This window comes from Dipodomys merriami, unplaced genomic scaffold (assembly GCF_024711535.1).
Source record: "Dipodomys merriami isolate MVZ:Mamm:240054 unplaced genomic scaffold, mDipMer1.0.p SCAF_6, whole genome shotgun sequence".
Lineage (NCBI taxonomy): Eukaryota > Metazoa > Chordata > Mammalia > Rodentia > Heteromyidae > Dipodomys > Dipodomys merriami.
Genome location: NW_027206179.1, coordinates 58,407,940 through 58,552,118, shown reverse-complemented (window position 1 = coordinate 58,552,118; position 144,179 = coordinate 58,407,940). Strand labels below are relative to the sequence as shown.

At 38.4% G+C, this 144,179-nt stretch overlaps 2 protein-coding genes and 1 non-coding gene across 8 annotated transcripts in view; all 3 read right to left on the bottom strand.

Annotated features, from left to right (window-relative positions):
- Positions 1 to 48,161, bottom strand: part of Dclk1 (doublecortin like kinase 1) — a 348,060-nt gene extending 299,899 nt beyond the window's left edge. For 2 of the 4 annotated variants that reach the window (XM_070002969.1, XM_070002970.1), the window contains exons 1-3: positions 47,840 to 48,149; positions 43,597 to 43,991; positions 21,973 to 22,319 (exon numbers count right to left, since the gene is read on the bottom strand). In XM_070002969.1, coding sequence (XP_069859070.1) covers positions 21,973 to 22,319; positions 43,597 to 43,972 — 723 coding nt within the window. In that variant the 5' untranslated portion in view covers positions 43,973 to 43,991; positions 47,840 to 48,149. Of the gene's footprint in view, positions 1 to 21,972; positions 22,320 to 43,596; positions 43,992 to 47,839 lie in introns of all 4 variants that reach the window. The other 2 variants (XM_070002974.1, XM_070002971.1) reach the window with 2 other exon arrangements.
- Positions 26,339 to 26,445, bottom strand: LOC138814402 (U6 spliceosomal RNA). The gene has a single exon (XR_011367981.1). It is a non-coding gene; the product is annotated as a U6 spliceosomal RNA (small nuclear RNA).
- A 37,590-nt stretch (positions 48,162 to 85,751) lies between the features above and the next one.
- Positions 85,752 to 143,917, bottom strand: Sohlh2 (spermatogenesis and oogenesis specific basic helix-loop-helix 2). 3 transcript variants are annotated; one of them, XM_070001963.1, is made up of 12 exons: positions 143,831 to 143,917; positions 129,477 to 129,521; positions 128,978 to 129,192; positions 120,476 to 120,537; positions 120,291 to 120,395; positions 117,921 to 118,026; positions 114,800 to 114,907; positions 93,421 to 93,568; positions 93,177 to 93,265; positions 92,459 to 92,580; positions 88,164 to 88,420; positions 85,752 to 86,469 (listed from the first exon to the last, which is right to left on the bottom strand). In XM_070001963.1, exons 1-12 carry the CDS (start codon positions 143,876 to 143,878, stop codon positions 86,449 to 86,451), a joined length of 1,326 nt encoding a protein of 441 aa, XP_069858064.1. In that variant the 5' UTR covers positions 143,879 to 143,917; the 3' UTR covers positions 85,752 to 86,448. The 3 variants fall into 3 exon arrangements, with proteins under 3 accessions (XP_069858064.1, XP_069858065.1, XP_069858066.1); XM_070001964.1 differs by having other exon boundaries at positions 88,164 to 88,288; XM_070001965.1 differs by having other exon boundaries at positions 85,752 to 86,423; positions 88,164 to 88,288.
- Between the last annotated feature and the right edge of the window lie 262 nt (positions 143,918 to 144,179).

Genomic DNA, 144,179 nt, shown 5'->3' with positions numbered 1-144,179 from the left:
AACCACCATGCTCAGCCTTCTGAATAGCTAGGATTAAAGGTGTTGAGCCACCAATTCCCAGCTTTGTAACATTATTTTCTTAAGTACAAGAACACCCTGATGTATTTTATGGTGTGGCCTTATCACTTTATATTCATCTCCTCATTAACTCCTCACATATAACCCATGGATGAATATAAATTTAACAATATATGGCGTAGAATCAAACTTAGGGAAAGCTATCTAATGACCAAAACAAGGAGCTACCCTTTCTGGTGTTCCCCTAAGTAATGAGCCAAGTAAGAACTGTGGTTTCTTAATAGATCCGTATTATGGTCCTATATGGCTATATTACACACTCATGGCTCTAAAATCAACTCCTTTACAAGAAAAGAGTTTTTAGCCAATAAAAATATTATAGGGATATTTTAAGAGATATTATAGGGAATGTTATTATTGGAACACATTCATGGATCCCATAGGGCTTCCAGAACCATCAGCTAGGAAGCAATTTAACATCTTGAAAGTGTCCTGCCCAGAACACCATGACCACGAGCCCTGGAGAGCATCTGTTGTTTAAAAAAAAAAAAAAAAAAAACAGAACAATCTGAAACCAGGAATGTCATGCCTATAAATGACAAAATTAAATGAGAAGGAAAATTAAAATATTCACTTATCAAAGGCTCAAATAAGAAGAAAAATTAAAGAGGAACAAAGAAAAGGACCACATGCTTGTGTCTCCTTTTATGAAAAAACATTAGATCTTTTGTTCTGATGGGAAAAAAAACCTCGCAGCCAGTGAAAGACAGCAAAACCATGTGTGGTGGGATGGATCTCTTCTGTAAACAGGCAGCATTCTGTCAGGAAGCCAAACTTTCTTTTGATAATCAAAGTAATGAATGAACACAGGTGGCAGAATTTATCCTCTCATCTCTCTTTCTGGGTTCATTCTCTTGGTTACCTTAATTTCCAAATGCAAGGAAATTAAAGATGATCTAAAACAAGATTTGATTTATCTCACTTGATGAGTGAATCTCAAGGGCATATAAAGTCTTCTCCAAGGATAGGAGAATCATAGATAAACACTCATAAGCACAAAATAGAAAAATCAAATATACCTCTCCCAAGGAAGGTAACTTTCCTAGGGACATGATTATAGCAGTATTAAGGGAAATGTGATCATCTTATTTTAGGAGCTACTGTTGTAGATTTTAAAAAACAAATGAAAAAATAAAGTTCTGAGCAGAGTATTCGTAGTTTGAGCCTGCAATCCTGGGTATGTAGACGGCTAAAATCTAGTGGACAGAGGTGCAAAAGTAACCCAGACAGAGAAGCCCATGAGATTCCATCTCCAATTAAACAGAAAAGGCTGGTTGGATGGCTCAAATAGTAGATACCAGTTGTGAACAAGCAAGTCCCAAATTCAACCCCTGGTGCTAGCAATTCTTTTTTTTTAATACAGAGCTTTTCCACACAAGAAATTTCAGTGTTTGGGAGGCAGATAAAGGAGGATTAAGTATTAGAGGCCAATCTTGGCTACTCAGAATAGAGTCTTTTTTATTTTATTTTACTGTAAAGATGCCGTACAGAGGGGTTGCAATTACATGAGTAAGGTAATGAGTACATTTCTTGTCAAGCATTGTTACCCCTTCCCTTGTTGCTGTCCCATTATCCCTTCCCTCTCTCACCTCCCTCATTTCCCCTCTCCCCCCCACCAGGTTATAAAGTTCATTTCCAATATACTGTCTTGTGGGTCTCATTGTTGCAATGGGTCATCCTGTGTCCTTGTTTCAGAGGCCCGTTATTAAGTGTTTTGTTATTCTGCTTCCCATTCCCAAATTAGACAAATGTATATTCAAGATATAGGGTACCAATGTCAAGTACAGTGACAACAGGGGTTATACCATAGGGGGAAGAACATACAAAGGATACAAAAAATCACCTAATACATTAAAAACAACAACAAAGAAAGATCTCTATATCCATATAAGATGATGCTAAGTGAAATGAACCTCAAGGTAAGGACACAAGAATCTATTTTTAATTGATTTGTGTTGATTGATCACTGGAATTATTTTTTATCTTTTAAATAAAATCAAAACCATTTAATCTCCAAAAAGAGAGAATTAATAACTACAAACCAGTTAACCATTTTGTTGATTCTGAAGAGTTCCAAACATGATTCTCTTGCCTTATATCAACCCATCATCAAAACCTCTTTGGAACAAGGAGCTCAACAAATCAACTCTAAAGCTAATAAACCAACCAATAAATGGGCAAAGAAGCTAAAAAGAAACTTCTCAGAAGAAGAAGTAAAAATGACAAAGAAACACAGAGGAAATGCTTATCATCCCCAGCCATTGAGGACCTGCAAATCAAAACAATTCTGAGATTTCATCTCACCTCAGTTAGACTGGCCAACATCATGACTTCAAGCAACAAATGTTGGTGGGAATGCGGGGGGGGGGGAGAAAGGAACTCTAGTGCACTATTGGTGGGAATGTAAACTAGTACAACCACTCTGGACAGCAGGCTGGAGGCTCCTCAACAAAACTAGGCATAGACCTTCCCCACGATCTAGCCATACCACTCCTGTGCATCTACCCAGGATACTGTAAAGACACTTGCACACCCATGTTCATTGCTACACTATTCACAATAACCAAGTTGTAGAAACAGCCCAGATGCCCTAAAATAAATGAATTGATCCAAAAAATTAAAAATGTGGTACTTATACACCAAATAATTTTATACAGTCATTAGAAAGAATAATATTATGTCATTTGCAGAGAAACTGATGGACCTAGAACAAATCATGTTAAGTGAGGTAAGCCAAATTCAGAGACAAATGGTACATGTTTTTGCTCATACGCAGAAGCTAGACCTAAAATACACTGTGACATAGGCATTCGCCTATAATAAGACCAAAGGAGGATACTCTTAGGAAAGGAACACAAAGGCACAATGCCTATGTGCACCTGATTATACAAAATAACATTTATCAAAATGAACTCCAGGAAATGGAAACAAGAGGGTTTTTTCTTTGTTGATGTTTAGGTTTTCTTTTATTTTGGTCTTGTTTGTTCATTTATGTTTTTGGGAGGGTGAGTGGGGTATAGAAATGGAGATACAAAGGGTGAACAAATGCAGCAGTGGAACTAACTAGACACTATGTTTTGAAAATGAATTATACAACTTGTGGGTAGGGAAGGAAAAGAAAAACTGGGAGAGAGTGAGGGAGGGGTGACATTGTTTAAAAATAAATGTATTCTCTACTGACTTGTGTAACATCACCTTTATAATAAAATTAAAATTAAAAAAGTCTCTTTAGTACTTCAGATCAGCATGTCATCAAGAAGGAAGTACAAAACGGGAAAAGACCCAGAAAGAAATCTCAGGACCTCACTAACCTCAGAATTATGCCTAGGAATGAGCTTAGAGCCTTTTACTCTCAGCCAGACACCAGCAAGAAGTCTCCTGGCAAGAAGCCTCCCAGGGGAGACTAATTCTTCTTTTTGGTTCAGAGAAGTCCTTGGACACAGAAAGAAGGTGAATGTACATGGAATATACACACTTGTCTGTAATCTAAAAGCCAGCAGCTTTCCATCACTGAATTGCAAAGGCATTCACTGGTGACTGAATGAACAGAACCTTCCAGGTGTGGCTACATTGTACCATAGGATACTGGAATTCACGATCAAGTTACTTTCTTGAGAAGAGAGAAAGAGGTAATTGTCCTCAAAGATCTCGAATAGCAAAGCTATGAAAGGCCAAATGGAAAACTCACACTAAGAGAAGCAGGGAAAATTATGGGATTTCACCACAGAAACAGCCAAAGCTTGCACGCACCATATTTCAATGACTTTTTAAAGAGCAGAAAGATAGACAGCTTTTAGTATGTTAATAGCATTTGAAACTTACCCGGCCTATCTATGGTGTTTTGGACTTAACAAAGGACAAATTGACCAAAAGTAGAATAAAGAGCAGACTTCTGGGGACCAGCACAGGGCACTTGTGGCCAGTAATCATTATTTATTCTCACAGTGCACATGAAGTACTCTTCCCTATAAATACCCAAGTCTGGAATTAATTTAGAAGTACTGACCGTACTTGCAAAGAGTGAAAAGGTCACAAGTGGCTCACTGTACTGAAACTACTGTCCTGCAAAATCTTGCCTCTCATATCACACAAAGTGACCCACTGACTCCCAAGCTGAACTATAGAGGAAGAGATCACAGTTCAGGGTAAAGAGGACACACGTAAGCTTGGTGCCAAGCTTACACCTGTAATCCTAGCTACTCAGGAGGCTGAGATCTAAAAATGGTAATTGTAAGCCAGCCCAGGCAAGAAAGCCGTTGAGGCTCTTATCTCCAACTAGCTACCAAAAAAGAGGGCAGACTTAGTAAATCTATGATTATAAAGATGACTCTGTGTAGAGAAAGTGAATAAAAAATGAGGCCCATATTTTAAAAGCAAATTGGCAGATATTGGGCTGGTGTGAAGCAGAAATGGAAGGTAAATGGCAGGAGTGCATGGTCCACATGGAAGTGTTGTTCCTCTAGTGTACCATGATGAGGTTGATGATTCCTTAACTAATTTACTGATACCCTTATAAAACTACATGTTAGCCAGGTACTGATGGCTCACACCTATGATCCTAGCTACTCAGGAGGCTGAGATATGAGGATTGAAGTTCAAAGCCAGCCTAGAAAGGAAAGTCTGTGAAACTCTAATCACCAATTAACCACAATAAAAGCCAGAAATGGAGATGTGGCTAAAGTGGTAAAGTGCTGGCCTTGAGCAAAAAAGCTCAGGGACAGTGCCCAGGTCAAGCCCTAAGAATGGCATATGCAAGTGTGCACACATGCACGTGAACACACACACACACACACACACACACACACACACACACACACAAGGCTATATGTTATGGTATGAAAACAATAGCTTAATAAAACTGCAATCAATTCTTTTTTTAGTTTCAAAGCCAACATGTTTGAAAATTCCACAATAGACTATTTCTATACAGGAGACAAGTGATATTACAAATGTTCTATTAAAATAGGAACGTTCTTTTTTTTAAAAAGAACTTTCTTTTATCCATTGTTGAGAATATAAATTTTTATGACAGCTTTAAATCTCTTAAGGTTTTCACATTACTCTGAGTGGATTGATTTTTATCATCATTAACAATTCAAATCAAAAGAAGCCATCTCAGTAGCTTTTTCCACATTTCCTACTCTTTTGGCCAGTGGCACATTTACATTAATGTGCTTAAATACTGACAGATGACCAGAATCTAATCATTTTAGAGAAAATGTATTTTTAAAGTCCAATAGGCAAAGTAGTTACGGTTTAGCAATGGAGTCTAAAATCATTCTTAGAAAATAAAAGATATACTCACGAGTTTTAGTTACTTAAAATATTTTGAAAATACTATGAAATGTCAAGGCTGGCACCATGAGAAAAGTATCAGTCTGGGATGGGCATAGTGGATCCCACATATAATTAATTGGCTCAGGTCTCAAAGAATTGGAAGCCTTAGGTTCTAGGTCAGCCTACACAAAAAAACTGGAGAGATACCATCAAAACAAGATAGGCAAGGTGTTTCAGGCCTGTAATCTCAGGTGTACAAAGGTATGGCTAGGAAGATAATGATGTAAGACCAGCCTGGATTAAAAAAAAAAGTCTGAGGTCTGATCTGAAAAGCAACTAAAACAGGAAAGGACTTGGATTGTGACTTAAGTACTAGAGTATATCCCTAGCAAGTACAAGGCCCTGAGTTCAAACCCTGGTAACTTCATAAATCAAACCAAGGCAAACCAACAAAACAACAATAAAAGATGAAAAATATCACATCTTCCTCAACTGAGTACTAATGACATGGGCCAGTTCCCCTTCTTCCAGTTTTTGTAACTGTAAAATTGAAATAACAATAATGTTTACCACATTTGTAAAAGACAAATGCATAACACATGAAATTTAGTGAGCAAGGATGCTAGGTGCTATTCTGTTACACACACACACACACACACACACACACACACACACACACACACACACACACACACACACAAAATGGTCCTAAGGGTTGAACTCAGGGTATGGGCTTTTATTTCTAAGCTTTTGTGTTCAGGGCTAGCACTCTACCAGTTGAGCCACAGCTCCAATTTTTAGCTTTTTGAGGGTTCTCATGGAGTCTCATGGAGTTTCCTGCCTGAGTTGGCTTTTGAACTGTGATCCTCAGATCTCAGCCTCCTGAGTATCTAGGATTACAGGTATCCACCACTGGGGCACAGCTGGAAGGAAGATTTTATTCCCTTTCCTACTAAGCCTCTTCTCCAGGGACACACTAGCCCTCTATCTCCTCAGAAAGCTAATTCCTCAGCAGTGTTCATGCTAGTTGGACAGAATGTTTCCAGCTGTTGTAACAGAAAAACCTTCCAATTCTCCATTACACAATAGCACAGAGCTAGTGCTAAATCCTGGAAGTGATCTAACATTCTCTACTCAGCTGGTATCAATCCAAATTATTAGGCAAATCAAACAACATCAAAAGCCATATGAGCAGAATTAATGTACATGAGAGACATTTACACAGGCTCTTCTACATGAAAATTGCACCTAGTAATTGATGTGCTATGGAAGTCTTAAAAATAAAGTATGTTTAAGGTCTGGGAAACTGGTGCTAACAGTGTTGTAGAATCCCAAATGGATTCACATCCTGAGTGGCTGTTCTTATGTCCTGAAATGCATGTAGGTAAATGTGAACTCCACCCACCCCCCCAAATCAAGTTTTCATGCATTTGGATCACCTTGTAAGGTTTTAAAAATACCTTCCCTCGCACTTTGACTGCTGTGAGCAAATGAATGGCAACTTCACAGATCTGATCATTTACATATCTCCAAGGGAAAGTGCAAATGATAAGGCCAAAGGCTAGTGCCTTTCCTGCTTATGCTGAAATCTAAAATGTGCCACAAGCTGAGAGCAAGCATAAGGATTCATTTTAATGGAAAGCCATTTACTAGCATACTGGAACAAAAGTAAGCTTTTTATTTAATGCAAATTAAGAATGCATTAGAAGTATGAGTAACTACACTATAACGTAAAAATGTTATTCCGTTATTTAGAATATTTAGTACTCTTGCTTCAAAGTTGTGTGACTGCAGCCTAGTTGATGTGTTTCAACCTTTCCAAATAAGACAACCTCTATCAACCTATTTAAAGGAGAACATGTGAAAAAATCCTACCTAATGAATTGATTGTAAGAAATCCTTCCAAATTTTGCCACTATCCACTGAGAGGAAGTGAGTATTTTTAAAGCCTAGGCAATGCGCCTTGTAATAAAATTTTTATATCACAATGAAACTCCTTTATACAATTAATTTATAATTAATTTAATGAATTAAAAAGAGATTATATGTTGAACTAGATGATACAAATCATTCAATGTATTATGCCCTTTATCACCAGTGAGCACTCTGTATAAAAAATAATAATGTTTGGTACTATTTTATCAAAATGTTTGACATCTTCCAAGTGGAAGTATCTCAGAGGAATGATAATATATGATCATATGATCTTATAAAGCTAATAATTGTCATTAAATGCAACAAGAATTGGATAAATGGAAGTATATTGAAATAGTGATTGAATCTATCCATTACAGGAAATGGAAATACAGGAGTCATAATTTTGTTGTTGTTGTTTGGTTTCGTTCTTTTGCCAGTAGAGCTTGAATTCAAGGGCTTAAGCTCTTACTTGGGCTTTTTTACTCAAGTCTGGTACTCTACCACTTGAATCACATGGCTTTTTGCTAAGAAGAGAATGAAGATGTTATCAAGAACAAAATGACCAAAATTCCCATGCCTTTCTTTATTCAGAACAACAGTCCCAGAAATGGCCTGAGAAATACGAAAATGATTTCATTTTATGTGGGGTCCTAGTAGCATCTACCACTGAATCAAAATGAAGCCATGAACTGGGTCTGCATAGATCTAGCCACTTCCTGCTAGGGCTTATTGTTTTCCTCCCAAGTTGGCGCTCTAACTCCAGAGATAGAGTTGGCCTTCACATTTGAAAAAGTCCCTGTTGACAGGGTCAGTGGGCATCGCATAGTTGTTTGCAAATCCTGTATGTTCTAATGGCAAGCAGTCACTGCAGCTCCCAGATCAATTATATGAAACCTTTCTCTATTTTTTTGTGTGTCCATACAGTGGCTTGAACTCAGGATTTCACTGTTCAAGGATGTCTCTCTACCATTTAAGCCACATCTGTGCTTCCAGCTGTTTTGCTGATAAATTAGAGATAAGAATTGAATGGACTTTTCTGCCTGGGCTAGTTTCAAATAAAGGTCCCTCCTAGGTAGCTAGAATTACAGGCATGAGCACCACTGCCAGCCCTTCTTCTTTTGCCTTCTGCACTACACATGAGAAAACCACTCACACATTAATGAAGATGTACTGTACTCACAAACTGACATATTGAATTGAAACACCATTGTACAACTATTTAAAGATAACAAAACTAAAAGAAGATTTGAAAATAAGAAACATGTTAATTTTCATTTCTAGGCAGCTACTTCATACCAGTTTACTATACCCATTGTTGTTCTCAATAGCCAAGTGAGTGTGCTCTATTATATCCCTAAGCATGCTAGCTGGAAATTATCTGCAAAAGCTTGCCCTTCTATATCCTGCACTTATGACAAGTGTTGTGATGTTCTTCCTGGGCATCTTCAATGTTGGAAATTTTCTCATGCAGAGGGATTGCACCTGTCAACAGGTGAAAATTTAAAACCAGCTCTCACATGAACAATGTTAGTGACTTGTAATCATCCTCATTGAAGATTTTCAGAGGATGCACAAGGAAAACCCTCCCCTGGTGTGATGTATGGAGGGAAGAACAAATACAGCTCACAGCATGTCTATGGACTCTGTGGCAACCATGTACATGAATCTCTCCTGCACAATCAGCACTTCTTCAGCCTCTCTTAACCTCCACTTACTTTCCATACAGGAAGTTACCCATCCTCCATGGAACTGGAATACAGTGAGAATGCATTTCCTACTGATGGACTGGCTGCTTTCCAGAACATTGCTGCTGGAAGACATATCTTGCCATCTGATGTTAATACTGGCATTGAGGGGATGATGATAAAATCACTAAATCAGCTATAATTAATGTTTAATTCCACCTACCATGCATCATGGTTGGTGGTATAGCTCAAGAACAGAGTGCTTGCTTAGCTTACACAAAGGCCTGAGGTTGATCTCCAGCACTACAAAAATAATAACAACAACAATCATGGACCAGGTAACAGTCATTTGAGGTCTTTGGACTCTGATGTTCTATTCAGGATGCTTGGTCATTTTAGCTTATCTCACTACAGTGTGAATATATATCACTTGAGATTCTTGAGAAAATGTCCATTCTGATTCAGTGGGTCCCAGTGCAGCATGGTAGTCTACATTTCCACATGATACTAGTGGTACCACTGCTGCCGTCTCCTGATACTCTTTTAGCAAAGCTTTAAATAACATAGATGAAGTACATTTCTGCTGATGGTGGGGTTCTTGACAATCTGTTTCTGTTATGTAATGCGTTACCAGCTTCCATCATACTATTCAAAAAGAGCCTCAGAAATAAAATATCTAAGGGCTGAGGATATAACTTAATAATCTAGCACTTCCTTACAATGTGTGAGGCCCCAGATTTGAAACCCAGAACTACAAAGAAAAAAATAAGTAGAATGCCTATCCCACTTTTTAAAATAATGCTTGTGATAAGTTACTTTCTTCCTGGATGATTCCCTATAAATTCAAAACCAACTTTTATCTTTTTTGCAGGACTAGTGTCAGTTTAGATTACAGTCCTCTATGGACAGGGTAAATAAGGAGAGTAGAAAGATCTCTATAAGGCCATGCCTGGCCCTGTAATTTCTGATTCTACCTACCAGAATCTTAGCCACAAGTTAAAACCAAGAAAAGTCATTTAGCAAACATTAAGCAGCTAATGAGGGAAGCTTAGAATATTGAAGCTGATGAAGCACTGTCTTCTTTCTCCAGGTAGTTTGGTCCTTTTCTGCAAGTGCATAGTTATAATAGTTATGCACTGGAGAGGGACTTGGTGTTTCTTCCTTCCCTCAGGGAGAATCTCATAAAGGATCTGTACCACAAATAGACCACTGTACCACAATAGACCTAAAAGCCTAATCTACCTGGTATTTATGGAACAAGACTAGACTTTTTAAATCAAATGGGATTGAAAATTATAAAAAAAAAATTTCTAAGCAGATTCCAAGAGTGGACATGAATTCTGAGTTGCAACCACCATACATATTCCTCAATTTACTGTTAAATTCAACATATTAGTTGAAGAAACATTTGACTCACCTAATCTAGTTAGGAACCCAGTCCCCATAGTACAGTCTGGGTTGGGTCATCGCATGATCATATATCTTCCCTTACTCCATGACCGTATAGCTTCTAGGACCAGAGACTGCCCATCATTGACCCACATTTTTTTTTTGTTGGTGGTGGTGGTCATGGGGCCTGAACTCTGGGCCTGAATGCTATCCCAGCTCTTCAGCTTAAGACTAGCACTCTACCACTTGAGCCACAGTGCCACTTCTGGCTTTTTCTGCTTATGTGGTGCTGAGGAATCGAACCCAGGGCCTCATGCATGCAAGGCAAGCACTCTACCACTGAGCCAACTTCCCAGCCCTTCATTGACCCACATTTAAATTCACATTGAAATTTAAATTCATAGCTTCCACGGCACACATATCATTTACATACCATGGCAAGTAAAATTCCCAAGTACATCCCTGGTAAGTCTTGGTACATGTGCACATTGAACAATTTCTCAAGAATAAGTTGTTTGCTTCTAGAATGTCCTGTTTGCATCTAGTCTGACTGTAAGCACTATTACCTCCCACCTTTAGTCAGCACAGACAGTTCTACAAAGAGAAAAAGTACGGAGGGCAGTTGGCTTCAGAAGACCTTACACTGGGTAATAACAAAGGTAGAGAGAGGAGCGCTTAATACATTTTCTTTATATATGTACACACTGACATGAAGTTACCAGAAAAAAAAACAAATTGCATACAGTGTTTTCATGAAAGGGAAATGGCAAAAGACATGGACCAAAACATGAATGAGATCTATCTTATCAATGAAATTATAGGCAATTCTAACTTCTCTTAATATTTTCTCATTTATTTGAAAATTCTTTGCATTGGTTGCATATTAATCTTGGGTTGGAAAAAGCTAATTAAAAATTAAATCTCCCATCTGTCTTTTTTTCATTTTTACAGCATGTTGTTTATAACAGAGTTTGGATTTAAAATTAGATTTTTAAAGTTCCATTCAATTTCCAAAACAACTGTCTTTTAATTTCCAAAACAACAATCTTTCATTTAATCTAGTCTAAAAGATTTGAACTAATCAGAAAAATCTGTTCCAACATATTGTACTCGACCACCACAAAAGCCCTTGAATCCTATATGTTGTATCCCTGCAATAATTGAGCCAGATGCTTTTTATGAGAATATCTTTGTTGGCTCCTTACCAATTTTTAAATCCACAGAATATATCAATCTTTATTCACTGGATGGCCAAGGCCATGTCAGGAAAGTGCAGAGCGATTCATCTCACTTAGAGGGTAAGATTTTTCTAACAGAATATCTATTGTTCTCCCCACAGGATTAAAAAAAAATGTTTTCAATAGCCAAAATGTTCCTAAATTGGCAGATGAGTTGGTTTAGTTTTTTAATTAGCTTAGAATCTTTTATGAAGCAGGAGTCCAAGCTAGAGAACAACACTATGATGAGCTTCATATAGTCGGTAGTTACACTGCAGACAGCACTTCTGCTGCTTACATTTGTACATCACCAGAGTCCTGGGTGACTAACTCATTTCCTACATGGCCATGGTCTCTTTATAATTGTCAAGCACTAATATGCTAATGTAAACAGGACAGCCCATAGAAAACTGGTCAATTTTCCAGTCATTTAATCATTCAACTGTTAATCAGGCAAGCCTTTACCTACTGAGAGACCAATTCCTCAGGCTCATTCTACAACACTTGCAGGAGGAAACAGGCAGGACTGCTGATCAGCACTGGGAAGAATTGTAGGGCTATGTGCAATGGACAGTGAGTGGACCCGCCAAGAGAGAAAGTTGTCAATTCATCATGAGCAGGTAAGATGTTTCATCTATGAGGTCACCTTATCAGATACTTGATGGGAAGTGCTGTGGTGATGATTCAATGAGATTGTACAGAATCAGAACTGTGATGAACTCCAGTGTTCTAGCAACTAGAACAGTGCTGAGCACAGAGAAGGTATGCAATAAATAATAGTAATAATAATATTAATACCACCTTAGGAGTAGAATAAAATTTCAACACATTCTTTAAGGAATATCTTGCACAATTAAGGAAATGAAGAAAATGGTATCTGGGTTGCATTTACAACCTACTGACAATAAATGAAATCATTTAAAAAATACCACTAATTCATGACAATAATACAACTACAAGTATACTTGTTTGTGTGTGTGTGTGTTTGTATGTGTGTGTGTGTGTGTGTGTGTGTGTGTGTGTGTGTGTGTGTGTGTGTGTGTACTTATTTTAAATTCAGGGTCTGGTCACTGTCCCTTAGCTTTTTCCACTCAAGGCTTGTATTCTATCATTTGAGGCACATCACAACTTCTGACTTTTTTCCGGTTAAATGGAGATAAGAATCTCATAGACTTTCTTTTTTTTTTTTTGCTTATGTGGTGCTGAGGAATCGAACCCAGGGCCTCAGGCATGCAAGGCAAGCACTCTACCACTGAGCCACCTTCCCAGCCCTTAGAATCTCATAGACTTTCTTGCCCAGCATGATATCAAATAGCAATCCTCAGATCTCAACCTCATGAGTAGCTAGGATTAGAGGCATGAGCCACTAGTGCTCAGCTTACAAGTGTAAGGATTTTTTAAGGATTCTGAACTACGAAGGCCAAAGGAGAAGGACTAAGAAACATTGAGGACCTGACATCTATTAAGCAGAGCCTTTAAACAAGTACTTTATCAACTACATTATGAGGCATGCACAATTATTTCTCTGTTAAAGAAAGTGAAACAGATTCAGAGTTAATGTCTCTTGCCAATGGTCACAGTACTGATGAATGTTAAAGCTAACATTTAGTTTTATCAATGTCTTAACTGTAAATTTCATGCTCTTTTCATTCTGTCATGATGCATTTCAATGTGAAAAAGACACATTCATAAAGGAAGAAATGATTAGACATTATTAAGGAGTAATTTTAAGTAGTGAGTTCCTGTGGTACATTTAAAATATAGTCTTCAAAACCCTAAACTACAACTGAACCTTCAGCTTTTCAGTTGTAACAATGAACAATAATTAGCCACCCATGACATTGTTAAATTTGTCACAGGAACCTTGTAAAATGTAACCTCTTAATTATTGATAAAGCAAGCATTACTGTCCTTATTCTGATTATACAGGAAATGGAACTATATCAGAACATCAACTGTTCCCTTTTGGATAGAGAATTAAACTCAAGTCTGTTGACCTAGGAAACCAGTATTCCTCTGTATTCTGTTCCTGATTATATTTATGTTTAAATTGCAGCACGTAGAAGCAAGTTTAGCCATTGCTAATACACTTGACATACAGGGTTTTAAATTTTAATTAGTAAGCTGGCAAATTGGTCAGCTTTCCATTATAACAAAGACCTGAGTTAATCAACTTATAGAGAGAAGAGGGTTGTTGGGGCTCAGCTGGGGAGTCCTGTCTGACATCAGTGCTTTTAGGGCAGTCGTGGGAGGGAGGGGGAGAAGAGGACAGGGAGGCCGGGCATCATGGCTGGGAGCATGTGACCTGGCAAAACCAGAAAGTGAAAAAAGGGACTGAGTTCTCACGATCCCTTTAAATCTCCCACTAGGCCTCAACTCATAAAGCTTCCTCCACCTCCCACTAGTGACAAGGTAGGGATCAGGACTCTGACACATGGGCCTCTGGTGGACATTAGAGATCTACACCACAGCAAGTGGGGAACTGAACTTAATTTTCCAAGCCCAAATGAGAAACCTCAAACTAGAATTTTCAGACTGAACTCTAAGCCTGGCCCCAGCTGTCATGAAAGTTGGAGTTATTTCCATCATTGCAACATGCTCCAGGGCTCAAAAGCCAGTTCAGGATCCCCAGCCATCACCAAAGCAGCAGAAATCACCACTAAGAGGCGATTTCAAAACGGTCTTCTCAAAGTGTCCACACAGTGCCCTTGGAATACTCAAAGGAAAGCTTCTTCAATCCTGCAGGGCAATGCTGGGAGAACTCAGCATTCATATTGTGGAAAACTGACTTCTGCTAAAACTAACCTCTGTCAAAATAGACATTATTGCAGACAGACAATCACGACTGATTACATTGTCAGAGGAATTCAGACTACAAGAAGGGAATTTAACTCTTCCCAGTTTGGAGGAATTAATAGCTTTATAAGAACAGGTGTCACCCATAAATCCTGATTATCCACCAAAGATATATATTATAAAATAGCACAGTTAATTCCGAACACTTGAATTCTCTGAGTGAAGCTTCGTAATTATTTTTAAGCTCCTTTCTCTTTGAAATCAGCCAAGATATTTATACCTGTTCCCAGCTCTATTAAATCATGTGGATGGCTTACCAGGTGATCTGAGTACTTGTAGAAAATTTTAATTTGACATTTTAAGACACAAACGAAATTAACAGTACCAGCTTTATTATACTAACTGAAAATTCCTGCATTCATTTTTACAACATAGATAATGTATCTCATCATAATGCTGAAAAGTTGTCTACCAAAATCGAGCTATCTACCAAAACTTGTCTACCAAAATGTTAGAGCTGTCACAGAAAAGCTTTTTTAGAAAAGGGAAAATACCAGTTACCTACAGCTACAGAAAATCTCCTTTCCTGGTTTATTCAATTCCTATAATATCTTCAGTTCCTTACATCTTGTTTAGAATCTTTTGCTTTTTACATTTTCTATGTTCAACAACTGCTGTACATAGCCAAGGTCAGATGTTAAAGTTTACCACTTTTTAGCATATGATAAGAGACTGACTCCAAGTTCTTAAAACCCCCATGTACCCCAAATTATTTTTACTTCAGATTATAATATTCAAAAATCAAAAGGAAAAAGTAAAGAACACTTTTGGAATCTGATTCATAAATTTATACTGTCATTACCTTTTCCTGAATTTCAATAAACTCCTACACTAATGTGCAAAAGGAAGTGGCTATAATTATAATTCTTTTTCAGAAATGTTTGGATCTATAAGTTTACAATTGGTGATGGGAATTCAACAATATAAAGATACAGAGTTGGGCACTGGTGGCCCACACCTGTAATACTAGCTATCCAAGAGGCTGAGATCTATGAGAATGTAGAAAGAGGTGACACTGATCAAGATGTACTATATTCATAAACTGCTTTGTTAAGTGGCAACTCCTTTTGTAAAGCTACTTAAAGATAAGGAAGGAAGGAAGGAAGGAAGGAAGGAAGGAAGGAAGGAAGGAAGGAAGGAAGGAAGGAAGGAAGGAAGGAAGGAAGGAAGGAAGGGAAGGAAGGAAGGAAGGGGGCAGAAAATCCCTAAGACTTACCTTCAATCAACCAGTGAAAAGCCAGCCTTAAGAGTGAGACCCTGAGTTCAAGCTCAGTACTGGTGCCAGTATATATGCACACATAGAAGAAATCTAGGAGAATGACTCAAGTGGTAGAGCATTGCCTAGAATACCCATCCCTGAGTTTAGTCCCTAATAAAACATATGTATATATATATATATATATATATATATATATATATATATATATATATATATACACACACACACACACACACACACACACATACAGAGATACAAAGATGTAACTGATTAATTTATTGACAGCTACTGAATTCCTCAACATGTCATCTATGACATCTGTTCTCATTTTTGTGTCTATATCAATTTGCATATATGGTAGTCCCACTTACCTATGGAGCATGTGTCCTAAGACACCTTGTAGATGCCTGGAATAGCAGATATCCATATGTGTGTGTGTGTGTGTGTGTGTGTGTGTGTGTGTGTGTGTGTGTGTGTGTGTGTGTGTGTGTGTATTATTTTACACTCATACCTAAGATGAAGTTTAATTTAGAAATTAGGCACAGTAAGGAATTAATTAATAACTAAAGATAAAATAGAACAATTATAACAACATCCTCTAATAAAAGTTATAGGAGGAAGTGATGCTGTGGCTTAAGTGGTAGAGTGCTAGCTTTGAGCTGAAGAGCTGAGGGACCGTGCCCAGGCCCAGAGTTCAAGCCCCAAGACCAACAAAAAAAGTTATATGATCTTGATCCTTTCTCTCTCATTCTCTCTCTCTCTCTCTCAAAATATGGAATTCTCCATTGAATAGTTTCAGACCATAATTGATCACTGAAACCATGGGAAATAAAAGCATAGATAAGGGAGGAGTACTGCATCTCATCTGAGTGTTCTTTCCCTAATATGGAAAACTCCAGGAATAAAATTGCACACAGTAGCATGCTCACTGTGGTAGACTTTACAAAGTGGGTGGCTTATATGAAATGTCTATAGGATAAAAATATAACATCCCTGAGTTTTTCTTTTACTTCCTAAGCATGCTGCAATGTTGTCTACATCTTAATATCAAAGAGTAGATGCAATGGAGCTATGCCTGAAGAACAATACAACATATCATTATATTTCAGAGGTAAGGGGAATTGTTGGCAAGTGTCATATCAATGATCTTTACAGGATAAATTACCTGCTTAGGCCTTTGCTGTTCTAAGGTGTGCTGTTCTTTGTGTTTCTAAGGAAGGAGTCAGTAAGCAGATTTAGTAACTGCAGAGAACCAGATTTACTTTTCCATCAAAGGCTTTGAGACCTATGCAAGGGTATCTCTATAGGAAATCTTGTACCTTTGGGGATTATTTGAATCACTTAAAAATAGTCATGCCCCAAATGATTCTAGGAATGGCCACTTGACAGGAGAGTGAATAACCCACAGCAAAGCCTCACCATGCAGACCCACACTGCAGCAAGAGGAAGACATGCTCAACCTCTCAGGTTCTGCATTTCCTTTCAGTTATGAAGAAAGGGGGCATGGTTTTAACCATTAACAAATGCCCTCTTTTGCTTGGAGGAGCCTTAATCACTAAAAGTGGGGCATAGAATGTATGTCCTTGAACTCCCCAGTCAAGAGCATCCAGGAGCCTTGATGCCATGGTGGAGAGTCACCCCAAAAGTTAGAAGGAGGAAGTAGGAGAGATGATGGCAAAGCTCTTATGGAATCTCTGGTGTTTCTGAATAAAGAATGAACTGTGGATCATTAGAAAGGACTTGCTCACAAACAGGATGATCATGAGCCACCACAGGCCTCTCGGCCAACCGCAACGTTTGCAAAATCTTTTCCTATATGGCACAGCAGTTCCAAGCTGTTGCTTCCTTTAACTCAGTTTGGAATTTTCAGCAAAGAGCTGTGAGATGAACTCCTGGGTTGAGGTTTAATGCAGACCCAAGAGGCAACAAGCAAAGACACCATGTGGCGGGAGGAATGAGTGAAAACACCATGTGGTCTATGCCCTCCAGTGGCCATCTCCTCTGTGTAGCAAGTCAAACAGCAGGCGCAAGCTTTCACCATTCCCTTGTTAAAAACCCCAGCATGGACTGTTTCCAACCAGGGACCATCTGCAGGCTGCCTGAGGTAAATGTGAAAAGCTTAAATCATTTTCACTACTCACCCAAAGCACTCTCAAGTTAGTCAGTCACTTTTTAAACAGTCCAATTCTTTTTTTTTTTTTTTTTTGCTTATGTGGTGCTGAGGAATTGAACCCAGGGCCTCATGCATTGCAAGGCAAGCACTCTACCACTGAGCCACCTTCCCAGCCCCTAGTCCAATTCTTTAATACAAGAAAATACCTTTAAATGTGGACATTAGGTTCTCCATATATCTTAGAGATTTGATATATAGGTTCAATGAAGCTATAAATATGTATGTAGGGCTGGGAAGGTGGCTCAGTGGTAGAGTGCTTGCCTTGCATGCCTGAGGCCCTGGGTTCAATTCCTCAGCACCACATTAGCAAAAAGAAAAAAAGCCGGAAGTGGTGCTATGACTCAAGTGGTAGAACGCTAGCCTTGAGCTGAAGAGCTGAGGGACAGCACCCAGGCCCATAGATCAGGCCCCACGAGCGGACCCCCCCCCAAATATGTATATTTACATATATATTTGTATTTACAAGTATATATGGCTACATATGGCTCAATTAAAAATATAAAATATATGGCTCTGTTAATCTATAAAATAAATGAAGAGGGACAAATAATGTCAATGGTGGTGTTCTGTTGCCCACCCTCATAGATCCCAATGCCACCACAGGCATAATAAGATGCCATCCCATTGTGCAAAGCATTATTCTACAGGAAAGGTGGAGGAAAATGGCTTTGTCCACAGAGGCTTAGCAACCTCAGTTGTTGCCAGGCTGTCAAAAACTTCTACTTGAACTAAATGCTTATAGGGCAAATTTCTCTTTTGAACTGAAACAATTCCAAAGACTCCTGGGGTCCACAGAGAAGCATTTTGTTTGGAAACCCAGGCAAAAAAGTTTTTATGTTCTTTCCACTTTGTCATCTAATACCTCTGCAACTTGCAAGTCCTGCTATGAAGAGAGCATGCCACACTACTCCTACTGTCATACCAGCAAATGATGTGCTTGACAAAAACAATTAAGTGCAACAGTCAGCAGAATAGTTGCAGAAAAATATACACAGAAACATATATGTGTGTGTATATATATACACATTTCTGCTTGTCTCATAAAACTTGCTAATATATATATATGTATGAGTGTGTGTATGTATACACACATATGCATGCATGCACACACACACACACACACACTTATCAGAACACATTGAAATGATACTCCTTGAACAAACTACTTGTGCTATAATTTGGATCTTGAAGGTCCCCAAAAGCATGTTTTTGTGGTGATACTGGGGATGGAACTCAGAATCTCTTGCTTATTAGACAGATGCTCTGCCACTTGAGCCATTCTACCAGCAAAAACACATTCTGAAAGGCATGGTCCCTAGAGTAGAGCTATCAGGAAGTGGTTGAATGATGAAGAGGTGGAGCTTAATGAGAGGTCTTTAGGTCACTGGGGATGTACCCTTGAAGAGGATGTGGAACCCTGACACCTTCCTCATTTTCTTTCACTTCCTTCCATGCAATGAATGATTTTACTTGTCATGTGTTCCTGCCACAGTGTGCTACCTCACCACAAGCCCAAAGGAATCATGGATCCCAAAAATCGGGAGCCAAAATCAACATCTTTCTGTATATAAGTCAATTATCCCATGTGAAAGTGACAGAGCAGCCTATGACAACTCCCTCAGAAGTTCTTCCACAGTACATTTCTATATGGTTGGTAGTCTTCTCTGCTACCAGGGTTATCAGCCCAAGCTCTGAAGTGATATCAGTTCCACATCTGGCTCCACCATTTCTGGTATCTTCCTCTGTGAAATGGGGATAATAACCTAGCCTTTATAAGGATTAAATATGTTAACAGATGCAAAGCACTTAAAATAATATCCAATGGAGCTGTTATCGTGATCATTATTGCAGTTCAAAATTCTTTCCCTTGTACTGTCATAGTCAATCCCACAAGCACTCTATTAAACAGGAGTCATAAGTTTATGCATAGTTTACTGGTGAGTTTAATGAGGCACAGTTATGTGCTTTAAAAACAATCCTAAATACTCTAAATAATCCATATTTGAATCCAAGTCTTTAAACATTAAGCCTGCAATTCTTTCCCATTACATTGGATTATTTACATGTAAAACAAAGAAAAATAACCATTGTAAAATGTTGACACTAGATGAATTCAGAAAGGAAGAAACAACCAAAGAACATCATGCTATTTATTGTAAAATACCATTCATAAGATAAGTCTATGATAAGTTATTACAGTAATGAAAGATGATTTTTAGAGTTAGTATATAGCAATTTGGAATACTCAGAACTGTGAAATGGGAAGAGGAGGAGAACTCACATATCCTTGTCCTAAATTTTACTTTTTATGAAAACTAGGCAAACTCTCATTTAGTTAAGCACTCTGTCACTTGAACTACATCCCAGTGGTAAATCTCCTTCATGAGAAAACTCAGTGCCTGAAAATCCAAACCTACGTGATGTTTGGGTAACTCATTAGGAAAGGAACAAGGGAATGGCTCAAAGATTAAATATGAAGCTTGCCATTTGTTGCTACAGTAATTCACAAGCAAGCAGAGACTTCTGGTCATAAATATATCGGTAAGATTCAAGTCATGCCTCTTTGCTCTACTAGATTGAAAATCTCATTCCTAGGATTCCTTGTCCACATGCAAGTTTTATGAGACAAGCAGAAGTGTGTTCGATATAAATGAACAACTGGCATGGATTCCTTCTTTCCTAATGAATTCTATAAAGTTAGAACACTTAAATGGATCCCTAGGGGTGTGATTCTTTCATAACTAACACTCTTTCTGGTATTAGCATCTATTCTAAAGTTTGTCTGAGCCTTCAAAAACTTGTCATCTTTATTTAATGAGATCAATCTCTTCATTTTCGAGTCCAGTGATAATTTTTAATATGAATCATACACAAACTTTTCAAATATCCCCTTAAAATTAAAAAAAGAGGCAACCAGGGACTTATGTCTGTAATCCTTGTGACTCAGTAAGATGAGATCCAAGGGATCATGATTCAAGACCAGCCCAGGCAGAAAAGTCCATGAAACTCTATCTTTAAAATAATTGGCAAAAAGCAAAGCTAGAGGTATGGTTCAAGTGGCATAGTACTAGCCATAAGCAAATAAGCCAAGCAAGCACATATCCCTGAGTTCAAAACCTCAGTACTGGCAAAAAAAAAAAAATCAAAAAGCATTTTGATAGCCATATTTAAAATTATTTTTCAAGGAAATATGTTAAATGCCATAAATGATCATCTTAAATGAAAAGATACTGGCCCTACCTATTTTTTGTCAGTCATGGGGCTTGAACTCTGGGCCTGGGCGCTGTCCGCTCTTCAACTCAAGGCAAGCTCTCTACCTCGAGCCACAGTGCCACTTCCAGTTTTCTAGTGGTTTATTGGAGATCAGAGTCTCATGGACTTTTCTGCCCGGGCTGGCTTTGAACTGTGATCCTCAGATCTCAGCCTCCTAAATAGCTAGGATTACAGGCGTGAGCCACCAGTGCCCTGCAATACTGGCACTTAAATCATGCTGGGAATGTGCTCTGTGTTGTCTTTCATTTCTCTCACACCAGGGTTCTATCAAACCTCGTCAAGAGTCCACATGAGAGGCTGGCAGGTGAGACTTCTTTCTATTTCTCCACTCAGCTCACATGAAAAGATCTACTCATCCACATCAACAGATGTGCATTCTCATTTTAATTCTGAAATTATGTGTAAATACAAGATGAATAAAGTTCTAGACCCCTTGAGCCCAGACAGATGGAAATACGTCAGTGCTTAGCTATATGTTTTCAAGCCCAGAAAACTTAAATAAGTCTCACCAATCAATATTCCTGAGACATAGAATCTTTAAAAGAAATTATATTCAGGTCAAAAAATGGATTTGACGTTACTTATCACAGTTTATCTTTGCAAGGCAGTGATGCATAAGGCTCTGAGATGTGGGGCTATTGCAGACAGAGGATTGAAAAACATTATGTTAAGCAAATAATAACTGAAAAGTAGAAATCTTGAATAACCAACTCATCTTCAAAAATAGCCTCTTTTTTCTTCCTTTGTTCCCATCAGTAGTTCTGCACACTAACCTTGGCCTACCTTGAGATGAACAGGATTGTGACAGAAACATTAGGAAAATGTCTACCAGCCACATGGATCTCTAGTGCCCTGTTTTCTTGGCATCCTACCACACACTGCCCTTACCTGTTTCCCATCCAAGGTGTACAGGCGTTTCACCACTCCCGAATCCAGCTTGATGGCGTCGGTGATATCAGTGAGAACCTGCTCAAAGGAATGAGCTGTCTTCTTGTTCAGCAGAATCCTCACAGCTTTCCGTGGCTTCACCCCACTTCGGATGATGGTGACTAGCTTGGGCCGAATGAAATCCTTGTTCTCTCGCACTTCGGATGGGCTCCCTTTGGCTGTGGCCAATGAAGATACTGCCCGGGAGGCCGAGGTGGTCTTGACGTTCACGGACCAGTTGGGGTTCACATTCTTGGTATACTCCAGTTTCTTGAAGGGCTCAATGGAGCCGCACACATAGCTCTCTCCTGAAGAAGAGACAATGTAAATTCACACAGATGGAACTTCTTTTTCTTTTTCTTCCTACATTCTCTTGCAGTTATTTTTCTTTTCTTTTTCTGGCTATGATCTAGCTGTGGTTTTTAAAACGATGGAAGATACATTGTACTTATAAACTGATTTGGTGAATGATAGCCCCTTTGTACAACTACTTACAGATAATAAAAATATAATTTTAGGAAAACAATGGAAGTGTGATTAATAATGAAAATAAAAATAGCTGACTTCTAATTTGGTTCCTGACATCTTAGGAAGAAAACAGATCTTCATTTATTCATTTTCAGACTGCTAATACAAATATTGATAGGCTTGAATTGAGCTCAAAAGGTATGAAATTAAAAATAGTAGGTATTCTTTGAGACTTAGAGATAAACTACCTTTGCTACTTAAGGTAATTTAAAAACTAAAAATATATCCGACATCAGTTTCTTAAAATAGCTATATAATTTATAATTTTGATGAAAGCATAATACTAAACATTCTGTAAAGTCAAGTAAAATTCTGAAAGCAAGCAAAATAACCACCCTTTCCTTCTCTGTCATCTCCACAGTGCAGCCCATAGTGAGCCACACAATTGTTGAAGGTAAAAGATTTAGAGAATGTTCAATATTCAAACTTTTGCTGCATAAAGTGACTTTAAAAGAAATATCATTTCATGATGGATGTAATGAGAATCTCTTAATGAAAATAGCCATAAGTGGTAAGATGTGTACTATTCACAAAAGAAAGCAACACATGTACCAAGAGACGACAAATTGTAAAGTTACTAATTCTACATACGGATTTCATAAAGTTAAAATATCTTGAAGGTCTTATACAGTTTCTCTTTTCAGTTGATTAATCTTTATAACCAGGAGGGAGTAGGTGAAAATATTTTAAAAGCCTTCATTAAAAATTTTCAGGCAGGTAAAGCAACCCAGGCCTAATCCAACACAACCCATTTACTTTTTTTTTATTGTGAAAATACTGTACAGAAGGGTTACAATTACATGGGCAAGATAATGAGTACATTTCTTATCAAGCATTGTTGCCTCCTCCTTTGTTTCCCCTTACCATTCATTCCCTCTCGCTGCCCCCCCCACCATTTACTTTTATCTAAGTCCTTGTCCTAATTTTAAATTAATGATACAAGATACAAGGCCACAGGATGAAGCATTAACATAAAAATAACTGAACCTGAGTTAAAAAAATAAAAACGATAATTAGACATGTTATCCAGAATTTATTTTGCAAATTAAGAAAACATTTCACTCTAACATGTGTATTTACACATTACACCACCATAGAAGTTATACACTAGTATACATTTAACTAGCCTCTTTTCTCTCCACCTGGTAAATGATGACTAGTTCTAACTAGTCATTCCCTGGAGATATAGGGGAAAGGAGGCAGAGGAGATAAAGGGGAGGAGGAAGAGAGGGAGATTGAAGGGGAGAGAACAAAAGAACAGTGGTGCTTTTGAAGGCTAGAAGGATGTTATGAAAGTGTCACTGGGAACAGGTTAATTAGAAATTCATTCTCAAGGCTGCCTCTCCAAGCATGTGGCCTTGGACAAGTCCTCTAGATTTCTGAAGGGTAGTTTAATCAACTGTCAAATGAAACCTCACTAGGTTTTTATGAGGGTCAAATTAGATAGGAGAGGGGTTGGGGAGAGAGTACAATGGAAGAGTGCTTGCTTACTTAGCATATACAAATCCCTGGAGATGGATTTCCAGGACACCCTCCCTCCCACACACACACACATACAAACATACACACACTAAAACAGCAGAGAACAAGGTGATCTCAAAAGCATAGTTGCTATACATATAAAAATAGCCTGAAGCAGCACCCTTATTGAATAGTAAGTCCGAAATGGAAATTAAAAACAAAATGACTTGACATCAGGATCAGGTCTTATGTAACAATATGCTAATTATTTCTTTTTTTAAATAATTTTTATTGTAAAGATACTGTACAGAGGGATTACAGTTACATGAGTAAGGTAATTAGTACACTTCCTATCAAGCATTGTTACCCCTTCCTTTGTTTTTCCCCAACTATCCCTTCCCTCTCCAACTCCTCCCTCCCTACCTCCAAATTGTAAAGTTTGTTTTCAACATAGTGTCTTGTCTCATTGTTACAATGGGTCAACCTGTATCCTTGTTTTAGCATTTTGTTATTTCCCTTCCCCTCCCCAAATTAGAAAAATGTATATACAAGATGCAGGGGACCAGAATCAAATACGTTGACAACAGGAACATACAAAAACAAAAAACAAAAAAATCACATCAGCAGATTAAAAACAACAGCACGAAAGAAAAATCTTCTTGTGTCCCTATCTTGGGGTTTATTTTGCGTTATGCTAATTATTTCTAAACATAGTTACCACTAGCCATTACACTGGATCTATCTCAATTAAAAAAAAGCTCCCAAAAAGCTCCTTCAAAAGACACACAGTCCATAATTTTCCAACAGCTTTTTCAAAAGCCAGCTTTTGTCAAAATTCTGTGCTATGTGAAAACAGACAATGATATGATTATTGTAACTTTATATATGAAGGTAGTAATTCAAAACAAAACAAAACATAGAGTTGTTAACAGTGTAACAAATTTTTAACTTCACAAGAATATAATAAAATAAGGAGTCTTAAGAATATAAGATGTTGAGTGAATTTGTTGAAGAATGTATTTGTTGCATGGAAGAAACAAACATGCTACTTACATTTTCTTAGTAAACTACACTGGAAAGTTCTAAAAGCATAAAAAAAATGTTTTCTGAGACACTTGCATCAGTTTCATTCCAGCAATAGTGGTCAGATGAAAGGAGAATTTAACCTGGGACAAAACTATCAGGACCCTTTGTCTTGATTACCTCATCAAAGATCCAATAAAGAATAATGTGCTAAGAGAAAAGGGAAGAGAAGGCTTTCAAGGTCACAGGGTCATACACCACGGTCACTAAGTCTACCACCCTATTCAAGACTTTAAAAAATACCAACACCAATTAATTTATGCTTATACATTTCCTTGTGAGTATGCAGATTACTTTACATTAAATCTTCACATTAAATCACAATTTTAAATCCATGGATATGGAGAAGTAGACAGGGTATGCTAATATCAGCAATAATTGTATTAATTAGTATAATTATTTTGAATGGGAAAAATGGCATCCTCTTGGTTTAGTCAAATAGCCTTGAATATTCTGTGTTTAATCTGTGCCTTGGTGAGAAAGAGTTAAAAGATCAATTATAGCCTTATTCAGAGAATTATCTAGAGGTTGCATTCATGTCTGCCCACAAGTCATATACCATTCAAAATGACATGTAAGACATAATTCATGCAATATACTTTCTCTCACACAACCTATGGGATCCCTGAAGTCTTCCAGTGTAACTTCTACTGCAACAGTGAAGTAAAATGAAGTAATCTAGCCTAAAACTTGTTTTAAAAGGTTTCCATTACTTGGATAGGTCAAGTTAAATGAGGATGGTAAGATTCCATATAGATGGGTTAAAAGAAAATGACAGAAAGTCTTATTTTGAGGTGGTATCAGAAATTTCAGAACATAATGACTTGGTTGTTTGGAAACTCACTGCTAGGTTTTATTCTTGTTTATTTTGCTATTCTGAGATAGGATCCTTCTATGTGGTTCAGCCTGACCTTGAATGTGTTGGTACGAGTTACCTTCCCACCTCAATAGCCGGAGACACAGGTATGTGCTACAATCACCCAAATTACGTTTTGTTTTCACTTGTTCAGTCAAAAAAATTCTCTGCTAAAATGAATCCTAAACTTGGAATTTAATATTATAGGTATCTAAGGCACTCGAACACATGTCAAGAAATTCAAACCTTCCCAACTTCCTTTGGTATTTACAAAGGCCAAAAACCAATGTTTGCTTTGAAGGAAATAAAGAGGTAAAGAAAATAATCCATGAATGGAGAGAGGAAAAGGGGGAGAAAATGAAATCATACTATTCAATGTGTATCCTATAAAACTAGGAAAATTGAGGGGAGGGCTTCACGAATTTGCGTGTCATCCTTGCGCAGGGGCCATGCTAATCTTCTCTGTATCGTTCCAATTTTAGTATATGTGCTGCCGAAAAGAGCACGGGAGGGCTTGAGTTGAGTGGAAAAGAGAAAATGATGAAAGAGGTAATATCAATCAAGATGCACTGTCCTTATAAACTGCTTTGATGAATGGTAAAGTCTTTATGAAACTACTTAAAGTAATAAAAATATAATTTAAAAAATAAAGATTTTTTTCTTAGTGTACAATATGCAGTTATTTCTTTTTCTTTTGTTCCTCCTCGCCCCCACCTTTTTGGCTTACTCCCTGCTGTCAGTGTTTTTTTTTTAATTTTGATATTCTTTGTATTGTATATAAGTTGATCTGATCTGGAGATGGAAAGGAGAATCACAGAAATGGTGAGACAAAGGACAAGAGTGAGCCAGTGCAACAGTGATACTCATAAGATACTTGGTTGGAAATGAACTTTACAACTTGGAGGAGAGGGGAGTCTGGGAAGGGAGGGAAAGTGGGAGAAAACAAGGGAGGGGGTAACACTGTTCAACAAGAAATGTACTCACTATCTTACATATGTAACTGTAACCCTTCTGTATATCACCTTTACAATTTAAAAAACACAAAAAGGAAAGAAAATGAAAGAAAAATTATGTTTGAATCTGATTGATAACTCCTAAAGATGTCAAAATATAGTTACTTCTTTCCTGAGAAATTTAGATATTTTCAAGAGGTTCAAGGGTGACATTATATTCGTAATGATGCTAAAAAGTGTATGGTTTTGTGATCCTCCTCTTCTTAACTCCTAAGTAGTTCATATTGCGCCTGTGAGCCAACGGCAATCAGCTATGCTTTTGTTTTAGTTTGCAAAAATATCCCCCATGAACTTTTAAATGATCATATTTGCCATTATTTTTCAAGAATTAGAGTAAATTTTCTCTTTTAAAGTTTCCAGTTGTACTAGTTCACTGGTTGACTGGGAATCTTTAGCTATGAAGTTATCTTCCACAAAATCCCACACTGAGGGATTCTAAATGTTTTCCTATGTCCCTTACTGTAGAATTGTTCCACCGGCTAAGTCATATGACTCACAAATTTACTAACACTACTTGACTTCAGTCTGAAAATGACCTAATCGCTATCCTTCACATTAGTAATGCTAGTGAGGTCTACCTTTAAAATTCTTTTAACACCAAAGTATGAGTTGGGTATTGATTCCTCATAACTGCAAAACCAGCAACTCAGGCAGCTGAGGTCTGAAGAATCATGGTTCAAAGTCAGCCCAGGCAGAGAAGTCTATGAGAATTCCTCTCCAATTAGCTAGAAAATTTTCTGACCTGGAAGCATGGCTTAAGTGGGAGAGTACCAGCTGGGAGCAAGAAAGGCAATGAGTACCATGCCCTAAACTCAAGCTGCCCATACTTCAAAAAGAAAAAAAATAAAAGACCAAACATGTCACATTCAAAAGTGAAGGATATATGCAATGTATTTCATTTTTCTAGAATATGAACTTTTTTCAAAACATACAGTTTATTAGGAAATATTTTAATGAAGTTATTACCTATAAACATTCAAATTACATAGAACTTGAAAGAAAACTATTGTTTTACACATAAAAGCCACTAAGAACATTTTTTTTTAACAATATGTTTTCTGTGAATGCTTTCAAAACCCCATTGATCTCAAGTCACTTTGGGGTCTAGTTGTCCATCAGCTTCATGTGTTCTCTAAATCTTTTTAGATATGAAAGTGTTTCACCAAATTATATTCATTTTGTAGTGACATCTGATCATATAAAATAATGTTTATTGAAATGAACTCCAGGAAGTGGAAACAAGTTCTTTGTTACGTTTTGTTTCGTTTGCCAGTCCTGGGGCTTGAACTCAGGGCATGGCCACTGTCCCTGAGTCTCTCTGTGCTTGAGCCACAGCGCCACTACCGGCTTTTTCTGTGTATGAGGAATTGAACCCAGGGCTTCATGCACGCAAGGCAAGCATTCTACCACTTAGCCACATTCCCAGCTCCAACAGGTGCTTTTTTCTTTGTTGTTGGTTTTGTTTTCTTTTCCTTTTGTCTTATTTGTTAATTTATCTGTCTTTGGGAGGCATAGAAACAGTAGGACAAAGGGAGAATGAATGCAGCAGTGATACTAGGCACTATGCTGAAAATTAGCTATACAACTTGTGGGTGGGATGGTAGGAAAAAACTGGGAGAGAGAGAGGGAAAGGTGACATTGTTCAAAAAGAAATATACTCTATCTCACATATAACTGGAAATTCTCTGTGTATCAACTTTACAATAACAATAAAATTGCATGAACAAAAAATATAAACTTTTATTGAAAAACCTGACTTTTTTAACTATTGTAAGTCTATGATAGATTTACTAAAGATTCTGAATATATGTTGAGGTTTCTAAACTGAACTGAGTTTAATTGCAAGAAAGATCATTTATAAAATAGAATATCATAAAGTACCTTCTGGACATTACATTTTATGACCATCTTAGATTGTGACCATCATAATCTATCTGGAAGGCACCAGTTTTAAGGAGAAGGTTTTCATGGTGCTATTAAAGAGAAGAAGGAAAAAGAATAGCCAAAGGTAGGCCTGGGTGGTTCTTCCATGGAAGTCTTCTGTAACATAATGGTAAAGATAAATAAACTTATAGAAAATAAATGTGAATGTATTTTGTCAGACCTATGGGTAAATGTCAACTTCTCAACTCCAAAACATCAGAAAAGAAAAATTTAAAGTTGGGCACTGGTTGTTCATGCCTGTAATCCTAACTACTCAGGAGGCTGCTCTAAGGATTGTGGTTCTAAGCCAGCCCCAGCAGGAAAGTCTATGAGACTCTTATCTCCAATAAACCTCTCAAAAAAAGCTGTAAGTGGCACTGTGCCTCAGATGGTAAGGCACTAACCTTGAACACAAAGATGCTCAGGGGACAGCACACGGGCCCTGAGTGCAAGACCCAGGACTGGTGAAAAGGAAGGGAGGAAGGAAGGAAGGAAGGAAGGAAGGAAGGAAGGAAGGAAGGAAGGAAGGAAGGAAGGCAGGCAGGCAGGCAGGGAGGGAGGGAGGGAGGGAGGGAGGGAGGGGAAAAGAAAAAAATTGAGAAATGTATTTTTAATTTTTTTAACTGATATGCTTGAAAAGTAAAATTAAATAGGAGAAAATGACTACTACAATTAGTTGATATAATGTACAAAGCTTATCATAATTTCCAATGTTTGACATGCTAAAATATGAAACAAAGGTTAAAAACAATCTAAACAGTAAATAGAGCCAGGTAGCTATGGTTCATGCTTTTACTCCTAGCTACTAAGGTTTAAAGCCAGTCTGGACAGGAAAGCCCATGAAACTCATCTGTAATTATCAAGCAAAAAGGTAGAAGTTGAGCTGTGGCTCAAGTGGTAGAGCACTAGCCTTAAGAGAGAAAAAGCTAAGGAGAGTTCTTAGGCCCTGAGTTGAAGCCCCAGTCCAGAAACAACAACAACAAAAATAGACAATATAAAAATGATGTATGTGGGAGTTGTGACAATGAAATCACCCCCCCCCATAACTAGCAAAATCCAATTTTTTTAAGAATAAATAGAATACAACACTAGGGACCCTGAATGGATAAGAATTCATTTTGAAAACAAATAGCAAACTGTATTTTGAGCCATGAAACTATTTATGTTTCCAACTCATAACCTTTCACCAGTAAAATTTTTCTCCTAAGGAAATGACAAACATCAAATAACATAATTGTAACAAGTATATGCAACTTTAACCATGAGATCCCAAAATTAAAAACAACTCATAAAGCCAGGGGTTGGCAATAGCTCATACCTGAAATCCTAGTTACCCAAGAGGCTGAGATCTGAAGATCACAGTTCAAAGCCAGCCTTGATAGTAAAGTCCATGAGACTTAACCACCAAAGAGTAAGAAGTGGAACTGTGGCTCAAGTGGTAGAGGAGTAGCCTTAAACAAAAAAGCTCAGGACAACACCCAGACCCTGAGTTCAAACCACAGAATAGACACCAAAAACAAAAGAAAAAAAAAGAACAATGACAAAAAGCCCCAAATAACCCACAAATCTCCTAAATCCCAAATAATAGGTAATAATAGGTAATGGGTTCAAGACCTGAATTGGCTACTCTATGCAGTGAAAGAAACCTAGGCCATGAGCCTGTCTTCAAAAGGCTTCGAAAGCAAACAGTGTATGTGACAAGATTCTATAAGATAGAAAATGTCAAATGCTAAATACATGCTATAGTAATCCTAATCTGGAAAAGAAAGAAATTAGTCTCCATTCCCTCTAGGCTGTTGAAGAAGAAAGGCCATTCACAATGGCCTCGGGACTGAGTAAAACTTCTATAGACAATAAAAGTGAGAAAGGTATTTCAAATAAAATAATAGTATGCATTGCTGACCATCTACAAGATGTTAGTGTTTCCATAAAATGGCTCTATAGACAAACTGATAGGACTGCAATATATAAGTAACAAAGTCATAGTGGTCAGACATGGGTGTTGACAGATCACAGGTTCCAGTTAGAAGAAAGAGCTGAAGGTAGGATGTGGGCAACAGAAACACAAGACACCATGAAGAAAGACCGAGAAAGGAGACTGAACTTTTCACATCTACTCCACAGAGGGTGTGAATGCTGTGAGCACTCAGCAGATTGGTTCAATCAAGCAGAATTAGAGATGATTAGATATGGAATGGCAAAGGACTGTGAGTTAGCCAGGACACTAAAACTCCTCTTTTAGTCTACTTCCCACGTTCCATGGTAGATAAAATAAGAAACAGGAATAAGTTTGGGTATGTAGAAAGGCAGGAAATTGTTCTGACTGTGTACATACTAAATTTGAAGTCCTTAAGAGACAAGCAGTTGGAAATTTCCAACAAGCAATAAGAAATCACATTCAGGAATTTCAAAGATGGAGTGTATGGCTGCTGTAGCTGCAGGAACTGAAGAAAAGGCTAAAGGAAGGAAATGCTCAGAATCACTGGGTGAAGTTGAAATCCGGGAGATCAATATTTTTTAAATAAGTTTTTTATTGTGAAAATACCGTACAGAGGGATTACAATGACATGAGCAAGGTAATGAGTACGTTTCTTATCAAGCATTGTTGCCTCCTCCATTGTTTTTCCCCTACCATCCCTGCCCTCCTATCTCCACGACACCCCCTCTCTCCCCCCACAAAAGCTGTAAAATTCATTTTTTGACACAATGTCTTGTACATCTCACTATTGCAATGGGTCCACCAAATTGTTTAAATAGTGATCAATATTTAAACAAGAGCAAACTGAAGAAGTTATTGCAGGGATGGGATGGCATAGTGTAGTCTTTTGAATAATTAGCAGAATAAAGACCAGGAAGCTGAAAAATTTTTTGACTGACGCGGAGGCTTAAGGAGAGGGAAGGCAGATAAATGGAGAGAGAAATGGTAGGAGAATACAGTCATAAGACTCAGTGTACACATGTGAAAAGGGGACTAGGAAACTGGGGTGGGGATGGGAATAGATAGAAGGTAATAGATGGAAGGGTGACATGGATCAAGATGCGCTGTACATCTGATTAGACATGTTAAATTTAAACCTTTAGTACAACTATTTGAAGATATAATAATAATACTAATAATAACAATAAAAGAGAAGAAAAACAGAGGGCCAGAGGAAAGGAGAGGAGAAGGGATGGAGGAGGGATGAAGGGAAGAAAGAAAAAGAAGAGAGAAGGGAAGGATAAGTTAGAAGAGGAGGAAGGGAAAGAGAGACAGAAAGAAACACAGAGAGAGACAGAATGAAGCTATTGAAGGGAACAGAGAGAAATGAGATGCTGGGGCCATGAACACAACTGGTAGTGAATGTATTGAACTATGGGGCATCAGCATCCAATGCCAAAATAATTATTCCTACAAGATCACTGTACTGGACCAGCAGGAAGTCACACATGCCTCTGCATGTTGAGTAGTGATGCCCCATTACTGCCATGTATTCATTTATCTACTCATTGTCTTTCCTCTTTATACCTGGAGTATCTGTTAAGCAATTAAAACTATTATTCCAGACTAAGGTCTTCAATGCCACTGACTTCCAGAGGGGTAGATATAAAATAAAATTACATTAAGTGAAGTAAGCCAGGTCCAAAGAAACACAGGTCCCATGGTTTCCTTTATTTGCAGTAAGTAGTACATGTGTAGCACAAGCAGAAAAAGCCAAAAGCTATGTACATATGACCATATAAGATGTTGTTAAGTAAAACAAACCCCAAGATAGGGACACAAATATCTTTTTTCTTTCTTGTTATTGTATCTAATGTATTTATAATGTACCATGTGGTTTTTTGTTTCTTTGTGTGTTCCTCCTCCACAGTATAACCCCTGTTTTCCCTGTATTTGATGTCGGTGCGCTGCATCTTGTATATACATTTATCTAATTCAGGAAGGGGAAGGGATAAAACAAAATGCTTAAACAAGGATACAGGTTGACCCATTTTAACAATGAGATGTACAAAACACTATGTTGAAAATGAACTTTATAACTTCGGTGGGGGAGGGAGGTAGTTGTCGAGGTGGGAGGGAAGGGATGGTAGGGGAAAACAAAGAAGGAGGCAACAATGCTCAATAGGAAATGTACTCATTACCTTGCTCATGTAACTGTAACCCCTCTGTACAGCGTTTTTACAACAAAAACATACAAAAAATTAAATAAATGAGTATACTATAGTGCAATGAGCCTAATGAAGGGATGATGTGTGATTAAATTTTAAGCAAATAGAGGCAGCAAGTGTTGACATTTCTAATCATGGAAGAGCTTCACGTTCGAAGGTCAGTAAGATCAAGACAAAAATTGTTTAGACTGTAGGTAATGTGTGTATCTATAGGCTGAGAGGTATGAGCATATAAAAGCTATTGGTGAGAAGGATCATTTATGACTGTCCAATGTTGATCACTTAGTATATTGATCATGTTCTAACCCCGTGATCTTACCTACCATCCTTACCGCAACCCAGCAAGCAAAGTATTACCATGCCTCTTGTCATGTAGCATACTGACTAAGGCACAACGAGGTAGAGATCTGCTATAGATCTTAGCCTTAAGAAAGATGGAGGCAAGACTTAAACACAAAAGGTTTGGTTCCAGAGCCTGTGCTCTTCCCCATTATGTTACACACATACTCTGAGGAGGGACTTCTCCTTAGGCTGAGACAGGAGATAAGAGAAGTCTGGGAAAGAAAAGGAATAGAAAGACAACAGCTCAATTGCAGTGCTGAGTGCATCAATTGGGGTCAGGAGACATGGGCAGCCACAAGGGGAGGATAGGAATGAAATGCTGTCACAGACACATAAAGACCGCAGGTCACATTCTACATGCAGAATGGACAGTTACTTTTAAACCAAAAAGTGGAATAAAGTGATCTGACGATGGCCAGGACACTATAGGTCGGATGTCCTGTTTGAAGGCTACTATATGGGATATGTGCATTTTCAAAAGAAGCTAGTATAAACCCCATGCACTGTATAAGGAATAGAAAGCATGCATGAATACAAAGATGATATAAGAAAAAGAAAAACTGAACTCTATTCTTAGCTTAAGACTCCTGAACAGTACAAGAAATAGATGACAAGTGCTAAGTAGCAAAAAAAAAAAAAGATGATACATACTCTATTTTTAACTTTTTCTGCATTGTTCACATTTTTGTACTATAGAAATGCTATTGCTCTTTCAGTCCAAAAACTGGGCAATATTATTGTTCAGAAGTAGTAAGGGCTTAAAGACTTTAATAATGGTGATGGAGCAGAAAGAACAAAATGAAGAAACAGAAATCCCAGGATTTGGTGACAACTTGAACTTGGAGAATTTCTGAGAGAAGCGCCAAGCATGGCGGTGTATGTCAATAATTCCAGCTACATAGAAGGTGAAGATAGGAAGATCTCATCTTGAAGCCAGATTGGACAAAAGTTAGCAAAACCCTCTCTTTAAAAAAGTCGGACTTGGGGCTGGGAAGGTGGCTCAATAGTAGAGTGCTTGCCTCGCATGCATGAGGCCCTGGGTTCGATTCCTCAGCACCACATAAGCAGAAAAACCCGGAAGTGGCACTGTGGTTCAAGTGGTAGAGTGCTAGCCTTGAACTGAATTGTTCAGGGACAGCACCCAGGCCCCATGACTGAACGACAACAACAAAAAAAGCCAGACTTGTATAGTCATACCACCTACTCATGGGGCAAAAAAAATAGGAGGATCAAGGGCCACAGCCAACCCAGGCAAAAGGCCAAGCTCCTACCTGAAAAACAAAACAAAAACCTGAAAGCAAAAGAACTAAGGGTATGGCTTGAAAAGTAGAGTATGTCTAGCAAGCATGAAACTATGAAATTAGTCCCAGGTATTACAGAAAAGAAAACAAACAAGCAATAAAAGACAAAAAAGAAAGAGAAGTTAAGAATTGTGTTAACAGGTATACTCAGGATGCCATATGAGAATACCATATACTGAGTGGTTTATAAACTCCACTCATTTATTTCTTACACCTCTGGAGGCTGGAAAGTCAAAGATCAATGTTCTGGGAGATGCATCATCTAATAAGGATCAAAACAGCCCCATTCCCCCCCCAGGATGGAAGGGGTTACCAGTTCTTTGTGATAATGTAATCAATCATCATATTTATGACTCCAAGACCATGACCTAAATATCAAATGCTCCTTCTCTGACCCTCAGCACATTGATAATTAAGTTCCAACACAGGAATTGGGGGTGATGGCAGTCACAGACATTAGAACCCTAGCAGGTCATGAAACTATTTAATAAGAACTAGAACCGGGGAGGAAGCACAAATCTAGATAATGGCAAAGAATAAGTTAACTTTCTTCATGTTGAGTTTGAAAGGACAAAGGGTGTCCCAGTGGAATATATCCAGGTGGCCACAGTGCAGAAGACAGGTCTGATTTGAGAGTAATGGGTCTTAAAACATCAACTGAAATAATGACAGCCAGTAAGACCAGAAAAGAACCCCAAGGTCAGAAAGTGGATGACACCATGTGTGAAAATGTGACATGGGAAAGAAATAGAAAATCACAAAAACACACCACAGCAATAATCACAATAAGCACAGTCCACTAATAAAGGCTAGAATCTAGAAGCAAAAGCTTAAGGAGCTATAAAATATTTACAAAGACACAAAGTTTCTCACTCGAATATTTACTAATTACAAAGGAGAAAAGAGTAACTTTAGAAAGAAGATTCCTGGTGCATATCTTAACCAGCTGGCCTGGGTAGGCAGTAATAAAGCATGTTGTAGAAGATACTTCATTATTAAACTGCTGAAGGTCATATAGGAACTCCTGTGTGACAACTTTGAAGATCCAAATTAATTTCAAAATACAACATGAAAGAATTGAAGCAAATAGCCTGGGAGAATCAAAATTGAATTGGATCCCTACTTCACATATTATACCAATATAACTTTATTTAAAAGTGTAATTGGGCTGGGCACCAAAGGCATTCATGCCTGTACACCTATTTACTCAGGAGGCTGAACAGACATTAGAAGCCAGCATAGGCAAAAAGTACACTAGACTCTACCTCCAAAATAACCAGCAAAAGCTGGGCACTGGTGGCTCACGCTTATAAACCTACTTACTCAGGAGGCTGACATCTAAGCATCATGGTTCAAAGCCTGTCCAAGCAGAAATGTCCCCATGAAACTCTAGAATTAACCACTCAAAATCCAGAAGTGGCACTGTGGCTCAAAGTATAGAGTGCTAGCCTTGTGTAAAAGACCTCAGGAACAGCGTCAGTGTTCTGACTTCAAGCCCCTCAACTGACAAAAAATAAAAAATAAATAACCAGCAAAAGGTGGGATGGTAGAAAATGATGAAAACTATGGGGTTAGAATATATAGAAAATATATCAATGCCCATTATATATATGGAAAGGTAAGCCAATAACAACACCCCTGATTGTCTTTTCTTAATTTGAATGGAAACAAATCTGTGAATACATCACCTTCTTGAGAAAATACCAGTCTCACAAATCAGTGGTCAGAGAGCAAATTGAAACACTTTACAGACAGCAATTATTTAATATTCTCAAAAGTTAAACACTTCTACCTCTCTTACTATATCACTTCTAGAAATTATCCTAAAGATAATCACATACATGAGTAGAAAGCTGGGATCTAAGGATATTCATTGCAAAATTATTTATAATAACAAAGGAGTGGACACATTCTAAAAGCCTACCACCAACAGAAGGCTGGTTAAATAAAACATGGTACATTTGAATAAAGGAGTATGAGAAGTCAGTAAAAATGTGTAACAAACACAGTAGACACAGTTCTTGATTTATTGATATAGAAAGGGCTCCATGATATAAAACTAAATACAAAAAGCAAGGTGCAATTGGTTAATCACCTGTAGAAAACTAATATATCACCCTGCACCAGAATCAACTCCAAATGGATCAAAGAACTCGAAGTCAAAGCAGACACTCTGAAAACATTACAGAACCAAATAGGAGAAACCCTAGGTCTCCTTGGCACAGGCCAAAATTTTCTTAATAGAGAACCAGAAACACAACAAATCAAAGAAAGGTTGAACAAATGGGATTGCATGAAGTTGCAGAGCTTCTGCATGGCAAAGGACATAGCTAGCAAGATCAATAGAAAGCCCACGGATTGGGAGAAGATCTTTACTAGCCATACAACGGACAAGGGTCTCATATCTAAAATATACTTAGAACTAAAAAAATTAAATTCTCCAACAACAAATCCTCAAAAAAACAACTGCCCAATAAATAAGTGGGCTAAAGACTTACAGAGAAACTTCTCTGAAGAAGAAAGAAGGATGGCCAATAGACACATGAAGAGATGCTCAACCTCTCTAGCCATAAAATAAATGCAAATCAAAACAACATTGAGATTCCATCTCACCCCAGTTAGAATGGCTATAATCAAGAACTCTAATAACAACAGATGCTGGAGGGGATGTGGCCAGAGGGAATCCTACTACATTGTTGGTGAGAATATAAACTTGTTCAACCACTTTGGAAAGCAGTATGGAGGTTCCTCAAAAGACTCCACATAAAGCTCCCCTATGACCCAGCAATCCCACTTTGGGGCATTTCCCAGATGATCACAAACAAGACCATAGTAAAGCTACAAGCACAACTATGTTTATTGCAGCATTATTTACCATAGTTAAGACATGGAACCAACCCAGATGCCCCTCAGTAGATGAATCGATCAAGAAAATGTGATATAATATGGAATTCTATGCCTCCATCAGAAAGAATGACATTGGCCCATTTGTTAGGAAATGGAAAGACTTGGAAAAAAATTATATTAAGTGAAGTAAGCCAGGCCCAAAGAAACATAGGTCCCATGGTTTCCCTTATTTGCAATAACTAGTATATGTCTGGGACAAGCAGAAAAGGTCAAAAGCTATGTTCATATGACCAGATAAGATGATGTTAACTAAAATGAACCCCAAGATAGGGACACGAGTGTTTTTTTCTTGCTTGCTATTGTTTCTAATGTATTTATAATGTACCATGTGATATTTTTTGTTTCTTTGTATGTTCCTCCCCATGGTATAACCCCTGTTTTCAATGTATTTGATGTCGGTGCCCTGCATCTTGTATATATACTTCTCTCATTTGGGGAGGGGAAGGGAAAAAGCAAAATGTTTAAATAGGGATACAAGTTGACCTATTGCAACAATGAGATGTACAAAACACTATGTTGAAAAACAAACTTTACAATTTAGGTGTGGGGGCGTGGGGGGGTTTTGTAGTTGTCGAGGTGGGAGGGAAGGGATGGTAGGGGAAAAACAAAGGAGGAGTTAACAATGCTCGATAGGAAATGTACTCATTATCTTGGTTAAATGGTAGATCACCAGCCTTGAGCAAGTGACCATGCCCAGGCCTTGAGTTCAAGGCCCAGTGTTGGCACAAAAGAAAGATAACAAAAACAAAAGTGCCATTCCAAAAATAAACACTGAAGAATGCCATCTTTGGTATACTTAGTATATGTGTACTTGTGTATAGACATACATACATGCATACATAACACATACAAGCATATTTACATACAGACATACACACATGCGCCTGCCCACACATACACACATATTATATATTTATAAATAAAACATAGATATATACACATGCACTCCTCTATTATATAACTAGAGCTTACAGCCAACTCCATCAACTGCTCTTCTGCATAATAATCAGTGGATAATAATAACACAGTCAAAGTGACCATAAGACAGTTATAAATACACTCACATATGTCATTGTAACTCAGAAGTTTCAGCCTGAGATCAAGTGAGAAAGAACAAACTTAAAAACATTTGCCGCTGCATCCACTAAAAGGATTTAATTTAAAATTCAAACCTCATCAGGGTGTCAGGAGGGAAAATGAAAAGCTAATAACAGGCATTGAGGTTTACATAAAATTAGTATGTAAAGTGAGAGGTAGGAGCCTAATGAGGAAGAGGAAGCAGTGGTTTGTATTTTAACAAACTAAGCAGAAATGTACTAGACAAAGAAGCAAATCTAAATGAATTTCCAGCTATTTAAAACACCCGGTGCAGCTGTGTGGTAATTGTCCATGTTATGAACTAAGAGTTAAAAAAATATGTTTATATTGAAAATTCAAAAAAGAAAAAAAATCCCAAATGCACAATACATGAATTCACTCACCATCCTGATGGAATCATTCATTCAACTAAATAAAAAGGTATTTTTTTCTAGGAAAGTAATTTTAAAGTATCAAAAAATTCCACCTGCATTTACTTTAAAAGGAATGCAGGGAAAAAAAAAATCCATTTGGGAGCACATGAAAAGACAAAAGTGTTTCTGGAAACAACACTTTTCATTCTCCGAATTAAGCCAAAGATAGAAACTGTTTTCCAAAAGTAGTAAATACACTAATAGCAGTGGAAACAACTTTTATTTGTAGTTAACTTTCCACTAGAATATCGGCTAATCTATATCAGAAATAACCCACTGTCCTAACTTTTATATAGCTTTTATATGAATTCACTTACAGCACATGGGATGAGTAGCAGTTGTGAGCTTTAGCACTGACACACACCTTCCAGGGTTCAAATCTTAACTCTACCATATCTTGCTATGGGATCCAAATAGATCCCTGTCACACTGCATTTACTCTTAGCACAGGATGACAACACCAACTGCCCCTTGGGAGCACTGTGAGATCTATATATATTCACATCTGACTAAGGGACTCTGATTGAGGCTTGACACATGCTTAGTAACTCTGAACCATCCTTACTGTCTTCAGACAATACAGCAATGCACACAAAGTCCAACATGACAGGATAGAGGGGAAGGGAGGTGAGGAGAGGGGAGGGGAGGGGAGATCCAGAAATAGTTGCACATAGCTACAGCTAATCTAATAGTCAACAAGAGCACCATAAACACATGTTGAATTAAAGACAGCTTCAATAACAAATGGTGTTGGGGAAACTGGATATCCTCCACATGTAAAAGAATGAAACTAAATCCCTCTCTCTAACCCTGTACAAAATTTAATTCAAAATGCATCAAAGATCTAAACTACCATTTGACCTGCTATCATTCCTGGCCATATATCCAGAGAAATGTAAGTCAGCACACCCATACTCATAGCAGCACTATTCACAGTAGCCCAACTATAGAATCAGCCAAAATACCCATCCACTTATGAATGGATAAAGAGAATGTGGAATGTATGTAAACAAGCATGCACACATGCACACACACACACACACACACACACACAAATGGAGTATTACTCAATCATGATTTTATGTCATTTTTAGGAAAATGAATAGAACTAATGTTCATCATAGCTAAGTACTAAGTAAGTGAGACTGAAAATGGTCAGTGTCATGTGTTCTCTTTCATATGAGGAATCTAAACATTTTTTTCTCTTGTGCCAGTATACGTAGTGTTCTTGAGCATTTTTGTTCAAGGCTAGTGCTCTATCACTTGAGCCACTGCTCCATTTCTGGCTTTTTTTGATGGTTCATTGGAGATCACAGCCTGACAGACATCCCTGCCCAAGCTGTCTTAAAACTAAAATCTCTGGATCTCTGCCTCATGTGTAGGATAAGGAATGAGTTACTGATGTCCAGTAGGAATCGAGATATTTTAAAAATATGAATGACAGTAGTGTAAAGCAGGGACTGTTTGGGGAGAGAATATGTAGGAGGGGAAAGGCAAAAAGAGAGAGTGAAAGGGGAGATGAATAAATTAATTATATGGGGGCTGGGAAGGTGGCTCAATGGTAGAGCGCTTGCCTTGCATGTATGAGGCCCTCAGCACCCCATAAGCAAAAAGAAAAAAGCGCTGTGGCTCAAGTGGTAGAGCACTAGCCTTGAGCTGAAGAGTTGAGGGATAGCGCCCAGGCCCAGAGTTCAGGCCCCATGACCGGACCAAAAAAATAAATTAATTAATTAATAAGTTAATTAATTATATGCATGTATGAAAATACTACAGTAAAATCTATTAATAATTGTTTTAAGAGGCAGTGAGGATAAAAAGTAACACAGAGGTTAAATTTGACCAAAATATATGCATGTCTGAAAATATAACAATGAAACTCTTTTGTATAGGTCATAAAAACCTAATAAAAACGTGACAAAATCCTGAAAGAAAAAAATTAAAGCTAGAGGAAGATGGTGGCAAACATTGCCATGATTTTGCTGGTCCCTAGATGTGAAGGGAGTCCTTGTCCTCTTCCCATCATCCCTCTTTATTAGGTGAGAATTGTGGACTATCTCGGGCTAAAGGTCAGTTCCGGGTAGGAAACCGAAATACCCAGGCCTTCACAGATGCCACACAAGTGATTTTAGACTTTTAGAATAGAATGAGGAGTCAATCCTCCAGCTGTCTTAGGGTGTGCTTTGAGATCTTGGCATATTTTTCCCTACAATGCCATCAGGCCACAAAGTACTTGTGGCTTGGTGACTAGTCATGCACCTGACTTTGCATCTGATCTTTGGAATATACCACCAAATATTTTATTTGTCTTGTATTTCCTAAGGTCATACAAAGGGTTGGGCATGAAAGAAACAAAGAAGACTTAGAAAATGTTCATGATCATTCTTCCCCTTTAATTTACTAGAAATTTCCACCCCTGCAGAGAAGGGGGAAAAAGCCAAGTCTACAGGCATCTTGGCAGGGTGACAATTCACTGAGAGATATGAATTCTCCCAAAATAAACAAACCAAGCCCAGGATCCTCCACACCTGCTCAAGTCCAATCAAACTATTATGGGCCTGGCATTGCTGCCAAATGATAAGAAAAGGAGAAGAATCCCTCAGATCACATACAGATCTTGATCGCATACAAATTCTGGTTACAGAGGAGGACAAGAGGACTCTGCCTGTCTAGGGTTGATCATCCTAGATCAAAAGAAGCTGAAAGAGATGCCCCCTAGGGACTGTGGCACCCCTCCAGAACCTGGGTCTGGGCAAATACTGCTGGGATAAAGAACAGAGAGTGATAGCGAGCTCTTCCAACACTAAGTCCGACTTAACTTCGCCAACTTTGTTCTGTCCACTTCATCAGAGCCTTGAGATTTCAACTCAGAAAGACCTGCTGTTCAAACAGGAGAGCTCCCAATCTCATTCTATCTTATATTTAATGACAGTTATTTCTCTGTATACTATTGGAATTTGATTCTGATTTTAAGAAGGAAATGAGAGGTTTTATGCTTCCTTCAAGTGGAGTTAATCCAACTGATTAAAGTACAGCACATGTAGGAACGGGTTTCCATGTTATTAACACCTTTGAACACAGAATATGTTAACAAAATAATTACAAGGAAAGTAAACATGTCTGACTAACACAGGGGCTTAAGTAATGGAAGACAGATAAGTAGAAGGAGGAAGGGTATCTAAGTATCTATGGGAAAAAGGAACTAGGAAACATGATGAGATAAATGGGAAGGAGACAGATGTGAGGACAGGGCAGGTAAGAATGACGAAGAGGGGACAGTGATCAAGATGCATTGTACTTAAAAACCAACATGTTGAATTAGCCCATTTGAACTACTTAAAAATAGTTTAAAAATTAAAAGAAAGAAATTCTGAAGCCTGAATCAAATTTAATAGGGCCAGATGCTATAAAAGAGAAGTTATTCCAAAAGTGAGAATAAAAAAAAAATATTAGCTCTGAAACTAAATAAATTAAAAGTCTGTCTACCATGATCGCATGTGTATGCGCGCACACCCACCCACACACACACACACACACACACATACACACCCGCCCCCCACACACAGAAGCACTGTACACATAAACAGGTAGGTTCAATTAAAAATCCATTACACAGCAATTTAAAGATAGTAATAAAAATCGAAAGAAATGGAGTTGATCCCAAGGCAAGCATAATCCAGATATTATTTTTGCACAAGATACCATGCCTTAACTGTGGATCCAAACCGTTCTATTTCACATGGCCCAAAACAGATTAGTGTCCCCATAAATTGGACATAAAAATAATCTGACACCATAAACCCCTTCATCTTTGCAAGTACCACAGGAAAACAATAACTCTTCAAAATTAAGAGGAGGAATGGGAAAGGACATGGAAAGGGTCACATTGCTCAAGATGCACTGTACTCAAACAAAAATGTTGAACTGAAACCCCTTTGTACAACTATTTAAAGATAACAAAAAATTAATTAACTGATTAATTAATCAGAAGAAACTTAGTCTAAGGAATAGTCAGAAAACCTAACTTACCACATGATGTAAGTACCCTCATATCCTTTGAATTTTCAGGTCCTCAATCTCTAATGATAAAATTAATGGGTTTGATAACTATCGAAGCATCAACTTAAAATTTCATTTCCCATTAATCAGTCTTATTTCAAGTACTTTTGGACATCATGATAGCAAAAGCTTAATTTGCATCTCAAAATTACCATGAGCTATGCAATCAAAGATATAAAAATGAACTTTTAAATTAAGGTGATATGAGTCTAAGAAAGGAAAAAGGGATAATATTGTGGGGTTAGGACACCCATGTCTTCAGTCTATTATTATGGGTTCCCTGACTTAATACCATTAATATCTTTTTTTTTCATTCGTTACCCTTATAGTTTAATATACTCAAGCATGGCAAACAGTAAGCACTAGATAAAAGTATCCTCTAAGAAATGAAGACTAGCCCAATGGGGATGGGAGCTTGGATCCCACCAGATCTCCTGGGAGATATCTCCTAGACTCACCTTCTACCAGTTGATCCAGACTGGAAATCTTCTTGAGCCCATCGATGGTGTAGATTGTTCTTACTCCCTGGGGCAAATTCACGTTATCTGACAGAGTTCGGGTCAAATCAGCCAGCAGGGCCTCAAAGGATCTGAAGCGGTCTGGGGAGATGGCATACACAATCCCTTTGAAGTAGCGGTCTCCGTTCCGGTAGAAGCGCACCTTCTTGGCCTTCTTCTCGGAGCTGAGCGTCTGCAGCGTGCGGGTGCGGTAGAAGCTGCAATGGGCGCTGTGCGTGGGGCTGGGCAGGCCATTCACCCGAGACCCCCGGCTGTACCTCTGCGCCTTGTCCCGCTCATCGAAATGCTCCAGCTCCATGTCTCTGCCGAAGGACATGACGGACTGCGGGTGGAACCTGCGAGCCCCAGAAAGACAGACACACAGCCCCGGGTTACTGGTCGATTTCCTGGTGGGAAAGGTTCTGTGTGCTGCACTGCTGAGTGGAGATACCGCCCTCACAGCTCCACAAGAGCTGTCAAGTGGGAGAGAGGGAGAGAGGGGGAGGACGGCGAAGAGGCTGATCCCAGGGGAAACGGTTTATTACTTAACCACAGTTTGATTAGAAACAGCTCCTGTGTGTTGATTGCCTACCACCTATGCATTGTCACAACCTTTCAGACGATTATTGCCTACATTTACAGAGAAACTGAGGCACAGAAATCCTTCCTTCTACAGTGTCTCTAGGAATTGCAGTGGATAAATGGTTGAGAGTTTCATGACTCCAAAGCTCAGCCCTCACTGAAGGGATAATTCTGCTAATTCGGGTAGAATTTGGAACATAAACGATCGTATGATTTTTACAACTGAAGGAAAGTGGGTGGATCCAGGTACTAGTGGCTCATGACTGTAATCCTAGCCATGTAGGAGGCTGAGATCTGAGGATCAAAGTTCACAGCCAGCCTAGGTAGTAAAGTCTGATTAATTGGCAAAAGTACGAAGTGGAGCTGTAGCTAAAGTAATAGAGCACCAGTTTTGAGCAGACAAAGCTAAGGGATAGCACTCAGGCTCTGAGTTCAAGACCCAGTTCAAGATATTTAGGATAGTGCCTAATATATGACACGTGTTTTATTTTTATTAATAAAATCTGCATCTCCACAGTCCATATTTCAGTTTTTTTTTTTTGTGCCAGTACTGGGGCTTGATCTCAGAGCCTGGAAAGTGGAGGGTTTTTCAAGTACTCAGGCCAACTCACTAACCTCCTTCAAACTTTGTAAGCAATATGGCCAAGTTGGCTTTTGAAAGGTTTGTTTTCTATTCATTCATTCATTCATCATTTGTGTTGGTATTAGGCCTTGAACTCAGAGTCTGGCTGTCCCTGAGCTTTTGTGCTCAAGGCTAGCTCCCTACCACTTGAGCCACAGCTTTACTTCTGGCTTTTTTTTTGGGTGCTTAATTGGAGATAAGAGTCTAACTTTCCTGCTCAGGCTAGCTTCCATGATTCTCAGACCTCAACCTCCTGGGTAGGTAGCCACTGGTGCCCAGCCGGTGTTCTTTTTTTCTTTTATTTTTTAATATATTTTTTATTGTAAAGATATACAGAGGGGTTACAGTTACATTTCCTATAGAGCATTGTTACCCCCTCCTTTGTTTTTTTTTCTCTTTTTTTCATTAGTCAAAGCCAACGCAGGCAGTAAAATCTATGAACTCTTATCTCCAATTAAGTAGCAAAAAGGCAGTAGTGGATCTGTGGCTCAAGTGGCAAACACTAGTCTTGAGCAAAAATACTAAGGTACCGAGCCCATGCCATGAGTTCAAGCCCTAGTACTGGGACCCCTCGCCTCCCCCCCCCCCCAAATAAAAGAGAGAGGTCATTCTTCTATCCTTTTGACTTTCCTCCAAATCTAATAATTCCCACTAGAAGGAAACATTCAGCAACCCAGCAAATAATGGCACAGTTGTGTTACCAGAGGTGAAAATCTAGGTTTAAGGGGCCAAAAATGTATCAGCCATTTGATTTCTCTAGAATTAGGGAAAGACTTTTAGAAGCAGGAATTCTATCCCAAAATGAAAAAAAATCAATTTTTAAAAATAGCATTAGAGTCCTGGTTGCTCATGCCTATAATCCTAGCTACTCAGGAGACTGAGATATGAAGATTGCATTCATTGAAGCCAATCTGGGCAGGGAAGTCCGTGAGACTCTTAGCTCCAACTAACCACCAAAAAGCTGGATGTAGAGCAGTAACTAAAGTGGTAGAGAACCCATCTTGAGCATAAAAGCTCAGGGACAGAATCTAGGTCCTGAGTTCAAGCCCCAAGATCTGCACCCTCATACAAACAAATAAGGCAAGGTTTATTGAACTATATTCAACTGTTTTCTTTTCTTTCTAACGATTATGTGTTCACTCAGAGCAGGGACCACATTTTTTACTTTCCTCCACTGAAGTAGATAATGATGTTGCTGACAAAGCAAAACCACACTCCACGATATCATTGCCCTTGGCTGCAGGCACCACTAAATGAATGTCACCAGCCTCCCTATACATCCTTCGTGTCCTGATCATTATTAAAACAGGTGCTTCTACCTCCACTGGCACGAGTGAGCCAAGAGCTACGGAAGGTTCTCTAGGCTTCTACAGGTCCCCACTTCCTGCTTGGGGATCCTGCTAGGACAACACAGCCTCCACATTCTCAGATCATAAGCAGTTCAAAGCCTGGGACAGGTATGCATTAGCTCCAAAAGGGTAACCACCACACCTTGGACACAGACACTGGGTGGGGGAAGAAGGTGGAGACTGACTCTTATCAGAGATTTTCCTACAATTACTGCCAAGCGAGGAAACCAACACTCTCGATTGTTCTTTGTGGAATTTCTCACCATTTTGAAGACTGTATGCACCAGGCTCTCTGTAGATGAGCTCGTGGGTTCTTGTTACACACACACACACACACACACACACACACACACACACACACACACACAGAAATCTGGCACAAAGCTACCACATTGAGATAAGAGTGGGACTCTAGTCCTGGGCAGATTTTAACAGAGGGCTTTGGTATTCGGGGAGAGGAAGCAGGGAATAAAAGGCGCACAGATCCCTCTGAGGGCAGCGTGCATCACCACACATGTCCTCGTCCCAGACGTGTGCATTTGTGTTATAATTTTCCTCTCTTGCAATCCCTTCTGACCGGCATCCATGTGCCATCTCACACTTAAAAACGCTGCCCTACTTTCCCTCCCGCTGAAAGGCGATATATTTAGGAACCATCAGGACACCTAATTCACCCTGCAATGTGGCGGCTCCGCGCGTGTTCACCTTACCCTGGACACACACACACACACACACACACACACACACACACACACACACACACACACAGGTGCAGCAGAGAGGCAGCTGGTTTGAATGGAAACCTTTCCATGGCTTTCTCTCGGGCACACATTGCCTTGCCAAATCCAGGGGCGATGATCCTCTCCACCCCCACCCCACGCCCCCAGCGAACCCGCTTTTCCTCTTTTGTGGAGGAGAGGGTGTGCAAGCGCCGTGGGGGGGGGGGGCGGCGCGGAGGGTGGGGGGGAGTGCGCGCTCTACCCCTAGGGGGAAAATGCCATTTCCTCTCCGCGTGCTTTTAGCACTGCAGGTACCGGTTTGTACACGAGGGCAGCCTCGCTATCCCCAGAGGAACTTGAGACCCCTGCAAAGGTACTTGCAACACCCACACTGCCAGCGCCGCCACCATGCATGGATCCCCCCCGACATACCCACATTCCCACCCCACCCCACCCCACCCCAAGCACACACCATCCGCAATCGCACATCACCCTCCCCAGGCGCTCTGAAAGCACACAATAAGCAGCCAGGCCCGGCCACTCCTTCCCAGGGGACTCAATCCTCTACACAGCCAGGCGTGACAATGACAAGCACCTCTCCCCAGCTCCTCCGCCCTTGGTTCTCCATCTCACAGAAGCCTGGGAACTGGGCAGGAGCGGGGTGGGGGGGGCGATCTTCCGCCACCCCCCTCCCATTGAAAGCCCGGGTGGCACCAGACAAAAGAGGCAGGTGCCAGCCGCCCCCGGGGCCGCCCGCGCACACACCGTGCCCCGGCCCCAGGCCTGGACCTGGCTGGCCAGGGCAGGGCAGCCGCCTTTCGAGGAACGGTGGCGGGCAGGCTGGGGGGTCCGCCCTCGTCCCCCGGAGTGGCCCTCCCCCGCAGTGCCGGTCCCCCCACCCCCCGCCGCCTGGCGAAGGGCTAAGCACCCACCGGTTCTCCGAGAGTCGCCGCTGGGCTGGGGCGGGGGGTCTTTGTGGCCACAATCGGAGCCGCTTCCCGAAGCTGTCCTCGCCCGGGGCTGGGCGCGGCCGGGGCTGGGGGTGCTGCGGGGTCGCAGGCGGGGAGACGGCAGCGGCGGGGTGGGGGGCGGGGGGCGGATCGCGGGTGTCCGGGCGGGCGGCGTCCGCTAAGGCTGGGCTGTGCCTCCGCGGGTCCTCATTGAAATGCGGCGCTCCGCACGGCCTCGCTCCAACCTCTCTCTCCCGAGGAGGGCGGCGGCGGGCGCGCTCCCTTCCCTGTGTCTCGCTCGCTCGCTCGCTCGCCTGCCCACCCCTCTCTTCCTTCTCCGCCTCCGCGCGCGCCCCGTCCCATCCCCGCCCTTCCAGGCAGGGCGCACCCACTACGCTGCGCCCGGGGTCCGCCTCCCTCCCCGCGCCCCGCTCCCACGGTGCATCCACTTAATCCAACCCCTCACCCCCCACCCCACCCCCCACACTGATCTTCAGAACTGGTTGTCTGGAGATAGGGACAGAGCCGATGGCCGCCCTGGGGGATGGACAAAGATGGATTGGAACCGGGATGTAGGCTGCGCAGAGAGGTGAGGGAGCCCTAGAAATGGGGTCTCCTTCCTCAGAAGAGTCAAGGGACATAACTCCTAGCCGAGCCCCTAGGTGACTCAGACCTGTAATCCTAGCTAGTCGGGAGGCTGAGATGTGAGGATCCAGGTTCAAAGCCAGCTAGCTTGGGGTAGGAAAGGCCATGAGACTCTTATCTCCAGTTAACCAGCAAAATAAAGGGGGGCGGGGGGAGAAGTGGAGCTGTGGCTTGAGTGATACAACACCAGCCTGAAGCAGAAAAGGTCAAGTGTGAGTATGAAGCTGTAAATTCAAGCCCCAGTACCTGCAGATTAAAAACAACAGAAGTTTCTTTTCTTTCCTTCCCCTGCCCCATCCACACATTCTGATGGGACCTGGAGGTGGGACACTTTTCTCCCACGGTTATGGAAGCCACAGCAATCACTTCTCGTTTAGGATGCTGTCACTCTATCAAACTATAGTTTTCACCCCAGGAAGGGCCTGATCTGGACTTGAATCCCTCCCATTGACCCCAGGACACGGGTCACCCTTGAAATAGTGAGCAGAGTCGAATGCTTTCTTTGACATTAAGTCCCCCATAACTTAAGACCCAGGTTTTGCTCACCACTACATGCCTCACAGCTGACAAGACTGGTGGTCAGAGTGGAAAGTCCCATGAGTTCACACAGCCTTTCTTCCCAGGGCAAGAATGTTCTAGAAACCCAAACCTTTCCAGCTTCCTCAGCCTTTGTACCAAAGTGCAAAGAAGGAGCAACAGCCTATCCCAGATTCCTGTGAAACCTTAGCCTGGCTGGATATCCACCCACAAAGTTGGTCAACTAATTTTTTTAATGCTATCATTAGGACATGTGTTCATTCCAGACACACACACACACAAATACATGTGTATTTTTTCTTGAGACTGCACTTTTAGAAAACTAATAGTGTACATTTACTGTACAAATGGGTTTCCTTGTGATATTTCCACACATATACATAATGTACTGCTTTTCCCCTCCCACTGGTTGCTGTTTTCCCACCAACACCATAATTTCATTCCTTCTTAAGTATTTGTGTACAGGTACAACACTTTATCCATTTGGTGGTTGACAGGCTCCTACTTAATATAGATTAGATATTGTTAATAGTGCTACATAAGCATTATTGTGTAGATATTTCTACTGCATGCTGACTTACATTCCTTCTGCCACATGTTAAGAAGTGGTAAAAGGATCACATGGCTCTATGTTTATTTTTTGAAGAACATACTAATAATGCAATTAATAAAATTAATTGAACAGGTCTCAAAAGAAGTACAGATGACCAATCACAACATGAAGAAATGTTTAACACCCTTAACCATGAAGGAATTGTAAACAAAATTATGAGATTATGCCTCATTCCTCAGTCAAAATGGCAATCATCAGGAATGCAAACAAACAAATTCTAGCAAAGATGGGGGAGGAAGAGGAACCTTTATACATCATTGGTTGGAATATAAATTAACACATGCACTATAGAAACCAGCATGGAACTCCCTGAGCCTACTCTTTGCAATGGAAAAATCCATATTTTTATTTTTCTCTTGTCTGTTTACCCCAGCTGTATATTTTACTACTTACTATTAACAAGAGCTATTCTGGAATACTTTCAGCATATTATTATGTACTGGCTCAATAATTACCTTTGTTATAAAATGCAACTCATATGTGATGCAAGCTACATATTCAACAAGTGATGCAATATTTATTTTTAAACTATTTAATAGTCCAGGGATGAGATTACAATGAACTCACTAAATTAACTAAATGCAAATTACTGTGCCTGTTTCCTCAAAACCTGATGCAAAGTGAAGGCCCAGGAGTAGGCTAAGAGAATGGCTAGAGCTAAGCAGGCTCTCTGGAGAACAGAAATCAGAGCTTCTTTTTATCTTACCAGTGAAAAATGCCAAATGATTTCTGCCAAAATGCTAAACCATGAAAGAAATTCTCTCTCTTAACCCCAATGGTATTCTGTCAGGATCAATTTTTATGCATTTTATGTAATTCAATCACATCTTTTTCTCTTTCCTACATGCTTCACTTAGGACAATGCAAACAATGTGCTTAAAGAAACAACTTTGGTGTGGGTTCTTTAAGTAGCAACATGCTCCCAAATAGGCATAATTAAACATCTCAGGGAACTGAGACAATCAAGGGTATCTATCAGCTACTACACTAAATAATATACTTAGTCAAAGACAGCAGGTTAGTAGGCAGTAGTACCCAATAACCTGACAGACATGAATGCTATTTTCAAGCATAACCATGGACCTCTAGGGTAGCTTAAGCTGTTGGCAAATATGTCATCCTCAACAATGATTTCTAATTGAAATGCTGTTAAGAAATTACGAATTCAAGTAATTAAAAAAATAAGTCCTACAAAAGAGTTTCAATTTAGCATAAGATTTATGCATGTTGATCAATGTCACCCATCTAAGCCTTCTCTTAAGGAATTTTTTTAACTGGGTTTACATAGTTGGATGATGTCATCCTACTTTCTTTTTTTCCTTTTTAATTTTTTTATTTTTATTAATAAGGTTTTTTTATTGTGAAAATACTGTACAGAGGGGTTACAATTACATGGGCAAGGTAATGAGTACATTTCCTATCAAGCATTGTAGCCTCCTCCTTTATTTCCCTTTACCATCCCACTCCTCCCATCTTCCCCCCCACCAAAGTTGAAAAGTTCGTTTTTCTACATAACCTTTTATACATCTCATTATTGCAATGGGTCCACCTGTATTCCTATTTAAACGATTTGTTTTTTTCCATTCCCCTCCACGAATTATACCGACATCAAATACAGTGAAAACAGGGGTTATACCATGGGGGAGGGACATAAAAAGCAACAAAGAAATCATCTTATAAATGCGTTAGAAAAAATAGCAAGAAAGAAAAACAATTTGAGTCCTTATCTTGGAGTTCATTTCACCTAACATCAACTTGTCTGACCTTTTCTGCTTCTCTCAGACTTATACTAGTTATTACAAATAAGAGAAACCATGGGACCTCTGTTTCTTTGGGCCTGGCTTACTTCACTTAATATAATATTTTCCAAGTTTTTCTATTTCCTAACAAATGGGGCAATGTCATTCCTTCTGATGGAGGCATAGAATTCCATTGTTTATATATACCACATTTTCTTGATCCATTTATCTACTGAGGGGCATCTGGGTTGGTTCCATATCTTAGCTATAGTAAATAATGCTGCAATAAACATAGTTATGCTGGTAGCTTTACTATGGTCTTGTTTGTGATCATTTGGAGAAATGCCCCAAAGTGGGATTGCTGGGTCATAAGGGAGCTCTATGTGGAGTTTTTTGAGGAACCTCCATACTACTTTCCAAAGTGGTTGAACAAGTTTACACTCCCACCAACAATACAGTAAGGTTCCTTTCTGGCCACATCTCCTCCAGCTTCTGTTGTTATTAGAGTTCTTGATTATAGCCATTCTAAATGGGGTGAGGTGGAATGTCAATGTTGATTTGATTTGCATTTCTTTTATGGCTAGGGAGGTTGAGCATTTCTTCATGTGTCTATTGGCCATCCTTCTTTCCTCTTCAGAGAAGTTTCTCTTAAATCTTTAGCCCACTTATTTATTGGGCAGTTGTTTCTTTAAGGATTTGTAGTTGGGATATTAAATTTTTTGAGTTCCAGGTATATTTTAGATATGAGACCCTTGCCCATTGTATGGCTAGTGAAGATCTTCTCCCAATTGTGGGCTTTCTATTGCTCTTGCTAGCTATGTCCTTTGCAATGCAGAAGCTCTGCAACTTCATGCAATCCCATTTGTCCAACCTTTCTTTGATTTGTTGTTTCTGATTCTCTTTTAAGAAAATTTCGGCCTGTGCCAAGGAGACCTGGGGTTTCTCCTATTTGGTACTGTAATATTTTCAGGGTGTCTGCTTTGACTTCGAGGTCTTTGATCCATTTGGAGTTGATTCTGATGCAGGGTGATATATAAGGATCTAGCTTTAGTTTTCTACAAGTAATTAACCAATTTTGCCAGCACCACTTTCTGAAGAGGCTGTCTTTCTTCCATTCTACTTTTTTAGGCTCCCATATCGAAGATTAGGTGGCTATAGGTCTGTGGGTTCATTTCTGGGTTTTCAATTCTATTCCATTGGTCCTGAGGTCTGTTCTTGTGCCAGTACCAAGCTGTTTTGATTACTATGGCTTTGTAGTAGAGTTTGAAATTTGGTATTGATATTCCTCCAGCACTGTTCTTTCTGTTAAGGGTCATTTTTCTTTTGGGGTCTTTTATTGTTTCATATGAATTTTTGATTGCATCTTTATCTCCTTGAAGAATGAGGTTGGAATATTGATAGGTATCCCATTGAATTTGTAGATAGCCTTGGGAAACATTGCTATTTTCACGATGTTGATTCTTCTAATCCAGGAGCATGAGAGGTTTTTCCACTTTCTAAGTTCTGTTTTGATTTCCTTTTTCAAGTTTTTAAAGTGTTCATCATAGAGGTCCTTCACTTCTTTGGTTAAGTTAATTCCTAGGTATTTTATTTTTTGTGGGGCTATTATGAATGGAGTTGCTTTCCTGATTTCAGCCACACTTTTCTCATTGTTGGCATACAGAAAAGCCATTGATTTTTGAGGGTTAATTTTATACCCTGCTACTTTGCCAAAGTTTTGAATCAGCTTGAGTAATTTGGGAGTGGAGTCCGTGGGATTCTTTAAATACTAGATCATGTCATCCGCAAAGAAGGAGTTTCACTTCATCTTTCCCTATTTCAATCCCTTTTATGTTTGCATCTTGTCTTATTGCTGTAGCAGGCATCCTAATACTAAATTGAAGAGAAGAGAGTGGACATCCTTGTCTCATTCCTGAGTTAAGAGGAAATGGCTCATTAAGTATAATGCTGGTGGTAGGCTTGTCACATACAGCCTTTATTGTATTGAGGAATGTTCCATGGACTCCTAGTTTTTCCAGAGCCTTCATCATAAAGGGGTGTTGGATCTTGTCAAATGCCTTTTCTGCATCTATTGAGGTAACCATGTGGTTCTTATCCTTGCTCTTGTTTATGTGATGAATTATATTATTTGATTTGCGTATGTTGAACCAGTTTTACATCACTGAAATGAATCCTGTTTGATCGTGGTGTATGATGTCATCCTGCTTTCTTTGGAGTTTGAGATTAGGAAATTTGTTATACTAAGCCAATCTCAGGTAATAGAGTGCATGAAACTCCATCTCAATGGAAGAAGCTAGGTGTGGTAGCCCATGCCTGACATCCCAGCTGTGATAGGAAACCTAAAATAGGTGTATTATACACCAAGCATGCACTTGGCAGTAAACAAGACTCTGCTTCAAGAATAATAAGAACAAAAAAAAGGGACTGGAGGCATAGGCAGCAGTAGAATACCTGTCTGGAAAGTGCAAAGCCCTGAGTTTAAACACCTTAGTACTGTCAAATAAACAAACACAACGATGTCATTTCCTGTAAAATATCAAAGAAGTGACTGGTATTAACCCATTTGCAATAGGAAAATTCAGATTTTTGTTTTTCTCTTCCCTGTTGACCCCAGACATATATTTTACTACTTACTATTAATAAGAGCTATTCTGAAATACTTCCAGCATATTATTATGTACTGGCGCATCTTACCCTACTTCCCAACATCTAATGTTTAATGAGCTTGGAACTCCGATTGCTGCTCCAAGCAGCCATATCTCTGTATGCTACAAGATGACAACATTTGACCATAGCCCTATTGATCAGTGGCTTCTGTTAGCTAAGGGCTTGCTTTTTGTTGTTTGGGTGACTTTTATGTGTTTTCTCATTTTGTTCTCATGAGAACCATTCATAGTAGGTATTATTGTCCTCGTCTTAACTTTGGGCACAAAAGAGGTTATATTACATCTCCATTGTTGTATAGCTAATCAAAGTCAAGTCCAACTCCAATTCTTAAAAATCCTTGTTTTAAAATTTAAGTCAGTTTCTAGTGCAAAGGTTAATCCGTTTTGGAAAATACAGTACTTTTAATCAAAGACTTCATAACAAAGAGTGACAAACCAAGCCCTTTCCTATATGAACACTGCTTCCTTTAGAGCTAGGTACGCTTAGATGTATGCATTCTGAGCTAAACTTCTCTTGAGACCATTTGCACCTTTGACACAAAGTGGTGGACAACTTACTTATATGTGCATGGGCTTATTTTCCTAAAAGGGAGTTTTACGTGCAAAGAAAATGACAGAGAACCAAGGAATGATCATTTTAATTGATCATGCACCTCTTTTCAGGCACCTTTTATTGATTTCTTCATAGAAAATATATTCCCTCGTGTGCTTTCAAATAAAATGAGGAATAAGAGAAGGAAGAGATGCATTTCCTTTGTGCTCCTCTAGGGAGCAGATTTTACTCTTGACCTATTTTACTCTTGTCTATGTGGTGACTAGACTAAGCAAGATTAGGATTCTATACATCTTTAATGGCTGCCATGATTATGTATAATATAATTATCATTGTACCTTCCTTTTATATTTCTTCGAAAATATAGGAAGTTCTTTATGTCACTTTTGGTTTACCAAATTCCTTTTTTAAAAAATAGAACACTTTCTATCTTCTATTGGCATCACAGAAACTCAATACTGACAGTCCTTAGTAGCAGAATTTTTACCCAGAATTCCTTGCACAACAATCATCCAGCGTCAACCTGGTTGTTTATAAAGTTGATACATGTGAAGAGAAATAGTATTATGTCTCTGAGAGTTAGTATAGAGGGAGGAATTCTAGACATGGTAGATAAGATCTTTAAAAATAATTCCTTTAGCTCTGGTGGCTCACGCCTGTAATCCTAGCTACTCAGGAGGCTGAGATCTGAGGATCGCGGTTCAAAGCCAGCCCGGGCAGGAGAGACCGTGAGACTCCTATCTCCAATAAAACCACCAGAAAACCGGAAGTGGCGCTGTAGCTCAAGTGGTAGAGCGCTCGCCTTGAGCTGAAGAGCTAAGGGACAACGCCCAGGCCCAGAGTTCAAGCCCCACGACGGACAAAAAAAAAAAAAAAGAAATGTATGCATTATCCTGCCCATGTAATTGTAGCCCCTCTGTACAGTATGTTCTCAAATAAAATAAAATTAAAAAAAATAATTCCTTTAAAAGGTCTTTGACCTCTGGCTTGGCACATCCAAGAGGCCTATGTTAACATTCCAACTCTGAAGGGTTGGATCTGCACAAAGAATCAGAACCCATACCACCCTACTGTACATTCATGACCTACATCAACCAACTTCAGAAATATCAGAATGGAGACTCAAAGACCACCCATAGGGCTTCCTTCACTAGATAAAAAATTAGACAAGCTCTTATGAAGGTCCTTCATCATTGAGTTTCTAGACAAAGATAGAAAGCATTTTATAATTAAGAGAAATACTCCCTCATGAAAATGACAGCTTCCCAGAGTTCCTGTCCTATCTAAGTGTGACTTTAATAAAAGGAGCTCTGTATAGCCCCCACCCCTGATGGACAGCTTAAATGCAACCAAGATTCACTTCCCTGGAAATTTCCTTATTGGTCTTAGGATTTCCATTTGGGCCAGACAAAAAAATTTAAAAAGTCTAATGGCCTTCCTGTCTTTTTCTTGACAGACCCATACAGTGTTTCAATTCCTCATCAAGTGGGAATTCCCAGCCTTGCAATGACATCTCCTATGGCATGGTTTGGAAATCTTCACTGAAGAGCAACTGGCAGCATTGCCTACATATCTGCCCCTCCCACTCAGGACTGGGTAAGGCAGAGAAGGGATGGTCTACCAGCAAGCTTTGTGAATTCAACGGGTACTGATCACACTACTTCTATTAACAGAGCTCAACATTAAATCTATGTGTCTGACAAGCTGTCATGTTGTTGACTCATCCAGTCAATTAAAATCATTATGCTTTTCATAGTTTTGCTCTTGAGTTCTCATTTTATATTTGCTCACTTAGATTTGTAGCACACAAGTCCAATACATCCATCCTCTGAATTTTCCTTTATTAAGTTAGATGCTGTTATTTGATTCTTCTTTCTTTTTTGGGAGGGAAGGCAGAGATTGAACTCAGGGATTCCTGCTAGCTGGGGTAGAGCAATTACAATGATCAATGCGTTAGCCCTATTTTTCACTGACTTTTAGATTTCTTGAGTAAAGTCTCACTTTCCACCAGGGTCCCATGCCAGAGCCACCACCCACCTACTATAAGTTATTTTTTAAATAGTGGTTAGGATCACAGGCACACACCATCACACTCAGCTTCTCTCTGGAGGTGACATCTGGTAGATCTTTCTGCTCCAGCTGACCTGGCACCCTGGTCCACCCAATCACAGCTTCTCACACATTTTGGGATGACAAGCATGAACTACTAGTGCCTGGCTTAACTCCCTCCTTCCCCTTCCTAACTTGTTGAGAATAAGATTCTTTCAGACAATGACTAATTATATCATCTTGCACACAAATGATTCCTTTAACTTCCTATCATCCTAGTGAGCCTTAGCTCAGGTACTAATCAAAGCTTTCAGCAGGAACATGGTCCCAGGCAGCTCCACAAACTCAAGATCCATGGTTGGTTTTTAGTGGACAATGGATAGTCATTGAGTCTACCAATGTACTTGGGTAATGACAGGAGCTAAAATGGTCCCTACCTCAAATAAATACCTAGAGATCCATGATAACTATGTACTGGACTTGGATGTCATGTTGACAAAGCAAGTATCTGTAGATCATGCGAGATTTTGCATTTATTCACCCAGGACATTTGTTTTAGTGTCTCTAATATACTAGCCACTGTTTTAAGTAGGACTAACACAATCATATGATAGAGTTGCAAGAGTCCTATGCCTACGCATGGACAATTTACAGAAAATCAGAAATTAAACCTATTTTTACACCAATAATTACTTAAGACTCATTATGAAGCAGAACACAAAGGGCTTTAGAGAGAGCTTCTGCTCTCTGCGGAAGTAATATGTAAGCAGAGACCTGAAGTTAGCCAGGCGATAAAGGGGACAGAGCAATATGCTAAGCATGAGGAATCGCTGGGTAAAGATTTTGCGTGGGAAGTGGCTTGCTCAGGAACAGAAGTAGGACACCAGAGCTAGAGTGGGTGGGGTTGTGTGGAGAGAAACAGCTCTGAAGGTGGGCTGAGGCTGGAGCTACAGGACCTTAAATGGGCTGTGGCCTGAGAAACAAGAGAAATCTGCCAGATGTTGGTGGCTCATGCCTGTAATCCTAGCTACTCTGTGGCTGAGTTCTGAAGATTGAGATCTGAAGGTAGCCTGCAAAAGAAAAATCCAAGGAATGCTTATTTCCAATTATCCAGCAAAAAGCCGAAAGTAAGGCTGTGGCTCAAGTGGTAGAGTGCTAGCCTTGAACAAAAACCTAAGTGAGAGTGCAAGGCCTTGAGTTCAAGCCCCAGTACCAGAACAAAAATAAAAAAGAAATTATTGAAGAATTTCAAGCAGATTTGCAGGCTGTAAAGCTCCTCAAGCTTTGCTTTTCTGGCTGCTAATGGAGACCATTAGTGAAGGGCAGAGGAATAAGAACAATTATAGTATGGAGAGAGTGGCAGGGGAGACCAGGCAGCAGAAGGGAAAGTTCAAGTTATTTGCATCTTTATCTTGGAATGCAAAGCTGAATTTACTAATATATTCTAATCCACAGAGTCTTTAGGCCCATGGACTAAAAATGGTCATCTGAGGTAGAAAACTCTATCATGTAGAATTACAGGTTGTTCCTGATACAATCATGTCAGAAAAATAATTTGAAAGTATATATCTGTACATCTTATCACTACACAGAGACATGGAGTACTCCCCTCAAATAGTGAAAATCTTACTTAAAGATTATAAAGATCACCTTAACCATAGTCAGCTTTGGTAAATTTCATTTGAATTGAATTTTATTTAGTATCATCTTCCTTCCAGAAGTTTCTTAGACAAATAATTCACTTACTAATATTTATTCATGAAGGCACACACATGAAAATAAACTGTTTTGTTCATTTCAGTTTCCTGAGACCATTCACTGTTTCTATGGGACAAGAGTGTTTGGTCTTCTAGGAATGCAAAGTCATCAGAAACATCTATAAAAAAATGCAACTGAGATTCAAATAATAGTAATTATCTTTCTAAACTTTAAATTTAATTTACTTGAATTTTTTGGAAGTAGGTTTTTGTGTGTGTGTTCTTTTCCTTCTTCTTATTTTCCACTACTGAGATTTGAACTACGGACATCACACTCACCTGTCTCTTTTGCTCATAGGTGGGGCTCTATCACTTGAGCCACTCAGGCCTCCAGACCAGCTTTTTCGCTGGTTAATTAGATACATAGTCTTGTAAATTTTTCTGTCTAGACTGGCTTTGAACCTTGATCCTCCATGTCTCAACCTCCTGAGTAACCACTGGCATTTGGTCTGAAAAGCATCTTAGTGTCTTCTAAACAAAGAGAAAACTTACTATATTCTACTGTTAATCATTTTCTAAGTAAAAGAAAGAATGTGTGTGTACATATTCTTGAAATTTTTACACATATACATAAATAATAAAATATAATTTTAAGCCAGGCATTGGTGTCTCATACCTATAATCCTAGCTACCCAGGAGGCTGAGATCTGAGGATTGAGGTACAAAGCCAGCTGGCAGAGGAAAGTTAATGAGATCCTATCTCTAATAAACCACCAGAAAACTGGAAGTGGCACTGTTGCTCAAGTGGTAGAGCCCTAGCCTTGAGCTGAAGAGCTGAGGGGCACAGAGTTCAAGCCCTATGACTGACAATAATAATAATAATAACAACAATAATAATAAATAGAAAGTGATCAAACATATATTAATGTTAAGTAACTTTTTTCCTTAACAATTATCTCTGTATCAAATCTAACTGCAAAGACTAATTGTATTAGTTCTCAAACACATTATTTAAAAAATTGTGATCTTTGGCTATAAAAATTATTTAAACAAGACACAAAAACATGAACACAAAAAAGAATTAGATATTTGGTTTCCTGAAATTTGAAAACTTTTGCTCTTACAAAGGCGAAAATGAAAATGGGCATGGTCATACATGTCTGAAATGCTAACACTCAGGAGGCTGAGCAGGTGGATCACAGTTCCAGGCCATCTTGTGCCACATAGAAAGACTTTATTTCAAAACTCAAAGAAAACAACTGTGAGAAAAAACTATTTTCACTGACCATAGAAACATTTCCAAAATGTGTATTTGAAAAAATATCTTGTTTTCAGAATGAAAAAAACAACTCAGTGACAGAGATAAATTGAGAGAGACAAAGAGAGATAGAGAGAAAAAGAGGAAGTGTCTGAATAGATACACTACCAAGGAAGAGACAAAAATGTTCAGCATTATTGGTCACCAGAAGAATACAAACACAAAACAAAGACCAACAGAGTGACTACAAACAACAAGACTGGTGACAGAAGTGGGGAGGATATGAACTCACCATTGTCACTGGTGGGAATTCAAAGTGATACAGGCACTGTGCAAAGTGACTTTCCAGGTTCTTAAACATATCCCTATTCTGTCACCTAGCAATCTAACTCCTGGACATATCATTCAAGAGAAACAAAATAAGTTTACACAAGAACTGGAACTCAAATTTTTCTAGCAATTTTATACATATTAACTAAATATTACCAAAACGGACAACAGCAATTGTGAATGGATAAAGACATTGTGGAATATTCATACAGCACAATACTGTATTTTACATGGACAAACACGACCATAAGATTCACACTGATAAAGAATGGACCACAAGACAAAGCATTCAACCATTAAGTGAAAGAAGATACACCTCCAAATGACTTCATACCTCATAATTCTATTTTTATGAAATCCCTCAAAGACCAATGATCATGGGGGCGTAGCCTGGGATAGTGACTATAAAGGAGAATGGGAATTTTGATTGACAATGGAATTTTTCTATATTATCATTGAAATTCTATTCATATAGCTATACCATTTGTCAAAGTCTACCACATTGTACATTTAAAATTGACTTAGGGAAAAATTTAAAGTTAAAAGACATTCATAAACCAAGAGAAAGTATTTGAAGTATATATCTATATACACAGAGCAAATACTTTACATATACATATATATATATATGAGCTAGCAAAAGTTTATAATTCCTAATTTACAAAGAGCAATAGAAATTTGTAGGTAAATACCAAGAAATTTGACAGAAAAGTAAACAAGACTCACAGAGTAAACAAGTAAAAGAAAGTAAACAAGACATACCTCTTGAGGCAGTGAAAATGACTATTAGTCCTGTGGAAAAAATACCAGTCTCATCCAGCTTGATATAAACAACTCAAAAATAATACTTTTTCCTCTGTCGGTTTTGTATCTTTTGGAAAGACTGATAAGCTGTATTGCTGATAAGGATACAGAGTATAATTTCTCTAGTTTTCTTTGGAACACAAATTATAAATAAACAAGCCTTAAAGCCAGCAGAATCTGATATTTGAAATAAAATCACCATATATAGGATTTGAATATAAATTAATAATTGCTGTTCTTTCCCTAGAGTCATTATTAAAAATCCAGGGGGGGTGGGGGGAATACTACTTGTAAGTAGGTACTGTCTGAGTATAATGAGGCAGTATAATGAGTATAATATGAGTCTAATAGTTTATATATATATATGCCAGAATATTATGCTGTGATTAATATCATTTAGGCTATATGTATTAACATGAGGGAATGAAGAAAATATATTGCTATACTTAAGAGTATCATCCCACTATTTGATACTGAAAATTAAGAAAATCTATATTGTGGCTTTGTTTGGTGTGGGCTTACAAAATTAAAGGTAAATATATATATATATATATATATATATATATGTGTGTGTGTGTATATGTATATATATATATTTCATATTATATAAATATGAAAATGCAAATCCTAACAGCTTAGAGAGCAAGAAGGACTGGGGTTGTTGTCCTTTTCTTTGTAATCAACATCTAATGGTTTTTTTTAAAAGAAAATTTAAGCAAATAGTTTTAAAAAACTGTACACAGAGAAAAACAGCTTCACTTTTTTACTTCTCATAGTGCCTATAGTTTTCAAAGATGACTCTAGTATTCATACATAACACTGCAGTCCTGCTCTGCCTTTTGTTTTAATAAACTATGAGGTCATGTGATAGAATATTACATATATACATGTAAGTTACATACATATGTAAATATATCTGCTTATATAGTCTAATATGATAGAGATGGACAGAAGATAGTTAATAGGTAGATAACTTTATATTTTGGAATTGTGGTTCAAGTAACAAATATACAGAAAGGAAGAGGGGAAAGTAACCACAGGAAATCTGCCTTTTCCCTAAGAGTTCTAAGCCTCAGTTTTCATGGCTTCCAAAGCAGAACTAGAGCTAGACTAAGCCCAGCTTAAAACACTGGTAAGGAAACCCTTTCATTAAGCTCATGATCTCCAAGAAATACGCTCTCACATAAAGGGCTCCTGCTTCAGAATTTGAGGTTAGCTAGCAAACTATTTCCTAAGAATTTAGATACTCAAGCGGAAGCTCACATAGGTCTTCAGGCTAAATTCATCCTATCTTGGTGGCTTCCCAAACCTACAAGCTCCTCATTCAGTTTAAAGTGGTCTTTAAGCCCTTAAGGAAAAGTAGACTAAGTTTTTTTGTGCAGAAATACAACTTCAAAAGGCATCAAAAACGTCATTATTAAATATCCAAGGAATGTAGGTTAATGGGGTTTTTTTTTGGTATTTTGGTTTTCTTCTATCCCTACCTCTCCAACTCCTCCCTTCCCCTATCCCCCCTCAAGTTGTAAAGTTTGTTTTCAACATAGTGTCTTGTACATCTCATTGTTACAATAGGTCAACCTGTATCCTTGTTTCAGCATTTTCTTATTTCCCTTCCCCTCCCCAAATTAGAAAAATGTATATACAAGATGCAGGGTACCAGCATCAAGTACAGTGAAAACAGGGGTTATACCATGGGGAAAGAACATACAAAAGAAATCACATAGTACATTATAAGTACTTTAAAAAAAACAGCAACAAAGGAAAAACCTCTTGTGTCCCTATCTTGGGGTTCATTTTACTTAGCACCATCTTATATGGTCATATGTGCATAGCTTTTGACCTTTTCTACTTGTCTGGTAAGATTAGTCTAGACGTATACTAGCTATTGGAAATAAGGGAAACCATGGGACCTATGTTTCTTTGGGCCTGGCTTACTTCACTTAATATACTTTTTTCCAAGTCTTTCTATTTCCTAACAAATGGGGCAATGTCATTCTTTCTGATGGAGGCACAGAATATATATGTCTATATATATCTATCTATATCTATCTATATCTATCTATATATATATATCTTGATCCATTCATCTACTGAGGGGCATCTGGGTTGGTTCCATATCTTAGCTATGGTAAATAATGCTGCAATAAACATAGTTGTGCTGGTAGCTTTAGTATTGCCTTGTTTGTGATCATTTGGGTAAATGCTCAAAAGTGGGATTGCCCACTCAAAAAGTGGGTAATAGGGGAACTCTATGTAAAGTCTTTTGAGAAACCTCCATAATACTTTCCAAAGTGGTTCCAATGCAGTAGGGTTCCCTTCTGTCCACATCCCCTCCAGCATCTGTTGTTATTAGATTTTATTGATTATAGCCATTCTAGCTGGGGTGAGTTGGAATCTCAATGTTGTTTTGATTTGCATTTCTTTTATGGACAGAGAAGTTGAGCATTTCTTCATTTGTCTATTAGCCATTCTTATTTCCTCTTCAGAAAAGCCCCTCTTTAAGTCTTTAGCCCACTTATTAATAGGGCAGTTGTTTTTTTTGAGGATTTGTTGTTGGGGGATTTGATTTTTTGAGTTCTCAGTATATTTTAGATATGAGGCCCTTGTCCATTGTATGGCTAGTGAAGATCTTCTCCCAGTCCATTGGGCTTTCTATTGATCTTGAAAGTGGAAAAACCTCCCATACTCCTGGATTGGGAGGATTAACACGGTGAAAATGGCAATACTGCCAAAGGCTATCTACAAAGTCAATGCAATACCTATAAATTTCCCAACGTAATTCTTCAGTGAAATAGAAGAAGCAATCCAAAAATTCATATGGAACAATAAAAGAACCCAAGTAGCAAAAATAATCCTTAGCAGAAAGAACAGTGCTGGAGGAATATCAATACCAAATTTCAAACTCTACTACAAAACCACATAATCAAAGCAGCTTGATACTGGAACAAGAACAGACCTGAGGACCAATGGAATAGAACTAAAGACCCACAAATGAACCCACAGACCTATAGCCACCTAATTTTGATAAGGGAGCTAAAAAAATAGAATGGAAGAAAGACAGCCTCTTCAGTAAATGGTGCTGGCAAAATTGGTTAAACACCTGTAGAAAACTAAAACTAAGGAAGTGGTGCTGTAGCTCAAGTGGTAGAGCGCTCACCTTGAGCTGAAGAGCTGAGGGACAGCGCTCAGGTCCAGAGTTCAGCCCACGACCGACCAAAAAAAAAAAAAAAACTAAAACTAAATGCTAATACATCACCCTGCACCAGAATCAACTCCAAATTGATCAAAGACTTTGAAGTCAAAGTAGACACCCTGAAAACATTACAGGAAGGAATAGGTGAAAGTCTAGGGCTCCTTGGCACAGGACAAAATTTTCTTAATAGCGACCCAGAAACACAAGAAATCAAAGAAAGGTTGGACAAATGGGATTGCATGTAACTGCAGAGCTTCTGCATGGCAAAGGACATAGCTAATGCTTTCTTTTTTTCTGTTGTTAGTTTTTTTTAAGTAAAGGAAAAAATAAAACACAAAATAGCCTCGTAAAGAAAGTATACTGAGTATTAAACTAAAAAAAGATAGAAAATATAATCAAAACTAAATTGATTGGATGTTGTGTTAACAGACAGGAGATATAAAATACATATGTTTTATGTGAATTATAATGTTATGTGTTATATGCTTAAAATAATAGAAGGGAGCCAGGTACTGGTGGCTCACACCTGTAATCCTTGCTACTCAGGGGGCTGAGATCTGAGGATCATGGTCCAAAGCCAGCCTGGGCAAGAAAGCCTGAGAGACTCTTGTCTCTAGTTAACTACCAGAAGACCAGAAATTACCCTGTGGCTCAAGTGGTAGAGCACTTGCCTTGAGCTGAAGAATACAGGAACCAATCCTAGGCCCAGAGTTTAAGCCTCAAGACCAACAAAAAAAAAAAAAAGAAAAGAAAAGAAAAAATGAAGTAGAGAGAGGATAAAATTTGAAAGCAAAAAGAACATCTATATGTAAAATATGTTTGAAAGGATCAAATAAAACTTACAAAAAGTAATATATCATACTGAAATTGAAATCTAAGCAATGTTATAAGCAGATTTAATATAGCTAAAGAGACTTGTCAAACTAGAAAAAAACATAATGCACACAAAGAGACTGAAGATACTAAAAGTTAAGAGCTGTAGTTAAGAAGAAAGTTCAAAAAATACTCTACTCCAATAGAGGCATAGAAAGAGGAGAGAGAGAAAATAGAAGACAGAATATCTGAAATGGCTGAGTGCTTTAAACAATCACTGAGAGAAATTGGTTGCTGGTGGCTCACGCCTGTAATCCTAGCTACTCAGGAGGCTGAGATCTGAGGATTGTGGTTCAAAGCCAATCCATTCAGAAAAATCCATGAGGCTCTTCAACTAACCACCAAAAAATCACTCAGGCTCCAAGTTCAAGCCCACAACCAAAAAAAAAAGGAAAGAAAGAAAAGAAAAAGAGAGAGAGAGAGAATTAATGAGAGATATTAAACTCCAGATTTCTGAAGCCCACAAATGTCACAAACCTCAAAGCATAAAAGCTGAAGACTAAGACTTGAGCAAAAAAACCCAAACAAACAGATCAATTACAGGTAACCCTTGACGATCATAATTCATTGAATCTGTATTTACTATTTTACCTACTTGCTAAAATTTTTTAGGAACACCAAACAATATTTTTCCCACCTTTATGGTCATTGAGGGTTATGTACAAAGTGACAAAATATTTGAATGACACATATTCTCAGTTGAAATGGAACAAAGAGAACTCTCTGCCTTCTTGGTTAAGCTCTATAAACAGATACCTTTTTTCAGCCTTATAAATACCATAATTTCCCAAACTCTTTTGTTGTTGGTGATTGTGTCATTTAAAGGCCCCACGAACACAGCACTAAATCATGATTACAGACCTACAGAAAAAATGCATATATTATAGAAGCTGCCTTCAAACAGGAGTAAATGATAGTGCTGTTGGCCACATGGTCAATATTAATAAGCAAAATGGTGCTGGTGGCTCACACCTATAATCCCAGCCAGTCAGGAAACTGAGATCTGAGGATCACAATTCAAAGGAAGCATGGGTAGGAAAATCCATGAGACTCTTATCTCCACTTAACAACCAAAAAGTTGGAGGTAGAGCTGTGGCTTAACTTGTAGAGCATTAGTCTTGAGCAAAAAGGCTCAGGGACAGTGCCAAGGCACTGAGTTCCACCCCCAGGATTGGCACAGACACACATTAAATGGATGTTAAACAAAGTATCTGTAAACAGAAACACATATCAGACAAGATTGCACATAGATCAACTGAGGCAAATGTTGCCACTAGATGTTTGCAGGAACATAACTCTCCTTAGAAACATTGGTTCAGGATTAACTTAATTCTATCACTATACAGAAAACATTACTACTGCAAATAATTGTATCAACTGCATAGAAAAGAAATGGAAGCCAGATGAGAATGGCTTTAACAGGCCAAGATAAAAAGAGTCACTGGAGGACCACATACCAAAGAAAATTATTCTCAAGAATGAGGATAAACCAGGAGCTAGTGGCTCACACCTGTAATCCTAGCTACTCCAGAGGCTGACATCTGAGGTTCATGGTTCAAAACGGGCCCAGGCAGGAAATACTATGAGATTCTTATCTCCAATTAACCACTGGAAAATCAGGAATAGCACAGTGGCTTAAAATGGTAGCATTGCTCAGGGACAGTGCCCAGGCTCTGAGTTCCAGCTCCATGACTGGCAAAAAGAAAAAAAAAGAAAAAGAAAAAGAAAAGAATGAGGGGGACAAAAAGATCTTCTTCAGGAAACCTAGAACTGAAAAGATTTGCTTCCTGCAATTTTTCACTTAAGGAAATTCTAGAGAAAGAAAGTGTATTTCTAGAGTAAGCAAATTTATTCAGATGGAAAAAGAAATGGACATCAAAGAAAGTGATCATAGTTAAGTGTTTAAAATAATAATGTGGGAATATAAGAAAACAGAACTAAAATTTAAGACAGCATATGTTAGCAGAAGTGGCCAAAAATTTAAAAGCTCTGAGCTTGGAAAAAGAATGAAAATGCCAACTAAATTTACATATTAACAAACTTGAATCTTCAAATATCAAAGGCAGTCAGTTAAAAAATAAACATAAGGTGTGTATTCTTCAAAGTGGTAGAGCAAGTTTACCTTAAATTTTATAAAAAAGGGGCTGGGAAGGTGGCTCAGTGGTAGAGCACTTGCCTTGCATGCCTGAGGCCCTGGGTTCGATTCCTCAGCACCACATAAAGCAAAAAGAAAAAAGCCAGAAGTGGCGCTGTGGCTCAAGTGGTAGAGCGCTAGCCTTGAGCTGAAGAGCTGAGGGACAGCACCCAGGTCCAGAGTTCAAAAAGAAAAAAAAATTATAGAAAAGTTTACCTTAAAATTTATAGAAAATAAGATGAGCAAGGGAAGCAAAAGAAATACAGAACAAATATAACAATTATAAAGCACAAAATAATTTTCTGTAAATAAACCATAATTACATAATTCATAATTACAAAAAATGTAACTACTAAAATCTCAAATAACAGGTAAATTTTCTAGATTTAAAATTTTAAATTCAGCTACATGCCACACTTTTCAAGTACATATCTAAAATATGACACAATACATTTTTTTTGTTGTTAGTGGTGGTCATGAACTCTGGGCCTGGGCACTGTCCTTCAGCTCTTCAGCTCAAGACTAGCGCTCTACCACTTGAGCCATAGCACCACTTCCAGGTTTCTGGTGATTTATTGGAGATAAGTACAAGTCGTTATGTCGAAAAATGAACTTTACAACTTTGGTGTGTGTGTGTGGGGGGGAAATGGGATGGGAAGGGGGGAAACGAAGGAGGAGGCAACAATGCTTGATAAGAAATGCACTCATTACCTTGACCATGTAATTGTAACCCCTCTGTACAGTATTTTCACAATAATAAAAAAAAAGAGTCTCACAGACTTTGCTGCTTGAGCTAGCTCTGAACCACATTCCGCAGATCTCAGCCTCCTGAATAGCTAGAACTATAGGCATGAGTCACCAGTGTCCAACCACAGTACATGCAAAAAAAAAAAAAAGAATAGAAAAAATTGTATCTAGACACTAACAGAGTTCAGATAAAAACTAAAAATGTCTAAGGACAAAGAGATCTCCCATAATGATACTTAATATGATTTTTTTAAATGTCAGTGGTTATAAGTTGGTACGCATAAAATAGCATTACCTCAATAACAATATAAGGCAAAATTTAACAGATTATAAAGATAAATTTTTAAAACTTTGGAAAAATTTCCAAGTGCTCATATAATGTAGTCAATAATCTCTTTTATAATGCTATAAAGTAGGAAATTAAATTAGACGAAAGAATTAGAATGTATACATGTAAAAAAATTCCATTATTTTTAGTCATGCATTATTCAAATAAGAAATCATCATGAATTTTAGAAATTTGTTGAGAAAAAAATGAACTAAATAGCTAATTTCAAGAGTTTGAAAGAAAATAACTAGACAAACCTAAAGATAAGAAATAATGGGAGAAAACATTCAAAGACAACTTCCAATATTTCTACACATAGCCAATGTAATCCCCCTGTTGCATGTGGGTGGGTCAGACCTAATTAGGCATACCATTCACAGAGGGTTTAGAGTTCACAATACAGAAGTCTGAAAAATTCAAAGCTCCAGCAATTTTTTTTTTTTTTTTTTTTTTTTTGCTGGCCTGGAGAAAAACAGAGCCATGTAGAGAATTGTCTATAGGGGCTGCACAACAAAAGAAATGTATTTGTTATAGAAAGTCAGAATTGTGCATCCTCAATGTATTATAAAAATCTAGAAAAACCATCCTATTGATATTTAACAAAAGCAGAGAAAATTCTTATCTACAAAATCAACTGAAAAATTTGCTATACTATCTTCAGAATGCAGAAGAAAGAAAGAAATGTAGCTTGAACCAGTACAATTTATCCAAGGAATTCAAGGATTATTTATCAGAAGATCATCAATTAAAACTTATTTGGCATTAGAATATACCTGGAACTCAAAAAATCAAATCCCCCAACAACAAATCCTCAAAGAAACAACTGCCCAATAAATAAATGGGCTAAAGACTTAAGGAGAAACTTCTCTGAAGAGGAAAGAAGGATGGCCAATAGACACATGAAGAAATGTTCATTCTCCCTAGCCATAACATAAATGCAAATCAAAACAACATTGAGATACCATCTCACCCCATTTAGAATGGCTATAATCAAGAACTCTAATAACAACAGATGCTGGAGGGGTGTGGCCAGAAGGGAACCCTACTGCATTGTTGGTGGGAGTGTAAACTTGTTCAACCACTTTGGAAAGTAGTATGGAGGTTCCTCCAAAGACTCCACATAGAGCTCCCCTATGACCCAGCAATCCCACTTTGGGGCATTTCTCCAAATGATCACAAACAAGACCATAGTAAAGCTACCAGCACAACTATGTTTATTGCAGCATTATTTACCATAGCTAAGATATGGAACCAACCCAGATGCCCCTCAGTAGATGAATGGATCAAGAAAATGTGGTATATATACACAATGGAATTCTATACCTCCATCAGAAGGAATGACATTGCCCCATTTGTTAGGAAATGGAAAGACTTGGAAAAAAATTATATTAAGTGAAGTAAGCCAGGCCCAAAGAAACATAGGTCCCATGGTTTCCCTTATTTGTAATAACTAGTATATGTCTGAGAGAAGCAGAAATGGTCAGACAAGTTGATGTTAGGCGAAATGAACCCCAAGATAAGGATTCAAATGTTTTTTATTTCTTGCAATTGTTTCTAACACATTTATAAGATTATTTCTTTGTTGCTTTTTAATCCCTCCCCCACGGTATAACCCCTGTTTTCACTGTATTTGATGTTGGCATACTTTGTGGAGGGGAAGGGAAAAAACAAATCATTTAAATAGGGATACAGGTGGATCCACTGCAACAATGAAATGTAGAAGAAGTTAGGTCGAAAAACGACCTTTACAACTTTTGGGGGTGGGAGCCCGAGGGTCGGAGATGGGAAGGGATGGGAAGGGGAAACAAGGGATTAAGCAACAATGCTTGATAGGAAATGTACTCACTACATTGCCCATGTAATTGTAACCCCTCTGTACGGTATTTTCACAATTAAAAGAAGAAGAATGCAATCAGCAATGGTTGCAGTGGGAACTGTAAAAAAAATATTTTGAACCCATTTGTAATAAACTAGTATAAAATGCTCATTGTGGGGGGGAATATGTGAAAATAGAAGTAGGAAATCTGAAGAGACAGGCAGGGCTGGGATCGATGTGGGGGAGAATGATGGAAAGGGTGACGATACAGATCAAGATGAGTTGTAAGAAACTGACATGTTAAATTGAAACACTTGAAAGATGTTTTAAGTGTATGCTAACAGTTATATGACAGTTGGAGTATTTTATCAGCATGTGACACATAGCAGTTGGTTAATGAGAATATAATATCCTCAGTGCCTCCAGCTAACAATTCTAAACTCAGTCCTACCTCAAGAATGTCCTCAGCTGGAAGATCTGTCTTGCCAAATTCTTTCTTCCTATACGCAGCTTCCATCCAGTGACTGATATTCAGGAGCATATAAACATTTATAATAGCCTAATCATGCAGCACTAATCCTGGCGTTAGCACTTCTCCAAGATTTTTCCAATTTGATTATCATTAATACATGTTTGTTCAACTACTGTCCTGCCCGATTCCATTCTCTTTCTTTTTCCATAGCTCCTTATTTTGCATGTACTGTTCAATAAACCTACTTCTTGACTATTAAGATAAAAAACACATCTACACAAAGGAAATAAAAAAAAGAGCCAACATAAAATGGAGCTAGAGGCCTGGTTCAAGTTGTAGAAAAGCAGCCTAGCAAGTGCAAGATCCTAAATTCAATTTCTGGTACCACCAAAATAATAAGTGAATGAATGACCAGTGCAAGTAAAGGCTGGAGTTATAGCTCAGCAAAAGAGCCACATGCCTAGCAAAGCATGAAGTCCTGAGTTCAAATACATTGGAATTATTTCTTTCTTGTCCACCAGCCATTGAGAATAAGTGATCTCACCTGAGCAATTTATTTCTCTTTTCTATGCAGTTTCTGATAAAGAAAAACAAAAATGTCCTTAAGCCCCTTTAAGTAAGAAATCTCTGTTCCTACAAGAGTCAAAATGAAAACAGAGGTCCCAATACATACTTGTTGGGAAACACTGAATAATGCCTTTACTCTTTCCTTTCTATCTCATACATTTCAAAAGCTGGGCTTTCTCAAGACCAGGAAAAAACTAGTCTTAGATGAAAATGTATACAGTATTGCAAACCTCACAGTTGGATCTGTGTAAGGGCATTTCTATTTATTTATCCCATTGCCTATTGACCAGCTTGCTATAGTCATTCCTGGCCTGTCTTGTCCTTCTTCTACCTGAAAGTGTTCTGGTATTTTGAGTAGGCTTTGATGAATATGTGTTTGATGAAGTATTACTTCTCAGTATTACTTCAAAGGTTGCAAAATATTGAAGCTCTTCTTTATTCTTGGCTGTTACCTCATTTTAATTTTTTTTAAATTGAAGTTGTTTCCAAAGGCTATTTTTGTTGTTAACGTGTTCATTATTTTCTGGGTCTAACTTGTGGTAGCTGACCTAATTATGCAGGTCCACCCCTGAGCTTGGTTTATGATTGCTTTGCTTTAGCACCACTAAGGGACTGACCTAAAATGCCTTTTTTTTTAAGTTGGAGAATTTAATACTGTGATTGCTTTGTAGTTATGGCATCCAGTCTCTCTACCTTCATCTTCATCTACACATCAAAGTCAGGATTTAGACCCAAGATGGCATTCTGGTCAATCTCTGAGTTCAAAAACATACCATGTCACTCTTCTGTTAAAAATGTCTAAGAGCTGAATGGCTCATGACCATCATCTTAGCTACTCAGAAGGCTGAGATTAGGAGAATTAAGGTTCTAGGACAGACTGCATCAAAACAAGCTCCTCTCTCAAAAATAATCAGAGTACAAAGTTCTAGCTGTGTGGTTCAAGTCCTAGTAAACATGAAGACCTGAATTCAACCCCACCTCTCCCAAAAGCCTTCTAAGAGTGTTGTTTCACTCAGGAAAAATAAAGAGATGCTCACAATGACATGGGAGATGGCCCATGATGTTAAACAAATTTGATGAATCTCACAAATATAAAGTTGATGAAAAATAAAACCTGCATAATAATACTCCAAGGTAAGTTTTCAAATATAAGCAAAATAGTGGGGTAGGTTGAAAATAATGTTAGTTGCTATCTTTGAGGAAGAACAGGTGGTAGAAATTAGAAGAAGGGAGTAGATTTCTGGGATGTGGACAATATTATTTTGTCTTGTCTTGGTATTCCAGGTGTCATCTTCAAATAATCCATCAAGTCCAACCTCTAATATAAGTGCACCTTCTAGTAGGTTAATTCTCCTTCAATACAATTGTTTACAAGAACATGGAGGACAGGGAGTAAAGGAAGCAGCATAAAACAATCCCTTCAAAGAATCTGACCGAAAGGAAAACAAGGAAATGAAGCAGGAGCTAGAAGGAAGAAAAGTAGAGTCAAAAGAGGGTTTGTTTCATCTTGTTTTGTTTTGTAAATGAAATATACTGGAATGTGCGTTCAGGGCCTTGTACTTGTTAGACAGGTACTACTATTCCTCCAGACTTTTTTGCTTTCTTTGTGTATTTTTTATATTATCTCAAGTAGTTGTACAAAGGAGTTGCCATTGAACACAACATTTTATTTAAAAAAAAACGTGCATCTTGATCAATGTCATCTCTTTCAACCTTCAGTTTTCTTAATTTTGTAGACTATACAAAATTGTAGGATTCTTGTTGGTGGTGGGGGTGGGGGTGGTAGTTGTGGGGCTTGAACTCTGGGCCTGGGCAGCTCTTCAGCTCAAGGCTCCTACAATACCACTTGAGCCATAGTACCACTTCTGGTTTTCTGAGTGGTTCATTAGAGACAAGAGTCTCACTGACTTTCCTACCCAGGCTGGCTTTGAACTGTGATACTCAGATCTCAGCCTTCTCAGTAGCTAGGATTACAGGCATGAGCCACTGGCACCCTACAACTGTAGGATTCTTGACTGCATTCTCTCCTCCTTCTTCTCTTCGTTCCTTTACCCTTGCCCCTTGCCAATGCCCTCTTCAAGTACCTGTTTCCTGGTGTTTATTTTGTGTAACAAGATGGGATAGAGACAGAATCTCCTTGAGTAGTCTGGAAGGAACTCAGCAGGAGTGCAGGGTGTGAGCCTGGAGCTCAGAAGTTTTTTCTAGTGATTACATAGGAGAGGTGGGAGACTAAGTCAAATAGGAGACACCAAGAATTATCATATGATTCTGCATTCAAGTCAGCATATAGTAGAGATACCTGTACATTCATGTTTATTTATCATGGCACTATCCACAATAGTGAAGCTATGATCAAATGAGGTATATATCATCAATGAATGGATAGAGAAATGTGATGTGTCATTTGCATTAAAATGGATGGAACTGCAGATCATTGTGTTAAATAATAGACAAATATCACATTCTCTCTCTTATGTGGAGTTGAGATCATATATATTTATAAATGAATGCAAATGTAGGACTATTTGGGGGAGGTAATAGCAGGCTTGGGGATGAGAAGGAAAAGAATGATAGGCCAATAAATAAAAGAATGCTTTTTTTTGTTTTATTTTGTTTTTTGTTTTTGTCAGTCATGGGCCTGAACTCTGGGCCTGGGCGCTGTCCCTCAGCTCTTCAGCTCAAGGCTAGTGCTCTACCACTTGAGCCACAGTGCCACTTCCGTCTTTTTTTTTCTTCTGCTTATGTGGTGCTGAGGAATCGAACCCAGGGCCTCAGGCATGCAAGGCAAACGCTCTACCACTGAGCCACCTTCCCAGCTCTCATGTTGTTTTTTGTTTTGGTGTACATACTGGGGCTTAAATTCAGGGCCTGGACACTGTCCCTTAGTTTTTTCAGTTAAGGGTGATACTCTACCCTCTTGAGCCATAGCTCTTGTTCCAGATTTTTGGTTAATTGAAGCTAAGGGTCTCAACAGACTTTAGTACCTGGGCTACCTTTGAACCAAGATCCTCTAATCCCTGCCTCCTGAATAGCCAGGGTTACAGGATGAATCCACTGGCATGTGGTCTAAAATACACTATTTTTATGTATAAAAATATGACTATGAAACCCACTGAAAACTTAAAAGGTTGTGGTGAGAAGAGGGAGTTAAGAAAAAATAATAGAAAAAGTGAATTGGATCTAAGTATTATATGTGTATGTACAGTAATACCACAATGAAACTTCTTTGTATAGTTAATACATGTTAATAAAGGGAAAAGACCTGTAGTACAGGAATGGGACATAAGAGGCCTGAACATCTGGTGGTCAATGAATTGAACAGAGGAGAGAGTGATGGGACCAGTCATGGCCTTTTAGGGAAAGGTGGGCAATCCCTCTGGGACTGGTTTGGCTGCTAGCAGTTGGGAACAGATTGTACTATAATGAGGGGAGATAGAGGTCCTGAGCTCATAATGAATTCCAAGATATGGGAATGTGGGATTAAGAGTATGCACATTTAATGTCTGCATGGATATTGTCAAATAGAAGATACAATTTGACATGTAGTCAGTGCATACACACACATATAAATCTACACTCAGCCAGCACTGGGTTCATTTATACATTTGTCAATTCTGATGGATGGAAAATAGCTATGTCCTTTAACCAACTATTGTTATAAACATTTTGGCATATATTTCTTTTCCATTGCTTCTCAGGAAATGCTGTCCATGACCTATGCCCATTTTTACCTCTGGTTGCTAGGGTTTTTTTCCTTATTGATTCAAAGAACTCTTTGCATATTAGGGAAAACAGGCATTTGCCAGTCATATTTATTGAAAAGATCAGGGGGAGGGGTCTTGTGTTAAACATATGGGCCTGGGTTTTACTGGCATTCTTCTAAGAAGACCATGGCTTCAAATGTATAAAACTGTACATAGGTTTTCTTTAGAGACTTTATACTTTTGTTTTTAGATTTTTATACTAAAGCTATAATATATTGGTAATTTTTGTTAGGTAAGATTTGGATGCACCTTGATTTATAGGTTTTTTCCTTTCAAATAGCCATTGGTCCCATCAAAGTTTCTATATTAACCTGCTTTCCCCTGGTATAGTCCAAATGCTAACTTCATCTTTCTAGCTTAAAAGGTGCTTAGGAATCAGCTCAAGAGGCTGAATCAGCTGGGTCAAGTCATCCTCTGTCATCCTAAGATTCTTTCTTCTTCCCTCTCAGCCCACAGATTACTGCACACACACACACACACACACACACACACACACACACACACACACACACACACACACACACACACACACACACACACACACACACACACACACACACACACTGCTGAACTTTCTATCTGAGCTATGTTCATTAATCTGAGTCTCTTACTATTTCCATGTCTTTAACGCATTGAGGTCCTCCTTGGGTTACTATTGACTGGAAATAGATGAATAATCAGCAAATATTTAATCATGGCCCTTTGCCTACTTCTGTTGCAAAAACATTTTTTTTTACCTTGGGAAGACTTTGTAACTCCCTGAAAATGTTTCATGTTCACAGCTAGTGGCTGATTTATCCCTTTCTTTCAGTGCTGACACCCATCTCCCTCTCTTCTGCCTTTTCTTTCTGTGCATAAATTCTAGTCCAGTGCAATCTAATATGAGTGAAGCTCCACCTAACTGGCACCTGGAATCCTAGCCTCTCAGGAGGCTAATATCTGAGGACAATTTGAAAGCCAACCTGAGTAGGAAAGTCCATAAGATTCTTGCCTCCAATGAACCAGCAGAAAATACCCTCCACTCAAAAAATAAAAATAAAAACAAAAAATGAAACTGGAAGTAGAGCTGTAGATCCAGTAGTAGAGCACCAGCCCTGAGCACTAACACTCAGGGATAGCACTCAGGCCCTGTGTTCAAATTCTAGTATTGGCACCAAAATTAAAATAAAATGAAAAGATGCTTTATGCATTTGTCATCTGGAACATCTATCTGAATGGAAATCACAGTTGCTGACAGTAATGGAAAAGGAGGCCTTGCTCTTGTGGATTGATGAGATCTCTCCACTTTATGACCACTTTACTTTCCACCAAGAAGCAAGCCACAGCCACACCATGAACAGTCACACACACCCAACATACTTATTACATGCACTCTCCAACTACTATATCTACTCTTATTTCTCCACCATGGCCTTACAGCTTATCCCTTTGTCTACTTGGATGTCAATAAAGTTTTTATCACCTGGATAAAGAGCTGAGTTCTCCAGCCACAGATGGTCCAACATCCAATGTCACCCCCTCTCCCAGGCCTTGAGCCTTTCTGTTCTCTTGTCTATAAAGCCTTTCGTATCTAGATGACCATGCTTCTGTTAAAAGTACTTGGTGCAAAGTCTCTGCCTATATAATACCAAAAGCCAGACAGCCAAAACTTTTTGAGAAAAACCCACTGTGCTAATTGGTCTTACCTTAGACTCCTGACTAGCTACTTCATTGAGCTCTTGAATTGCTCAATTATCCTCTATTGCCATAGTTATTCATTCCCTCATTACTTATAAGACTTGTTCTGAAATCCTCTCTCCCCTCCCTCGCTCTCATAACTCTTACAGCACCTCTGTCCTCATCTGAGCCTGGGTCTGCTACCTTCCTGCCTGTACCTAGTGCTGCATTCCCCTGCTCTGCACTCCAAAGCCCTCCAGCCACTTGAGAACAAAGCTCCAGAAATTACACTCTATTTCCTTGCATTATACATTTTCTTTCTTCACAGAATAACTCTCCATTGGTAGGAAGATATGTGAAATTTCCTCTACCTTAAAAAATTCATCTTTGGGTTGGGGATTTAGCTCAATGGAAGAGCACTTGCCTTGCCTAGGAAATGCAAGGCCTTGAGTTCGGTCCTCAGCTCTGATAAAAAGCTAGAAATGCTCTCCTCTAACTCCATGCCCCTCCCAAAGGCCATCCCATTTCACAAACCCCTCTTGATAACAAACTAATGTGCCTATTCTTGCTGCTACTATTTCCTTTTCTCTCATTTTCCTTTGAGCCCCTCCACACAGGATTATGTCTTCACCAGCCCATATAAACTATTACCATTACTTTTTAATACCCATGGCCAAAGCATCATCATTGGTGCACAGACTACTAGCAAAGCTTGTAACTCATCTCTCTACTTTTCTCTTGCTTGCTTTAGTCTGTGTTTGTCCAGCAGTCAGTTTGATCCTAGCAAGATCTATTCAGATCAAGCAAGTCCTCTGATCTATAGTCTCCTGGCTTCTACGCAGCAAAAAGCCCTGGTGGCTCACACCTGTAATCTTAGCTATTCGGGAGGCTGAGATATGAGGATCTCCATTCAAAGCTAGCAAGAACTACAAAGTCAGTGACACTCCTATTGCCAATTAATCAACAAAAAGCTGACCATGGAGCTGTGGATCAAGTGGTAGAGCATGAGCCTTAAGCAAAAAAGCTCAGAGACAGCACTCAGGGCTTGAGTATTGGTGCTTCAAAGCTCAGTATTGGTACAAAAATTTTAAATGATGATTCCAGTCAGTCAGGATCAGACTCCTCATGTCTCTCTCATTCTAATATGTTGTCCCTTCCAACCTACTGCCTCTCTGTTGATTTCTGAATACTCAGGCCATTGCTCCCAGACTATTGCCATCCCAGTTCCTTTATCTAGAATGCTCCTTTTCCTGTGACTGTGTTGCTTGCTCTTTGTAATTGTTGTTGTTGTTTTTTCTGCAGCCCAGTTAACATTGTATCTTCTCTAACCTCTCTGTGGCAAATAGCATACCTACTCAACCCTGATTCTGTCCTGGTCCTTTCACCTTAGAGTATTTACAAACATTCACAACCAATTGATATAGTATTTTACATTCATTCATTTCATGAACTTCCTGCTAGAACACAAGCTTTTTGAAGTAAGGGAGTTTCCCAAAAATAGTGCCTGCTACATAAAAATGGACACAGCAAATACTTGTTGATTGGGTGTAATGTGCAGATAGTTTTTCAGAACTTCAAAGACACAATTATGACATTAGTTGGAATATTATTTGTGAAACTAAAAAAAACTGGAAAAAAACTAAATCTGTGTCATTGGGAGGCTAAATATATTTTGAGATATTTTTTAAATGGAATACATCAGCTATTAAAAGGGGTGAAGTCATGATTCCGATTTTGTTAGAAATAAAAATGTCTTCCTATGCATAGTTCATATGTTTTCATCCTGCATATGCATGAGAATATTTAGAAGGAAATACATCAATCTGTTATGAGTAATTACCTCCAAATATCAGGATGGCAAGGAAAAGGAGAGAAATCTGTACTCTAAGATATTGATATTTTTTGCTTAAATTTTACATTACTTTTATAATACAATTAAATACCTTTCTGGAGGTAAAAATAGATACCAATAATAATGTTGCTTCCTTGTGTCATCTATAAATCTGAGTATTCTGTCATCTATAAATCTGGGAAATTAAAGAATGGGCTGTTTCAAGTTTTCAGACCAAAATTTGTGCATAAAGAAGCAAACATAATTTAGCAATTCATTTTACTTATTGAGTCTCTAGTATGAGAAAAGTTGTGTTTTTTTTTAAAGTAGGATTTGGACTTCAGGCCTGGGCACTGTCCTTTATGTTTCTACTATAGCTTTTCAATGGTTAGAAATAAAGGTCTCATAGACTTCCTGCTTGGGCTGGGTTTATACTGTGATCCTCAGATCTCAGTTTCCTGAGTAGCTAGGATTAGTCATGAGCCACTGGTGCCCAGCTAGGTGTGATCCTTCATGATATATGGAACTCATTTTCTCTAATCTGAACAAAATTGCAAGTTGGATACGAACTCTACAGACAAGAGAAATGAGGATCAGAGAAACTATTGCTCATGATTCCTGAGTTAAGGCCACAGCACTAGAACTAGTAATCACATAAAGGTCTCTCACTTATTATAATAAACCCCTAAGGCTGAGGGTATGGTGGCAAAAAAGAAAAGAAAAGAAAACTGGAATTGGAGATTACCAGTCCATCTTTGGGTTCCTTAGCAAGTGAAAGTTATGCACAGAATTCACACTAGAACAGGCTGTGGCCTGTCTTTGGTGGGCCTTGTAGACAATGGTAGAGGGTAGAGAGGAGGATGTCAAGTATAAATTTGTGTTTGCTGGGTAAATAGCTACACAGGAAAGGAGACTACATAGGCAAGACCTCAAATTCATCATCAGGGACTGAAGAATCTCAACAGCTTATACAAACCCAAGTTCCCTCCTTGTTAGGATTCTACAAAGCTGGAAAGAGCAGCATGAAATGACCTTGAGAATCGTAATTCTTTTTTCCTATTGAATAGCTTTGGTGGGGGGGAGGGGACAGCTGTAGTGTCCTTCAGCATCTGTGGCATGCTGAGGGGCTACTAGATGCCAGGAACTTTACTGACATTAGCCTTCAACTTCAGAATCTAAATAAGTGAACATGGTGACTTCCCTTTCATAGAAGAGGAAACAGGTAACAGAAGGGTAATTTAATGCAACTCACTGTTGGTGGTGGAATTAGGCTATGGTGGCTCTGTTGTGACTACTAGCTCCGTGCTTTTTCTGAGACATGAAACTGCCACTCCCAGCAGTGTGCCCAGAGCCACACAGTGGAACAAGTAACATTTGCATGTGTATCAGCAATCTGATGATAGGACAAAGCAGTACTCATTACATGAGAAGATTCTGGAAGTGACAAACAGCAATGAGGGACATGTTGGGGGAGGCGGGGCTGGGGTGAGGAGGAAACCGTCACCAATCACTGTGCCTCTTTGTTTACATGAAAGCAGAATATCCAAGTGTAGACAGTGAGAAATAATTTTCAGCTGGAAGCCTGCCATGAGTGGCTTGGTTGCCAATGGGATCTGATTAGTATTCTTGAGCTTTCATTAGCATTTGCGCAAAATACCCAAATGACACGAAGCCAAGTCTAATGATGGAGATTTAACACTTTAACCCTATTTCTCTAATGCAGTTAACCTCTGATAAAACACCCAGCTAGATATCTCCTTTGTATAAACTATTTTACTCTCAGCAAGCAATTTTACAAGTGCCTTCGCATTCACCTTTGCTGAGCCAGGCTAGTATGGCTCCTTAATAGAGTGAATTCTTCCATTCTCTACTGGGGTAGACTGGGAGTGTCTTTCCAAGCCTGAACTGGAACAAGGCCAAGGTTGTAAAGTACAAATCCCTTAACATGATCTCCCTGTAACTGCCCTTTGCTGACACAATCCCACCCCAGAGAGCAGTGTCTTACTGCATCCTTTGTTGTAGGCTTTCCATTTTAGGGAGAATGGATAGTGATATGAAGTGTAAACACATACTCTGCCAGTTAAACCCTGTGACTGGGTTTCTTAAAAAGATCAGGGAAGTCTTGGTGGCCAGCAATAATATTTATGTTGAAACTCAAAGCTTGCTCTTCACAGGGTGAGGGCAATAGTGGTCAGGAAAGGAATTCCTTTCCTTGTATTCATACAATTCTTCTCACATGTCTCAAGATAGCCAAAAAGTATTTTGTGAGCTCAGAGTAAATCCTGCAAGTTTTTGTTACATAAGATTATGATCAACCCTTTAGGATGTCCCTTAATGCAGAGTTAATCGGTTCACATTCAAATCGTGTTTCTGATACTTTTTTTTTTTTTTGCTTCTAAAGAAAACACTAGCTTAACTGCTATCTCACAGAGATCCTTTTCCCTTAATTCTGTCAAAGGCTTACAGGCTTTTTTGTCTAGCTCTTAAGTCACCAACCCTAGGCAAAGGTAGAACTTCCAGTTATCCTGGGAAAAAAAGTACAGAATGTCTCCTTTAGTGAGGTATTTAAAATTATTATTTTTGCCAGTTAAATGTCATAAAAGGGTAGTTCAATTCTTGTGCACCATTAGATTAAAAAAAACTACCACCATTCTTGAAAAAAAAAAAAAAACCACCACCACCAATGCTTTACACTGACCTTTTTGATTATAGTAGATAATTGTAAAATTATTTTTAAATATAGACTTGCTCCAAAGCTTCAGTTGGTACTCAATATTCTCTGCACTATAGATTCAGGAATATTTGAATGCCACAACATAAGTCATTGTACCTACAAAAAGCATTAGGGAAGCAATCACTAAATCTGTCTTGTTTCTCTGCACCTATTCTAATATATTCATAACTATGAGAAAAATTTCTACTTTTCAAGTATCTAGCTCAAAATTGAGTTGTACTTCAGGTCTATGGGGAAAATAACGTGCAAGGTGATTGCAATATTTAAGATTTTTTTGTCTCCAAGAGGGGGCTGGGTATAGCAGATCATGCTTACAATCCCAGCTGCTCTGAAGGTGGAGATTAAGGAAGATTATGCTTAAAGTTAGCCTGGGTAAAAAGTTATCAAGACCCCATCTCAATCAAAAATCTGGGCATGCTGGTGCATTGCCTATGGTTACAGGTGTGTATATGAGGATTGTGGTCCAAGACTAGCCTTGGGCAAAAACACAAGACTCTGAGAAACAGATTTTTTTTAAAAGATTCGCAACATGGTTCAAGTTGTAGAGTGCCTGCCTAACAAGTATGTGGCTATCAAAGCATGGAATTGAAAAAAGAAAAAAGAAAGAAAAAAGGAGGGCCACGGAGTTTAAGTCCTGTACCATACAATTTCTTTTAAAAATAGGTCATATTTTGAAAGACACAAGGAATAGCCTAAGACAATCTGAAAGGAAGAAATTGATGTTTGTAAACAGCACTCCTAACACGCCACACACAGTCTTAGTTGTAGCTGAAGAAGAAATAGAAGATGTATGCCTTCATATTCCTTGGGATATAGTTTCGCAGAGTAAAACTGTTTCAATGAAAGCAAACTGATTTATATTTTAGAAATCTGCTTCAGTGAAGTTGTACTCAGCAATGCCCAGGCCCACTCATTTTAAGTAACCTTTACTTTAAAAAAAAATAGGTTTATGAGTAGAGTTCATCAGCATAAACAACACTGTGGAATGTTACCATGTCTGTATGTAGTATCCTGGTTTGGGTTGTTTTCAGAAATAATATTATTCTGGAATGTAAAAACCACCTTGAAAAATGCAGCGATAAGAGTACCTTTGTCTTCCACTGAAGTATCATGTTTCCATAGTGATGAAAGCAGCTCTTGATATCCCATTAACCAAGATGATTCTGGGCTTCCTGCTTCCTCATTCCATGTACCATGGAGACACACAGAAGGAAAGGGGAGATCCAGGGAAGAGCCCAAGGCTCCTTCAAAGAGAAAGCTTCCAGGATGCTCCAGTTCTGGTGTTCAGAAACATTGTCAAGAGGAGGCCACTCAGAGAAACGACATAGCCAAAGTGCATTATTTTGCACAAATGCTATCCTACTTTGGGCAACACTTGTAAGAATATTCAGCAGGGTGTTAGTGGTTCATATCTGTATCCTAGCCCATTGGGCAGCTAAGTACAAGGTGAATCAAGGTTACACACCAGTCAAGACAGAAAAGTTCACATGATACCTGGGTACAGTGGTATACGCCTATCATCCCGAGGTTTGTGGAAGGTGGATATTGGGGACATCATGATGACAGGCTAGCCTGGACATAATAGTCTGAGCCTGTCTTCAGAGAAAAGCAGACATAGGGGGTGTGTCTGCCATCCCAGCAATAGTGGGAGCTCTAAAAGTAGAAAGATTGGGCTCAGGCATGCACAGAATAAGATCCTACCCTAAAAAATAACCAGTGGAAAAAAAGGACTGAAGATGTGGTTAAACAGAATTACACAATATAACAAGTATGAAACCATGAGTTCAAACACTCAAATAATGGGAAAGTAGTAACAGCATCTCCACACACGTCATCAGGCAAGCAGTTTCTACCACATAAATTAAATGAACGGGCCCTACTTTACTCTCCTGAGACATTTCTACTTGAAACTCCATGTTTACTCTCAACTTTTAATTTCCCCACAAATGTATTACCTAATTGTCTGATTTACTGAAACCACCTCCTCAGGAAAACACATTGTGCGGCGTGGAGGTGAGTCCATCCCTGCTACCTAGACAGGGAAGAGCTGTGTTGTTTGTGTTTTACCTTCAGGTCCAAGTAGTTATGTGGAAGTTCTATCATAGGCTGAGTAATGGGGCTTATTCTAGAAGGATGGAGACAGACTCTCTGGGAGAAGGTCCTGAAATTTATCATTTTGGTAAATTTATAGGTATTGCCAAGTTTGGAAGTCAAGAAGAGTTTTGTTTCTATTCCATCTTTGTTTTTCTTATGGGTATCTGAATCTGCTAAAGTGCACTGGGCATGTATAAGCAGAATTAGATCTGTAAACCACTATGACAGTGTTTGTGAAAATAAAGATTTCGGGGCTGGGTAGATGGCTCAGTGGTAGAGCTCTTGCCTTGCATGCCTGAGGCCCTGAGTTCAATTCCTCAGCACCACATAAGCAAAAATGAAAAAAGCCGGAAGTGGCGCTGTGGCTCAAGTGGTAGAGCGCTAGCCCTGAGCTGAAGAGCTGAGGGACAGCGCCCAGGTCCAGAGTTCAGGCCCCACGACCGGACACCCCCCCCCAAAAGAAAGAAAGAAAGAAAGAAAATAAAGATTTCCTTGGGTGCCAATTTTACAGTGGACTAGTGGCTCACACCTGTAATCCTAGCTACACAGGAGGCTGAGATCTGAGGATTACGGTTCAAAGCCAGCCTGGGCAGGAACATCCATGGGACTCTGATCTCCAATTAAGCACCAGAAAACCAGACGTGGCGCTGTGGCTCAAATGGTAGAGCACTTGCCTTGAGCTCAGGAGTTCAGGGACAGCGCCCAGGCCCAGAGTTCAAGCCCCACAACCAGGAAAAAAAGATAAAAAAAGAAAAGATTTCCAGGTACCAGTCATCCAAGTCTGCAGGGCCTGGCCTGGGAATCTGCATTTTACCAGGTTTCTCCTAAGCTCCCGAGACATTCCTCTATATAGGACACCACTGCCCTTGAGAAGTAAATTAGATCCCTATGGGATCGAGCAAGTCACCCAGTGAACAAGGCAAATGGGAGGACCACAGGACACTAAAGTTCCATGTCAAAGAGTAGGAGCTCCTCTGCCTCAAGTACTTGTGGCTATTTTGCCAGACTAGAAGATCCAATATTGCTAAAGTTCTGAATTTTTCAGAAGATAGAAATCTTGAGAACTTAATTTCTTACAATTAAAATAACAGTAAGTAAACACAGAGCACTAGAAACTTATGCCCGTTATGCCTTTGAGAATCTTACCATGTCATATAAATCACTGGAGATTTGTAATACCATAAGCCATTTGGAGCCCAAGTGACTTCTTATGAATAATAAGAGTATATAGGATCTCCGGGTACAAGGACCTACTAGGTCACTAATATGTTCATTTCCCTCTTGCTGCTAATGGCATCACCTAACCAGATCTCTGCCATATCGCACAGGTCCTAGGATATCCTCCCACACCTCCAGTACAATCTGTTCCCAATATACTTGTCATTGTCTTAGGCCATGGCTGAGTGCTATCTTTGGGTTTTCTCCCTGGGTCTCAATCCTAACCACCAAAGCTAGGAACTTGGGTGTTCTCCTTAATCCTTTGGCCTCCTTTATAACCCACGTTGGGTCATTTACCCAGTCTTGCTAATTCTGCTACCACCAGTGTGAAAGCTACAAGCCATCATCTATTCTAAGCATGCTTCTTAGACCTGATCTCATTATGAAAGTAACAGTGCACTGTCCCCTGACCAGCTAGTCTGACTTCACAAAGAAAATCTTGTGCTTTTCTATGGGCTGAGCCCCAGGTAACCTTTCCTCTTTGGCTTAAAAGTGGAGCTTACCTGGAAGAACTTAATTTATTAAAAGTGCAATATCCATTTTAGAAAATACTTCAAACTCATGTGAAGTTCAAGATAGTAGAATTAGCCTTTAAAAAATAGAGCTTTAAGCTGGGTACTGGTGGCTCATGCTTATAATCATAGCTACTGAGGATCAGTCTTTGAAGCCATCCCAGGCAGGAAAGTCTGTGAGACTCTTATCTCCAATTAACCATCAGAAAACCGGAAGTGACACTGTGGCTAAAGTGGTAGAGTGCAACTTAACCTTGAGCAAAAGCCTTAACCTTGAGCAAATAAGCTCAGGGACAGAGCCCAGGCCCTGAGTACAAGCCCCATGACCAACCAAAAAAAAAGAGCTTTAGCTCATGTGGGTAATCCTAACTACTGAGAGGAGGCTAAGATCTTCTAGGAACTCAGTTTGAAGCCAGCCTGAGCAGTAAAGTTGTGAAACTCATCTGCAATTAACCACCATAAGGCCAGGATAGAGCTATTGTGACTCAAGTGGTAGAGCATCAGCCCTGAGTGAAAAAGCTAAGGGACAACAACTACACCATGAGTGGAAAACCTAATACTGGTACCAAAAGATAAAAAGCTTTAACAATGGATCCAGTGGGTTCCTGTTCGCATACTAAAAGGAAAAAAAGTGATTGAGAGAGCACCAAGTACATAAATGGAGTCTAGATTTTCTGTTTAAGAATTCCTGACTAAGGACCTAGTGAAAACTCCCATCAAAGTAAAAGCACCAGCAACAATGGAGGACCCGTTATAATAATAAGCATAGAACCTTAGCTGGAAACTTCTGGTTTCTTCGCATAGAATGTCATACATTCACAAATTCCCTCATCTTGCCATCCTCAAAGAAAGATTATACAAGTTAACACAAACAATATACCCAAGGTAATTATTTACATTTCTCAAAACTCTAGTAAAATCAAAGTCCTTACACAGTACTATTAAAAGTGGGAACATGTATTTATTAAACAAAACAAAAAGTGGATTTTTCAGAATCAACTCTGAAAACTCCTGCATAAGAACATTTTGATGAAATATAAAACAGGCAGTTTTCTTTCCTGTTCAATAGTTATTTTTCTAATGCCCATAGGAAGGAAGAGATCAAAAAGAAAGAAGGCACAGATCTGCTAGTATGTAACGAAAGATCCAGAAAGAATTTTTTTTTCCTATTAGCTAACATTTCGCTGTGAAATGCCAAAACAAACTCATCAGTTTATTTATTAGTCATTAAGAGGCAAACACCTCTGAACATCTTTCTAGATATTGTAGTTTGGGTGATGGATAAAGAAAATTTAAAATATACAATCTAAAGACATCACTTAGAAATAAATGACAATAATTCACAGAGATGGTAAAAATAAGTTGCACTATCTGTGCTCAGTGACTTAGTAACATCAATTCACCTTCCCAACCTTATCCTGTTACTAAGTTCACAGGAGTGTTCCTTCTATTGTAAAATTTTCATAAATGGAATCATTTTTTGATGGAGAAAAAGAGTTTAGTTCACCTAGGACATTGGTTCCTGTAGCTCTCTAGTTGAGAGTGTGGTCCAAGCATGTAGGTGAGTAAATATGTGACTAGCTCTTTTCTCTCTTTCTACCTATGTGCAAAAGCTTTTAGCACATTTAGGAGAAATCAGACAATGCCAACTCTTTTGATACTAGTTTCTGGATGTAGGCTTCAAAATCATTCTTCCTTCCTCTCTTCTGTATTGTTCAATTGTGCCCATGGGTGATCTAGAGTAATTTCAAACATGTGGTGTTAATATGCCCAATACTGCTGCTGCAGAGAAAGGAGAAAAACACATTAATTGAATCACACCTGTATTTTCTTTTCTTTTCTATTTTTTTTTTTTTTGTCGGTTGTGGGGCTTGAACTCTGGGCCAGGGCGCTATCCCTGCACTCTTCAGCTCAAGGTGAGCACTCTACCACTTGAGCCACAGCACCACTTCTGATTTTCTAGTGGTTTACTGGAGATAAGTCTTACGGACTTTCCTGCTCGGGCTGGCTTTGAACCATGATACTTAGATCTCAACCTCCTGAGTAGCTAGGATTACAGGCATGAGCCACTGGTGCCCAGTCCCACCTGTATTTTGTATGTCCTAAGGTAACAGTGAGTGGTTTTTCTAATTGTTGATTAGTAAATCTACAGGTTTAAAAATACTTATTAGTAAAAGTAGTTCTTTTAAACAATAATTCTGTAACAAAACATACATGGAATAAATATATCAACAACTAAAAAACTAACAGCCCATAGGATGATGCATGCCTATATCTCCACTACTCAAGATAAAATAGGAGTATTGCTTAGCCTAGGTGTTCACAACCAGACTGGGCAACAAAGCTGGACTCTTTAGTGAATCAATAAATCTAAACAATCATTGTAACTGTCTTTCATTTATATTGTTCTTGCTGTTGAAATACTGATGGAATAATTTGAAGCTACCTCAAGTTCTATAATATTTCTTTGTAGTTCTCTTTGCAACATTTTTCTCCTAAGTTTTGTGGAAGGTCATTATCACTCTCACTTTCAGATGTCAGGTGGAAAAAACAGCAGAATCTACCCTCAAAGGGATTCACTAGATCATGCACATTAAATATGAAGTGTATAACTAACATTTGCTTACTAAGTGCTCAAATGTGTTAGCTATTATCAACATCCAAAAGTATTGGAAATTATGTGAAGGTTATTAGAAGTCTATTTTCAGCAGGCCAATCTTGTCTGAGTTTTTCACTTGATCTGGTTAGTTTGTCTAACAAGCAAAGAAAGACAGCACATTTTACACATGCTGATCCACCTGTCTGGAATATTCTTCCTCTCACACCTGAACCACTTATTTGGCTAATTCTTTGTCTTTAAATCTTGGCTTAGACAGCACTTCTCCAGGGATAAGGAGTCTGAAACTTCTCCTGAGACTCCAACTCCTATCAAAATTGCCTGCTTCTTTGCATCTCCATGACACTTGATGAGATCAAAGAATCATGTTTGTATTCTTAGAGCAACAGGTAAGCACAGTCCCAGAATATAACAGGTGCTCAATAATCATCTACTTTATACTTGATGACTGGAAGAACAGATTTTGATAATGAGAGTGATTGCTGTCAGCCTGAGAAAAAAGCAGGTGGGGATGTGGAAGGGAGATGTGGCATCCTAGTAATTCTGAGTAGAAGTAGGGAGCCAAGAAAAGGAGCCATCAGCTCCAGAGGAAATCAGGCTCCATCTGGTAAGGTCTTTTCAAACAAGCTGGGCTATATGTGGGATATCCAGATAGTAGGTATGCAGCATGGAACAAGGGCTAAACTGAGTTAATAGTACCTGGTTTTCACTCACCATGCTGAGTACCTTAGAAATGATCTTAGCTTTTATGTCCCAGTTTAATAGCTTTTCAACCACATTAATAATAATAAAGTGCAAGTCAGGAGCCTCTGGATGGAGAAGGGAGTTCAGTCTGACCCGTGGCCCTCCAAAGACTTACCAAGCAGTTGGGTTGTGCTGTGCACATCTGTCCAAGCATGGAATTGCACTGCTGGGGAAGAAACTTTGAGACTTTGGGCATGGCTGATGGCAAACGAATGTCAATATTCTGATTTGTTACGGAAGCTGAATTATAGGAAAGGATAACTTTAGAATAGTATTTGATAGCATGGAAGGAATTAAGGGAGAGGGCTGCACTGGGAATTTGAGTTTTATACAGATCACCAGTAGTACTCACTGAAGTAGAGCTTGACTGACCTGTAATAAGAAAGAAAACAAGTATCTGTCAGCTCTGGGCAGCAATCTGTAGCTCTGAACTACTTCACTGGAAATACATTGAAATGAAATATATTTCAGTTCTTCACAATTCACACTTTCCCTGCTGTTACGCTCAAACAATGATGGATAATAGTTAATGCAATGTACACATTATACCTTAGTGCCCAAGTATCATCCCTCTGTGTATACTGATGTGTGTGTGTGTGTGTGTGTGTGTGTGTGTGTGTGTGTGTGTGTGTGTGTTTGGCTCCCATCATAATTGTAAGTGGCAATCCCTATAAAGCAAAGAAGAATGTGGAAAAGAACAATTCCATTCAGCCATGAATAAAATTTGGCAGATTTCATAAAAGAAATGCAAATCAAAACAACATTGAGATTCCACCTCACCCCAATTAGAATGGCTATAATCAAGAACTCTAATAACAACAGATGCTGGAGGGAATGTGGCCAAAAAGGTATCCTACTGCATTGTTGGTGGGAGTGTAAACTTTTTCAACCACTTTGGAAAGCAGTATAGAGGTTCCTCAAAAGACTCCACATAGAGCTCACCTATGACCCAGCAATCCCACTTTTGGGCATTTCCCCAAATGTTCACAAACAAGACCATACTAAAGCTACCAGCACAACTATGTTTACTGCAGCATTATTTACCATAGTTAAGATAGGGAACCAACCCACATGCCCCTCAGTAGATGAATGGGTTTAGAAAATATGCTATATATATACACAATGGAATTCTACGTCTCCAACAGAAACAATGACATCGTCCCATTTGTTAGGAAATGGAAAGACTTGGAAAAAATTATATTAAGTGAAGTAAGCCAGGTCTAAAGAAACATAGGTCCCATAGTTTCCCTTATTTGCAATAACTAGTATATGTCTGGGACAAGTAGAAAAGGTCAAAAGCTATGTACATATGACCAGATAAGATGATGTTAAGCGAAATGAAACCCCAGATAGGGACACAAGTGTTTTTTTTCTTTCTTGCTATTGTTTCTAACATATTTATAAGGTACCATGTGATTTTTTTTGTTGCTTTGTATGTTCCTCCCCCACAGTATAACCCGGTTTCATTGTATTTGATGTTGGAGGGGAAGGGAAAAAACAAAATGTTTAAATAGGGCTACAGGTTGACCCATTGTAACAATGAGATATACATGATACTATGTTGAAAAACAAACATTACAATTTAGAGGGGGGGAAAGTGAGGGGGGGTGGGATGGAGTGGGAGCGGGGGGGGGGCATTGTAGTTGTGGAGGTGGGAGGGAAGGTGTAGGGGAAAAACAAAAGAGGAGGCAACAATGCTTGATAAGAAATGTACTCATTACCTTGCTCATGTAACTGTAACCCCTCTGTACAGTATTTTCACAATAAAAAAACTTATTGAAAAAAACAAAAAAAAATATTTGGCAGATTTTCCATCATGAAGTAGATTATATTATTATACAAACACTTATATTTCATAAAGTAACTAGAAGATGAGTTTGTAAATTTATAATCTTAATAACAGAATCCCAAGTAACATAACATAGTTATTATACATTTTCTTCTGGACATTATCATGACTCACACATAATGGCTCATGCTTGTAATTCTAGATACTTGGGAGGCTGAAAATGGGAGTGTCACAGTTTGAAGCCATTCTAGGTAAAATAAAAAGTTCATTAAAACCCCTTTTTAACCCATAGGTGTGTGCAGTTGTTCATGCCTGCCATTCCAAGCTATATTAAAAGGCTTAAATTGAGAGGATAATGGAGCCACACTAGCTGTGGCATAAAAACCACTATCCTCAACCTTACAGAAGGAAGAAAGCTGCATATAGTGGTATGCACCTGTGATCCCAGCAATTTCGGGGATCATAGCTTAGGCCCCTTCCCAGGCAGGAAGCAAGACTCTATCCTAAAAATAACCAATGAAAAACAGGGCTGGAGTCATTATGGGTATGAAGTATTGTACCAGTCTAGAAAGTTTGAAGTCTTGAGTTCAAATCTCCAGTACCTCCAAAAATGAATAAAAATAAAACAATGCAATTTTATGTCTACTGTAAATACAAGTGTACCAGGAATATTTGTGACAAAAATTTGGAGCAAATGTGAATACAGTTTTAGAAAACCACAGAAAAAGACAAGTTGACAAAGTCTAAACATGTCTACATTACAGGGTCTCAAGTGCATACATTTTATCTCTCTAGCTCCTGGTAGTGAAAGTGAAATTTGGAAGACTTAATTGTTGACAATTATTTTAATCCTCTTTCAAAACCAGTGTGGTGAACATGGACCTATGTTATATATAAGTATGATCCATGTTTTCTGTTCTGTATTTCATTTACCACACACTTACAGGAATTCAGTGTATGGAGAAGTCCAAAATAGAACAAACCTTGCACGCAAGGAAGACTTTCCTATCACATGGCATATGAAATCTCTCTGACCTCAAACTGTAAAAGATAAATGTAGCAACAAGATGACTAAAGAGAATTATTCTAGAAGTCATGTGATGTTTAAAGCCATTAAAATGGTGATGAGAACTATATAACAATATTGTACACATGAAATGAAATTAAGCAACATCAGGAGACAAATGAGATGTCCAGTAACAATACTAGAGAAAAGACATACCTGGAAAATGACTTAAAGAAAATATATACAAAATGAATAGTAATGAGCTTAGCCAGTCAGAAAGGGGTCCATGTGGCTTCTTCAGCAGCAAATTATATATAAAATTAAATTTAGGGTTTCACTCACTGGCCTTCCATGTCTCCTACTCTTTGAACAAGCCATAAGTCTACAGTCCTAGTATATCTGTGTCTGTCTGAGAGCAGTCTATTTAGAAATGGGATGTAAACTCACTGTCATGGAAACAGTGTTGCTGTGCATGTATACAGTATACAGATGTAAGAAATATTAACAGACACAGGACTGTAACCTGACTTCTTCCTGATTTAATCTGGGAAGATTTAAGCACATGGTGTAACACTCAGCCATATCTATGCTAAGTAGCTCAATCATGGCTCCTGGCAACTTTTGTTCCTATTCTTCTCCTCTTGTTCTTAGGTCAGGATAAGAACTTATATTGACAAATAAATTTCCCTGAGGTCTACTTGACTGTGTGAACAAGGACTGCTGTGTTCTATTTTTGGCCCATTCTCTTCAGACTTTAGACATCAACCTTAGGGACCTCATTGTTCCTGTGTTCCTACTATATTACCATCCGTGCACATGGGACCTCTGCCTTGCACTTACCATACTGGGTAAGCCACAGCTTGCATCTGTGAGCCTTTCTGCTACTAGTCTTCAAGCTCCATAAGAATAAAATTTTATGTTGTGCTCTATCCTATCTTTGAGACAGGGACATTTAAGATGAAAAGTAGGCAATGGCCTTAAATTTGTGAAAAGTGATGAGAAAAGTGGGAGAAAGGTCAGGTAAAATGGGACTGGGGAGCCCAGCTGTCTTGTCATCCAGCATGGAATGCCAGGATGTACACATCACATTAGTTTCTCAAAGGAGAGTAACCTTCAGGATAAATATCAGACTAGTAGCAATGAATTTTCTTATTCATTGATGGAGCATGAATACCACATTGCTGGAGTGCTTGCTATATGCTTGGTCATTACTCTAACTACGAGAAGTACAGCAGTAAACAAACAAGTGACAAACTCCTAACCTCATGGAGTCCATTCTAGAGGGAGAATAGAGACAATAAATAAATCATATTAACAGATGTTAAGTATTGAGAAGCTAAATCCAGTAAAGAAATTATAAGGATCTCATGAACTGTGTATGAAGGAAAAGGATGTACAGTTTTAGCTGAGGCTGAGAGATCGTGATTTCAGAGCCATTGTGGGCTACACAGCAAATTTCAGGCCAATCTGTGCTATATATTGAGATTTTATATAGACTTCCAGCTACACCTGATTCCCTCATTATGGCCTAGGTTCACAAGAGTTCAGAGATACAGAGGGTGCCTCTCCAGGCACAAGTGTCCCATGAGAGGTACAGGTATTAGGTAAGTCTCACCTCTCATAGATTCATCCAGGGATCCCCCCGCAGTAGGCTCAGAATATACATCCAAACACTTATCAGCCACTAACTGGATCTCTCTCACAGGTGAGTACTTGCTTGTCGTCACAGTGCTTTTCCTTGAAAGGACAAAAAAGTCACTGAGCACATTTCTCCAGGAAGACAACATAATACTGCTGAGTTAAAATGTTCTTCTGTTACTCAAGTTCTAAAAATCCTGAGAAAGCCTCAATTTTTGGATACTTATATATTAGAATAAGAAGAGGAACAAGACCCTTGATGATTCTTTTTAGGAATGATTGGCTCTTTCTCTTCAGGTTCCCTTTATTTATATAATCTAATAAATCTGAGTAAGCAGTCATTGGCTTGCCATTTTGTACCAATGAGTTTAAGGACAGGTAACTGAAATTGAGCTCCAGAGCCTTTGGCCTCCAGGAGAGAGGAAAGATACATCATACCCTGCTATACTGCCACTGTCATTACAATGGCAAAAGTCCACTTTAACATCCTCAGGAATAACAAAAGAAGAGTCAAATTATGGAAGGTCTATAAGCCTGAGAAAATTATGTATGTCTATCACCATAATGTAATAAGTAAACATTGGCAATGAGAAAAGTTCCCTGCGTAAGCTTTCATGTGGATTCATTCGGTATTAGCTATACATCTAGCAGCAGTACCAGTCAAAAATAACAAGCAGATTGGGGATTCTTAATACCTTTGAGACTTGACAGGGCCTTGGAGGCAAAGCTGGATGGCTTTTGGTTTCTTCCAATACTTCTTATTGTTCTTAATAGCTTCTGAAATCTGGGAAATAGATTGTAGATATAAATAGATACCGTCAAATATAGGTATTTTCACACATATACAGAGGCACATTTGCAATTACCAAAAACTAAATAAAATTATAGCATGAAACTGTTGTCTATAGGGGTACAATCCAAGGCTTTGAGAGCGAATACCTTGTGCATAACAGCTGGAGGGATTCTGTCCCGGACATACTTCACATAATCAACTGTTGCCTCAATAACTGAAGCCATATCATTCTTCCTCCCCTGCTCATATGGTAACAGAGCACGCAGCTGCTCACAGCAATACTTGATTCGTTCTCTGATCAAAGAGGTATAATAAATAAAGAATAATTAGTCTCATTTTCTTCTAAAAGCAAAGACAATCGTTCCTTCTACATTTGTTTGTAAGGACCCTGTTCCTCTCCCCATCTAGTCTGTTTCAGAGAAAGACTGTGTTCCTGCCAGCCAGAAACTCTCACAACCCCTGAAATCACTCTCAGCTGGGCCAACTGTTCTCATGCTGCACAAACAACTGCAGCCAGGATTCAGTATCTTTCTCTCCCTCACCCAAGCCTACTGTAGTTCACAGAACAGCCAGACACAAGGAAAAAAACACAGCCCTGCAGACAGGGAAACCTGCAGACAGTCTATTCTCTGGGCAGAGAATCACATATTATATGTAAATTTATAATTCACAGTAGAAATCTAGCAGGCAGGTACAGTCAAGATCATCATGTCACAGGACTTGGAGCACATTTCTATTAGATCACTGAGCATCATGTAATACCTAAGCCAAAGGAAAATGAGAGAGCTACTTTCTTTCTGTGAGGTAGTATAGACAGACCAAATAAGCCAATATGCAGATGAGTACAACATCCACTCCAATATCAGCAAACTAAAGCTATCCTAATTCAGAAGATGAATACACAGGAAATGTAGATTTAGCTGAACTAACCCTGGTGCTTTAACTTATTCATGTGTTTTGTGCTGGATACTAATGGATAACATATACAAGGCAGCTCTGCCGTTTGCTAGCTAGGAACTCAGAAAAATTACTAAGCTGCTTTAAACCTTAGAGTGACAGAGATCAAATAAGAAATTTTAGTTTGATGTACAGACAAGTAAATAACTTAAACATGTTCTAGACCAGTAGTGTATTCACCAAGCTTTGGGAACTCTGGGAATTCTGTAGAGTTGTCCAGGAAAGATGTACAAGAGTCAGCAATGTGAAACTTTCCATGCCCTTTGGCATAATAGTTTCATTTACAAATATCTACCTTAAAGAGACAAAGTAGAGATGATATTTTTGTATAAAAGTACATATCATCATTGTATTTTAGTAAAATGTGGAAAACAATCTAAACTCCTAACCTAGAAGAATGACTTAACTAACCTGATCAGTTCAGTAGAGTATCATCTGGAAGTGGAAACAATGTTATAAAGCTCTTGAGGGAAAATAGGATGCAAAACATCACTTCCTTAGTGAAAAATAATATTAAGCCTTTTTTCCAGCATTAGAAAAACTTTCAAACACACAAGAACTGAAAAATCATACAGTCAACACTTTAGGTTCCCACCACTTACAGTCCACAATTGACATTTACTGTCTGCTTTGTATGTATCCTAGCATTTATAATACCATTTAAACATTAAAGCTGTAGACTGCAGTATGCTACAGCCCTGAATGTAAATTATGTTATATTCAACAAAAGCTACATAAGATGAAGTACACAAATCTTAAGGGTCCACACTATGTGTTTGGATAGACATAAACAAGTATAACACAAACTCTAATCAACATTATCAGAAAATTTCCTATGTTTCTTCCCAGTCATTATCCCTTCCCACCCTATGAAAAGGTAACCACATTCATGACATACCTTCCACCACACATTTCTTTGCCTATCCTTAAACAGCACATAAATCAAATCTTGTCACATGTGGAGGTTTTTTTGGTGCTGGTCCTGTAGCATCAACTCAGGGCCTGGTACTGTCCCTGAGCTTCTCTTCCTCAAGGCTTGCACTCTACCATTTGAGTTACAGCTCCACTTCTGGCTTTTTGGTAAGTTAGTGGAGATAAGAGTCCCATGGGGGCTGGGAAGATTGCTCAGTGGTAGAGCACTTGCCTTGCATGCCTGAGGCATTGGGTTCGATTCCTCAGCACCACATAAGCAAAAAGAAAAAAGCCGGAAGTGGTGCTGTGGCTCAAGTGGTAGAGCGCTAGCCTTGAGCTGAAGAGCTGAGGGACAGCGCCCAGGCCCAGAGTTCAGGCCCCATGACCGGACCCAAAAAAAAAAAAGAGTCCCATGGACATTCCTGCCCAGGCTAGCTTTGAACTGCAGTCCTCAGAATTCTGCCCTCTGGGTATCTAAGATTACAAGTGTGAGCCACCATAACCCAACGCTACATGTGTTTCTTTGTTTCTTTCACTCAACATGTTTTAGGAAAAGTTTGTATCTGCTGAGCAAGAGTTACTCTATAATATAAATGTTCCATAGCTTATGTATCTATTTCCTTACTGATAGGTACTGGGGCTGTTCCCAGTATGGGTCATTACTAATATCATGCTAGCTCATTCTACATATCTTTGTGAATACATGCTTTTCTCTTTGATGTTTAATAATAGAAATGATGGGTCATTTTAGAAGTTTAAAAAAACTGACTGGAGTAGTATAGTACCATTTTTATACTCCTACTTATTTCAATGTATGATATTTATTTCAAATGTTTTAACAATTATTATCAGTAATGTTCATTTGGCCTATCTGTAGGATAAAATTAGTGAGAAGAGATTAAAGGACATTTCAAACTAATAAAGGGATCTCTTCTACTGGAAGATATAACAATTCTATATATCTATACACCAAATGCAGGAGCACCCAACTTCATCAAACAAACACTACTTATCCTAAAATCACACATAGATCCAAGCACATTGAGTGTTGGTAACTTTAGCACACCACTGTCACTTCTAGATAGATCAACCTGGCAAAAACTCAACAGAGAAACCTCAGAACTAAACAACTGCATAGACTAACTAGATATAACAGACATCAACAGAATATTTCACCCAGCAGCATCGAAATATATGTTCTTCTCGGCAGCACATGGAACATTATCCAAAATAGACCACATTTTAGGTCACAAAGTAAATCTGTGCAAACTCAGAAATACTGAAATTATTCCTTGCATTTTCTCAGACCAAAATGGAGTAAAATTAGAGCTTAGAACCAAAAGCTACTATAGAAAAATCTGTGACTCATGGACACTGAACAAAACATTGTGGAATCACCAGTGGATCACTGAGGAGATCACAAAGGAAATTCTAATGTTCATGATATTTAACAAAAATGAACACACAAAATAGTAGCTCCTCTGGGATACAGTAAAGGCAGTACTCAGAGGAAATTTTATAGCTCCAAGTGTCTACATCAACAAATTGGAGATATCTCAAACCAACAATTTAATGATACATCTAAAGCTCCTTGAAAATGAGCAACAAACTAAACCCCAATACAGGGGATTATACTTAAAATCAAATCAGAGTTAAGTGAATTGGAATGCAAAAAAACCCAGCAAGAATCAACAAAACAAAAAATTGGTTCTTTGAAAAAATTAACAAAATTGACAGACCCTTAGCAAATCTGACCAAAAGAAAAAAAGAACACACCAAAAGAAATGAAATCAGAGATGAGAATGGGAACATCATGACAGAAACAAGAAAGACTGAGAATATTGTAAGGGAGTAATTTGCAAACCTTTTTGCTAACAAATTTGAGAATCTGGAAGAAATGGAAGAATTTCTGGCAAATGTTGATGATATAGCTAAATGAAGCCAAGAAGATTTAAGCCAACTAAATAGACACATATCTAATATTGAAATAGAAATGGCAATAAAGGACCTCCTATCCAAGAAAAGCCCAGAACAAGACAGATTCATGGCCAATTTTATAAGAAAGTCAAAGGAGAATTCACTACAATACTCATCAAACTCTTCAATGAAAATGAAAGCAAATGATCACTACTAAACTCATTCTATGAGGCCAGTATACCTTCATCCCAAAACCAGTTAGGGGCCCAACAAAGAAACAGAACAATAGACCCATTTCTTTAATGAACATTGATGCAAAACTTCTCAATAAAATTCTGACCAATAGACTTCAACAAATAATAGAAAAACTCACACATTATGGCCAAACAGGACTGATTTTAGGGATGCAAAGCTAGTTCAATATACTCACGTCAATTAATGTAATTCAACACATCAATAGGAGCAAAGACAAGAACCACATGATCATGTCACGAGATGCAGAAAAGGCATTTGACAAGATCCAATACCCCTTTATGATGAAAGCTCTGGAGGAACTTTGAATCCTCAATATAATAAAGGCTATACATGACAAATCTACAGTCAGCATTATACTTAACGGTGACAAGTTAAAACCATTTCTAAAAATCTCTCCACTCCTCTTCAATATAGTATTGTAATTCCTAGATAGAGCAATAAGGCAAGAGGCCAAACATAAATGGGATCCAAATAGGGAAAGAAGTAAAACTGCCCCTCTTTGCAGATGACATGATCCTGTATTTAAAGAACCCCATAAACTCATCACCAAAGTTATTTGAGCTGATCCAAAATTTTAGCAAAGTAGCGGTATATAAAATTAACTCACAAAAATCAGTAGCTTTTCTGATGCCAACAATGAGAAGAGTGAGGCTGAAATCAGAAACGCAACTCCTTTTGTAATAATAGCCTCAAAAAAAAAAAACCTTAGGAATTAACCAAAGAGGTGAAGGGTCTCTATGATAAAAATCTTAAAAACCTGAAAAAGGAAATTAAAGAAGAACTAAGGAAGTGGAAAAACCTACCATGCTTCTAGATTGGGAGGATTAACATCATGAAAGTGGCAACACTGTCAAAGGCTATCTACAAATTCAATGCAATATCCATCAATATCCCAACAACATTCTTTAATGCAATAAAAGAAGCAATACAAAAATTCCTATGGAATAACAGAAGACCCTGAATAAAAAAAACAATCCTTAGTAGGAAAAACAGTGCTGGAAGAATAACAATGCCAAACTTCAAATTCTATTAGAAAGATGTAGTGATAAAAACAGCTTGGTACTGGCACATGAACAGGCTGGAGGACCAATGGAATAGAATTGAAGACCCAGAAATTATTCGACAGATCTATGGCCACCGAATCTTTGCTAAGGGAAGATGGAAGAAAGACAGCCTCTTCAACAAATGGTCTGGCAGAATTGGCTATACATATGTAGAAAACTGAAGTTAGATCCTTATATATCATCCTGCACCAGAATCAACTCCAAATGGATCGAAGATTTCAAGGTAAGATCAGATACGCTGAAATTATTACAAGAAGGGATAGGGGATGCATTAGGGCTCCTTGGCACAGGTCAAAACTTCCTAAATAAAGATCCAGAAACAACAGATATAAGAAAGGCTGGATTGCATTAACTGTGAAGATTCTGCATAGCAAAGAACATAGTTAGCAAGATAAATAGAAAGCCCACAGATTGAGAGAAGATATTTTAGGTCCTTATGTAAAAAATATACTTAGAGCTCAAAAAATTAAACCCCTAAATAAAAAAAATCCTCACAGAAACAACCACCCCATTAATAAATGGACTAAAGAATTAAAAAGAGACTTCTCTGGAGAGGAAATAATAGCCAATAGACACATGAAGAAATGTTCAACATCTTTGGCCATAAAAGAAATGCAAACCATATACACTTCTCTAATTCGGGGAGAGGAAGGAAAAAAACAAAATCCTTAAATAAGGATACAGGTTGACCCATTTGTAACAATGAGATGTACAAAACACTATGTTGAAAATGAACTTTACAACTTCGGGCGGAAGTCGGGGGGAAGTGTGGAGGTGAGAGGGAAGGGATGGTAGGGGAAACAAAGGAGGAGGCAACAATGCTCAATAGGAAATGTACTCATTACCTTGCTCGTGTAATTGTAACCCCTCTGTACAGCATTTTTTACAATTAAAAAACATACCAAAAAAGAAATGCAAACTAAAATCACATTGAGATTCCACCTCACCCCAGTTAGAATGTCCATTATCAAGAAAACAAATAACAGATACTGGTAGGAATATAAAGTTGTTCAACCATTCTGGAAAACACTATGAAGGTTTCTCAAATGACTAAACATATAGCCTTCCCTATGATCCAGCAGTTCCACTCCTGGGCATTGACTCAAATGATCAAAAACAAGGACACACTAAAGCTACAAGCACAACTATACTCACTGCAACATTATTTACCATAACTAAGATATGGAACCAATCCAGATGCCCCTCAGTAGATGAATGGATTGAGAAAATGTGGTATAAATACATACTGGAATTCTATGCTTCTATCAGAATGACATTTATAAGGAAATGGAAAGACTTGAAAAAAATCATATTAAGTAAGTCAGACCCAAAGAAACATAGGTTCCATCGTTTCCTTTATTTGTAATAATTAGTCTATGTCCAGGATAATCTTAGCAGAGGATCCCAATAGCTAGCTCAATAGCTATGTACATATGACTGTATAAAATGATGCTAATCGAAATGAACTCCAAGATATGGAAACAAGAGGGTTTTTTATGTACTATTTGAAGTTATTTCTTTGCCCTTTCCCTTTTTCCCTTTGGTTTATCACATTATCACTGTTTGTGATTTTGGTACCCTGTAGCTTGTATATACATTTATCTGATTTGGGGAAGGGAAGGGAAATAACAAAAATGGTGAGACAAAGGGCAAAGGGTGAACTAATCCAACAGCAATACTCTCAAGACACTATGTTGGAAATAAACTTTACAATGTTTGGAGGAGGAGAGCTAGGGATGAGGGGAAATGGGAGGAAATAGGGAGAGAGTAACACTGCTCAACAAGAAATGTACTAATTACCTTACATAACTGTAACCCCTCTGTACATAACCTTTACAATAAAATTAAACAAAAAAAGAATCTGTTTCAGAATAAAATTTTAAATGCTGAATACAATTCATTGGTAAAGCCATCTAGAGTGTTGAGTTTTTCTCTGTGGTAAAGCATTTGATAGCATTTTCATTTCCTTAATGTATAAGGTTATTTAGATTTCCTGCTTCATCTGGTAACAGTTTTAGTAAGTTGTGTTTTTCAAGATTTGTTTCCATTTTATTTAAGTTGTTGGACTGACATAAAAATTTTCAAAGATACTCCATTATATTAAAATTATTTATGGGATCTTAATGACAGACTTTCAGTCATGATATTATTAAATTGTGTTCTCTTTCTCCAATCCCACCCAACAACTTTCTTCAGCTTTACACTTTTTAAGATAGAAATTTCTACCACTAAATTTTAAACCTTTCATCTTTCCTATCTGTAATCTTTTATAAAACCACCATGCTTCCTCGAAGTTTTGCAGTAACTCATCCTACATTTTTTGATATACTCCAACCTCGAAATTCATTTGAAATATTTCCAAATTTTTCTTGTACTCTACTCATGGACCATTTTGATATGTTTTTAATTTCTAGGTGTTTCCAGATTTAAAAGTTTCCTTTTAAATCTTATTTTAGCCAGAAGCCAGAGGCCCATACCTGTAATCCTAGCTACTTGAGAATGGAAAGATTGTAGTTCAAGGCTATCCCAGGCAGAAAAGCTCATGAGACTCTATCTCAAAACTAACCTCAAAAAAGGGCTGAGAGTATGGCCCAAATGGTAGGTGCCAGCCTAGCAACTCTGGCCCGGTTCAAATCTCAGTTCTATTAAAAATCTTACTCATACTGATTTCAGACTTAATTTCTTTGTGGTCATGGAACAGACTCTTCATGTATTCCATTTTTTAAGGTATATTGTGTTTTCCTAGCTACTAGCACAGTCTGTGTCAGTGAATATTAATGTACCTGGGGAACAAAGGGCACACTGTCCTATTGTTGTTGAAAGTTCTACACTTGTTTAGGGGTAGATCAAAGTGATTCTCATCTTCTTTATCTTACAGAGTTGTTTCTTCCCCTTTGGAATATAGTTGAATAAATTGCTGAAAGGTATAAATTTCTTAACAATGGTTATAGAATTATCTACTTATTTCTTTAATTCTGTACATTCTGGTATAACTATTTTAAAGCTCTATTATAATGACATTTGTCACTTTTATATCATCCTAATCAGCTGATATTTTGAAATGTTTCTCTTTACCACAGATGACATTACTAGTCTTCAAATCTCCTTAAACTGACACTGACATGGCCTATCTGGTCATATATTTACTATTTCCATATAGTATATTTTTCCACTAATTTTGTTTATTGTGTCTTTAAAGCATGTCTCTTACAGAGACAGTTGATTTCATATTTTATGTATTCTTATAATATCTGCATTTAAATTGGATATAGTTGAATAAGTCTACTATTTAAATATTTTTATGTCCTTTGTTTTTTTTTTTCTATTCTCCTTTTGTCCCCCTTTTCCGACCTTCTGTTCTAGTACTTTTAAAATTCAGTTTAATTTGTCTTTTGGCTTCATAAGTATGTATTCTGCATATGCCGTTAGGGTTGATCTAGGGATTAGAATAGCTATCTGAACTTCTCACTGTACATTTAGAGTTAATGTTTTATGGCACCACGTAAAATACGTAAATGCTGCAGTCATGTGAACACACTTATCCCCCTCATTCTTCATGCAATCATCTCACATGTACTGTATCTAAGACATTAAAACCTCACAACACAATGCTATAGTTTTTGCTCATAAAGGTCCTAGGCATTTTAAATATATGAAAAGGAAAATGTTTTGCTTTGAAATGTTTGCTTGCATACTTGGCATCTCTAGTACTATCTAGTTAGTTCTGGAAATCCATTTTCTTTTGGCATTATTTTCCTTCAACCTAAAAAATTTCCTTAGCATTTTTATCCTGTAGGTCTGCTAGTGTAAAAATCTTTGTATTCTTTTATCAAGCAATTTTCATGCCATTTTTTGCTGTATAATATATGATGGAAACTGAATTTATACAAAGAAGCTAAAAGTAAAAGATAAATATAATACATATATAGCAGGGAAGTTTTCTTTATTAATTAAGAAAACAGTATCCATGGGTTTGGCAGCTCTAGAGTGTTATATCTGCTAAGATTTCTAGTGCCCTCGCAGCCAAATGGGAGGATATACAGAAGCCCAATATGACAATTCAAGGAAATACACACAGATAGAATTGGTATACTTCAAAAATAAACTCTAAACACCAAAGAATCTATTTCCCTGAAAAAAAGAATCTAAACTTGAATTAAAAAACAACATAGACTATACAAAAATAGTACAATGAAATCCTATAAAAATGAATAAATGAAGGAGATAAACAAAGAAGATAAGAAGCAACAGAGTAGATGAAATTGATCAAAGAGTAATACATACAGGTATGGAAATATGATAAAACTCCTATGTTCAAATAACATATGCTAATAAAATGCTTTTCAAAGAAAGTAAAACTAAATATTAGAAAGACTTTAAAAGAAACAGTGCAGACTAAAGTGATAGAAAATTCTTTATAACTTCCCTTCTCTTTGAATCTCTGCTAACCAATATGTACCTTAAGCAAAGATATGCAGAGAAGTGACTATGGCAATTCTTCGAGTTGCATTTCAGAAGATACAGCTTTGAGGTTCTCGCAGCAGTTGATCATGTAAGGCACCTGTCTAGCTTGCTGGAAAGACCATGTAGAAAACTGCTGAGCCCACAGGGAATGAGAGTAGCACTCTTTTTGTGCCTGAGCACAACCTAAAACTCTCCACTAGAAGTCCATGCATGTAGAAGGAGCTATGCTGGTACTCTCCAGATAGGTCAGTTGCTGGCTGCACAGCCTGCAGTGACACCACTGTTAACACCATGCAGAGAAAAACCATGGAGCTAAGCTATGCACAAACTGATGTCCCATAAAATCACAAGATAGGACAAACGAGTGGTTGTTTCAAGCCACAGAGTGTTGAGGTAATTTGTTACACAGTACTAGATAACTGGAATAAGAGCTTATCATTTGAAATAAAACTAATAAATATAGATAGGGTGAATTTTATCAATTTTCATTATTTGCATATATGTATATTATTTGCATACATGTAAATCCCTTTATATAATTAATTTATGCGAACATTTTTAGAAATAAAATAGAACTAATAATAACACAGGTTTGATAGTATATAAAAATTAAAATGTATGATGACAGAAACACCAGAGAAGGTAATTGGAAATACATTATTGTATGATAAAGATATAATACCAATTTGAAGTAGACTGATAATTATATATATAATTCCTACAACATCCAACAAAAATAAAATGTCAATAAACAAGATCAAAAGAAATGTAAAATATACTTAACAATACAGAAAAAGTAGGCAATGAGGAAATAAGTGAGAAAAATAGACTGGACTATTTAAAAAAAGCAGAAAAATTGTGTACATAAGATCAAATTTCATATTAATTACATGTGAAAAGACTAGAAATTCCAACTGAATAGTAAAAATGGATAAATGAAAAACAATAATGAGACCTGGGAATATAGCTCAGTAGTACAGAACTTGTCTAGCATGTTAAGGCCCTGGTTTAATCTCTAGTGCTACAAAAATAACAAATAAATAAAAATAAGAACAAGATTAAAATTTATGTCATTTCAAGCAACTTTTAAAAAGAGTAAGGACATGTTCAAGTTGCAATAAAATTATCCAAACACTAATAACCAGAAAGTTATATCAAAGTAGATTTTAAGATTATATTTAGTCTTCACATAAATAAATTAACATCATTTTCTAAATTAACAGGGAAACTTTATAAGCCAGACACCTAAAACAGCTTCACAACACGCTGTGCAAAAAAAAAAAAAAAAAACTGCCAGCAACAAAGAGAATTATAGATCTGTTTTGATCACTGAAAAATTTAACCCTCAAAAATCAGTATGTGGCTCATATTTGTAATCCTTGCTACTCAGGAGGCAAAGATTGTGAGGTACAAGGACCATCTAGCCAAAATGCTCTCCATCTTAACAGTAAAATGTGGGCACAGTGGTTCACACATATTATCCTAGTTATAGTGAGAAGTATAAATAGGAGACTTGAGGTCCAGGCTAGCCTGGGCATAGATGTGAGACCCTGTTCAAAAGATAACTAGAGCAAAAAGGGTTGGAGGTTATCCTGAGTTTAACCCATCCCTCCCACCCCACAAAGAAAACCAGTAAAGATAAAGAATACAAAAAATTATCAACAAACTATACCTAATTAATATTTATAGAATGTATGCCCTGAAACAGCAGACTACATATTACTTTCAAATGCATGTGGACTGTTCATCAGGGGAGAACACAGTCTGGCCCCCAAAATAAGTCTGTGACAACATCAAAGGAGAGAAACTGTACAGTTCTTGTTCTCAGATGATGACATATTAAGTCACAGGTCAATACTTGTAACTTCTCCAAAATGGAAATCAAGTTACAGATTTCCAACTAGTCACTGGTAAAAACTAAACTCACAAGAGATATGAGAGATTATTTAAAACTGAACAATGATGAAAACATATCAAAGTTATAAAATATGACTAAAGTCTGCTTAGAAAAAGAAAACTCATTTTAGTTTTAAGTACTTACAGCAGAAAGGAAGAAATTGTAATAACAAGTACTCCACAGAGATAGGATTATGGTTAAAGGCCAGCCCAAGTAGATGTTAGGGAGACCATATTTCAACAACAAGCCAAATGTGTTAATATTAACCTATAATCCAAACCACTTGGGAGGCAGAGGTAGGAGGATATCTTCTGAAGCCCACCTAGGGAAATAAACTTACGCAAAAAGAGTAGGGGCATAACTCAAATGAAAGAAAAGTGATTAAGTGAGAGGAGGAGGAAGAGAAGTTGTTAAAATCAACCACCTACATTTCTACCCAGAAAACAGATGTATTAGCAAATCTAATCCAGCAACAAATGAAAAAGATACATCAAAACCAAGGGGAGTTTAGTATATTAATTAATGAATTGAACTGCTATTTTAAAAAGAGTAGAAAAACTATGGAGTCATCTTAATAGATTAAAAAATATTAACAAACTCTTATTTCTATTTATAACGAAAACCTAAAGGAGGATGAGAAGGGGTCTTCTGTAAGCTGATAAAACATATACCCAGAAACCTATAGTTTACAGCATTACACATAATAGCAAAACCCTTGACATATTCCCTCTAAGATCAGAAACAAAGCAAAGACATCTACTTGCATCACTTCAAATTCAAAGATTACAGGGATCTAGTCTGGGAAGTCAGCCAAGAACTAAAAATAAAAGCCACAGATAGTAAAGAAATAGTAAATTGAGTTCATTCACAAATGATATAACTGTGTATATAAAATATCCTAAGATACCTATCAAAATTACTAGACGTGATAAGCAGACAAAGGATACTAGGCCAAAACACAAAATAAATTTATTCTTCATGTTATTAGTGAAAAATTAAGTAAGTTAACAAATTATAAACAATATTGTTACAGCATTATGAAAACCTCACAAAATATTCAGACTAACCCTAATAAGTTACAAAATAATGATGAAATTAAAACTTCTTCGAATTAAAAATAACAATACCATTCAGCATCAATTCTTCCTCAAATGATTCTACTGAAAACAATTCTAATAGAGAAAATGACAGGCTTATTTAAAACATTATGTGAAATATCAAAAAACAAGTGTAGCTTGGTGATTTCCTATAATCCCAGATACTTTCAGGGGTAGAAATCTGGAGAAGTGTGGTTTTGGATAGCACTGGAAAAAAAGTAGACACCGCATCTTAATCAATGGATGTGGTCATTCACATCCATTATTCTAGCTATATGAGAGTTCTAGGTAGGAGGGCTGCAGTTTGTACACAGCACAGGACAAAAAATTGACACCCTACCTGATACATATCAAAAGCAAAAACAGGTAGCAAGGTTCTAGTAGTAGAGTACCAGATGAACACTTGTACCAAGATTTTAAAAAGTCACTTTTATTGTGATTACATAAATTTCACAAATTTCACAGTATTGTGAGATAGTGATACTTAAAGTCACACATTCTAACCTTCATGAGGCAAATTGTCATTATCACGGTCTATAAAGTTTGTGAATTCTATGAGCTTTGACAATACAGTTATTTCTTCCACATTGGGCAGTATGTACATTTTTCTTTCGCTTAGTGTTAGCTTTTTTCTCTCATTCCCTCCCTCTTATTGCTTCCCTTGAGTTGCTTAATTCATTTTCATCAATGTTCAGTGCAGCTGATAGGTCCTCTGTTGTATGTTTTCCCATTTCCCTCTGATTCTGTGTCCTCCTCCTAGTTTCCCTCAGATGTACACACACACACACACACACACACACACACACACACACACACACACATACACACACACACACACACACACACACACACACACTATGTATGTGGCCAACAGCACGGGGTCATTTAGTAATGATACAACAAGGTCCTTTGTTTCTTGAGTCCTGTTTACTTTGTCATATCTCCTCACATTTTGTATTTAACATCCACATATCACGGAGACCATGTATACCATTTGTCTCTTTGCTCTTGGCTTACCTCACTCAAAAATGATTTTTTCTAGCTCCATCCATTTCCCTGCAAATGCCATTATTTTTCCTTTCTAATGGCTGCACAATATTCCATTGTATGTAGGTACCACACTTTTTGGACCCATTCATCTGTAGTGGGGCATCTGGGTTGTTTCCATATCTTGGCTATTGTGAACAGTGCTGCCATGAACATGGAGGTACATGTGTCCTTGTATCCTGGTTCCTGTTGCTCAGGGTAGATGCCTAGGAATAGTATGGTTGGGTTGTAGGAGAGGTCTATATTTAGCTTTCTGAGGTACCTCCAGAGTGCTTTCCAAAGTGGTTGTATTAGTGTACATTCCCACCAGCAGTGCAATAGCGTTCCTCTTTCTCTGCATCCCCTCCAGCATTTGTCATTGGCTGAATTTAGGATGCGGGAAAACGTCACTTTTTAATATGCATTATATATACACAATATGCATTATATATACACATATATAATATATATAATATATATGTACACACATATATAACATGTATTATATATACACAATCTATATACTGAATGGATATACATAGATATACATATATATGCATACCCATTCAGTATTGTGTATATATAATGCAAATATGTATATCTCATATATAGACTATATATGTACATCTCTATATATACACACACATATATGGAAAAGTACAAGGGAAAAGTTTGTGAAACTTTTTGAAGAATATTGACACTAAAAACAATGATAATAGGCTTCAGGGACTTATATGATCTTATAGTTTTCAATGATAATAATAATCAAAGAGCATATTGTGACTTTGTCATCTGCTCAAGAAGTCTACCCTACTCAAATCAGGGACAGACCAATCTGATTGTATTCTTTACCAGTTAAAAGTGATTCTGCAAGGCTGAAGGCAATCTGGGCTGAAGTTCTTAGTGCATACTAAGTCCTTGGGTCTCTACTCTGTACAAATGTGTCTCAAGCTAACAAGAACTGATAGGAAGGAAATTTGGTTATAGATTCCAAGCTCTATGAATCCCATTCTACCCTCTTAGAACCTCCAAGACTCAACCAGTCATAAAAAGCCTTCATTGGGAGACCACAGCAAAGTTCACTTGTACTTCTTTCTAAGAAGAGAGACATCCTGAAAATTACTAAACCATCATCTGTCAGACTCAGAAGCACAGAAAAAAATGGTGGCATCTTTCAGAAAAGTACACACCTTCAAGATAAAAAACACACTGGTGTATTACACAGGTATCATGAAGGCAATTTTGTAACAGGTCCTTAGAAGTTGCTTTACTGAAATTTGACTCTTTGAATCTATTAATTAATTGAGAACAGCACAGAAGCCTGGCATCCATATCTCCATTTTTCAACTGTGTTCTTTAGTCTGAGACATTCCCTCACTTTGGAATCTAATCGATATTATCCTTACTAAAAGAACAGGAAAGGGGAAAAAAGACTACCTCCAAGGAAAGAAATAGCAGAACCTCTGTAGGACAGAGTAAGACAAATCACCACACAGGCAACACTGATTTACTTATTCTGACCAAATGGCAAATGATGGCAAGTCCTCTAGAGCCCTCTCAGAACCAAGATGGAAATAATGATCAAGAGGCCATACTTTACCTGGAACTGTTTAATAATTCTGCCCATCTTTCGTCCCTTGCCTCAATTCTTTCTTTTAACCCCAGAGGTCATAGCTCTGCACCAAAGATGGGATGAAGTACTTACTTTGCCTCTTCCTACTTCACAGACTTGACACATTAATTAAATATCCTTTCTCTGCCCTTCACCCCCCACTTACTTCCCACCTGTTGCTTACTCTTGTTTTTTGCATTTTGGGGGTTTTGGTTTGTTTGTTTTTTTAATCCAGGTTTAAATCCAGGGCCCTAAATTTGGGCCTATGGCCTAAACCTCTTGTTACAACCGCACCAAGAATATTAGAATTTGTAAGCTAACTTTTTAATAAATCTATTCTAATAAATAAAAATAAGGGCAATATAATAGTTTAAAAATTGCATCTGCAAATATTCAAAACCCTTGGTGACATGCATGATATCTCTAGCTTTAATAAAATTGTGTTTCCTAAGCAGTTTAAAAGCAAAACAAAAGACAAAACAGCTGACTGGTAGTAGTAGAAGGAAGGGAAAGGAACTATAAGTAACCCATTAAAACTGCTTTAAAAAAAACTGCTTCACAAAGGTGAAAATGAGTTTTCCCATCATCCCTACAAGGCTTCTAGATATGTGATATCTAGTCTTGTACCCTACTGACTTAGACAGCCAAAGCCAAAAACTACCAAATGACCTGTTAGAGTCTTACAGGCAGAACTGCCTAGCTGAACCCTTCACAAATCACCAATCAATAAAAGTGTGAGATAGAGGAAAATGAATGCATCCAGAATGTAAGCATCTTCAAGACCTCTTGCTCTTCCTCCATGATGTTTTCATTTGTAATACACACAAACACATTGAAATCTGGCCCAGTGTCATAAAAATCTTTCATCTCACATTACTCTAAGTATCCTTTGAAATATACCTCATACCTCCACTCTCCTTCCTTTATGTTCCCATCATTCACTTCTCACCTTTCTTCCACAGGGCTTCTTTCCTAACCATGTCAGGAAAATAAGTCTTTAATGAGATTAGTGACATTTAGGTTTTGCTAAATACAAATAGTCAACTATAATACTCTGGAATAATCCTATATTATCATCATAGAGACTATATATTATATTCACAATATTATAATCCCATCATTATACTCCCAAGGAACCTACTCCCCTGCTCTCCATACTGCTTGCACTTGGTTTTCTCCTTATTACTCTCACTTTTCCTTGTTCCCAGCTTCTTTCCTGCTACTTGTATCATAAACACTGAGATTGCACCAATGTTCTCTTCTTTACTGTCTCTTCTCATTACAGTCATCCACTGCTTCAAAAGACCCTGTCCTCCAACACTGTTCACCCCATGTTAACAGCTTAGAACTTCCTCTGCCATCAAAGTAGCAATCTCTTATTCTACCAAACCCTGCTGGTGTTCAAACTCAACTAACAGAATCATTCATTTTCCACCCTTCAGACAGCTACCCTACTGTATCTCCTAGTACACTTCCAGAAGCTTGCTGGACTCCTTCTTCAGCCATAGTTATACTGATTTTACTGACTTAAATACCTGAACCTGACTGTATCCCTCCTTTTCTCCCTCCTCTCTTTCTTTCCCCCAGAGACAGGTAAGGGCTTTTTAAGTGGCATTGTTAAAAGGTTTCACCATGATGTTTCCATATATGCATAATATACTTCGGTCATATACAACCCCTTTAGTACTGTTTCTTATTCAACACTCTCTTTCCTTCCACTTCCTCTTCCACCTCTCTAGCAGTGAATTTCACTTTCATAGCCTTAAATGTCTCTATGCTACTTCCAATATCATTGCTCAAGGGGGTCCCCTTTGCTTACCACAGATTTCCTCTGGCCACTAGACTCAAGTCTCACTTAACACCAAGCTAGATAGAGTGTTTCTCTTTGCTAAAATCCTTTTCAGTGGCTTGGCAAGAGTCCAGGGTGACATTCAAATTCCATGGCACAATACTTCTGCCTGTGCTACTAACTTATTTTGGGGGGGGCTCCAGTCGTGGGGTTTGAACTCTGGGCCTGGGCGCTGTCCCTCAGCTCTTCAGCTCAAGGCTAGCGCTCTACCACTTGAGCCATAGCGCACTTCTAGCTTTTTTCTTTTTGCTTATGTGATGCTGAGGAATCGAACCCAGGGCCTCAGGCATGCAAGGCAAGCGCTCTACCACTGAGCCACCTTCCCAGCCCTGCTACTAACTTATAATACCACCCTCTTGCCTTCTATCACTCAAGTCCTGACAGCCAATACCATATCTGCAATTCCATGGATTCATTGGACTCTTTGGTAATGTCAGGCTGTTTCTGCTATTCCCTACATTTGTAATCTGAGAAGGGTTTCATTGTGGTATTTTCATACATGCTCACAGTGCCCTTTGAACACACTCAGCCCTCCATCTTATTCCCCTTCCCACCTTCCTGATCCCTTTCCCAGCTTCTGAATCAAATAGTGACTTACCTTGCATGCTCATCTTAGCTATCCCTTCAAAAAAGCTGTTCCCTCCTGTCTCACATAACCTTCAGAGTATGCATACTCTGTCCCTCTCTATCATAATTTTTATCAGAGTATAATTTTCTATAATAGCCTGTTTATAGATCTGAGCACTAGACAGAGATCTCCTTTGAAGAGAGGGACTTTAAAAAAATCTCAGTTCTCCAATCATGTTGTGGCATATAAAATATACCCAAATGACTGAATAAGTGACATTTATTTAGTTGCCATATTTGCGAGTTTTTGTTTTGACTTTTAAAATATTGAGAAAAGCTATGAAATTCGTGGAAGTAATTCTTCCTTCAAAAGAGAAATCTTTAAAAGGGCTGCATCAAGAAAGTGAAGAAGTTATATTTTCCATAATGAACTGTATTCTTTCCTTGACTTATATAACTGTAACCCCTCCATCCACCATCTTTTTTATTGTTATTGTAAAGGTGATGTACACAGGGGTTATAGTTATATAAGTCAATGCGAAAATTTCTTTTCTAACAGTGCCACCTCTTATCTTGTTTTCTCACAGATTTTTCCTCTGACACCCTGCCATAAGTTGTTTTTTTTAGTATAGGCTTTTTATTGTAAAGATACTATACAGAGGGGTTAGTGACATGAGTAAGGTAATGAATAGATTTCCTATCAAGCATTGTTACCTCCTCCTTTGTTTTTCCCCTACCATCCCTTCCTGTCCTATCTCCCCAACTACTCCCCCCCGCCCCCCCGCATCATGAATTTGTAAAGTTCATTTTCTCATTGTTACAATGAATCTCATTGTTACATCTCATTGTTACAATGGGTCAACCTGTACCCTTATTTCAGCATTTTGTTATTTCCCTTCCCCTCCCCAAATTAGAAAAATGATTATACAAGATACAGGGCACTGGAATTAAATACAGTGAAAACAGGGGTTGTACCATGGGGGAAGAACATACAAAAGAAACAAAAATATCACATAGTACATTAGAAACAACAGCAAGAAAGATAAAACTTCTTGTGTCCTTATCTTGGGGTTCATTTCACTTAGCATCATCTTATATGGTTATATGTGCATAGCTTTTGATCTTTTCTGCTTGTCCTAGATATATACTACTTAGTGCAGATAAGGGGGAGAAAAAGGGACATAGGTTTCTTTGGGTCTGGCTTACTTCACTTAATATAATTTTTCCAAGTCTTTGCATTTCCTAACAAATGGGGCAGTATCATTCTTTCTGATGGAGGTATAGAATTCCATGACAGATAGATAGATAGATAGATAGATAGATAGATAGATAGATAGATAGATAGATAGATAGATAGATAGATAGATAGATAGATAGATAGATAGATAGATAGATATCACATTTTCTTGATCCATTCATATACTGAGGGGCATCTGGGTTGGTTCCACATCTTAGCTATGGAGAATAATGTTGCAATAAACATAGTTGTACTGGTAGCTTTAGTATGGCCTTCTTTATGATTGTTTGGGTAAATGCCCAAAAGTGAGATTGCTGGGTCATAGGGGAACTCTATGTGGAGTCTTCTGAGGAAATTCCATACTGCTTTCCAAAGTAGTTGAACAAGTTTACACTCCCACTAACAATACAGTAGGGTTACCTTCTGGCCACATCCTCTCCAGCATCTGTTGTTATTAGAGTTCTTGATTATAGCCATTCTAACTGGGGTGAGGTGGAATCTCAATGTTGTTTTGATTTGCATTTCTTTTATGGCTAGAGAAATTGAGCATTTCTTCATGTGTCTATTGGCCATTCTTATTTCCTTTTCAGAGAAGCTTCTCTTTAAGTCTTTAGCCCACTTATTAATGGGACAGTTGTTTCTTTGAGGATTTATTGAGGGATTTAATTTTTTTTGTTCTAAGTATATTTTAGATATGAGACCCTTGTCTATTGTATGGCTAGTAAAGATCTTCTCTCAGTCCGTGGGCTTTCTATTGATCTTGCTAGCTATGCCATGCAGAAGCTCTGCAGCTTCATGTAATCCCATTTGTACAACCTTTCTTGTGTTTCTGGGTCTTTATTAAGAAAATTTCAGCCTTTGCCAAGGAGACCTAGGGTTTCTCCTATTCCATCCTGTAATGTTTTCAGGGTGTCTGCTTTGACCTCAAAGTCTTTGATCCATTTGGAATTGATTCTGGTGCAGGTTGATACAAAAGCATCTAGCTTTAGTTTTCTACAGGTGTTTAACCAATTTTGCTAGCATCATTTACTGAAAAGGCTGTCTTTCTTCCATTCTATTTTTTAGCTCCCTTATCAAAGATTAGGTGGCTATTCGTCTGTGGGTTCATTTGTGGGTCTTCAGTTCTATTCCATTGGTCCTGAGGTCTGTTCTTGTGCCAGTACCAAGCTGTTTTGATTACTATGGCTTTGTAGCAGAGTTTAAAGTTTGGTATTAATATTCCTCCAGCACTGATCTTTCTGCTAAGGATTATTTTTGCTATTTGGTTTCTTTTATTGTTCCATATGAATTTTTGGATTGCTTCTATTTCATTGAAGAATGATGTTGGTATATTGATAGGTCTCACATTGAATAAATAGCCTTTGGCAGTACTGCCATTTTCTCGATGTTAATCCTCCCAATTCAGGATCATGGGAGGTTTTTCCACTTCCTTAGATCTTTTTTGATTTCCTTCTTCAGGTTTTTAAAGGTCCTTCACTTCTTTGTTAAGTCCTAGGTCCTCCCCTACCATAAGTTATATAATCCATTTGTTCCTGCATTTGTTCACCCTTTGTCTCACCATTTCTGTGTTCCCCTTAACCTCCCCCAAACAGATAAACTTACATACAAAAGTCAGAAATCAAAAACAGAGACAAAGGAGAAAAAAAGCCTCATTTTCATTTCTTGGGAGTTTATTTTGATAAACATCATTTTATATGATTATATGCACATAGCTATTGAGCCTTTGTGATCCTCTTCTAAGAATATCCTTTGCTCTCACTGTGTGAATGTCTAGAGTCCTGTATTATTTATCACGTCTAAGTTTATTTTTTTGTCTTTTACCATCCATTGTATTTACTTGTAGATTTGTAGGCACATTCAAATGAGAGAAACCATGCAACCTATAAAACCACACCAAAAATAACACTCAAAGAAACAACAGCCCAGGAAGTGGCGCTGTAGCTCAAGTGGTAGAGCTCTCGCCTTGAGCTGAAGAGCTGAGGGACAGCGCCCAGGCCCAGAGTTCAAGCCCCACGACCGATAAAAAAATAATAAAATAAAATAAAATAAAAAATAAAAGATAATTAATATTAAAAAAAGAAACAACAGCCCAATTAATAAATGACTTACAGAAAGACTTCTCAGAAGTAAGAATGACCCATAGACACATGAAGAAATGTTCAACATTTCTGGCCATACGAGAAATGCAAATCAAAACAACATTGAGATTCTACCTCACCCCAGTTAGAATGGCCACTATCAACAAAACTAAAATAACACAAGTGGAGTTGGGAGGTTGGGGGGAGACAGTGATCTCTACTATACTGTTGGTGGGAATGTAAATTTACTCAACCACTGTGGAAAGTTGTATGGAGGTTCCTCAAAAGAGCTTCCCTATGACCCAGCAATCCACTCCGGGGCATTTATCCAATAGACCACAAACAAGGCCACACTAAAGCTACTAGCACATCCATGCTCATTACAGCATTGTTTACCACAACCAAGAAGTGGAATCAACTCAGATGCCCCTCAGTGGACAAATGGATTGAGAAAATGTTGCATACATACACAATGAAATTCTATGCTTCCATCAAAAAGAATGATATCATATCATTCTTAAGGAAATGGAAAGATTTGTACATCATCTTTATAACAATTTTAAAAAAATTTAAAGGCCCGCATCAATATTCACCTTCTCATCTTCTCTTTGCTTGAATGAAGAAAAATCTTTTTGCTGTTCTCAAAATCTGATAATGAGGCATTTAATTCAAGTTTAATGTCATGTCTTACAGATTTAGTGCTAGAAATAAGAGAAAAATCACACCATACATTAAAGAGGAAAATTGTCAGGCAATATTAAACAACAAGCACCAATTCACTAATCAAATGATGATTCTCTAAGTCTTTTGCTTCATACCTTATTTATAGTGTAAGCATGTTGTCATTCAATACTTCAAAAAATATATTAAAATCATCACAAAATCAATGACTGATCAAACTTCTAAAGTGCACTGGTACAATATGACAGATAAAATCAAAATGAAAATTTCTAACTTGATTGATTACAATCCCAAATGACTATGGTTCCATTTCCAATTCTTTGGCTTTATGATAGTGTGAAAACATACCAATACCACCATGTCATTTTCACTTTCAGTATAGGATTCAAATTAGTGAACATCTTCAATGTTCCTAAATAGGCTTTGTACTAGCTGACTCTATTCAACTATAAGCAAATGCTTTCTGAGTAAGATTAAGATTGGCTAGACTAAAGCCAAGTGTTGGTAGTTTATACTTGTAATCTTAACTACTCAAGAGACTAAGATCTGAGGATCTTGGCTAGAAGCCAGGTAGGGCAGACAAATCTGTGAGACTCTCACCTCTAGTTAACCATCAAAATGCTGGGAATAGAGGTGTGGCTCATGAGGTAGAGTTCCAGCCTTAAGTGAAAAAAACCATACCAGAATTCAAGGCCCTATATTCAAGACTCTGAGTTCAAGTTCAGTACTGACAAGATTGCTTAGGCTAAGCTATAATGTTTAGTAGGTTAGGTATAATAAATGTATTTTTAATTTATATTTTTCAACTGGTCATGGTTTTTATTGCAACAGAACCCTATTATAAGTAATAGAGCAGAAAGGCAGGCAAACTACAAGACCTATGAAGGATTCAACAGACAGAACCTGTCCAATTCCAAATTGATCAGTAAAGTCAAGGTTTCTCCATTTTAAGACTTGTCATCTAGGGCTGGGAAGGTGGCTCAGTAGTAGAATGCTTGCCTTGCATGCATGAGGCCCTGGGTTCGATTCCTCAGCACCACATAAGCAGAAAAGGCTGGAGGTGGTACTATGGCTCAAGTGGTAGAGCGCTAGCCTTGAGCTGAAGAGCTGAGGGACAGTGCCCAGGCCCAGAGTTCAGGCCCATGAGCAACAGACACATAGACAGACACAGACACACACACAGACACAGACACACACAGACACACACACACACACACACACACACACACACACACACAAACTTGTCATCTAATGGATTCTTTCTAGCTCTACTAGTTTTCCTCAGACATCATTTTTATTAATTAAAAAACATTATTAGGGCCGGGTGCCGGTGGCTCACACCTGTAATCCTAGCTACTCAAGAGGCTAAGATCTGAGGATCATGGTTCAAAGCCAGCCCGGGAAGGAAACTCCATGAAACTCTTATCTCCAATAAACCATCAGAAAACCAGAAGTGGTGCTGTGGCTCACGTGGTAGAAGGTAACCTTCAGCTTAAGAGCTGAGGGACATTGCTCAGGCCCAAAGTTCAAGCCCCACGACTGACAAAAAAAAAAAAAAAACATTATTAGCTGGGCACTGGTGGCTCATGCCTATATCTCTAAAGTCCATGAGACTATCTCCAATTAATCACTGAAAAGACTGAAAGTGGTTCTGTAGCTTAAGTGGTAGAATGCTAGCATTGAGTAAAAAGAGGTTAGGGACAGTGACCAGGCCCAGAACTTAAAAAAAAAAAAAAAAGAAATCTGTAAACCAATCCTATTTTCTTTACCCAACAAGATATAACTAGATTTGAAATTTTACTTTTATTTTATAATGGTAAAATTCTAAGGGAAGACTAATGATTCAACATAAGTAGAGACTACTTTTAAGTAATATTAAAAAAAAATCATGATATCCTTCACAATCATATCCCAGATAAGATATCATCTGCTAGGTATAAAGGCTCTTTGAGGTTAAAATGCTAAATAAGATACCTAAAGCTGTTGCTCTCTGTGCAGTACTTGAGTGAGCTCATCTTTGGTTCACCCACACTTAACAGGCTGCCAAATCCCATCCCTGTTCAAAACAGTAGGTGGCTACATTCCGGAAGTGGCTCAAATTTCTCACCACTTCCAGTACCGCTGGCCTTTGCTCTTCTACCACTATGTGAAGCCCTAAGTCTCCTTGGAAATCAGCTCAAAGGGCAAAATTAACAAAAATGAAACTTCTATGAGCTATCAATGTTAGCATTAGAAGGGTCTCACCATGGCCAATAGCCTGTTCAATGCAGGCTTAAATGTGTTTTTAATTCTTTTAGGGAAAAAGACCAACAAACCAAAACTTTTCTGCATATCAACATTATCCTACAAGCTACATGAGGTGTCTAACAGAATCTCAAAATTCTTTTGTAAGGGTGTTTTTCAGAAACAGGGGTGGTGAGCTCACAGGTTTAAAAAGATGACAAGGAGAAAGACAGTTAGTAGGTAACACGTAAGTCATACTTCTCTTGCCTGTTTAATACTGGGGCTCCGAATTTCTGCTTGAAGAAAGATTTTACTGTTTTTAAGAAGTTTGATTATCAATGTTATAGTTTAACACTGATTAGTGACAACCCAGATCCTAACACTAATAAAGTTCCCCACTAGAGAACTTACTACCTTGCAGTTGTATAAGGCTTTGAACTTGGGGCCTGGGCACTGTCATTTAGCTCTTTTGCTCAAGGCTGATACCCTATCACTTGAGCCACCTCCAACTTTTTGGGTGTTAATTGGAAATAAGAATCTTACAGACTTTGCTGTCCAAATTGGCTTCAAACAGGGATCCTCAGATCTGACTCCTGAGTAGCTAGCATTACAGACATGAGCCATCAGTACCCAGCTAGTGTATGTAGTCTTGAAATGCAGAAAATTTTTCATCCTTCTACAAAAGAACTATTTTTTGCATTACCCTCAATATTTAAATGAGCATCACAAGCCACATGTCCTCCAGATATCTTTTTAGTGAAATGCAGACCATAAAAATTGTAAACATGAAAAAGTATAACAGAAACTAACCGAGTAAACAGATTGGAAGAAAAATATTCCAGGGGTTTACTGCTCGAGCTCCGGAGGGAAAATCCACGTTGTTCAGTCCTCAGAGAATTTTCATTCTTAACTGAACCTTTTAAAAGAGACCCATTTTAATTCCAAAATCACTAATAATGATTTTACAAAGCAGCATTTTTAACAGAAGGCAATTTATAGATTTTAGTTAGTGAAGCATAAAACCAATCAGGTTAGAAAGTGCAACTAGAACACTATGTACTTTTTACCTTAGGGTATCTTCTTTACAATCACATTCTAGGGGCATGGTGACAGGTGTGCTTAAAACATTCAACTGAGTTTACTTATCAAGGTCCTATTTATAGGTAAATGTCAAGACAGAAAATATGCATGAGTCTTCATTAAGCAGCTGCATTATCAAAATATGGTCTCTGGAAAAAGTATTTTTTGCAGCTGCTCATCCTTGGAGTAAAGATGAGACAACTGGAAGCAGACATGACCATGACCAAATAGCAAGAAGCTGGGCAGGTAATGAATGAGCAGCTGCTCTATTTCCACTGAAAACCAGATAAGGAAAGACCACAAAAGAGAACTTGGCCACCATGTCTGGCCACATACAGTGAAAAATCTATCAAGGGGTCCACAGAGCACATTCACTCATCTGAATATTTAAAAATAGCAGTTCAAAAGGCAGGTGGGTTGAATCTTGTTTCACCTGGAGAAGACACTTACACATACTAATCCTGGAAAGTATTTCCAGATAGATTTCAAGAAAAACTATAATCTCAACTTCAATTTTTTAAAAAAGGAAATGTACTCATTACCTGACTTACGTAACTGTAGCTATAACCCCTCTGTATGTCACTTTTACACTAACAATTTAAAAATACAAAAGCTAAAAAAAAAGTTTCTAGTCAGATACTGGTGGCTCACTCCTATAATCTCAGCTACTCAGAAGGCTGAGATCTGAGGATCATGGTTCAAAGCCAGCCTGGGCAGGAAAGTCTGAGACTCTTAGATCCAATTAACTATCAAAACACTACAAGTGGATCTGTGGCTCAAGTGGCAGAGTGCCAGCCTTGAGTAGAAAAAGCAAGTGAGAGCTCAAGGCCCTGAGTTTAAGGTCCAGTAACAGTACAAAAAAATGTTTCCAGCCTTATGGCAGTATAATTAACAATTGAGAATTATAATATATTTAGGGTAGATAACAGAAGATAATATAAACAGATACTATGAATAACTTCAATCAAGTTAAATACTTTACCTTTGATAGATAAGGTAATTATTTATTTTCCTTGTTTTCTTCTCGTGCATGTGATAGGAGCACTACAGATTCACCTTGATAGTAAGTTTTAAGTATTCAGTACAGTACTGTTAACCGAGGTGACCAAACTGTACATTAGATCTCCAGAATTTACTCATCTTACATAGCTAAAACTTTGTATCCCAGACCAATATCTCTCCATTTGATCTCATCTGCAAGCCTACAACAACCAAAGTCACTGACCAAAATTAATTCCTGTAGTCTTTGAACTTCAGACATGGAATCTGTTCTTCTTTGACAAGAAGAGCTAATTTAATCAATGTTTAGACATTAGCAATACAAATAATAAAACAGGTAAAGAGATTAGCAATGTGATATCTCATTGAAGTGTTGACACTAATTCTCTGTGTCTAAGAATCTAAAAGATAAAGGATAATTGCTCATTATCACAAGAGGAAATTTATGTGCAACTATTTTGCAATAAAGGAAGTATTGAATTCCAGGTTAGTACCTTGGTTTCATTTAAATGAATAAGAAATAATGGTAGTCAGTTTACAAAAAAAGGAAACAATTTTGCTAAAACAAAATAAAACAACAAAAGCTATGTGCTTATCACACATATTGTATATTATGTTTATATTATGTGCTTATTATGCAACACATTGTAAACCTCTGAAGATGTCATGTATTTTTTTCTTTATTGACACCTATTTTCTCCTAAAAACACTACCTATAAAAGATTACCTACTCATTACATAGAAAACAGTTAAACCTAAGAAAATAAAGTGCTTAGTGGAAAGTTCATTTAAAAAATGTATAAACAGGGCTGGGAAGGTGGCTCAGTGGTAGAGCTCTTGCCTTGCATGCCTGAGGCCCTGGGTTCAATTCCCCAGCACCACATAAGCAAAAAGAAAAAAGCCGGAAGTGGCGCTATGACTCAAGTGGTAGAGCACTAGCCTTGAGCTGAAGAGCTGAGGGACAGCGCCCAGGCCAAGAGTTCAGGCCCCACGACTGGACGACTGGAACCCCCTCCCCCCCGCAAAAAAAAGTACAAACATAGTTTTCACAGAATTCTATGTAGAATTTTTCAATCTTTTAAGAACTTATTTTTAACTTACCACTATTTGTGAAATATGCTCTCCAGTATTTTAGCACAATATTCATTTTTTCCATTGTCAGTGGTTCACTTAAAGTAATATCAGCTCCATACCCTGAAACACAACCTAAGAATCTGTGGGTTACATAGTGACCTTAGGATTTCTATTTGAAGGAAAAACAAATGCTATATCCAGCAGATACATACCTTTAAAATTTTCAGGGATTATAAAAACAAACAGCAAATGTATATTTTCCCTCTTGCCAAATCTGAGAGAAAGAAATGTTATAATTAAGCAAAATCAACATTTAGACAACTGGGATTCTACCTTAATTACTAGAAGCTAAACTACAGTGATTTTCTTTATTTCCTTAAAACCTAAAACAATGGCATTAATATGGAAATTTAGTAAAAATAACATCTCAAATCATTGAGGGAAATGACTTATACTTAAAAAAGGAAAAATAATTTAGACTTTATTCACTTTTTTTAGTTACTTATCAGTTAAGTTTATAAGAAACTTGGAGAAAAAGGAGTATTTTTAGGAATACTGTAAGGATAAAATGGGCAAAATCCAGAATTTTGGAAATTATAGAAGACAAAGGATACCTTTAAATATATACATATGAGGTGCATGCTGGTGGCTCATGCCTGCAATGGTAGCTACTTAAGAAACTGAAATCTGGGCTGGGAAGGTGGCTCAGTGGTAGAGCGCTTGCCTTACATGCCGGAGGCCCTGGGTTCGATTCCTCAGCACCACATAAGCAAAAAGAAAAAAGCTGGAAGTGGCGCTGTGGCTCAAGTGGTAGAGCACTAGCCTTGAGCTGAAGAGTTGAGGGACAGTGCCCAGGCCCAGAGTTCAGACCCCATGACCGGACCCAAAAAAACAAACAAACAAAAAAAGAACCTGAAATCTGTGGATTATACTCAAAGCCAGCCTGAGCAGGAAAGTCCTGAGACTTTTATTTCCAATTAACCACCAAAAAGCCAGAAGTGTAGCTATGGCTCAAATGGTATAGTACTAGCCTTGAGTGAAAATGCTAAAGAACAGTACCTAGGCCCTGAGTTCAAGTCCCAGGACTGGCCCAAAAAGAAAAAAAAAGAAAGAAAAAAAAAGATATATAGAATAAATATATCTAACTAAATAAAAACATATAAACAACAAAAAAGATTTTAAAAAACAGGTTAGTTGAATCCTAATTTGTATATAGTTTTTTTAAATCAGCAGAAAAATGAATATTTACTAAGTATTTTGTCAATATTAAAGAATTAGTCATTTCAGGTATGATATCAATATTGTAAGTTAACTTTTTTAGTGCCTTTCTTCATGAGGAACTTACTAAACTATGTATGAAACAAAATAATATCAGATTTGCTTTAAAATAATCCACTAATGGACAAAGGACCTTGGGAGAGAACAGAGCTAAAACAAGATTGGCCAGACATTGCATTATGGGGACCTGGATATGCATCGTTCTATTCTACTTTTATATATTTAGGTTTTCAAAATAAACCTTTAAAAGTTTCAGAGTTAAAGTTAACTAGACTCAGGGGTGCATTAAGTCAGCTGAATTTTGACATTTGCTAAAATGAAATGATTTTCTAAAGACAATACTGACAAAAGCAAAACTTAAAAGTACCTAAGAAAAACAAATTATTCTTAAATATGGTAAAATATTATTTACATCAGGCACTGTTATTTCATGCCCGAAATCCTAATTACTCAGGAGTCTAAGATCTGTGGACTGAGGTTTGAAATGGGCCCACTCAGGAAAGTCTGTGAAGCTCTTTTCTCCAATAAACTACCAAAAAGCCAAAAGCAGAGTTGTGGCTCAAGCGGTAGAACACTAGCCTTGGTTAAAAGAAGCACAAGGACAGTGCTCAGGCCCTGAGTTCAAACATCAGGACCAGCACAAAAATAAAACAAAGTGTTATTTAGTAGTACATGGTTATATATGATTATTATTTATCCATTAATACAGGAACTAGCAAAATTCCCACTGGTATTACTGATAGTTTGTCTGAATGTATTATTCTATATTATTATTCTATATTCCAAAATTGACCATTTATCTATCTCTGTGAATCCATAGTAAATGAGTTCCAAGATTTCCCAGGGACACAAAAAACAAAATCACTGGATGCCCAAGTCCCTTATTAAAAACATAGTGAAGCATGTGCATATTCCTGAATACTTTAACTCATTTATAAACTTCTTATAATACCTAATGCAATTTAAAGGCTACATAAATAATGACTTCAATTGTTTAGTGAATGATGTCATAGAGAAGTGGTCTGTACAAGCTAGTACAATATTTTCAAACTGCAATAAGGCAGTGTCTGCGACATGAAGTACTTGACTATATGTAGTTTATATGTCTGAATCAGGGGTACTGAGAAGCTATTATTCAGAGCAGACTGTACAAAGTTCTGAGAGATGCAATGGTAAGCAAATAGACAAGATCCCTGCTTTCATGGAGTTAACTATTTCTTGGGAAGAAGAGAAGCTAAACAAATCACTGAAGATAAATAACTAGCCCAAAATGTGTCTACCAATGTGAAGGAAGGACACAAGATACATGGGAGCACAGGCTGCAGTCTTGATCCTCTCTACAATCTCAGGAAAAGCCTCTAGACAGACTGGCCTCCACAGTTGGCTTAGGGGTCAGTCACAGTGAAAGTGGGAACTGGGACAGAATGGGAAGCAGAGAACATTTTGGACAAAGGCAGCAGCATTCCTTCCTGGGAAGTGGGGCTCAAAGTAACTTAAGAAAGTGACCAAAGTCTAGGTGCCCTAGCCTGGAGTTCCTAAGGAAGATAATGATGAGATGAGATCAGAAAGGCAGAGGGATGATCCCTGCTCATATAGGCCAAAGTGTTTAATTGAAATTGGCAAAGGGATGTTATTAGGCTAGGGAGCGACATGTTTCTATTTGGGTTTCAAAAGGACCACTGTGCCTGCATTGAGTTGGACTCACAAGCAGGATGTTTGCTAAACTATATTTGGATTTGATTCTGTTCCCTTAATTCTGAGGAGTTTAGGCAGAAAGAGAAAGAAAAGAGCATGTGGTTTCTATGAGGACATAAGCTTATAGGCTAGATTGACCCATCCAGTTAGCAGCACATGTATATATTAGTATGAAGGGCCTGGGGGCCTTGAAGGAGGGACCTGGAAGTCATAGAATGACCTTGACATGATAGAAGCATTTGTACGTTATTTTAAGCAATGAGAAAGTTCAGGGTGTAATGGAAATATGGACAACAGAATGAAGAAAGAAGGAGGAAAAATAAGACTGGTTAGGTAGGAATACAAAGGAAAAACTACTGGATTTAGCTGAGATAAAATAATTTTATATATTTATTTTTTCAATACTCTATATATTTATATATTCACCAAAGATAAATACTCTAGAATTAGAGAAATGAAAAAGCTAAGGCCCTTTACTTTTAGAAATTACCCTATGGTTATTTTTGGACAAACATAAAAAATTATTTTACTGGCACTAATATGTTAGATTTGAATAGATGGATTTATATACCTGTGTATACATATATATTACATATGCCCTAATAACTTACAAGCTTTACATCGGAGTTCAAATTCCTTGAATGTTTTCCATTAGCATAGAATCTCTACCAACCCAAATACTCACCACCAGTGAAAGCCTAATGATACAGCTGCATAGGGACTCCAGCTACTCATGGAATTCACATGGATTCAGCACTCTGGTGCTCAGCTCAGCTTTTCATACACATGCTACACAAATTAATACACTAAACGAGTTTCTAGTTTCCAGGATTACTGAAAAAGGTGTCCCTTCTAATGAATGAGTGTCCCTTAAAATGAAACTAAGCAACACAAGAAGCAGAACAACACTCTTCTCTAACAAATACCACTCCTTCCATGTACCAAAAAGGTACACTCAAAAGACTGAGGCCTTTTGATTTGTTTTTGTTTTTTTGTTTTTGTTTTTTATGTGGTGCTGAGGAATCGAACCCAGGGCCTCAGGCATGCAAGGCAAGCGCTCTACCACTGAGCCACCTTCCCAGCCCCAGACTGAGGCCTTTTGAATACTCTCAATTGATATCTCCTGTATTTTAAGATCAACTTGGGACTATTCATTCCTCTTCATGCTTCACAGATGACAGTTTAAGTGTCGTACTAGTTCCTAAGACTTGACCCCACTGGTAAGACTAGATGCCAATATTCTACTTTGCCATCCTATTCCTGCCTGCAACACCCGGAGGGACCAGGGCCAGCTGTCAGCAAAAAATGCAGCATGTCCACTTTCATCTTGCTCCATCCCCAGGTATGTCTCTATCAGGTACAAAAAAACCCAAAAACAATAACAATAACAAAACTCTTTACATAAGGGTGATCAGAGTTGGCCTCTGCAGCTATCATCCAAGAAGGATAAAGAATCTCAAAGAATAAAAGGCAGCTTTGGATTTAGGTTGTGGCTTTTCCTTTTGTACAGGGGTTTGAACTCAGGGCAATGTACTTGTCAGGCAGGTGGTCTATCACTTGTGTCACAACATGCTTCCAGAATAGCTAGAAGGATGAGTGTGCACAGCCATACCAGATTTTTATTAGTTGGCATTGGGTCTCACAAACTTTTTGCTTAGGCTGGCTTTGAACTAACATCATGTTATATCTGCCTCCAAGCAGCTAGAGGGATAGGCCTGAGCTTCCTCAGGTTTTGGCCTTTTTGAATACATCCATCTATTATGAAGTCTGGGGCCAAATGCAGGCAAACTAAACTGGCACGGTGCAGTTGAGACTTGTAACAAATGACATTCTTTCTTAAATGTTCAACAACCCTTTACAGAAAGAAAGTTGAGAACATGAACATGAGAACAGAGAGTTCACTTGCTACACCAAGAGGCGACCCGTGATGATGAAATGCAGTGATGCCCTGACAGCTTATTCTGGCCCATAGGGAATGTCAGTGTGCCCTGTTATTTGTGCTATTCCACAAAGAGCTCCTCCTGCAAAAACTAGGAGTACCAATTACAAAGATCTGCAACTTTCCTCAGTTCTTATTCACATCCATTACCAATTTATGGGACAAACTTCTTTGTCTCAGGACAAAGCCACATCCTCAGAAATATGTTGTTAGCTATTTCATCAATGGTAGACATCAGAGTGGGTAGTTAAACATACTTGGACAGAATAGGTCTGTCACTTGATGTGGCCTTCTGATGTAACACAGTTTACACTGGAGGGGACCGTTACCAGAGTCAGATAGCATACTCTTTTACAGTAAAAGCTGTTTTTCTAAGTAGAAACTAACTACAAAAGTATAGCATAAACAGGGCACTGGTGGCTCATGCCTGTAATCCTAGCTACTAAGAAGGCTGAGATCTGAGGACAGTGGTTGGAATGTAACCGTGGCAGAAAGACTGTGAGACTTCTATCTCCAAATAAGTACCAAAAATAAAGCCAGAAGAGGAGCTGTTGCAAATGGTAAAACTTTAGCAAAAAAAGTTCAGGACAGTACGCAGGCTTGAGTTTAAGCAGCATCAGGACTGGCACCAAAAACAAAAAAAGTAAATACAGAAAGCATGAACATAAGTACCCTATTGCTATCATCAAGTATTACGTGCAGTACATAAAGGTACTTTCAATGGAAACATCATTATATGGCACATGATTATACTCAAGATACTTCACTGTTTCTCTGCTTTTTATTAAGTATTCAAGAGAACAAGTCATATAACCTGGTTAATAAGATTTACCAAGTTATTCCAAAAGCCAAAGATGTTTTAGAATTGGAGACATGAAGGGACAACTTACAGATCCTTAAGGTACACAAGAGTAAGTTTTCTTAATGAATTGGTAAGCTGACTGAGGAGACAATTACAATAGTATGGGGAAATAAGAAATTAAACTTGATTTGTAAATTGAGAAACTGAAACCACATTTTGTAATCATTTCCTTTTACTAATAGCACTAAGCTCACAAGATCTACAGAATTAAAAAAAACGGTAGAATCATTTCATGAAATGAAAACTACAGTTTCAGAGAAGACTGTACACTATCCATAAATATAAAACATATTTTAATTTCCTGTATCTACTTTTAGAAGGTAAAATGTTGGGATGTACCTGGATTATTAATTATCTGCCTGTTAAATATAGCTTAGTCTAACAACCAACAAGCCAAGAGTGAAGTATCTTGGAATTCTAGAGCTGAACCTATGAATCCTACAATAATTTTAAAATATTATCACTATAATATATATAATTTCACTGAATATATATATGATAGATCACTGGATAGTGCTTGAGTTAATCTGTTCAATAAAAACAAATTCTTTGAATACATGAAAAATGAAATGAAAACTGACAATTAGGGAATACAGTTAGAAATCTTAACCTAGGGCTGGGAAGGTGGCTCAGTGGTAGAGCGCTTGTCTTGCATGCATGAGGCCCTGGGTTCAATTCCTCAGCACCACATAAGCAGGAAAAAAAAGCTGGAAGTGGTGCTGTGGCTCAAGTGGTAGAGCGCTAGCCTTGAGTTGAAGAGCTGAGGGACAGCGCCCAGGCCCAGAGTTCAGGCCCCACGACTAGACCCCCCCCCAAAAAAGAAATCTTAACCTATACTCAAATATGTCATTGCTATAATTCTTGAGAATGTGTTTGTAAAGTACTAATATTTTATTAATGACTAAAGTTGATCAATGATTAACACTGAGCTTAAAACAGTTCTCTAATAGTAAGTTTTAACATGTTTAAGTAGTTGGTTTTCGTTTAATTCTAAAATAAACCTAAACTTATCTAATAGGATAAACATAACTATTTTCAATAAAAATTCATATGCATTATACATACATATACTTGTAATTATGTGCTCTAATGCTGTAAAAAAAAATGGAAACTTTTACTCCAAACCAAGTTCCTCATTTCCTGGAAAGGGGAGAAATCTAGAGAGGAAGAAATTGAAGCCTTTGAGGTACTACAAGGTACAAATTATCTAAGAAGAAAAGAAAAGCTACTATAAAATAGAATAAAGGCTAATACAAACTATTCATCTGGGGATAGTCATTATTTTATTCCAAGCCCAAAAGATACAGTGGTTCAAATAAAAAGATTTCATAAATAGAACAGAACATGTATAAGACCCATCCTAAGGAAAACTGCACATTAAAAATATAAACATATTCCACAAGGGTTAAATAAACAGAATGCAACAGAATTTTAATAATAAGCAACAATAATGCTTTACTCCATTCAGAGATGTACAGTAAGGATCCTACTTTTGGAACAAAGAACCCTATCATAATGGTTTGTCCAGTGTCCTTCCAGAACTAAGCCATGTGTTTGGATTATACTATTGAATCTCACAGGTGTAAAGAGGTGGCTTCAACTCAAAAGTCAAATGATTACATATGTTTAGAAAGAACCTGAAGAAAGTGGAAGGAGTTCTAGCTGAGTTTTGTGAAAACACTGTGTTTTCACAAACACAAAGCAAAACCTCAGCCTCAGTTTTCTCATCTGTCAAAATACAGACAATAAAACCACCCTACCCACTTCATAGAGATGTTTTAAAAAGCAAAAATACTATACAAATGAGATACTGTAATGAGACCTCAGCTGGGGAAATTCTTTAGCAGGTTTTTTAAGGTATATAATAAAATAAGTATATGCTCAGAAGCACAGTTCATAATGGGATGGGATCCCATTTGAGGAAGACAGTTTGCCTGGTTTGTCAAAAGTTCACATTCCCAGTAGGAAAATCAAAGAAATACAAAAGGGCCAGGAGTATAGCTTAGTAGCAAAACAACTGCCCAGCACATGAGAAGTCTTGTGAGAAGTAAGGGAGAGAGGTTGTTCTAAGACACCAAAGGAACAGTGTCTATCTTTTCCTAATAAGTGACTCAAATAGCCTGGGCTTCTTGCCATCCAACTCTTATTATCCCTTCACATATTTGGTTGCTCTTCCTGTTCATTCAGGGATCAAAATATTATTTCTAAACTTTCTATTTTAGCATAGAAAAGCCTAGGAGTTGTAATTCTCTCATATATTCCAGTATTATCCATAATTCTAATTTCTCTATCAGAGATTTTCATAGGAGGCCAAATTTATTCTGATCCCACTCTGTTGAAACACATCTCTTGAGTACTTCAAAATTCTATATATTGGCTAGGAAGACCATAACTTTCCCACTGTAACTTTTCCCTCAGTTCTCAGGAGCTGAAGTGGGCCATACAAAAGCAGAATTTCTATAGAGCCCTAAAAACAGCAATGTTGGAGGAGGTAGGGCATAGACCTGATGGATCCATTCATGGCTCCAAGAGATAGCTTCAGTCCACAGACACCATGGCATGCAGTTGAGCATGTTTGCCTGCTCCAATATCTGCCAAAACAATTGGTGACCTCTGCAAAGATGGGCCATTTTAATGGCAGGTATTAGGGGGAGAAAAGCATACATATGAGAGAACTAGAAGCCTTATATACCAAGAAAAAGTTCTTCATCCAGTTAATTTTCCCTTGTACCTATTACTTCTCAACTTAAATGATAGTTCTTACAGTGATATTGTCTTAACTAGTAACAGAAACTGACATGCATATGGATCCTGTCCACAATATCATCCTTTACTTTATAAAGTAGAAATAAACCAACTTTTAAGGATTTTTATAGAAAGATGTTTTATAGGAAGATGTTTTAAAATCTATAGCCGTAGAGTCAAGGTTTTACTGGGTACCTGATTGACTTGATAGCTTCCAGTTCCTCAGCAGTTAGGACAGGAGTAATCCTCAGGAAAATCATATTAAACACGCAATTGTTCACAAGTGTGGCTGCCTTCTTTGCATCACAAATGGTGATGGTTACTTCCTGGGTATTTGAAAAGAATTTCTGTACAGCGCAAGCCAGGTGGTGAACACTGACATCTCCAACTAATAAAAGATCTAGTTTTGACTGAAATAGAAAGAAACAGAAACATCATATAGTTAACATCTAGGAAAAACCATCATGTCTGTGAGGATGAAATAAGAGGAGGTAAAAGTAACACAATGACTATTCTACAAAGGATGGCGAACACATTAGAGGTACCTTGGGGCAAGAAATAGTAATTTCATGTCCAGTACTGGGGGAGTGACCATCTGGAAGCTATGCCAATTGTCAGACTTTAGCCTACTAATGTTCTACTGCAATTTTACAAATTTCTCTCTTATCTCATTAACAATAAGTAAGATTCTTACCATCCAGTCTCCCGTATGCCCTTTTCCTGCTGGGAAATCTGTTTCCTATAAAGAAAAAACAAACTAGTGACCTTTCCACACAATTTATCAATTTATTTAGGTGAAACATATTCCAGAAAACAGGCAATGATCTGGATTCCCAAATCCTAAGAAAAACTGAAAGAAGTAATCTGAATGGAATATTCATGTTATTCAAATTCCATTGTTAGGGACCAATTTTTTTCTTTACTTACACCTGGGAGTATTTTTAAGTACAGTAATAAAAATAGAATTTCCATCTTCACCTTTTATTTCTCTGTGGTTAATTCTCTAGAGCTAATAAACACAATCCATGAAAAAAGCCCAATGATTTGAATTGCCCAATAATTAAATAAATGGAACTAAATAGAAGATAATTTGAAATGCCAGACAAAAAAATCCACCTGAAAAAATAGACTTGGGAGTCGGAGGGAGTTTAAGCCAAGAGAAATGGATGAACTGGAAATCCTTGTGGGAAAGGAATGTCACCAGCCTGGCAAAAACACAGGTCTGCAGGAGGTGGTGCTCTGGTACAAGTGGCCCCCGTGTGGCAGCCTCGGGCTGGTTTCCCAGAGGCTGAAGGGAAGAACAGATGAAGAAATAAAAACTAGATAAGTTTAGAGGAAAGTAAAGCTTCCAGTGCTAGGACTTGAACTTGAGGACTTATGTTCTTACTTGGCCTTCTTGTCCACAGCTACTTCTCTACAACTTGAACCACTCTTCCAGTTCAAGATAGGTATGTTATGTCAAACATACCAGTATAATATACCAGCATACAGCTACTTTTATTTTTCAAGTCTTTTTTATTTAACAATATAGTTCAACAACTCATCAAGAATTCTGAGTTGGGTACCAGTGGCTCACACCTCTAATCCTAGCTGCTCAGGAGGCTGAGATCTGAAGACTGCAAGTTCAAAGCCAGCTCAGGCAGAAAAGTCTATGAGACTCTTATCTCCAACAAATTACTCAAAAAAAGCCAGAAATGGTGCTGTGGCTCAAAGTGATAGAGCACTAGCCCAAGCACAAAGCAGCTCAGGGACAGTGCCCAGAATTCAAGCCTCAAGACCAGCCAAAAAAAAAAAAAAAAAAAAGAATGCTGGCTTGTTGAAAGTATCCTTATTTTCTAGGATGTTACAGACTTTCTTTTCAAAAAGGTTTTCTATCATCTATTGGGATCTGAGATGAATGTGTTCGTCTGTATCTTATCCAGTCTTTCTCAATTCCAATGATAATAATTAACTGAACTATTCTAATGATGGATTTGTATGTCATTATAATATTGAAACAAGAGCCTTTATGAGTACCCATTTATGCAAATAAGCATGTATCCTAGAACACTGCAAGATCAGGAACTGTTTGCTTTTGTTTGTCAACTTAGATGCTGTAAACTGTTTTCTCTGAAAGAGTTTAAAAATTATGTTCTCAATAATAGTATATATAGTACTCATTTTCACAAACCCTTAATAAGATGGACTATTACTAGGTTTTTTTGAAAATTTTGTCAATATTATTAGGTGGAAAACACTTTAAATAATGTGAATACCTTTTCATTTTAGTAAATCATGCACAATATCTATTGTGCATTTTATTTCCTATCTATTATGCATCCTTATTTTATTATGCATACTGTTGTGCATCTGCCTATTTATGGTTAGCCTTTTTATGATTGTTCTGTTAGAGTTTTACATATTCTGAATGTTAGCTACTTTTTTCCTGGCTGTCTACTCAGTCCTTAAATTTTGAGGAACCTCCCATGTTGCTGGGATGACAGGTTTATGCCACAATGCTCAGCTTATTCATTGAAATGGAGTCTTGCTTTTTACTTGGGTCAGCCTTGAACCACAATTCTCTAATTATCTGGAATTACAGGCCAGAGTTATCATGCCTAGCCTTGCCTATGTATGTTTTTAGAAATCCTATATATATATATGCATGCAAGGCAAGCGCTCTACCACTGAGCCACCTTCCCAGTCCCTGTGTTGGAATTTTAAAATACATAATTTTTACTCAATTCATCCTGCTTTCCAACTAGAAATTAGCAATTGTTCTTTTTTTTCTAGTAATACTTTTTTAGAGCCTATATAATTGTGTGTCCCAGTATAGTTTGAAATTCAGCTCAACTGTACTAGCCTGTCTCAAGTTCTCAATATCCATATATAAGTGACTATCATCTCAGACAGCACAATTACAAAAGAGTTTTGAAATTGCAGAAACTACTATTAGACAGAACAGCAGATGAACTAAAAGTCCTTTTGCAGGGCTCTTTATTGCATCCCACCAAATTTGAGGTAGAGTGCATTCATGTCTACTCACTGCTAGTTTATAGTTACAGCTTATATTTCTATTTTATGAAATTCTTACATAAAGGTTCTTTAATTTTCAAGGGTGTTCATTTTTATTTCATGCACTGTCAACTACAAATGTATCTGGCTCAATGTCTACGTGTTACAATTTGGGGACTTTTTCTTCACAGCCTAATATAAACGTTGTTAATGTTCTGTGGATATAATGCCTAGTTTCTGTTAGGCACAAAGCTTTCTATATCCTTTACAGCAAATGCTGTTACTTTCTTAGTTTAGTCTGTTTAATCTTTCATTGTTAGAAGTGTTCAATTTCCCTAATTATGGTTTTGTCCATTTATCAGTTTCTCTAACTTCAGATTCTATTGCTAATCATGGCTCATGTACTTAGAGCCTCATATTTATTATTTTCACATAAATGTATAGTTAATAGCAATATGTACTACATAATCTATTAACACAATATGTTAGTGTAGATAATTATATACTGATAATTATTAGATGTCAGAGATATAGACTTGCATGACCCCGCCTTAGGATTCCTATGTTGTGTGAGGTTTATGTATGCTGGCGAATGAGGAGAACGCTCCTCCACAACCCTGGCAAAGGTTGAGGTACCCAGCTTCAGCCTCCAGGATGGAATAGGAAGCTCTTCCCCTATCTGGATGAAGATCTGGATGCCTGGCAATGACCTTGGTGGAGGCCATGGGGAATGTGCCCTCCAAATAATTCCATAGAACAATGCCTCAAGATTCCTTTAGCATTTTTTAATGGACCCCACCTGCACCTTGCTTTCTCTTTATTATCTTCGATCACATGAAACTGCTCCACCTTTGTTGACAGCTCTTCCTGCTCCCTGATTAAAAGTTGTTAACTTTTATTGCCTGTATTCTCCAAAAATTGTTTAAAGTTAACTTTCTGTCCCATGATTGTCCTGTGACTGCCCTATGACTACAGACTTACTTTCTATGCCTTTATGCTGTATATAAACATATGATGTTTTAATAAACTTTGTCCATTCCCACATGGTGTGGTCCACTTTCTGCCTACTAGATGTGTGTTCCCAGGTCTCACTGAGGAATCAGAAACAATTAGAGAAAATATATATGAAATGTAAGTTACTTTTTTAATGCTTCTTACCTCAAATTTCAGTTTTTTTCTGTTACACAGCTCTCAGCTTTTCAAATCCCTTTATTTTGAACCTCTCTATATCAAAACGTCAGATAAGGTGATGTTAGGATAATTTTGTGTCTTTTATAAGTGGCATGTAATTGACTTTTTACTACTTTGCAAGCTGAACTTTTTTTGTCTTTGATATAGGGCTATAAGTAATAATATTAACATCATTAAGGTAATTAGCTAATATTAATTGTGAAGAATTTATAACCTAATATAAATGGTATAATTTCTCTGACTTGCTACTCCAGGTTTCCATGTAGATATAGTTACAAATATGTATATATTATATTTTGTGTGAGTCCTCAGGGCTTGGGCCCTGTTCCTTAGCTTTTCGCTCAAGTTTAGCACCCTACCATTTGGGCAACAGCTCCACTTACAGTTTTTGGGTTTAACTGGAAACAGGAGTCTCACGGACTTTCTAGCCTGAGCTGGCTTTGAACAACAATCCTCCGATCTCAGCCTCCTAAATAGCTTCAATTACAGGTGTGAGCCACCAGCACCCGCCTATTTACTATAATTTTTTTCTTTCTTCCTGCCTGTGTCTTCTGTTGGGCTGATCAAATTTTCCTTTCCCCATGCTGCTTCACTTACAGTGCTTTAGGAGTTAGATCCTTTATTTCTACTCTCTCAGTAGTTAATCATTTTATTCTGAATTGAATTTATATGCACAAAAGAGATTCAAAGCATGGTCAATTCTCATAAATTCTACCCATTTTCTCTATTAACATCTCATATAACAATGATACTTTTATCAATCAAAGAAACTGGCTTTTTTGGATGGGAGGGCACTACTGAGGTTTGAACTCCACCTCTGGCTTGTTAAAACATCTCTACTACCTTTTGCTTTAGTTATTTTTCAGATAGAGTCTTGCATTTATGCTGGTCTGGATGAGGTTCTTTCTATTTATACCTCCCACACAGCTAGGACAGGCACACACCATGATGTCTAACTTTATTGGATGAGATGGAGGAAGGGTTCCCCTCCATTTTTTTTTTTTTTTGACATTCATGGGGCTTGAACTCTGGGCTTGGGTGCTATCCTTGCACTCTTCAGCTCAAGGCGAGTGCTCTACCGCTTGAGCTACCCTCAATTTTTACATAGGCTGGTCCTAACTGATCCTCCTGATCTCTGCCTCCCCAGTCTCTTAAGACATGAACCATGGTACGAGTCTAGAATTGATAATTTTTTCTTTTACACAATTAAAAAGCACTAACTAGGTGTGATTATGAGCTCTATAATTCCAGCATTTAGAGCTTATTAAAAACAAACAACAAGTGCTGGTAGATCACATCTGTAATTCTCGCTACTAATAAAAGTGCAATCCAAGGATCAGAGTTCAAAACCAACCCAGGAAGAAAAGTTATCTATATTTTATCTCCAATTAACCAGCAAAAATCCAACAAGGTCCTGAATTCAAGCCTGGTATGGTCAATCAATCTATAAAAACAAAAAATCCTAAGAAATTAATACTATCACAGTATTATTATCTAAACAAGGGACTATTTGGATTTCACTTTTTCTCCCTTATCCTTCCTAGGATCCCATCTAAGATAGTACATTATTATTTAGTCCTCCTGTCTCCTCTAATCGATAAAAAGTTTCTGTCTTTCCTGAGTTTTAAGGAGGGTTAGTCAGGTATTGTGTAGAAAATCCTATAACCTAGATTTGTCTGACATTGTTTCCTGATTAGATTGGGGCTATGAATTTTTAGGAGGAGCACCATGGGTATGAAGTACCTTTCCCATGGCACTGTGTATCAATTAGCCATTGCCTGTGGTGTACTCCTGGCACTGGTAAGATCTCTGCACTGTGAAGTTACTATTTTCCCTTTGCACATGCTTTTCTCAGAAGGGAGTAACCTTCCAAAGCAGAAATAATATTATCAAATAATTGTGGATACATATTAAAATCATCAAAGTTATTAATGAACTTACTGGAGGAAATACCCCAAGACAATGCAGGTTTTTCTGCTAAAAGTCATACCTGCTAATTTAGTGCTCATCAGTGGTTACAGCCTGTAGATCCACAAGGAAATGAATCACAATATTAACTGACATTCCTGTGATGGTTTTGTAGTTCTTTCCTTTTCTCTATATCTATAACTATTCCTCTTCCCTCATTTACTTATTTAGCCAACCATTTATATCAGTATGAACTTAAAGGTTTTTGCTTATCCTTTGGCATTACAATCCAATGTGATGCTTATTTATTTTGTTACTCAGATTATTCTAGTTGAGCCCCTGGGATCTGAGAAGTACTTAATTTTAACAAGCATATGTATCCATTTTCAATTGAGACACAAAGTTAATCTAAATCTACAGTTTCAGACAGGTGCAGGTGGCCTATGCCTATAATCCTTGCTACTCAGGAGACTAAAATCTGTCCATCAGTTTGAAGCCAGCCTGCATAGGAAAGTTTGTCTCTTACCTCCAATTAACCACCAAAAAACAGAAAGGAAGGAAGGAAGGAAGGAAGGAAGGAAGGAAGGAAGGAAGGAAGGAAGGAAGGAAGGAAGGAAGGAAGGAAGGAAGGAAGGAAAGAAGGAAGGAAGAGAAGTAGAGCTGTGGCTCATGTGGTATGGTGCCAACATTGAGCGAAAAAGCCAAGGGACAGGACCCAGGCCGAGTTCAAGCCACAGTATGAGTGTGTGAGTTCAAGCCCTAGTATGATTATTTTTTTTGGTGGGGGGTGGAAGGTCTGGTCGTGGGCCTGAACTCTGGGCCTGGGCGCTGTCCCTCAGCTCTTCAGCTCAAGGCTAGCACTCTACCACTTGAGTCACAGCGCCTGTTCGGCTTTTTTTTTCTTTATATGGTGCTGAGGGATCGAACCCAGGGCCTCATGCATGCAAGGCAAGCACTCTACCACTGAGCCACCTTCCCAGCCCTCAAGCCCTAATATGAGTACACTCACACACACACAAAATTTATAGCTTCTCTCCAAACAAGGCACCAACCAGCCCATACCTCAGGCACTGATGCTGTAAATATATGGAATTTTATTTCTAATCATTAAATTGCTCACATTTTAAATTTATAATTACTTAATGATTCTTTATTTCTCTGATTTTAACTTTCTTGTAGCTCATATTTGCTCCTGTCTAAAAATACAGGACATGGATAGGAAATTCCTCTAAAGCCTGCCACAAAGGGAAGTCCTGGTCTATATGGGAGCATCTATGATGTGCTTTCACAGTCCTATGTCAGTCTTATCTGGTCAAGGTCATAATCACTTTGTCTCTGAAGTGTGACGATACTGGTCGGTTTTCTTGTGACAACCAGAGTAGCTGATAAAAGCAATAAATGGCTTTCTCTCTGGAGGATTTTCTTTGTCCTCTGGGTTCTGATAGTTCTAAGATGTATCTAAATATGGTTCTTATTCATTCTTTGGCTCTGGAGATTTTATCCTCATTTCTTTGATCACTTCCTCCACTCCATGTTCTCTTTTCTTCTCCCTCCATCATGCCTTGTAAATCTTTAGTCTTTGAAAATCCCAAGTTAATACTTCACTCCTCAACTTCTGAGAACCTAGACTTCCTCAACTTTATTTTCCAGATCGCTAACTCCATTTTCTGTTCTTTAATGTTTTGCAGTTTCAGTAATTTAACTTAATGCAACTTGCTAATTTTAAGACCTTTTTCTTTTGTGACTTTTCATAGCCTATTTTCAGAATACGATCATTTCTCTGAAGATATAAATTAGAATTTTTAAAGTTTATTTCTATTCTCCCTCTCTCAAGCTCTCATAAACTAAGTAGCTAACAACACAAGTGAAGGCACAATTTCTTGCTCTGTTCAATTTCTAACTGTGTTCTCACACAGAACAAGTGTCTTCTTTCACAAAGGTACTCCTATTCTTAAGAGCAGAACCTTCATGACCTAATCAACTTGCCACAGTCCCATCTGCTAATACTATCACTTGGGGTAGGATTATAATCTGTCCCCAGTGTAAATGTTCTGTCTGTGCATTTGTGTCTAGTTCTGCTATTGTTGGTGATCCTTGGCTATCCAAGCATGTATGAATTAAGGACCAGGTAGATGTGGATCAGCAGTGTCCCTGCAGATGGGATGGTATGGATTCCTAATGTCTATGGCTTCCTTTTAATGCACTAATAGCACAACTGGATGGGGTGGGGGGTTAAGTGTGAGTGGGCAGGGGAGTACAAGGCTGTGGCTAATGGTCAAAGTAAGGGCAAGCATCACTCTGGAAACAAAGCAATTTGTTTTTCCTCCTGGCCAGAGCTGCTTTGTGGTTAAATTCACCATTATTCACCTCCACTGGAAGAAATAATCTGAGAGAAGCTTCAGTGTTCTGCATCCAGCTAATTCAATACCAAGTGAGCACCTGTCCTTTTTTTTTGGGTCCGGTCATGGGGCCTGAACTCTGGACCTGGGTGCTGTCCCTCAGCTCTTCAGCTCAAGGCTAGCACTCTACCACTTGAGCGACAGTGCCACTTCTGGCTTTTTTCTTTTTGCTTATTTGGTGCTGAGAAATAGAACCCAGAGCCTCATGCATGCAAGGCAAGCACTCTACCACTGAGCCACTTTCCCAGCCCCATCCTTTACTTTATCTTGGTTTCTGTGGACAATGTGCTTACACTAAATCACTAAAATTGCTTACTATCAAATTTCTTTTCCTGTATGTAAGCTGTAATTTTTCTACTGTGGTTCAGTGGGCATTTAATCTCATCTGCTTTCTAAATTTCACGTGTTCTTGTGGACTTTTGTGTGTGTGTGTGCCACGGTTTTAACTCAGACCTGCATGGGTTGCTTGCTGATAGTTGCTGCTCTACTAGCTGATTTTTTTTACCACTTGAGCCATGTCTCTAGTCCAGCTTTTTGATGGTTTGGGAGATGGAAACTTGTAGACTTTTCTGTCTCGGGATGGCTTCAAATCTTGAACCTCTGGATCTCATCCTTCTGAGTAGCTAAGATTATAGTGAATGCCACCAGTGCCTGGCTGATTTTTTCTTTAACTGTTTAAAGAGATGTTTTTGAACCAAGATTGCACTAAAGACTATGCATGGCAATTCTGGAGCTTGAACTTAGGTCCTGTTTTTGCTTAAGATTAGTGCTCTACCATTTGAATCATAGCTCTACTTCAGGCATTTTGGTAGTTGTCTGGAGATAAGTGTCTCACAGACTTTTCTGCCTAGAAGTAGCTAGGATTACAGGCGTGAGCCACCAGTTCCCATCTACCTTAGCCTTTTTTTTTTTTTTTTTTTTTTGTCGGTCATGGGGTTGAACTCTGGGCCTGGGCACTGTCCCTCAGTTCTTCAGCTCAAGAAGGCTAGTGCCCTACCACTTGAGCCACAGTGCCACTTCCTGCTTTTTTCTGCTTATGTGGTGCTGAGGAATCAAACCCTGGGCCTCAGGCATGCAAGGCAAGCACTCTACCACTGAGCCAACTTCCCAGACCTCTCCTAAGACTTTTAATTTGGGATAATCACCCCTCATTTTTCCATGATGTTTACTTGTTGAAGCCATCATCACATTTAAAAAGTATCTTGCTATGGAGTTTGGAGTTTGTAGGAAGGTTTATGTTGTCTGCTCAATTCACTGTGAGCCAGTCTCACTCACATGTCCCATATGTCCCAATTCAAGATAAGAATGTAAACTCCTTAGTATGATTTCTATAACCTAAAAGCAAACTAGTTCACCAACCGTTGTCCTAATACCTTACTTTTTAGAAGATAACAATATTTTCTTTTCATATCTTTTTTTAAATTATAATTCAGGGTCTACATTGTCCCAGCTAATCTACAAACTTCCTGAGTGCTGAGATTACAGGTGTGTGACACAGTACCTTGCTTCCCTAATGCTTTAGGAAACAGTGAAATTTGGAATTTCTATAGTAAAGAGGATTGGGGCCCTTCTAATGTGTTTTCTTATTCCTTGTTTCCAGCAGCATTTCAGGAGTACTTTGTGAGTACTGTGAATCTCCACTGTAGTACACGATTTATTCAATATCAAAACATGCTTTGTGACCCCAATGCTGAGCTCTAAAACAAACCTTACAAGTAGAGTGATAATCAGGGACTTTCACTTGCTTGACTGGTTTGCCCTGCTGGTACTCTACCACTGAAGACATTCCTCCAACCTGGTATTTTGCTGCTTATTTTTGAAGTCTTGAGGGCTTTTTCTGCCAGGTTAGCTTCAAACTTCAATCTTCAAGATCTCAGCCTCTTGAATAGTTAGGATAACAGAAATGAACAAACAGGGCCTGACAGTTATTTTTCTTTGTGCCCATCCTGGAGCTTGAACTCAGTGCCTGAGCACTGACTCTGAGCTTTTTTTTACTCAAGGCTAGCTAGAAGCCTTAGGAGCCACTGGCTCCTAGCTTGGTTTTGTTGTTTAATTAACCTGGTTAATTGAAGCAAACCATAACACACCTACCTCATGCACAGTGAACATATTTTTTAGAGACCCTTCTGAGAACAAAATGGTGAATTATGAATAATTGCACAAAAACTATATGTATAAATTGGTGTACCCTCAGTGATGAAACATTTGTAACTTTCCATTTGAAAAATATTCCTCCCTCTCTCTCTCTCTCTCTCTCTCTCTCTCTCTCTCTCTCTCTCTCTCTCTCTCTCTCTCTCTCTCTCTCCCTCTCCCTCTCTCTCTCTGTTGGTTGTGGGGCTTGAACACAGGGCCAGAATGTTGTCCCTGAGCTTTTATGCTCAAGGCTATGCCCTACCACTTCTGAGCCATAGTGCCACTTCCTGTTTTCTGGTGGTTAATTGGAGATAAGAGTCTCATGAACTTTCCTTCCCTGCCTGGCTTTGATCCAAGATCCTCAGATCTCGGCCTCCTGAGTAGAATTTCAGGCATGAGCCACTGGTGCCCAGCATTCTCTCTTTTTTTTGTTTTGTTTTAAGGCACCCTGCCACTCTGTGTGCCTGCTTAAATACTCCTGACATTTTCTGAGTCCCTTGTATTGGGCAGGTGCAGTGCAGGGAACAGAGGGTGAAGAAATGTCACGTCCTCAGGGGGCTTACAATCTAGCAGTCATTTCTGCTGCACAGAGTGTGGTTTTCAGTCCTTGGAATGCAGAAGAGTGCATGAGCTTCAGTTCTACCAAAGCTATTACAGAACCTGATCAGTTCCCAACAGCTTGGTTCAGTGTAAAGGGAATAAAGGCTTTTGAGTCTGCAGGTTAGTTCAGTCACCTACTAGGGCTTTGAGTAAGACACACAGGTGATGCCCTCCTAGAGGAAAGCACTTCCAGTGCATGCCTGCGATAAGGACAAGCATTTGCACAATGCCTGGTGGGGGTAGATACTGCTAAATTTTCTCAACTAATAGCAAACACAAGCACAAAAAACACAAGAAATGTCCATTTACCTAAGAGGGAGGAAGGAAGGGAGAGGTAGAATTATCTGGAGAAAATACACTGAGGACACTGAACACAGCTCTGAAAGGAATAGTTCCATGCATCATTTTTTGGACTTACAGAATTAGGGGAAAAATCTACTGAGGAGCGAAAGGCAAGTTTGGAAAACGGAAATCAGCCGCCTAACTTAAGCCTCTTCCTCAAGTAGCATCTGGTGTTCAAAAACATTCCCCTCTGATCCCAGTATCCCTGGAATCTCTAAGTCTTGTGGAGAAGAATTAAGAATGAGCCACAAACTGGGTATAGTAGCTCAGGCTTGCAGTAACTACTTGGGAGGCAGAGATCAGAGAATATAGAATCAAGGCAAGTCCCAGAGAAAGAGAAGTTTGCATTGGTGCCAGTGGCTCACACCTTAATTGAAGCTACTCCGGAAGCTGAGATCTAAGGAGCTGTTCAAGTCAACCTCATTTCCAATTAAACACCAAAAAGCAGGGAAGTCGAGCTGTGGTTCAAGTGGTAGAGTGCTAGCCTTGAGCAAAAAAGTCAGGGACAAGGGAGGGGGGGAGGAAGAGGGAGAGGAGGAACGAAAGAGGAGGGGGAAGAAAGAGAGTAAGAAGAGGAAGGGGGAGGGAGAAGAAGGGGGAGGAGGAGTGGGAGGAAGTGAGAGGGAGGGGTGGAGGTCTGCTAGACTCATCTCAACAAATAGCTGGGTACAGTGAGATGGCCTGTTATCAGAAGGGGACAATACAAGGAAAATACAGCAGGAGGATAGAAGAAGACCAGGCTGGCTTGGGCATAAAGTGGAACCAACCTCAAAAACAACCAATACAAGAGGGGCCAAAGGCTTGGGCTCAAGGAGCAGAGCAGGGCTGGGAAGGTGGCTCAGTGGTAGAGTGCTTGCCTTGCATGCCTGAGGCCTTGGGTTTGATTCCCCAGCATCACATAAGCAAAAAAGAAAAAAGCCAGAAGTGGCGCTGTGGCTCAAGTGGTAGAGTGCTAGAGCCTTGAGCTGAAGAGCTGAGGGACAGCACCCAGGCCCAGAGTTCAGGCCCCACGACTGGACCCAAAAAAAAAAAAAGAAGGAAAAAAAAGGAGTAGAGCAAGCCTGAGGCACTGAGTTCAAGCCCCAGTACAGAGGGAAGGAGAGAGGGAGAAGGAGAGGGGGCAAGAGAGAGAGAGGAAGAGAAGAGAGGAAGAGGAAGGGGAGAGGTGGAGAGGGAGAAGGAGAAAGGGAAGGGAAGAAGAGGAAGGGGGGGAAGGAAAGGAAAGAAATCGTTGCTTTGGGGAGATTGGAAGGAGCACAGTTTGAAACCAGCCTAGGCAGGAAGTTCTTCAGATCCCCTCTGAAGCCAGAGTACACAGTGAGTGGTATAAAGTAGGTAGAGTGCAATTCAGGACCACTGTAGAACATTGTCAGGCAGGAAGTGAGACCCTATCCTAAAAATAACCAGTAGAAATCACAACTGGAGGTGTAGCAAGCAACAAGCCTAGAGTTCAAACCAACAAGCTAAGGAAAATGAAAATGGAGATGAAAAGAGGAAAAGGAAACTAGCCACAAAGAGCAGAATATGAGTACAAGGGACCAGTGTGGGATGAGGAACAAGCACTGACCCAGCAAAGGCTGGAGTCCCAAGTCCCAAGTCGGCACAGTGGCCTGGGCAATAGCATAGGGAAGGCAGGAAACAAAGGCTTCTTTCCCTGTAGTACCAAATCAGTGCCACAGCATATTCATGTTTGTAATCAGACAAATTAACAAGTTCACTAGTCAGTTACTCAAATCAAGTGAAAAGCTTATAATCAACAAGATTCAACAAGATTCTGATTATTTATTCAGTTAAAAAAATACCTTGTTAATGGTAAAACATATGAACACAGTCAATGAGGAAGATCCACTGACAATAAAAGGAATGAACTGCTTTGTAAAAATTAGCTTTGAGTATATCACCTACCAGCACCATAATTTGGAACAATGCCAGACTTCATTTGACAGAAAATAGTTTTTCTATTTGAATTGCTTAGTGCATTTTTTAAAGCAATGTATATTCATTAGGAAATACAGGGAAAAGTTAAAACAAAACCTAAAGTGAAAATGCAAAGCATCGGTAATCTCATCATTCAGGGTCCACCTTATTAACACATTGGTAAATATCCTTTAGTATGGCCAGTTTTTATAATGTGACATCACTGCCAATGTTCTCGATCCACTTCCCTTTATTTCTGGGGTCACAGCAGCATGCAGGGCATTTCAGTCTCTACAATTTTTAAAACACCGGATTTCCATTTGCAATCTGGGGCAGGCTAAACCCTTAATTAGTAACAGCAGGTGCTGAAGTGCTTAAAACCAATCACTGGTACATTTTAGTGAGTTGTTATTTATGTCACTCTTATCACCAGGAGAACAGTACAGACAATCAACAGCATCTGCACAGACCCAAGGCCATCCTGGGGTTTTCCAGTTTCCCCAGGAGTCAGGGGATTTAGGCAGCTCTAGCTGGAGAAACTTAGCAAGCTGCTCTTCTCAGAAAGACATACAAAAGGCTGGGTGTAGGGGATTAACACTCTCCAGGGATAGGAAACACAATTATTTATGTACTAGATAATCAGATATTTAGTATTATTTAGAATCCCATTCTGGTCATCTTTGCCTAATCCTGTACCATAAAATAGTACTTTTCATTAGTGGTTTAGTAGATCCTTCTACTCCATCTTGAAGTGATTAAAAGGTGCTAAATGGTTCGCTGAAGATGGAGTAATGAATTCTATGTCTGAAGGAAGTTGTCAGGAAGCAGGGCCTAGGGAAGAGCAGGACAGGGGTGTCCTGCTTGTCCAGGACGTCTGAAATACTCAAGAAGCAAGGCCAAGACAACTGGCTGAAGTTTTCCAGACTGGTCAAGGCCTAGCACATGCTTTCTTCACCTTTCATTTTTGAACTAAAATCATGTGGCCAAAACCATCTGAGGCTTCACCAAATAGGAAGTTCAACAGGAGAGGCCTGAACGCCCAAGGAGGCCGGAGGATGTGGGGCGCAGGTTCTGCAGAGCAACTGGAGACACCAGGCCAGTTCACATAACAAGAAACAAAACAAAACATTAAAAACGTTCGCCAAACTTGGGTAGGAACCGAGTGCAATCAGCGTAGCCTTTCCCGTCTCCAAACACAGCCATCGGTACTCACATTTGGGTGACAAGGTTTTGTTCAGAACCACCCCAAAAGGCGATACACTTGGCCCCAAGTATTCTACTGTTCCCCTCCCCGCCCATCTGTGTTTTGAGTTCTGCATCCATGGTGGATGCGCGTCTGTATCAGGGCCTCCTTTCTGGAGATGGTTGCACCCCTCTACCGACTCCCGCAGGCGGCCTGGGGCGCCACGCGGAGTCCCGGCCCCACGCAGGGCCTAGCTGGGCCCAGACGCCACCTTCCCCAAGTGTCCCCTCAACAAGAGCGGCCTGGACTGGGCCCTAAGGGCCTCCGGCGCGGTTATAAACGCAGCTGCCTCCTCTTGCTCCCTGCTCCACTTCGCCTTACCTGGGCCGTGTTCCCGCCTGGCTCAGGGCTGCTAATTGAGGCGGCCATGACCCCTCCCGCGGGCGCACGTGCCTAGCCCCGGGCGGCTTTCCAGCAGGAGGAGCTCCACACTGCCAGGCTTCCCGCCGCCGCAGCTGCGGTGCGCACGCGCAGCAACCCTTCAGGTGTTTCCACCACCACCACCACCACCCCACCCCCCGCCCTTGCGCGTGCGTTCTGGCCTGCCTGTCCATCCGCCCGACAGCCTGGGGGAGCCACGCGACCCTGCCTATGCCACGCGGGACTTCCGGTCGGGACTCAGACGCACGCTTGGGAGTCCGCCCTTGACACCCTGTGCACCCCGAGGGCC

Bases quoted from the DNA above. Each gene is read 5' to 3' on its own strand.
- Sohlh2 (XM_070001963.1), bottom strand. From the start codon at position 143,878: ATGGCCGCCTCAATTAGCAGCCCTGAGCCAGGCGGGAACACGGCCCAG. The intron at 114,908-117,920 runs GTTAGTTTCTGT...TCTTATTTCTAG, and splicing joins TCTTCCAATCTGTTTACTCG to CACTAAATCTGTAAGACATG. The intron at 86,470-88,163 runs GTAAGTCTTTGG...CTTTCTCTGCAG, and splicing joins CAGCACAACCCAACTGCTTG to CAGCAGTATTGGGCATATTA.